We start from the raw sequence: 144179 nt of genomic DNA, 5'->3' as shown, positions 1-144179 counted from the left end.
GATTAGTTTATACGTTGGTCCAATGAAATTTTGCAAATGGGTACATCTTGGTATTCCTCACAATGCCCAAATGAAACATATTTTGTGTATAGTCTCACGTTCGGTATTAATCGAATCTACTTTTTCTTAAAATATATCGTATTGCTATAACATATAGGATTTTACATCCAAGGACATAGTTGACCAATATAATTATGTGGAAGATAGCCATAGACTGTAAGTTAAATCAATAGCATTGCGGATTCAACGATACAAATGCCAGTATAATCGAAGAATGGATTCGATTATAATAACAAATACATAACATTGGCACAAGTTGAATAGTGTATCCGTTGGACCAATTAAATTTGGTGCTTGGTACATCTTGGTATTCCTCACAATTCCCAAAGGTAATATGTTTTGCATGTAGTCTCACGATTGATGCATATCGAATATGCTTTTTCTTAAAATATATCGAATCGTTATAACATAGGATTTTGCATGCACGTACATAGTCGACCAGGAATTTTAGTGTTGATGATCAAAAATTGGAAGGTAAATCAATCGGATTGCGTATTTTCAATGCACGTGTCAGTATACTTGATAATTCGATACGATTATGATATCAAATATGCCAAATCTTTTTTGCAAAATGGAATATCTTGAGAATAACTATTTTTTAAGACCAAAGAAATTAGAGGAATCGTTACAATTCAGTATTTTACAAACTGCATTATGGATATTCGTTTTGCAAGTGGAATATCTTTATATATATTTATCTAAAGAATCTGCGTCGTATTTTCAAGAGTGGCTTATCACAATGCTTATGAACTTTAACAGTTGAAAAATAACCACATAATCAACACTCTCTTGAAATTTTTAAAACCTTATTCCGATTATGTGTCAATGGTTAACTTAATGGATCAAAGAATCAATTATCCGTCAAATAAAATCACATTGAAAATAACAAATATTTCTAACAGTGAAAAATTTAGTTCCTTACCCTTTCAAAAAACGGCGGGGAAATTTTTGAATATTAAACCACTTATGGGCACATGACTCGAAAATATGTGACACAACTATGTTTCCACCCCCCCTAATTACCCGCTTGATGAATTCAAGCGCCCAATCGACTCGTTAACGTCCCTATAATAGCTGCAAACTAATTCACTGATTGTGTGATTGATACAAATTAGCAGCCCAAACTGTGATAGGTGTGGGTATATGGAAAATTGGACGTAAAAGTAAAAAAAAATTCATCGGGAGGAAAAATCTGAAAAGTTGAAAAAGTCGATTAGTTTCCGAGATATATCGACTTGAATTAACATGGGAGCCTTATGGGACTAAAACTTTTTCACTTTTATTATGTATTTCTAAATATGTGAGGAACAAGAGATTCCCTTGACATAAACAAGATTTTTTGGTTGATTGTTTGGTGTGGTTGTCATTGCGATAAATTGATATTTAGTATTTTTTATGATTTTTTGAAAGTGCCCCATGCTTTTCTTATGGCACTACGTAAAGAATTTTTTTGACCAACTTGCAATCATCACAGGACAAATTCCTTGAAACGCAAGATACTAGATTTTTTGGTTGATTTTTTGGCTATCTCGAAATTTTCATATGTCGAAACAATTCCGAGGAATAAACGATTTCGTCTTTCCATTGTAGAGGTGGTCGAATTTTCAATCTTGGATTTCGGCGTTGAGACATGTGCCATATGAAAATTTGGAATCTTTAAGAAAAACCGTTAGAGGGTTCTCCGAACCCTCACGTTTGAGCTTACTTTCGCCGTATCCCTCTTGGATTATTCATAATTAAATTCCGAAAAATGTCCTGCAAGCGAAAAATCATTGTCGCCATTTTTTTGTGGAGCATACAATCTTGAATATCTTAGCAACCGTTTAAGCTAGAGGAATGAAATTTTCAGAGTAATAATATTATTAAAATGGTCAACTTTTGCAATGATGACCATTCCGCTCGATCGATTAATGTGCGAGTTATATCGATACGAATCTCCTTGGATACGCTTTAATCGCTAATAACTTTTTTATTAATCAAGTTTTGAACATGAATGTCATACAAAATACGACTGAAGATGTCATTCATCCGACAAAAGTTAAATCAGGCGAATCGATTGATTAGACTCGAAGTTATGATCGATACAAGGTTGTATTCCATTGAGCCATTTTTTGGGCTTATTTACATAGTTACGGAGATAAAAATTTTAACAATATGTAAGGAAAAGAATGAATTATGCGCACACATAAATTATTTAGATGAATTATGTTTCCTAATGAAAATACATCCTTTTGAATTTATATCTTTTTGTATTAGGCCCCCGTAAGAAATACACGCATCCCGTCCAATTACGTCACCAATATAAGAACATAGGCTTAATTTTGAAAGCGGGGATATCAGAGAAGGCAGGGATAAGGGAGTGACCATAGAAGGGATATCAATAGGATTGCGGATTTTACAGTACAGATGTCAGCAGTGTCTAATGTACGATTCGATTAGTATAGCAAATACGCAAATTGGCATAACTTGATAAGTATATACGTTGGACCAATGAAACTTGGTAAACAGGTACATCTTGGTATTCCTCACGATACTCTATGGTAGTATGTTTTGTATTCAGTCTCACGTTCGATATATATCGAATCTACTTTTTCTTAAAATATGTCGAATTGCTATAACATATAGGATTTTACATCTAGGGACATAGTTGACCAGGAATTTTAAAGAAGTTACCCGTACACTGGATGTTAAACCAATAGCATTGCGGATTTTACAGTACAGATGTCAGTATGATCGAAAAATCGATTCAATTAATATAGCAAATACACAAATTGGTATAACTTGAAAAGTATACCCGGTGGACCAATGAAATTTGGCAAATATGCACATCTTGGTATTCTTCACAATGCCCTACAGAAATATGTTTTGTATGTTGTCTAACGTGCGATATATATCGAATATGCTTTTTCTTCAAATATATCGAACTGCTATAACAAATAGGATATTACATCCAAGGGCATAGTTGACCAGGTTTTATATAGTAGATACCCATTGACAGAAAGTTAAACCAATAGCATTGCGGATTTTACAGTACAGATGTCAGTAGGATCGAAAAATCGATTCGATTATTATAGCAAATACGTAAATTGGCATAACTTCAATACTATTACCGCTGGACCAATGAAATTTCGTGAATGGGTGCATTTTGCTATTCCTCACAATGCCCAATGGAAATATGTTTTGTATGTAGTCACACGTTCGACATATATCGAATATACTTTTTCTTAAAAGATATCGAATTGCTATAACATATAGGATTTTACATCTAGGGACATAGTTGACCAGGAATTTAAAAAAAGTTACCCATACACTGGATTTTAAACCAATAGCATTGCGGATTTTACGGTACAGATGTCAGTATGATCGAAAAATCGATTCAATTATTATAGCAAATACACAAATTGGTATAACTTGAAAAGTATAAACGTTGGACCAATGAAATTTGGCGATTGGTCACATCTTGGTATTCCTTACGATGCCCAACAGAAATATGTTTTGTATGCAGTCTAACGTGCGATATATATCGAATATGCTTTTTCTTCAAATATATCGAACTGCTATAACAAATAGGATTTTGCATCCAAGGGCATAGTTGACCAGGTATTATACAGTAGATACCCATAGACTTTAAGTTAAACCAATAGCATTTCGGATTTTACAGTACAGATGTCAGTATGATCGAAAAATTGATTCGATTATTATAGCAAATACGTAAATTGGCATTACTTCAATACTATGTCCGCTGGACCAATGAAATTTCGTGAATGGGTATATCCTGGTATTCCTCACAATGCCTAATGGAAATATTTTTAGTATATAGTCTCACGTTCGATATATATCGAATCTACTTTTTCTTAAAAGATATCGAATTGCTATAACATATAGGATTTTACATCCAAGGATATAGTTGACCAGGAATCATATAGAAAATACCCATAGACTGGAAGTTAAACCAATAGTATTGCGGATTTTAAAGTACAGATGTCAGTATAATCGAAAGATCGATACGATAATTATAGCAAATACGCAAATTGGCATAACTTGATTGCTATATAAATGGACCAAAGAAATTTTGGGAATGGGTATATCATGGAATTTCTCACAATGCCCAATAGATATATGTTTTGTATATGGTCTCACATGCGATATATATCGAATCTTCATTTTCCAAATTATATCGATTTGCCTTAACATTTAGGATTTTACATCCACAGGCATTGTTGACGAGGAATTATAGAGTAGATGACTATTAACTAGAATTATAATATAAAGCGTTGCGGATTTTACAGTGCAGATGGCATTTTAATCGAAAGATCGAATCGATTATTGTAGCAAATATGCAAACTGGCATAATTTGAATAGTATATGCGTTGGACCAATGAAATTTGGTGAATGGGTACACATTGGTATTCCTCACAATGCCCAATGGGAACATTGTTTGTATGTATTGCTTCATTCGATATATATCGAATCTGCTTTTTCTTAAAATATATGGAATTGTTATAACACATCGGAATTTACATCAATGGGCAAACTTGACAAGGAATTATATGTTAAATGGCCATGGACCGGAATTAAAATCAAAAGCATTGCAAATTTTACATTACAGATGCAGTATAATCGAATGATCGAATCGATTATTATAGAAAATACGCAAATTGGTATAACCTGATTCGTATATCCTTTGGACCAATGAAATTTGGTGAATGTGTACATCCTGGTATTCTTCACAAAGCCCAACGGAAATATGTTTTGCATGCAGTGTCTCATTAGATATATATATGGATTCAGCGTTTTCTTAAAATATATCGAATGGCTATAACATGCAGGATTTTACATCCTCGGGCGTATTTGAACATGAAATATAGGGTAGATGACCAGAAGGGAAGATAAATCAATAGGATTGCGAGATTTTCATTTCACGTTTCAGTATACTTGATGATTCGATATGATTATGGTAGCAAATATGCAAATTTTCGTATCTGTCGAACTATTCATGCTAAACAAAAGAAATTTTATGAATGTTTATTAAAGCATTGTTCATGCTGCACCAATTAAATATATTTGCTTTCCAAGCACCCATTCGACACATATCGAATCTACGTTTTTGTAAAATATATCGAACTGCTATTACTTACCGAATATAACATCAACGGGGACAGTTGAACATTCTTCCGTTTTTTCTCCAATTCAAGTTTCATAACCGTATTAATATATTTGTTGTAATCAATGCGTTTTGTTGTTGTAAATCTTCCTTAGATATAAAAAAATGACAGCATTGAGAGACATACATCGTCAGAGAAATCCGAACATTACTTCATTATTCGAGACATATTTATTCGAATTATCATTTCATAAGTCACTGTTCATTTATTTTCTAATAATGATGTATTTAATTTCATTAAGTCTGCTGTATTCAAACGCTAAAAATCAAAAATAAAGGTGATATAATCCTAGGTTAAGGGCTAAAATAAGAAAAATCGGCTACATTTCATAAGTTCATCTATCGTACACTATATATTTTTCTACATTGCGCAATTCATTCATATCAAAATGGTTTCCCGAAGCATTGATCACCGTGGTTACTAAGAAGGTCTTAAGTATTGTTGACAGTGAATGAGCGTATTGTCCGCATATTTCACTCATTCAAACGATATTTGGGGTGTTTCTTTTGCTTTTTGAACCACTTATGGGCACATGACTCGGAAACATGTGACACAACTATGTTCCCACCCCCCTAATTACCCGCTTGATGAATTCAAGCGCCCAATCGACTCGTTCCATAGGATAACAAAGAGACAATATTTCCCAGTTCTGTAAAGATGAACTTTGAGTCCGCCTGCCTCGTGGCGTACATTCCGGCTTAGAGTACTATATCAGATTTAAAAACTGGATAGATAATTGATTTGCGATTTAGCATATAGAAAAACATGATTTACCACCAGATGACATTGATTTACTAAACTCTTCTACTGTAATCACCTCATTTAGGATATAGAGGATGCCAATTGTGGTTTACTGACGTCAAATACATGGCTCTTTCAAGATATTGCTAAATTATATTATATAAAAATTAAAATATAATAACAATAATTCCTCGTAAATCTGGATACCATTTATTATATGGAAATTAGGCGAATGCCACTTAAACCATCTATTAAGACCAGGTTAGGTATGAATCATCCATATAAAGGTACTCATGCAGCATTTCTTTGAACCATGCGCGATCATTGTAAGTCATTGCACTCAGTAAATTCATTAAAATTGTTTAATTACTACTTATGACGGTAAAGACGGTCGGCATATCCATTCAGTGAAGGGTGCGAAAAACAGATTCAAACCTGAAAGTGTATTGTGAGAAACCATTACAATATCCAAAGTGATAACGTCACAGTCTCATCAATGAGTTTGTAGGAAATGCCTGATAATGTCATATCAAACTATGCTCTTCTATTTTCTGTCGATATCATTTTCACTATTTACTCTACTTCACTACAGGAGAAATTAAGTGATTAAAGTGAAAATTACAAGGTGGTTCTGAGGAATTAACAAAGGCAACCAGTTTAATAAACCTTCAGTTCATTCTTTACGGCCTTAGGGTAGAGCAACGTATAATTGAAGTCCTTGATATCCATAGAAGTTTACACAGATCTTCAATATACGAACCTAATGTATTGGACGGCATGTGAGCTGTGATGGGAAATGAGTATAATGGGAAATTAAAACCCCCTAATTCGCGTCGCAAGTCCTCATTCGGAGATACATGAAAATCCATAAAATAAGATGAAAACAGATCAAATACTAATTTAACTAATTTAAATTAATGAATTTGGGTCGTAATAGTGATTCTGGGTATAATAAGAAAGAAAAAAATTGACCTTAATGGGACTCGAACCAAGGACGCCCATTTCATAGGCGTCAATTCGTGCTTAACGTCCTCGCCTACCTTGGTCGTTACTAATAAGCAATTACTCGACGGGATTGAAACCGCGCCAAATCTTTAGTTGGATTTGTCTCTCGAACCCAGGTCTTTAGAGAAGAAAGCTTGTGATACTTTTTCTACATTTCCTGCAAAGTTTCAGGGAAAAATATCAGAATTTAGAACTCGAACATCACTCTCGCGATATATCCTTGTTAAATCGCGTTTTCAGTCAGCCGATGCGGTACATACAGCTCCAGCGGGTTACAAAAAGTTAAAAACAGTTCTTTTCGCAATAGTTTAATTTATAAGTTATTAATGTATGAAAAAATAATATTCTCACTTCATGTGATCATTGGAGCTGAAAAGAGCTCTCTCTAGTTGAAATATCCACTCAAACGCAATATGATTACAGTCCGGTGATTACTTTGAAGCTGGTTTTCATTCGAGGACATTTAATGACTATATTACGATGAAATACTTGTAATTTTGGATCAGGTAATGCCATAATGAACTTATCCGAAAAGTTTAGTGAAGCTTAGTATTTATGGAAGATCTGTGTAAACTTCTATGGATATCAAGGACTTCAATTATACGTTGCTCTACCCTATTTGACGGATCAAGAAGCAATTAAACAGGGGAGTGGTTTTCAAAGTATGTATTTAACAATCAAAACTAGTTAATAATGATTGAATAATAACGTAACCCGTGTATTTTCATGCACAAATCTGTAATTATATTTTTTTTAGATTTCGCTTTGCTTGAAAATGATGCGTTTTGGTATCAATTTACGGAATGACTTTAAATAGGGCGTTTCAGGATCGGAAAATTTTATTTGTTTTCCTCTCTCTTCTAAGAACTCGAACATTGTTTCTCCAAATCATATTCCTTCTCGGAAACGGAGTTGATTTCATTCAAGTTCCTCCAAGGATGCAGAAAAAATTATCTTCCGTGAAAATGACCAATTATACTGTGGAAATCATCCTGGTCATATGAACACTTCTGTTCGATCCAGTTCATGCAGTTATATCTATCATGGCATGCTGTAAGTGATTAGATACAAATAAGTTTTTGCATTTTGGAAAGAGAAAAATTTAGTGTGTGCAAAAGTAAAATATTAGCCATGACATCACATCCACTTTATGAGAACCTTTGCGTAACCACCCCCAATACATCTTGTCTTAATGGCCCCTCAAACTTGATCAAATAAATTAAATATATGCCGGAAACCCGGCACAGTGCACGCAGCCATCCATATTTACGCGACTTAGTTCAAATCGGAGTTTAAGAAAGGTTTTCCTTATTTTTTATAATTGACCCATTTCACTTTTCTCATAGATGATTTGTGGTTGCATAATTTAACTAATTTCGTAGGAACATACATTCGATTTTAGTGCTATATTCATATTTTTTCTCTATTTCTTCAGATTCCATGAATGTATTATTTTTAAACAGACTCACAGGTAGTTGCATAAACTTCAAGGTATTTTTACTTTTTCATGCATGAATATTCACACTGCGGATGTTATTCAACAAGCACGATCGATGTCCAGAACAGATAAAATTTTATTTGGCAGATAGGTATGCTAAACTAAATGCTTAGCGCATTTGACCTAAAAAGTGAAGTAGAGAAGTGTTTTCACGGTCAGTTGAGCGTGCAATACGCACGGCCCAGCGAGCTGAAACAAACCTAACACGTGAACGATTCGGTGGATCGCTCTATAGTCCAGGAAATGAAGCATTTTGGCTTGCAATTTTTTCAAACTGAATCGATTTTCTTGAAATTTTCATAATAAGTAGGGAATATACCAAGAATGAAAATCTATATCATGCCGACGGGCGCTTTTACCCTGGGGGTGGTTTCCACCCCATCTCGGGGGTGGACATTTTTAATTATATTTTGACCACAGGAATCGATAGAAAAATAATTTCTAAGAATAAAATGTTCCATCCATTTTTTGCGTAAAATTAATATTTTTCGAGTTATTTGCGATTGAAAGTAACAGTTTTTTGACGAAAAAATCAACGATTTTAATCGATTATAGGCAAATAACTTGAAAAGCATTAATTTTATTAGGAAATTGTGAATCACAAAACTGTAGCTTGTAAAAAATTAAATAAAAATCTTATTTTATATTTCCTTTATGACCAATTCGGACCGAGCTACAACTTGTTGATGGGTATCTATCGTTTGTCATACGCTAAATTTGAAAGATTCAATACTAAATAGCGGGAAAAATGTAATTTTCGAGGAAAAATTATGTAATCTGTTTTAAAGTGTTTTTTAAAAACTTTCTTATAATGAGAAAAAATATTTTTTATCATGAAATTTGAGCGAGTTATGATTAAAAATAAGATCAGTCCCTACTTTTTTGTACGAAAAAATCAGTGAAAACAACTCCTTATTACCACACTTGACAAAATTGATCAATGCCCTTCAGTATTTCTCTTTATTTAAGTATTGTTAATTGATCCTAGAAGTTTTTTCAATTTAAAACTCTAAATTTTGAAAAAATTGAAGGAAAAAGTGAAAAGTCATTTTTTACAATTTCGTTAAAAATGCTCTTTTTTTCAAAATAACTCCAAAAAAACTGGAGATATGAAAAAAATGCTAGAGTAATAAATTGTAACTTTTTTATTTCCAAATATTTTGGTGTGTTTTATTTTTCTATACAATAAATATTTGGTGAGATATTGATAATTAAAACCTCTATTTCCGAGGGAGCTCCACCTTATTTACACCCTTAAATCCCTCCCCTTTCAAAATTAATGACTCGAAAAAAATTTAATTCACATGACGCTGTAGTCAGTAAAAACCCTACAAAATACAATTTAAATGAACTTTCTATCATAAAAAATAAAGGAGCTATGTTTGAAATACCAATCAAATTTATTTTCGAAAAATTCGAAATCCACAATTCAGAGCATAATATTCCTCATAATCAGCATATACTTCGTGTATTTTACTTTAGAAGCTAACGATACACTCAAATTTGCTACAAAATAAACACACATACCCATAAGATGTATATATACATACACATATGTGAGTATGTGTGCTCTCGCTCACAGTGACCTGTGAGCATGCATGTGGTGGGAATACTGGAAGCCATACAGTCTCCGTTTGATTGTGTTTCATGTAATGTCTACATAAATGTACATTTATTTGTTTATGTTACCATTACGAAGTTTGTTCTGTTTATCCTATTGTTATACCTTTTCTGTGCTGTGATTAAAATCATGAGAGAAAAAAGTGAATACATAATGAAAGGAGTAAGAAAGTGAATAACAAGATACAATGTGATAAATAATTTTTATTTTTAGGGTAAATAATTTTTTTTACATTAACCCCCAATAAGGGTTGATGATTATGGGTTGAAACGCCTTAAAATTATTTTCCAAACAAAAAAAATAATTATATAAATAATTTAAACTAAATTTTACCCGTATTTAGCTTTAAAATATAATTTTTTAAGTTCCAGCTTTTAGGGGTAGTTTTCACCCCTAAAAAATTAAACGCGCCCTTCGGCATAGTATAGATTTTGAAGAACGGGGTATGATTAGTCTAATCCCAAATATTTATGCAAATCGATTCGGTTTAAAAAAACTTTTTAAAGGAGGTATGATTAGTATAAACACAAATTTTTATGCAAATCGATTCAGTTTGAAAATTCTTTTTTACATTAACCCCCAATAAGGGTTGATTATTATGGGTTGAAACACCTTAAAATTATTTTTCAAACATAAAAAATAATTATATAAATAATTTGAACTAAAGTTTACACGTATTTAGCATTAAAAAATAACTTTTTAAGTTTCAGCTTTTAGTGGTAGTTCTCACCCCTAAAAAATAAAACGCGCCCTTCGGCTTAATATAGATTTTGAAGAACGGGGTATGATTAGTCTAATCCGAAATATTTATGCAAATCGATTCGGTTTGAAAAAAATTTTTAAAGGAGGTATGATTAGTATAAACACAAATTTTTATGCAAATCGATTCAGTTTGAAAATTCTTTTTTACATTAACCCCCAATAAGGGTTGATTATTATGGGTTGAAACACCTTAAAATTATTTTCCAAACATTAACAAATAATTATACATATAATTTGAACTAAATTTTACACGTATTTAGCTTTAAAAAATAGTTTTTTTAAGCTCCAGCTTTTAGGGGTAGTTTTCACCCCTAAAAAATAAAAAGCGCCCTTCGGCATAATATAGATTTTAAAGTAGGGGGTATAAGTAGTCTAATCCCAAATTTTGGTGCAAATCGATTCAGTTTGAAAAAATTGCAAGGTTTTTCACTTTTATGAGCTTCATTTCCTGGACTACTAATGGCAATCGGAGTTGATGAAATTGCCAAAATGATTTGAGTGGGTGGTGCAAAAAAAATAGCACACGTGTCATTCATATGCCTCACTATTGGTTGCAGCGCGGGTGTACGATTTTATTTTTCCACTAAATGCTTCACGAGTGCCCTAAGGGAAGGATTATTGTTGAAATTACCGAATTTTATTAACCGTAAAGATCGCTCATACTGTATTTTTGTTGTGCAGTCAGTCGTGGAACAATGGTGATCGCTAATTTCTTTTTTCAATTTACATTACAATACGACACAATTTTCACTAGGATTTGTAAGTAGGTAAAAATGCAAAGTAATCGAGGTCCAAGATAGACGTGGAAAAAGAGATAGAAAGGAACATCATAAGGAAAGAAGAATTTGATTCCTTGCCGACGAATATTGACTGTGAACGTCTCTCGGCCTTCCCACCGGGTTAGTCACTCCATTTTTCCCGACGTTTCGATGAAATATATGTTCATCATCATTAGGGCTGGTTCATAGTCATCATTAGCCAAATTTTTTTACGGGCGTAGAGACATCCACGGAGAATATTACCATTTCACCAAAAGCAAGCGATTGTGTTTAGGTTATTATTTATCTTGCCTTATTCACTATTCTAATTTTGCACTAAATCTTCACTTCATGAATGGCAAAAAGTTATTGTACTATGACGTGTCAAGGCGGTAGTTTAATTTAATGCATGCCAGTCGCCGATACCGAATTTTTGGGTTTATTCAAGTGATCATTGATAAACAATTTAGTCAAACTATCATATAAATATGCTGGAAAGCAATATCTTTTTATAGCGGTATCAAGTGACTAGAGAGATATCGATTTACGTTATGTAGCACCATTGATTAGATTTATTTTACATGATGCGATGACCATCGTGTTTGTTAAAGTACTCTTACATAAGTTCCGCAACTGCTTCTGATAGATTATCTACTCCACTTATTATGCCACAAAAGCTATTTGAATGGCATGTCTCAAGCTTAAACGGTCTCCTATTTTATGGCAATGTATTTTCAAAGGGTTACCTTTTCTTGATAAATAGATCCTTTATATTGAATAGATCTGTAGAAATGGTATAGCTTGGTTATTCCCACCCACAATAGTCAAAAGAAGAGCGCTCCTTGAATCTATTTTTTTCCGCAAGGCAATATACTACGAAGATTAATTTTTTAATATTTGAATATACAATTTAAAATTTTTATAAAAAAATCATATTAATGTCATCGGTAAATTCATACCGATGTTAATCATACTTTTTGAATTATGACATGACAGGTCGAGGCTGATAAATTTCGGAAATCCATTGTAAGAAATGAAGTAATGATACTTCGCACTTTTTCACATAAATCTTTGCTTCAGAGGAGTCAACGGAGGAGTTATTCTGGTACTTTTAACATCTGTATTGGTCCTGATGATACTGCAGTGCAGTGAAACATGTTGACGCATTTGAAATAAATAATTATGTGGAACAGTGCAAAGTATCATTGCTTCATATCATAATGAATATAGAGAGAATCTAGCGGAGAAGTAGGAAATTTTCTTCTGCCACAGCCGCAAAATCTATCACCTTTTGCGTGGGAACGTCCCCGTCCCCCTTTTAAAGCGGACTTAAGCATGGATTGGAAAAAGATGAGGAACGGTGCGCGAACTGAATAGAACCCTGCGCCAGAAAACGACCGTCTCAGAGAGCTCTGCAGAGTGAGAGCGAGATAGGAATCAATCGGTGAGGGCTTTCTAGCCGTGATCTTCACCCCTTTCTGATAGAGTTCCTGTCTTATTCATCCTTCGCTATCAACCCACTTAGCTCTAGAGCCTTCAGAATCATCACTTGCTCAGCTTCAGTCCAAAAATCTCTGCTCCTTGATTTTCTTGTCTTGTCCCGCCCGGTGACTTAACCTTCGCCTATGTGACATGATGTGCATGCATTGGGTTCACGTTGTATGTAACGCATGTATTGGCGTTACGTATAAATATATAATGTACGAAACATACCCGGAGATACCGGAAAATAATTCTTCTATCGCCATCATCACTGCGATTCAAAGGAAGCATAGTTTGGATAACAATAACGCATGATAAAAGTATGTTGTTATAAATAATCATGCCATTATTTTTATAATTGTTACGTTACGTCGAAAATCTGCTTGATTTTTCACGTAAGTCCAGACAAGGGAAATACTCCAACCGTCGGTCACATGCTGGATCAGGGTAAGACTCCACAAACAGAAAAACAGCTCACAAGAAAAAGGTAGCCAAAAACAATTTACGAGTTATTACCGTACGATATCTATTCAAAGTAGAGTATTCAAAAAATCAGAAGTATTACAGAAAACAATGATAGTAAATTCATGATCCCAAAGGAAACATTACCAGCAGAAAATTGCTCTAAAAATCTCATGGCTCACAAGACATGTGACTCCCAGCAGGTCTCGACCAGAAAAGAGGGCTTGCCTATGCAAGGCGAGACAGCATTTGAGGGGAGGGCTTCTTCCAGGGAGTGGAGGGGTAGCCAGGCGAATTCAACAACCGCCCACTGATGCGTCACTGCCCCTGCAGAAACGGCCGCTCCACAAAACACCATTCACTGGTTTTGAGACAACAGCCAGCACCCAGAATTTTCCCCTCAACTTCTGGGTTGGAGACATCAGAGGAATCGTTCATTGGAACACATGGAGGGGAAGGAGATACTGGGGTGAGGTGTTGGAGGGAGAGAGAGTTTGTGATAGGACAATGGTAAAACTTCTCACTCCAAGTGCAATACTAAGGCCTTAGCACCGATTTCCCCTTGCTTGCCAAGGAGAAGTATTTCTCCGCAGTAGTCCTATATAAGTCTTGCATTGCAGGTAGGCTGGTTCGGAGGCTGGTTCGGAGGCTGTTTCGGAGGCTGTTTCAGAGACTGTTTCCAGAGACAGGATTTTCCAGAGACAGGATTTTGCGAGACAGGGCACTTTGCTACAGGGACCCTTTGCGCAAAAAATCCTTTGCGCGAAAAAACCTTAGCGCGAAAAGTTCTTGGCGGGAGAAGTTCTGCGGATAAGTTCGGAGGAAGTTCGAGGAATTTCTGGGGGGGGAGGGGTACCAGAAATTTTTGGGGGGGGGCAACACTTAAAAAATGCCACATCCTCTGTGGGAAAATGACCACAAAAATTGCTTGAACTTGGGGACCAAGACACGTCCACCAAGAACTGATTAATGCCTAGAAAACTTATCGAGGCATCACAGGTCCACTGGTTTTCACTGGATGAACCCCCACTGTTTAACCCCCCATGGAATTTACAAAAAACCATTATTCAGTGGTTAGAATTGAACTGAATATTGAAAAGTTTATTGATTGAGGTAACAGTTTTCAAGAAATATCACTCAAAAATAATTTTGAGAAGAAAATACATTTTTATCACTCAGTAAAAAAAATAATTTCAAGAGTGATGTTTGGAATTCAACAGAATTCATAAGTGAGTAACATGGCATAATTACAAGAGTGAGACAAGAAATATTGCTGATAGATATAGAGTAAATTATTTAGTATTACATAGCAAGAAAATAAAATTAATAATCAATATGTCATAAAGTGATGCTTGTTTCGGTGAACAGTGAATCAAAATTACAAATAATTACCATCAGCAACTAGAAGGAACTGGGAAGATTTTTATTGGTATAACACCAGGATATCTTTACCAAACTCAAATGTTCCTTCTCTCATCAGAGATATTTTGTGGGTTTTTTTTTTTTTAAAACCAAGTAAAGCAATACAATAACCAACCACTTAGTAAATGGGCAAGATTGGGTTGGTGAAGCAGTTGGGTTCATGGGAACCCTGGGTTGTCCCATTAGTTGGGTTCAACCACCTTATCAAAAAACAACGATTCACAAAAATGGGTTTTAACTTCTACCCAAAATTCATATTGCAACCCAAGAGAAAGTTAGGGTCGACCAACAAAATATATACCCCATATTATATAATCATTAAGTACAAGTTTATTCAAAAATACGGTTATTCACTAAATAATTATTAGTTATCAAAATACCAGCAAAAATATTCAGCATAATATGTGTCTCACTTAATTAATATACATTGGCATTAGTATTTCTCCCTTTAAACCCTCCATGTTTGTAAATATTATCAGTCCATAATTAATTATCAAATAAGAATCCTCCAAAATTCAACAAGATTTACATAAATGACAATAGATTGCACTAAATTCCTCGATTTTCCAATAATTATTAATATTTACAAGGCATATGGTATTCATGTCAGCTATTGAACAAGTACTGACTAAATTTAATCAAGATGTGTATATATATCTCTCAGTATTAATTAAACAAGTCAAAAAAGAATCATAGGCGATGCTAACAAAATGAGAACTGCATATTGCATCAACAAAAGAAATCACTCTAAATTTCACTCTTCAATTAACAATAGAAATGAGAGCTACATGCTGGTTGCGACAAGATGAAAGTTCATACTTGTCGGGCGATGAAGGTCGCAACTCAACGCCAAAAGCCACACTAAAACACAGTAGGCAGTCTTAAGATCAGCTGATCAATTCAATCACTCAGCCATCGATAGAATATTGAACACTGCAAAATCACGACACTTATCACTGTCCAGAATTGTGAGAATGTCCATAAAGTCTTGGTGGAGGAAAGGTGACACAAAACACAATTGAATCTTAATAACTGGGGCCACCTCCACAGCTTATCTGGAAACGAGCCATCTCGGGGATTTCCCCCCAAGTTAATCTCCCGTCCTCTCCCTCCAAGCACCCATAATTCCTCCACCTTACCCCATCTCACAATCACAGTAGACCAACACTAAATTACATGAGTGAATTAAGCAGATGAGAATAAGCAAGTACAATACAATATTTCAGAACAATTTCAATTACAAGCATAGAAATAGACTTATTATTCATTATTCAAAACAATATTATTAGGAATCAAGAGAAATTCAACACCGAAATCAAGCATCAAATAGTATTTGAGAAAGCAAACATTAGCATTCATTGAGAAAAATAAAAAAAAATAATAAAAAAAAATCAATGATATTTCTCTCCTTTTAATTACTGGAATTACCAATGCCATCATGATATGCCTTTAAATGAGAAACATGACAAATTTTCTCTTTCCCAGGAGAAACTTCCAGAATAACTGTTACAGGAGAGAGATACTTTTTAAGGACGAAAGGTCCATTCCACAGAGGTTCCAGTTTTGCCATTTTCTGTTCACCTTTAGAACTGACAGGATGGTTTTTGCAGAGAACAAGATCTCCCACACAGAAAGTGATTTGGGAGTGAGATTTATTATAGGATTCTTTATACCTATTTCTGGCCTTTTTTAAATTAGCAATAACATGATTCAGGAAGACTTGTCTGTCACTATCGCTGAGATCATTCTCGAATAAAGATTTTGGAATGTCCCACTGATTAATTAAAGGATGCTTTAGTTCTCTGCCGAAAATTATTTTGGCAGGAGAATAACCACTGCTCTCATGAGAGGCAGTGTTCAAGGCAAAATTTAAGTCAGCAAGCATAGAGTCCCACATATGGTGAGCATTATTGCACAAAATAGCAAGTGCAGATTTTAGATTTCTATGCAATCTCTCTACCTGATTAGAACAGGGATAGTATGGAGAAACAAAAATTTGCTTAACCCCCAGTTGCAAACACATCTCCTTAATGGCATGAGATTTGAAAACTTGTGCATTATCAGAAACCAAAAATTTTGGAAAACCGAATTTTGGAAACACTCTTTGAGTGAGTATTGAAACAACCGAACCGGCCGTAGCCTTGCGAACTGGCTCAAGAAAACAAAACTTAGAAAATCCATCAATAAGAGAAAGTACATATTGGTGTCCACCTTTAGTCAGAGGTAAAGGACCCACAAAGTCAATATAAAGTCTTTCCCAAACATCAGAAGGATTGTGCGACGATAGCATGCCAGGAGGTGGAGCATTTCTGGGTTTACAAGTTTGACACAGATGGCATTTTCTGACCATGTCATAAACCTCTCTTTTCATATCCTTCCACCAAAAGTGTCTGCTAATCTTATCATAAGTTTTAGCCATGCCCAAGTGAGCAGACATACTAGAGCAGTGAAAATATTGAAAAATCATAGGCCTCAAGACCGTAGGCAAAACAGCTCTTCCTCGCTTAATTTTAGAATTCCCATAACATAATAGCTGTCCCTTCAGAAAATAGTTTTTGTCGTTCAAGGAATTATTATTAATCTGATTGAAAATATCCTTTAGAACGAGATCAGTTTCTTGGTGTTTTCGAATGTCGACAAATGACAAAGGCAATTTATGTAACACACAAGAATAAGGAACAGCTGACTCCTTATGAGTGTTAGATTCCACATCTGATTGACTATTTGTAGATGAGAATGGCTCAATGCGAGAAAGACAATCTGCGACAGAATTAGCTGATCCTCGAACATGATGCACAATGAATTTATAAGAGGATAATTTAAGAACCATCCTGCCTAATTTGCCCAACTGCTTAGGATGAGAGAAAAGCCATGTCAAGGCACCATTATCAGTGTACAAGTGAAATGGTTTTACTTGTAAGTAAACACTGAATTTTTGAATTCCAAAATGAATTGCGTGACACTCCAATTCATAAGAAGAAAATTTACGTTCATGTTCCAAGAGTGCCTTACTAGCGAAAGCCACAGGGACAAAATCACCATTTACTTTGTGATTCAAAACGGCACCAACCGCCAAATTACTGGCATCGACAAATAAATGAAATTCCTCGTCAAATCGAGGGAAAGATAACACTGGTGGATTGGTGAGAGCTTTCTTCAACTGGCAGAAAGCCTCATTTTCAACGGCTGTCCATTGAAAAGGAACATTTTTACGTTTCAAGCGATTCAGTGGCATAGAAATTTCAGAATACCTTGGAATAAACTTGCAGTAAAACCCACAAAGTCCAATGAATCTGGCCACTTCCTTCACATTTCTGGGAACTGGGAATTGTTCAATTGGTCTCACTCTCTCAGGATCAACTTGCAAGGTTCCATTTGTGATGAGATGGCCCAGAAAAGTGAGTGATTCCACACCAAGCTTAACCTTGTCCTCGCACACCGTCAAACCGGCACTGCGTAGTTTGTTGAGGACAGCATTAACATGAGATACATGGTCTTCAGCAGACTTGGAATAGATACACAAGTCATCAATATATGGGTAAACACATGAATATTTCAAATCGCCCAATACTTCATTAATGAGACGAGTGAATATTTGAGGAGAATTTACAAAACCAAATGGCAATCTATTATACTGGTACACTCCGAACGGCGTCACAAAAGCAGTTAATTTCTTAGAATTCTCAGATAATGGTATTTGATGAAAGGCAGAATTGAGATCAAGAACAGTAAAATATTTTGCATCAGCAAGATATTGGAATGCATGTTCAACAGAAGGTGTAGGATAACCGTCCGATTTAACAACTTTGTTCAACTTACGGTAATCAACCACTAATCTTTCAGATCCATCCTTTTTAGGCACTAGAAAAGCTGGCGAACACCAGTTTGAATTGGAAACCTCAATCACTTTCTTATCAAGTAAAGATTGGATGTGCTTCTTCATTAAATTTGCCTTTGGAGGTGACAATGAATAAGGATGGGATCGAATCGGAGTAGAATCTAGCAGTTCAATTTCGTAGGTCATAACAGATGTGACCCCCAATTCTTGAGAAATCACATCAGGATACTTTGACAATAAACCCTTCAACTTATCACACAACGTGATTTCAGTGGACGACAGAACATGTGATTCGGACGAGTTACTAACTGGCGCCGATTTAAACGCTTCGCAATTGTCCGTAAAGGAAAAAAGAGAATTCGGGGCAATTTCAAAACTGACGTTCGCCGGACGAATAATCATCTTTGAATTACAAATGAAATCCACACCCAGTAACACGGGAAACGGGATTTTAGCTAGATAAAACACGTGGTTCCAAGAAAACTTGCCTATTTGAACCTTGAGTGAGACAGAGGAATTAATATGAAAAGGCTGCCCCGACACCGTGATTAAATCGACGTCAACACTTTGACGAATAATTTTTCTCCGGCAACATTTCAGAGAAGCAAAGAAATCTTCATCACACAGTGAAACTGAACACCGAGTGTCAATTAAAGCCTGGCATGGCATAGAATGAAGATTAATAGATAATATTGGCAATCGAGTCGAACACTTGTCACGGACGCTCATCAAACTCACGGCAGGCTGAGTAAAGCGTCGTCTTTTGCGACACTCGTTCACTTTGTGGCCAGGTTTATGACAGTAAGAACAATTAATAGGAAAAGAAACTTCCCTAGGCGCACTGGAAGAGGCAACAGAAGACGGATTCCTAGAGATACGATGGAAAGTGTTGGAATATTCAGCACAGTCCATTAAATGTTTAGAAGCCTGCGTGATAACAGAGTCCAATTCTACAAATGTGTTAGGCTGATTTGAGAACATAATTGCAGATTTTGTTAAAGGATTTAACCCTTGAATAATGAGTCGCACAATAGAAGACTCGGAATACTGCAAACCCAGCACCTGAGTGGCATTACGCACAGAACACACGAAATCGTGGGGCGTTTCGCGAGGGAACTGAAATCTTTTAACTTTCGTAGTGATCAAACGATCAAACTCTCTGTCACTAACAATTCTAGCCCAAACTTTTTCTGTGATTTGAGACCATGCGAGATTCAAGTTTAACATAGACAACCAAAAATGACGAGAGCTGGCAGGTAGTTTAGATACTACAAGGTACAATAACGTTGACAGAGGAACCAAGGACAAAGAAACGATTTCATTAACTTTTAACATGAAATTAAACCAATTCTCACTGTTTGACACTTCAAATGGCGGAAAATCACTGAGTAATTGTTTGACAATCACTAACCCTTCAGAAACTGGCAATGTCTGAGAAGCAGACATTTCGTGAGAGACGTGAAAATCACTGCTTTCCTCGTGCGTTGGGCGAGGTGGAACCACTTCTAAAGAAGATTCCCGTTCATTATTAGAAACTTCACTTCCTACGGACACATTAGCCGTACCCCTGGCCTTACGATCCTCGCCCGTGGTTAAATAAGTTTTTTCGTACGGGTTGTCAGTATTACCTCCAGGCATTTTGAGAAGTGAAGTGACGACAACGAGAAAAAGAGAGAGAAAGAGCGAGATTTAAAACTATCTATCTCTGCTGGAAGAGTCCAATCACCAAAAATAGTGCGAGAATAACGAGCTGCTATCCAAATTATCAAGAACATTACGAGCATTACGAACATTAATGTCAATGGCATATGACCACGAGGAAAAGTCGGCAACACTAGTCACGTAATCCCACACGAACCAAAAAGCACTTAATGGAACATAAAATAACTCACTTTTAAGAGAAGAAACAACCAGAAACTGCAAAAAGTGGAGAAATAGTGGAGAAATGTCACCATTGTCCAGCACTCGGGAGACCTCGACGAAAGGACAGGAAATCGAACCACGCTCTGCTACCAAAATGTTACGTTACGTCGAAAATCTGCTTGATTTTTCACGTAAGTCCAGACAAGGGAAATACTCCAACCGTCGGTCACATGCTGGATCAGGGTAAGACTCCACAAACAGAAAAACAGCTCACAAGAAAAAGGTAGCCAAAAACAATTTACGAGTTATTACCGTACGATATCTATTCAAAGTAGAGTATTCAAAAAATCAGAAGTATTACAGAAAACAATGATAGTAAATTCATGATCCCAAAGGAAACATTACCAGCAGAAAATTGCTCTAAAAATCTCATGGCTCACAAGACATGTGACTCCCAGCAGGTCTCGACCAGAAAAGAGGGCTTGCCTATGCAAGGCGAGACAGCATTTGAGGGGAGGGCTTCTTCCAGGGAGTGGAGGGGTAGCCAGGCGAATTCAACAACCGCCCACTGATGCGTCACTGCCCCTGCAGAAACGGCCGCTCCACAAAACACCATTCACTGGTTTTGAGACAACAGCCAGCACCCAGAATTTTCCCCTCAACTTCTGGGTTGGAGACATCAGAGGAATCGTTCATTGGAACACATGGAGGGGAAGGAGATACTGGGGTGAGGTGTTGGAGGGAGAGAGAGTTTGTGATAGGACAATGGTAAAACTTCTCACTCCAAGTGCAATACTAAGGCCTTAGCACCGATTTCCCCTTGCTTGCCAAGGAGAAGTATTTCTCCGCAGTAGTCCTATATAAGTCTTGCATTGCAGGTAGGCTGGTTCGGAGGCTGGTTCGGAGGCTGTTTCGGAGGCTGTTTCAGAGACTGTTTCCAGAGACAGGATTTTCCAGAGACAGGATTTTGCGAGACAGGGCACTTTGCTACAGGGACCCTTTGCGCAAAAAATCCTTTGCGCGAAAAAACCTTAGCGCGAAAAGTTCTTGGCGGGAGAAGTTCTGCGGATAAGTTCGGAGGAAGTTCGAGGAATTTCTGGGGGGGGAGGGGTACCAGAAATTTTTGGGGGGGGGCAACACTTAAAAAATGCCACATAATGACTGCTGGTATGAAATATAGTCTGTCCTCAAGGCTAATTTTCCTGGTTGTTGTTAACAGGTTTACTTAAATATCCGTCAGAGAAAATATAAATCATGATTATTCTAGTTTTATTGCTATTTTTAAAAAGATTAATCAAACAAATTGGTTTCTTTTTCCAAAGTATTTTTGATATTGGGTTTCGAACAGAGTTTTAGGAATTTGTCTATTTATAAATCTTGCCGTATATTTGCAATAACAAATTGCCGTCGAAGTGGTTGAAAACCTTCTCCTGGGTTAAAGATTGGTTGAATTAAATGACAGTTTTTCATGAAAAAAGCATATTTAGCGACTTGAATCCAGAATTTTTTCACTCGTAAGACGGCTTAATTTTTAAAAATTGTCGAATTAATGCTATTTTTACATTAGAAAGGGTACTTTAATATTTATTTTTACCCTTAATTTCTTCAAATTTGTTACAAAGTTCGTGATAAATAATTTCTTACACCCCACATGAAGAATACCTGCTCGGGAAAAACTTTTTTGAAGTCTTTCTGAGTAATTTACCGCAGAAAAACCGCAATCAGACGAAAAATATTGACGAATCCGTCAATATTATTCGCCTAAAATTATTGGAAAACTATAACTTTATTCACCTCATACGCCATTAACTCAATTATATTCATACTCTGGTACTTCTAAGCAGTAATGAAAGCAGAAAAAACTCAAGGGGTTGGCGAAATATATCTTGAGCTACCTTTCTTTATATCGTAATGAAAAATAAGTTGAATCCAAATTTTAAGAAAGCTATATTTAAAGTGATTATAAACATATACAAGACAATGCCACTTTATGATATAAAAAGTATGTGTAATTGTGGTTCTGCAATGTTCCGCAATTCGCCCCGCATGAGGGGGCGCATGCCCCCCGCCATTTCTATCCGCCACTGCTTCTTAGTATGCGTTCAATTTCACTGCCACGGAACATACGTCGCCCAGGCATCCACCTTCGCAGGGGCATATTTGTTGAAACCAGTCGTCATTTCTAACCGTTTAAACTGGATATAGATAATTTTACAAACGATACCCTGCATTTTATAAATTTTGTAACACATACGTGACTACCAAAGCGGTAGACCAAGTATCAAAGTTGAAGACTCGGAAAATAAATTTAAGAATAGATAGAAGATTTCCTGTGAAAATATTGACCTACAATGTTGAAAAGTCATAGCAAAGCTGTTGGCAAAAGCTGTACGCATATATTACATCTTACCCTGTTAAAGATGTTATTTCATATGGCGGACTTCGTTTCCTTAGTTATTTTCTACAATCCAACATTTATCACGAAAAGTTCATTTATATTGCTACAAAATATCTATACATCACAGGGACCAATTTTCTTTAACCAGTCGTCATGTTAAATATATGCATTTAAAAAGTCGTAATTTCACTTACGTCATCATTTATCCCAATCATTTTTCATACTCCAGCAATTCTCATAAAACATCCTATATTTTTTCTCACAAAACTTATATCATAAAAACATATTTGCTACAATCAGTGATCATTAAAGTGTACCGGGACTAGCCACGGTGATAACTTGCACAAGTTTTGCACAAGTTTTGCGAAAAACCCATAGAGAAAAAAAACATTCATCTTGACCGGGATTCGAACCCGGATCTCCCGATTTCCGGTCTAGTGCTTTATCAAGTTAAGCTAACACTGCGACGATGGTTTCAAATCCAGGTCAAGGTGAAAGATTTTTTCCCCTGTTGATTTTGCGTACAATCAGTAATTATGTTAACCAATTATTTAACAAAAAGTATAATTTAATTAGTATGGCCCTGGATTCAATAAATGTTGTTACAGTAAGTCCTACACGAATTACCAAGAACTTAAAACTGTAATTTCATTCACATGAAAATGGAGGCTCGCGAAAATTTTAACTTACAAATACATCTGAAAGTACAGTAGACATTTGAAAGACAAAATTATGAAAAAGTCATAGGCCGCAATGCAAACATTCATCCTTGAAGAATATTTCTCGGGTTCTCAGCCAGATTAATTCTTTTGTATAAGCCAACGTTTCGAGAGACGACTTGTCTCCCATCTTCAAGGCCGTGTTACTTTATGGAAGTCCAATTTCACACCGTGTAGAGAATTTAGTGTGAAATTGGACTTTCATGGAGTGACACGGCCTTGAAGATGGTAGACAAGTCGTCTCTCGAAACGTCGGCTTATATAAACGAATTAACCTGGCTGACAACCCGATAAATATTCATCAATAGTATTCAACAGGTGAAATTAAAATTTTATTTAATAATATATAAAATTAAATATTTATCCTTGAAAATCTAAAATATAATTTAACTGTAGGTACTTCACTCCCTTAGTTTTTCTCATACAGACTTGCTTAATTTTAATGCCACCACGCATCTCCACAGAACCCATAATGCGGGGGCGATACTGTATTGCAATCACCTCCGTGGTCCATTCACTTCCACCCCACCACCCCTCTCAACCCCGGGATGTTCCATCCCTAGGCATCCCATCTACTCTAGCACCCCATCCCTCCCTCCCTCCCTCTCCACTTTCAATACCACTCATACCCTAGACCTCATTGTTTCAGCTCCACTGCCTCGCCTCCCCTTCACCCTCGCTATTCCCCGAGCCATCTCATAATTCTCCGGCTCCCACTCACTCCAGCCCCTGGGTCAATCCGCCGCGCCCCTATAAATTACCTTTGCCGCCCCTTGTTCTCCGATCCTCTCCCATTCCTCTCTTCTCTCCCAGCCCACCCTAGGATCGCTGCTGCTTTCCTTACATTCTCCTACCCCTCCTCTCTCTCTCTCTCTCTCACCCTCATAGAAGTACCGCCTCCTCCCTCCTTCGCCGTTACACTCAAACCCACCCACAATCCCTCCACCGTCTCAATAATGTACATGGATGGCACTTAAAGCCCTCCCACCAACCTCACCACTCTCTTTCCCTTGTTTCCCATCCAGCGTTTTCATTCTCATCCTTACAAGCTCATTTAATTCACGTCATTCGTTATTGTAATTCGGCCTTTTTTCCGCAAGAAAAATGGGAAGGATGGCATTCGAGCATGTAATATCCGGGCTATTTTCATTGCAGTTTTATTCTTTCGCCATGTTTTCTCATTTACTATACATTGAATTTTAAATCTCTGCATTCTTCTCGGGTTTTCTTCCGCATCAGTAATCTTGTGGACAATAGTTTACCCAGCAACCCTGCCAGCGTCTTCAGGTCGAAGGATTTTTCCTATCCTGCCAGAGTAACTGTAGTCCATAAGTCAATTGACGCGGAAGAGAACCCGAGAAAAACACAGAGATCAAACCACCACCACGGAAACCTTCGTTCTAACACGTATAATGCTACTTTATGCACTCCCATCATCCCTCCACCGTCTCAATAATATATGTACATAGATGGACTTTAAAGGTCTCCCCCAACCTTACCACTCTCCTTATCTTGTTTCCCATCCAGCATTTTCATTATTGTACTTACAATCTCATTTAATTAATGTCATTCGTAATTGTAATATGGTCTTTTTTCCGCACGTAATTCGGGAAAAAAGAGTTTGAACAGTTGACATCTGTGATTCATTATTGATATATTACTCGTTCGAAATAATTGTTTTTGCGGATTCTCCTCGATGGAAGTGTTCCGCAAGCATCAGTCTAAAGAATTTTATTTATTGGTGAGCGGTAGTAATCATCTTAGCGATGGTATATCTGTCAATTCATGGAATTTTTCCATGGCATTTTATTTTGCCGCCTCGAAGTCACGGCGTAATTCTTGGAAATAGTGCTACAATTTTATATTCTCGAGATAAATTTATATTACGCCGCTTCAAAATGAATAGAAATGAATTCCGTACAAACCAATATCCACCCATGATTGGTTATTTATAACTTCATATCTATCTTCGTCTCCCATGATTCCAAATTCCAAGCGCAACACTATGATGCGAAAACCAAATCTTCTCCTTACAATCTCATTTCATTTATATCATACGTTGTTGTAAATTGTTTTTCTTTAGCGCGAAATTCTAGAGGATAGCACCGAAATGGTTTGAATGTATCTCATAGTCTCCATCTACTTTTCATCGATTCATCGGAAGTTGTGATTTGTTTTGAAAATTTTCAATGGTTCGCTGTTTTTCAAGTATTCTGTTCGACCGAAGTAATTATGAAATAAAATCTGTTGAGTTCAAAGAAGTTTTTATTTTTAGGTGTAAAATCGTAAATCCACCATAAAAATTCCTTTTGCTTTTCTGTTTTACCCTTTCGTACTTTTAACCATAAAGTAAATTTCGGTAATGCCACTATGCAGGATATAATTTTCGAGCGTCAATAAAATCTTTCCACTTTCTTCCATTACGTACGATGGGTGACTCTTAAAGGTCTCCATTCCCTTTGCCAATCTCATTATCTTCTTTGCCTTCGCCTCACATATTTTGCACTGATATTTAACGGCGCTAATAAGTATTTTTTCATCAGTCTTTGGTCAATAACCACGAAAAGAACGGGTCAATCCACGTACCTTTCACATCAATATTTCTTTTGCCACCAGTAAGTCATGGATTATTTCTTGTAAACAGTACAGCATTTTCATTTCATCGAATGAAATTTATTATTTACCACCAGAAACTTAAAGGAAATTAATGTAAATACCAATTGTGCTGACTAATGTCGAACAGCAGTCCACTCACCATTCCAATAATGCAAATGGTAAGCTCTTAAAAGCGTCAACTATCCTTCTACCACCTTATTTATATTGGCCCACCCAAATCTTCACTCTTCTCTGAAAAAAAACTTTTTTAATTCTTGTCATCAATTAATTAATTTTTTTACTTACGTAACCAGGCCTCATTAGGGTATCACGAGGCAACGTAATACAAGAAATTATATTCACATAAAACATTTTGCGAAATATTCTCTGAACTTTTATAGATTGTTGTTCCAATTTAAGCTATGACTATCCTTACAGCCAGTTTTAACTCCTGAAGTTTCTTCTTATGTAATTATCTAGTCAACTGGATGATTCTGAACAAATGTTTCGTGAAACTCGATGGATTCCTGCTTCTACGATTTTCACAATTTGTGATCCATTCAGCAAATATTTAGTCACCGAAGAGTTTTGCATACGTTCTGCTCTTGAATTCCTGACTATCGAAAGTTCTTGGTTTCAGATACAAATTTCAACCGAAATAAGCTCAAAATGTTTCCAGTAATTTCAAATTAAGGTTCATTTCTGTTAATAAACCGGTATTACAAGTTTTAGTCACCCAATTTATCTTTTCAACAACTCTGTAAAGGTATTGGTAAAGGTAAAGTGGAGGTATTTAGCGTTTTGTTTCAATAAATTCAAAATGTCCCTTTGATATGACATTGCTCACATCTCTTGTTTAATACATCCTATTCTCTCCACCAGTAAGTAAATGAGAAATTCGAGGCAATAAGCTCAGAAGTTTGAATTTTCAGGTTAACGTCTAACTTTTTGCTCGCAAAACGATGCTAAATTGATATCACATAAATGTTTGAATTTGCCAGAATTGACGCATGATACTTACGAAAGCATTTTGGTCTCAAAGGAAGAAGACATATCAGATGGCATCGAAGCAGTTGAACGCGAGACTCTAGTGAAGCCTGACGATGCCACCTTTTCGACGAAACATGTCGAAATTACACATTATGTATCAGCGCGAAAGTTTTATGACTTTATTTCACGTTTCATAAACTTTCGAAATATATCTCTCCCTTCTCGTTTCATTCTTCTTCCCTCCTACCTTCCTATTTTCCCATTCCCTTTCCCTCGCCCAGCATTTTCACTCTCCTCCTTACATCCTCTATTAATTCACGTCCTCCCCCACCAAAAAAGGCAAAAGGAAGGAAAAAACAAATGAATGGATGACCGCGTTCAAAATGGCTTCTTTTCTCTCTCTCTTTTCACCCGTCCTCCCACTTCATCCCACCTCCACACTGTGTCCCCATTATATTTTTTTTTCTACATCGGAACCATGGGCAGGAGGAGAAGGAAAAAATAATAAAGGATTGACCGTTCAAATCGATGGTTTTCAATACCCATTCCGGCTTTCTACGTTCGCCTCCGGATTTATTACCTCCGACCTCTCTCTTTTCTCTTCTCTCTCCCACCCTCCCTCTCTCTCTCTCTCTGAGGAAAATGTTTTAGTGGGGCCCCCCTAATCTATTTGGGTCACATATTGATTCCAGCGAAAGAGGCAACCCAGGCAGGCCTGGAGGGTCCCCGTGTATTTGTGGCGGCAAGCGACGTCCACGACTCGACGGAGGAATCCGGCTGTTTTCTTCGGACAATTTCGTCGCACTTATTATTCATTAGGACAGGGGGTGGGAGATGTTGTAAGGGAGGTTCTGAGGGTAGGGAAAAGGAGTGGGGAGGGGGTGGAAGTCGAGAGGGAAAGAGGATAGGAAGGGAAATAATATCCCTGGAGAGTCGTGCGTTTTGATTAACGCACTGTGGGGCCCTAGCCATTTTGCCGTGGATTTTGAGGAAGTGTCTCGCCCTTCCCCCCACCTGAAAAATTGGCCTCCAAGAAATAAATTTGCATTATATACCTACCTGCCCGGCACAAATAATATGCCTTCCGAGCAATATTCTGAACCCATGCGTATATTTAAATAAAAAGAAAGAAAATTGGCTACCGGACGAATTGACGTTGGATCTGGTGGAGGTATTTATCTTCATCCGAAACTCCCCAATAGAGTTTGAAGCCGGCAAGGAACTATCTGTACACTTAATATTTATTTTCGTTTGGTACGTCATATGGCTTATTAATGGCCCTTTGTCACCCTAGCTTAAATATGAATAGTATTAAATTATACATCCGACGCAGTAACTATAATTTAGGTGACCAGAACGTTGTAGTAGAATAAAATCCATGCATTCAACTTTTACATATTACTTTTACATTCAATATATTATAGATACCTGCTACCTGCCCGGCGCAAATTATGCCTTTCAAGAAATATTCTGAACCTATTCGAATATTTAGATAAAAAATAAAAGTGGCTGCCGAATGAATTGACGTTGGCAAAGGGTAGACGTATTAATCTTCATCGAAAATTCCCAAATAGATTTTGAAGCCGCCAAGAACGTATCTGTAGGTATACTTAATATTAATTTTCGGTAGGTGCACCATATGGCATATGAATTATATCCCTTGTCACCCAAGGTTAAATATGAATATTATTAAATTATAAAACCGACGCAATAACTAAATTTTTAGATGACCGGAACGTTATCATACCAAAATAATCCATGCATTCAACTTTCGTCCATCAAAATCACAAAACTTTTTCTAGCCACGAAGGAATTTAACGTATACTGTAGTTCTCCCTTTAGTGCTTAGTTCTTTAAAGGCAATTCATTACATTTCAAAGCAACAGTTAATATTGAACTGGTTATTTCTTTAAATTTTGGAAGCTTTTAAAAATATTTCTGGCTTTGTAAATTTAATGTAATGGTCAATTTTAGTGCATATGTTAAAAATAGATATTGCAGGTATCATTTACTTCATTAATATGATAAGACCTATGGTACGCAATGTTATTTAAATCGCTCATCCAAGCATTTTCATCATTTGATAAATTTAAGTAAGGTTATAAGGTAAGCGAGAATATAAAAAATCAAGTCATTAATGGATAAAAGTAGGGTATGGCAGAGTGCAATGAATACCTTCCAAAATGAAACAAACTTTTGATTTGGAGAATTGCCACAGAATCCTCTAAAAATCAAATCAAATGAAGAATTCTTCCGAAGTATTCCAGTTTTTGGTCCAATTGAAAAGCGGTTGAAAATTTAAAATGGTATTCCATTCTATTGCTTGAAAACTCAATTCTATCTAGAGCTGCTCCGCGTTGGTAGCTATTGCATACGTTTTCTGCACATGAAATAGTCTCACTGACCCTATTCCGCATTAATGCCTAAACCCCACGGTAACTCATTCCATAACATTTCTCTTTCGCGAAAATATCTCACAGTGGTACTTAGCCCCTTTTCAAATTCATTTTTCCTGTCCCTTCCTCCCATTAATTTCCTTAAGAATTCAAAATGCTTACATTGTCTAAGTTATCCGTTGATACCGCTTTTGATAGCGTCTTCACAATACCTTTTCTTTCCCTGCCAACCTTTAATATCCCCTTTCACAAACCCATAATAATGAAATGAATTAATTAGCCAAACGCAATTACATATTTTATAGAATCGATGACATGCTCCCTTATCCCCTTTGCTATGGAATCCGAATTTTGAAAAGAAGCCTTTCCTTGCTAAATACTCGTTAAAAATAGCATCAACGCTAATTTTCCAAATTAAATTATATCCATGTCGAAATTACACAATTTTTTATTCTCTCCCCTCAGTTCACAGTTGATTCCGAATATTTTAGCGAGCAGATTTTTTTTCATTTCCTGCACTAAATAAGATGAATTGCAATAATTTTTTTCCTCAAGATAGGTGTTTTCCTCCTCAGCTTTGTAACTTTATTAGTCGTAATTACTAAAGGATATAGAAGAGAAAAAATTGAAGGAGATAACCCAAGAGTATGACCAAGAGATTTTGCGGCAGATGAAGAAGAGAGCCAGGGAACTGAAGAGTTGCGTTATACCGATATTACGATTGTAATTGTATGAATGAATGAGGGTATCTGGTCGGCTTTTGTCTTGGATATACATTGTGTAACAATTTCCTCAAATCTGAATGCAAATCGAGTGAATTCCTGCAAGGTTCCTCCACTTTCGAGAGCCTAAAATGGCGTTCGGATTTTCAAAAGGTGGCTCATACTGCGCTCCGTCGTGGTTCTAAGCTGATAGTGGATTGCGTTAACTTTGGCGACGAAATAGGAATTCGGGCCAAATCGGCCGTTTCGCGAAGCCAAAAAGGCCCCATGTTAAAGTGTACGAGCTCACCCCGATTGGAAGAACGAAGGGTATCGTGGTCTTCGGCCATACATGGAATTTCGCAATGTGAGGTCGTTATCGTAACGACATTGCGGGCGACTAATCTCAGAAGAACAGTAAAGAAATAATAGCGGCAGTATTTACGGCACCCAATACCGCAGGGATGGGGTGTATTGTGTCCAATACGATTTTCCCCGACCACACATGAGGAATAGTCACTCTGGGAGCTGTTATTATGATTCTTATGTCAGATACACGAGATTCCTCTTCAACTAGTATTAGATCGAATTAGACTCTCCGAACGCTATGGTGCCCACACAGAAAATTTTAGTTTCTATTGCATAGAACTTTACCAGAATTGAGTGGCACTTTCAGACGTATGTGTGGAATATCAAGAAAAAAGGGAGAGAAATATTAATTCATTCTTTTTATTTTTTAATTTATATCAATGTCATAATCAATTCTTGTAATTATGTTTCCAAAGATATACTTAAAATTCGCCGGCACATAATCATTTCAATGATTTCTTTCGGCTATTTTTATTCATAAGCATTTTCAAAATTAACTATTTTTATGTTTATTTTTGGGATTACTGTATATCATAATTTTTTTACAGTTTTCCGTTGTGGTGAAGTTGACTAAATATTCATCATTTTTTTATCCGAGCCAATCTTTCACCACTTAAGTTGACCTGCAGTAAAAACCTAAAGCTGTTAGAAAACTAAGTAAAATGATAGATATGAAAGATGTTTTATGAGTTACAACTCATTATAAAATTATCCGGTGAGATAATTTGGCGTGATAATAATATGGCGTTGATTGATACTTTCTCAAAAAAAGCAGGAAGTGAGCGGGTACTCATCTTAAAAACATCATTGTCGACCGATTATGTATTAAGTATCAAAGATTCATCTATCTTCGATACTCCGGCGAGTAAAATACCCTGATATTTGTATTTTATATAATGTGTATTAAATTTTATGCATGTAGTCAATTGCAAAATCATGGTTGATCCTCGCGTTTAGTTAAAATAATGCGGAGCCATTGCTATTTTTAGCTAAAGTCGTGACACTATTCCATTAATTAAAGTCTGCAGCACAAATTTATTTTCCAAACTTTTAACGGCTCGCATACTGGTGTCGTTTAATGATTTAATTACGCAGATATTACGCTGAATCATCTTGGCATAAATCATCGCTTGTGGTGGTGGTTAAATAAGGGAAATTTTTCTCCATAAGCTGATTGCTACGTACTACTCTTAAAAAAAAATTCCCCGCACTTTGCACAAAAAAAACGCTTAACTACACACCTACCTCTGGGAGATTACAAAGATTTTTGAAAAAAAAAATTTTATACCACCTCCCTCGCGACTTCGCGGCTTCACGAGTTCCTTCCGAATTAAAAGGATGTAAGTGGGTCGGTCGAGGTCTTCTCTTCTCTCAGACGAGAATCGCGGCTGGCCGAGCCGGTAGTTTTGTAGGGGATTGCGGCGCTAGCACGGGGAGGAGGTGGGCAACTGAAGGGGGACGGGGGGGAAGAAATTCCATCGTTGCATTATTTCGGACGTCGCTGTCCTCCCGCGGCGCGCACCTACTTGACTGTGAGTTCGTGTAGAGTCGAAATTACGAACGGCGGCTATGTATGTTGGGTGGGGAATTGAAGTGATTTCCATATTCTCTCGGCGACGAAACAACGTCGCGGAGAGGGGGAAAACGTTTTTTTTTTCCCCCAGGGTTAAATTCTTTCATTTTAAGTCAGTTTTAAATGCAATTTGCATTTTTTTACTTTTTTGTTTAAAAACATGCCCTATACATCCCGCAGATTCATAATGAAGAATATTTAAATAAAAATATATATTTGTTGAACTTTATGATTAAATTAGAGACAATTGCAGTGATATATTAAGTGTCTGGGGCAACGCACAAACACAATGTGTAGGGCATGTATCAGATTAAACAGTCACGAATGTGTATTTTGGGCAGCATAGAAAATTATAGCTTTATTCTGCTGCATTAATAAATATGAAAATACATATCTCTTTGTCTCAAAGACGATTATTTCTATTAAATAAAGATCCTAATTTGTTCCGTTTTTTCATGGTAGTGGAAGAAATTTATCGATTACCCGCATTTAAAATTGATGAATCATTATCAGAATTTTCGAAGAGTGGAACATTTCAATTAGAGTTTTAAAGCGGGAACATTTCTTGAATCCTTTCTTAAGGCAATAACAAATGTACCATCAGCAATAAAACTCAGAACTGGAAAACTAATCTTTAAAATTATAACTTTTTCTCAAATATGTTGTTATACGCATATGTAAAACCATTTAAATTATGTATATACTAAGAAATTGAACTTTTAGTCTGCTATGATGCGTGCAGTTAGTATTCTAGTGGCAGTCCGTTAAGGATATTAGAAAATACCTTTTGACTCTCATGTTTCAGAATGTCTTTGAGGCGAGGAATAGCGCTACGTAATTTAATTGTGCCCCACCACTATGTCATGCTGTGAATTGCGAAAAAATCGCAAATACTTGTTCCAAACGACCATTTGGTCACAGAGATATTATTTATGTTTTAAAGATTCCGCATAAGGTTTACGTTTCTAGCGATAAAATTAAAAGCTTTTTTAAAACTTAAACTTAGAGCAATTACCAGCTTTTCGGCAATACAGATATTTTTGACTTTTTTGGAATTTTTTTCCGAGGACAATGAGATCGAACTTAATTTTACTGTGAAAAATATGGTATTAAATTTTTAGCTAAAAGTATTGAATAGAAACTCAATAAACCCAATGATTCATAATGATTTAAGAATGCGTCAGCCTTTTTGATGCATCAAATATTTTCAAATTTTGAGGCAGTAATTCTGACAGAATAAATCGATCAATTAAAAAACCTTTTGGTAGCAATAAATTTCGCTCTGAGAAAAAGATGTGAAATGCTAGTTTAGACTATTATAAATATAAATTTTTGGATTTTCGGCTCAATTTTTCTAAATTCGAGGCAAAAAGTGAGACCTCAACGGTAATTATTATTGATAAAGTATTCCACCTGTTAAGGTAGGTTAACATGTAAAATTTTGCACATTACCCAAGCCTGTCTCTCCTCTAACGTGGCTCTTCAATTCGTAATGAGGCTTTCTTCCTTTCATTTGATGCATAACTCCTATTCTCTCCTTTACCCTCCCTCACTAACGTAAAATTCTTCCTTCAAACACTGTATTGAGCACATTTTCCCCGTACAGTACAGTCGCTATAGCCAAACCTCCTTCCACTCTATCTCTATCTCACCTAGCCATTCCCTTTATTCTCCTCCACACCCACACATCAAATCTCTTCTCATACTCCCTCCTAAGTTTAAAACGCTACGCACCAGATCAGGCCTTTTGTCAATCCTCGATACTGCATAGCGATCTTCTCAACAACCCTTTCCTATTCTAAAATGCCCCATTTTGTTGCGCAATTCTCGTCCGTGTGTCTCACCTCTGCTGTACTAGATGTAATATTTATTAGGACCTCGAATAATAAATGTCAATAATGTTATTTTTGTCGAAAATATGAAATTTCGGAAATAAAATCTGGCGGATTTAAAAATTTGGCGATAAATTTACATTTAGGTCATTCCTGTTCAATTTAAAAAAACGCTAGAATCCTTTCCTGACGCCCTTTAAATCTTAAATTTCGATTTAAACTTCTACACGATGTTATATTCATCTCAAGCAAAATGCACCCAGTCTATTTTGAGAAAAAAATGCCGTGAATTTTAATTTTTCAACTTTTTTGCCAAAAACATGGTGCCTTAATTCATAAAATTCCTTTTACTTTTTTTGTTTCTAATTTTAATTGACTTGGAATTTTTAAAATGAGGCAAATCTGCAGATCTAATACGGATTGGAAACTAATTACAAATACTGAAGTTGGTTGAAATAAATGGAAAACGAGGAGGTATCCCAGCTTCCACTTCCACACCATCCAATCGGCTTCGAGTTTTTCTTGGACTTCGCCCTCGCTGCCCCCTGGTGGCGAAGAACACCAGAATCCCTAAGGGAGAGGTAATGAGCAGGGAGGACGGGAAACACTCCATCTTCGCCTCCCGGCGGTCAAATTACGCGAAAGTGCTCTCGCATCCTTCGTCAGCCGAGAGCGCTGGACTGCTTACGATGGGCGTGACCCCCTAATTAAACACACCAAACGAACGCTGAGAAATTGTTTTTCGGTTTCCTTCTGCATACTTTACCCCATTCAATGTGCTACCAACATTGAAAACAGAGACCCTTGACCAAAGTTATTTTTTGTGTGAACAAAAAAGTAATAATGGCTCGATAAAAAAGGGCTATTTCTTGGGAGTCAATTGAAAAACGGGAGCCATACTGTAGAAAACATAAGTATTTGATAAATTTGAAGTCTAATGAGTCTAGTTAGTGCTGTTCAAGTCTAAAAAAATAATATTCCATTCATATTCAAGTGGGAACCAACATACACAAGGAGGTTGTCTTGAACATACCCAACTTAGACACCGATTCTCGCCCACTATGATTGAGTATTAAATATGGAAATGCAATGCTGAATAAGCATTATTTGATGAAAACATTTTCAAACACGAAGGGTAGAGAAAAATTTGTCAAAAGAGCCACTTTTCAGCAATGGAAATTCAGCAGATAAGGAGGAATGATCTGAGAAATTTTAAAAACTTACATGAGCGAATTGGTAATAGTAGTTAATGTATTATATCCAGAGATATTATTTCGTCAAGAATTAAAAAAAAGGTAAATTGAATGAAGATTAAAGGCACGGAAGTATAAATGCCAATATTTCAGCCCCAGTCGTCTTTTGGCTTCTAGAAACACAATAAAAGAAATATTAGAATTAACTTCTGAATTAACTTCTTCGGTGTAACATTAAAAAAGGGCGTTCGGATGATCAGCATCACATGCCGCGCCTGAGGGTGTGACACTGTATAGGTGATGATGGATACGTAATGCTACAGTCAAATGCTATCAGCAAAATGGACTAGGATATCAATCAACGTTGTCCTAGTTGAGGCTTCAGCTTATAATTTCGGGCTTCAAAATAATAAATAACGTTGCAAAAATCCCTTTCAAATGCCGTTACACTCAATATTTTATTTCTCATTTCATAAAGAACTTCATATTTATTAGCTTCAGTAATAATATAACATTTACTATTCTAACATAACATGTACTATTCCAAAAATCTATCATATAAGCTCGATGTTAATTAATAAAGTAATTTTCTGCTCAACGGTGAAATGAAGCATACCACTTATGCACAATCGTTTGATTTTGAAGGTTCAATCTTCTCCAAAGACCAGGGGCGCAGCTAAGAATTAAGGCTAGGGGGTTTTTACGCGCAACTAATACTTTGGGGGTGGGGGTTTTGCATACCCGCAAGGGTAAGTAGGAATTGCGGGGGCCCTCCTTCATAAATTTTTTTAAGATTAATGGCTCAAAATGGCAAGTTTTACGGCTTTCTGAGGGATATTTTATTAATCCGAACACTTTTCTATAAGTAATACTAATCCATTAAGTAAAATAGATTAAACTTAAAATTTTCTCTAAGCTCTGGGGGGGGGGGGTTTATCCCCCAAAACCCCCCTTGCTGCGCCACTGCCAAAGACGGCCCAAATTTTCATGAGACAAAAGAGGAAACATAAGAATTTATCGTATAAGAATAGACATAAAAATAATATTGTTATTTCTTCTTCATCTCTGGTACTTTACACCTTTTTCAAGATATGCCGACTGTATTTCGCTAAGAAAGGGATTCATTTCGCCCGACCTCTTTCAAGTTCGGTGCAGTCACAAATTTCAGACGCCAAATGTGCAAACATTCTTTTTATGAAAACACTTGGCGGTGCCAAATTACGCAGTTCTCTCGACTCTTTAAAGTTTCTACAAAATGCTGAAATGCTTTATGGCTAGCATTCCATTTCGGACCCGCCTCAAAAACATCAATTTCAGTGTCTCGTGTGTCCAAATCATTTAGGAATCCCATTGTCATCCTCCCCGAAGTCTATCGTTTGTGCGCGAATAGTTTCCGTACGAAATCACCGACTCGATCCTCAGTGCCGCGAACTCTTCGTACGTGAAGCGGGAATCTGTGCGCTGACCTCGCCAGCACGTGTTACATACAATTCCGACGAATGACGCCTCCCATTTCGTTCCACTCGCAAGGATAAGGTTGCGAGTAGTTCCAGGAAAATACATATGGGTACCTATTGTGTTACGGCCAAAGTATGGAATACGACCGCGCTACAAAGGGTTCCTCCCGCGTTTCAATTTACGACGGGCGAGCTTCAAATTGAATTCGCTTCTACACAGGAGGTGATAGAAGAATACTGTAATTGAACGGAGGGATAGGCATTGTTTGACTAGCCTAGACTGTGTAGCCACCAAAATTTAGAGTATAGTTAGTGCAAGGATAAGTAAAGGTAGCGTGAAAAACTGGCAAAAAAAACCTCTGTCTCTCCCATATGTCTTTTTTCAGGTATCCAAACAGATTTTACAAATAGAAATTGAATAGGAATAGAAATTGCAGGCTAATATCATTTCGTATAATACTACTTATTTCCTAAGGTAAAAGTTGTATTTATTCAGCCTGCTGAATTAAATAAAATCATTTGATATCAAGCAGTTCCTGCGCAGCCAGTTCAAAACACATCCCTGTGGAACCTTATGTATTTTAAACTCTCTCCCTCTCTCGCGCTAAAATTCTCCTACAATTCAGTGATTGCCTGAGTTATTTCCGAAGTAGTGATCAATAAAATTCGTACATTGACGGTCGATTAGTACTCGATAGGGTCTATTCGGAACGACGAAATTGTATATTTTGTTAGCATGTAGGGTAAGAACCATTTAAAATATGCCTGACGATCTCGGAAATGGAACAGCGCATACAAAGGAGGACTTAGTCCAATGAAAAGATATGATGAGGCAAACATTAGTAACATGGCGAGGAATAAACCTGGGAGGGGTTAGCTGCAGAGGATATATCGCTGTGCAGAGATAAATCACAGAAACTTTGACAAGGGAGGCTGAGGACAGGATGGAAGCGTTCAACACATGGCTATGGAGAGGAATCGAGAACTTGGGATTGACGAAGAGAAAAGGAATGAGAAATTGTTCAAATAGTTGGCTTGAAAATTTAATTGATACAAAACTAGACGGAGATATGAGGACATTCCGTGAACGGGAAAAGAAGAAAAGAACATCCTTCATGGTTCCCGTATGCATAAAACGTAGATAGTAGAGCTAGTGACGTCATGGCAAAGTTAGCAGTGCCGGAACGCACTTTTCATAACTATTTTTAGAAATGTAGAAATATTACTCTGTGTTTTTTTATTACAAGTTGTAATTTAAATTGTTACATTTTTATATATATACTATAAATTTTGTAGCAACGAAATTGATAAAAAAGTTACTTGAATTTTATGCCTATTTTCAACCAGTGCCGGTGAAGCGTTAATTACGGGTCATGCTTAAAGTGCGATGCCCACAATATGATCCTTAAGGGATTTCGCTATGACCAAGAAGCTTCATTTCATCAGTTTTAAACATTTTGGACCTTTAAGAACTTTTTATTTGAAGCCAATCCAATGGGAATCTTATATACTTGGCTGTTTTGGGTTGACAATGGGCGCGTTTACCATGGTAACTTATTGCAATTCTAATAAGAGCTTGAAAATTGAACAAAAAAATACTTTGTTTATGTCTTCCATGATTGGCTAAAATTCTTAGTCGCTCTCGGCGAGAGATCGAAGCTCTCAACTCTTTCAAGTTAAAAGATGAGGAAAGCTTGTGTCCTCGCTTTCTGTCTTATTTTTATTTAAACTATTATGCTGCATTCACATTTTATTTCATTTTATTTTCTCACTCTCTCTCTCTTACATTGACAGTTCTCTGATGACGCCATAAACTTTTCCAACGAGTGGAAACTTCCACGAAGTTCGTTTTTAAGTTAACATTAAGGTTCAATGAATATGATGTAATTAGCTCTACGGCCTTGACAGGTAAATGTTAATTATATCCTTAAAAAGCCGTAACAAGTTGTTTTGAGGTTCAAGTTAAAAGAACTTATTTTGCTGAAATACCAGAAATAAATTTATGAAATTAAATAGCGATCTATTGTCGGAGCGAATGACCAATTTACATATTTTCTCACTCTTATCGTTGCTATGGAGCTTGAAGTGAGTAGACAAACATTGACCTAGCTTCCATGCTCGAACGTCGTTAGCTGTAGTTTTTCACCAGAAAATAGTGACTTGAATTTAGATCGCCCCGAGACGCCATCTATTCCCTTTATTTAACCCTCGATGAGCCGTGATAGAACACTCGCGGCGACCGCGCGAATGCTTGAGACGTCATCGTGGAACCCGCCGCCGCCTATCAGTCACGTGCCACGGGAGATAAATTAGCCCGTGCACTTCGGTGTGATTAATTAGAAAACCCGACGAGGCTTGAGGAAACCAAACTAGAACACTTCACGAGACGTACGCGTGATGTTCTTTACCCACGAGGGATCACTGCTATCATCTCCGCAATAAATAACTTTTTATTTCTAGCCAATGCTCCCCGAAAAATTTTCGTTCATAACGTTTTGATTGAAGATTCTTAAAAAAAGACGCTAAGAATAATGGCTGTTGTCAGCAGCTCTGGTCGTGTTACCAGGAATGTTTCATTTTCCCCTAAAATTTGCTGACGTGTATAACTTTTTCTTCGATATCACGTAAAATTAGAAAAGAATCCTCAACAAATCTTTAATTTTTACTATCGTAATTTTCAGCGGAGTAGCATATCTGTTAGATATGATTTATTGATCTCGATATTCTAAAGTCTTAATTGAGGGCAACGACAAAGACTTTACGGCTCAGATTAATTTAACACCAAATGTTTAACAGATCAAGTACCATTTAATGCATTAAGTGATCGGTGTTTCACATAAAATACGTGTCAAATTTATAACGAATTTCGCCTTTTTTAACTCTGATTTGGCTCAAGATTGAACGACTTCAGTGAGATGCGATACCTATCTATTTAATGAAAATATTCGTGCGGCATCATTAATTTTATATAATGAGATTTCAAAGCGCCACACCAGTGATTAAGAGAGGTGATAGTGTACAAAAGATGACTATTTCAAACCACGATATGAGTTTATGATTGATGGGAAAAAGATAAACCTAAGGAAAAACAAATGGACGTTTTTTTACGTGATTTAGCTTGAGCTTAAGCGGGGTCGCAGATACCTTGATGTGATATTGACGTGAGCATTAGCATTAGGTTTTGGATTTTGGGGGTATAAGCTCGGTAAAGAGATAAAAGAGTAATAAATTGGCGTGGAAATTATGCCAACGCTTATTAGAGTCTGATCAACTTGACTATTTTCTGGATTCAAACGGTGCTATTTTTTCTCTTCAACATAAAATTCCTAACTTAAAAAATCGCATTCCACAAAATATTGCCAATATTTCAGCGTTCAAAATGAGTTTACGCATGTATTTAACGGCATAGGAGACAATTCATAGAGTCAATGTGATGTCTCCGGTGTAATTAAGCTACTGTTGTAACAGGATAAGAATGAAATTAATTTGATGCAATAGGACAAGCATGAAATTAATTTATTGTAATAGGATAAGAATGAAATTAATAAAATAAATTTTAAATTGATAACGCGCCAAGCAAAGAGAATTTAATCAAGTTTAAAATATAACGCAAAAATAGGAATCTATATCGATACTTCAACGTTTTTTTTTCTCTTCAATTCACATACAAATATTGTTATTACACTGTATAAACAAACTCGGGAGCAAAAACACATCCGCACGCCACAACTATTTCACTCCAACTCCCCATACACTCCCTCCCGCGCCGTCAACAACAATTTGCCCCACTCCACCTCTGCTGCTCATTATTGCCCGCTTCATTGTCCTCCTCCCATCAATCGTCACACCCACATCCAATCCAAAACAACTCAAAATTAAGTGTTACAATACCATCACCGCAAAAACGCTCAACAATCACCCACCGAATGAAATCCGCTCATCTACGATAGGAGCCCAACAATACGAATGCGCTCAGCTGGCAGTGTCCGGAGCATAAACGCTCACCTCCAATTCTCCAAGCTTCGGAGATGAGCATTTGTGCTTCGGCTACTGCCATTGTTCGTATTGTTGGGCTTTTAGATGAGCGGATTTAATTCGGTGGGCGATTTTTGAGCGTTCGTGCAGTGGAGGTATCGATATATTAGAGCTGAAAAGTGCAATAAAAATTAATTTCAAGCGTCATAAAGATAAACTTAAACACTGATTCTTTTCTCAGTGGCTGCCCGTTATGGTTATGAAAATGAAAACGTTCCACATACCTTGAGATATTAGTATTTCAAATGTATATCGTGACAAATTTTTTAATAGAGATTTTAGTTCCTGGATATCACACAATTACTTATACCTCTTATTTTTTATCAGAGCGCGACCCGGGTTTCAATGAACCATCATTATCTTCAGGCGCTAATTATGACTTATCTTATTGTTACCTAGTTACTTGATGAATTTTAAAACGGACGCCAGAATAGGGGAAAAGGATGGGTAGAGATATTCATTTATGAGTACTGTCCTGACTTCCAATAATTTTAAAAATTTCTAACTGGTCCCTAGAGTCCAGTTCACGGCGGTCATTGCTAAATTTTAAAATATTCATTTTAAAATCGCTCCTATGGCAGTTGCATATTAAGTGTTTAGCAAAATTACTTTTTCCATCTTTGTTATATTTGTAAGCACTGAAATGGTCTTTCTTTTTCCTTAACTTATAATGGAATACCACAAAGTTAATCAAGAACTAGAGAATTTTTAAAAATAGAGATTTGTTTACAAGACAGACGGAAATAAGAGTAGTTCAGAAAATAACAGTTGATTTGATGGGGGATTATGGTTTATCTCCGTATATACATATTAAGTTTGTAGCGAGTCAGTTTGCCTGCGTAGAAGGAAAACTCATGGCTCCCTGCCTAGCACCCGCGATGGCGAGTATCGAGAGCGGTAGGAAGTGATTTCGTGGATTGGAGTCGAAGTGGTCCGCACGCATTGAAAATAAAATGCAGTCCGCCGGCGGAAGATAGAGCGACGCTTGGGCGACGGAGGTTCATCACATCACAGCAGCAGGAAGATAATTCGGAAGGTAATTCGTGGCTGAAGTCGAAGTGGTCCGGTGGCATTGAATTCAAACAAAAAATTCTCCCCTGTAAGTGCACGTCGTGAGACGAGTAAATGTGCGCTCGCATGATACGATGCATGCTTTCGAAAATACATCGCGTGGTTTGCGTTCGACGCTGAATTTCTGCACGCGCCGTTTAGACTTGGCCCCAGCGCTGTTGCTCGACAATTCGTAAAGATGCGGGGAAAAAAACATGCAAAAACGGACCAAAAACAGATTGCCCACTAAACGGGAGACAAACAGTGGCAAGCCATAATTAATTCCTGCCTCTCCTCTGCAGTGGTTCTCTTTTGCAAAACTATAGCAAAGGAGAGCCAGTCAGTGGCAAGCCACAATTAATTCTATGTCCCCAAAACCCCCTGTGACCATTTATCGTTATTGGCCTATGATTCTAGCGATTGGACCATGACAGGCAACAAGGTAACAACCAGTTGCCCAGCAACGTTAACTTGGGTGTAGAGCCATTATCATCTAGAAGACAGAATGACATAGTGGTTGAAGTGACATATAGGACTATGGTGGATTTGTTATTTATAAGTGGATGATATGACAATGGACATTCCTCGGAAAAACTACTGAAGATAGTTATTACGGCTTCTGCCAGTGCTCTTTTAAATAATTTTTATTCAAGAGATAATACCAGTATTTGTTTCCCCAAATTAGTTCATGGCAATAAGAGAAAATTGCAGGTATTATTGTGATTCACTAATGAAAATACAAAATATTTGTATTTTATTTCTGTGCTTTTTTCTTTCCTGCCACCAAAATCCCTTGTGGTGATTACTTCGTACATGTTAAGCAAGATCTGAGGTGTGATTTAAGAGATATGGTGATCTTTATACAAATGTTTATGCTGGTGATTTGGCAGGACTTTCAGATTTTTGATTAGATTGATACATCTACTGAAGTGACATTTAAACTTTTGCTCATCCCAAATAATATTTCAAATACTTAAGCGCCTGGGACGGGTACGTTTTATTATCCGAGGCTGGACTACATGTAAATTTTGGCTTGCATTTTGATGTATTCGAGCGTAATAATAGCGGATGTGTTAATGATCTTTTATTTCACAAGTAACTATCATTGAAAATCTTATTTCGTCAGGCTCTAGGGTAAGATTATTATAACCCATGGGCATATCTAATTCAGTGTCATAATAAAGAAGAATTCACTCTTAATTAATAGATCCATTTGGGACCTTGTGTGAACTCTGCCAGAAAGAAATTATTTATTCAAAGAAAGTATATGGAATGCAACCTGGTTTAATCAAATACTTGACATCACCACTTAATGCTATCGAATTTCGAGACGCTTTTGAAGAATAAATTCTCTGTGGATTCAAAGAGCCTTTTCTAGAAAGTTATTTCAGATTTTTATCTTGTGATGTAGTACTTCTAGTTCACAACGAAAATTTATGAATCGGTTATAAATAGTTTTTTTTTTCGGGGGTACGGCGAAGTTATATGGTACGTGGATTAGACGCAATATTTACGAATACCTTTAGATAGAAAAATATTTTTGTTTATGCGTGTCATTATTTTCTCGGAACACGCTGAATATTTTCTTATTGACTGAGTAAATTAGGTATCAATTATCTTTTCACTACGGCGGCTAAACCACCGTCGCAGACAGCACCACGACCACTTCTGTTCTGCCATGCTCTGGCGGTAGCACTACAATAAGTGACGTCACACGCCTGTGAACGGGCCTTCTCTCTAGGTGGCTGTGGTAGAGCACGCAGGTGGGCACTGCTATTCTCTTATGGATTGATTTGACCTTACACATTCAAGTAGTTCGTGCAAAGGTCGCAAAAATTCAGAATTCTCTCCAAAATACATTATATTTATCATGATTAAACAGATTTTCTCGTCTCCTACGGCAGCCCTAAAGGTAATTGATTTCAAACTTGAGTAAGTTCATAAAATAACCAACGTAAACAAAGGAAATCGTCGGAAGCTCCAAGTTTTACTGGCGGGAGGTAACTGTGCGTAATTACAAAATTATTATTTCATAACAAATCCCGTAATTAACGCCAGAATGAAAATTATTTCAGCGTATGCCTCAATTTCTGGTGTGTAGTAATATCTATTCTTTCCTTTTCCGACGATAAGGCAGTGATAAATATTAATAATTTATAAAATGTAAGTTTGGGGGAGATACGGCATTGCGACGTAAAAAAAGTTGCAGAGCTAATTAGCATCCAATATTACTCAATTTAATACGTAATTAACTCATTCTCAAGTGGAGATTAAAATTAACGCTCCTCACTCCGATATTGAGAATCAAAGCAAAATTGCCATGTTACGAAATGAATATAGGTGTATGATATTATTGATGAATTGGTAGCTATAATTATCATTCGGCTGAAAAGCATTCTTGCAGGAAAAAAAGCGTTCCTTAATAGGACGCAACACTCCCCCTCGATCGGTCGTATATATTATTTATTTGTGACGTTCTACTTGCTTGTAATTGTACTATTAACTCGTAATTTCCAGGATATAAGGCGTTGACCATTGAAAATTGAAAAAAAAAATTAAAATAAAACTTTTAAAAGACTACCGGTCTGCAGGGAGTGCTGCGCTCTCTTAATTAAAACCTTAGCTTCAACAACCTTTTTTTAAAGGCCTGTTTACACAATACATTAACACGTACGAGTTAATGTCTGTTTGTATGAATGATTTTTGTTGACCGGAACGGAACATTAAGAATGCATGAACCGAATTAGAACAGGTTCTATTTTCTGTGCATGCATTCGCACAAGTTGGGTGGTAACACGGTGCATTTTGGCGTTTATTTTCGCGTTCATTCATTTAGACATTAACCCGCACGTGTTAATTTACCGTGTAGACAGGCCTTTAGTATCCTTAGATTGGTGGATAAATGTACATCATTCACGTGTTTCAATAGCATGCTATCATATCAAAGAGTTTTGGTTTACAAATTTCCCTTCGGGCTTAGATACCTAACCAGCCGAAGCAACAGGGTAAACATAAAAAGTGAAGAGAAGGATGGTGTCTTCAGCACCTAGCATTCCGACGTTCATGAATAAAGTCGTGGTAATGGAGTAATATTCTGAGATCCTTGCCTGCTTGATTTTGGAACTTAAAATACCATCTCCGTCCGTCGGATGGATCGCGGTGCCCTAATTGACATATCACTGTCACTTATTATTATATTTACCGCTTTTTAATCAACCTATCATGCCATAATTTTTTAACCATAGAAATGCGAATGTCCTTGGCTGCTAATGGCCAACTTTAAGTAGCAAACCAAATGATTTAAAACCATTTCTCCAATACCACAAAGGCTAGTCCCTAATCACAGAAGAGTCACACAATTTAATTTTCATAAGGAGCTCTATAAAAATTAAAATAAAAAACCAGTGATTTCCGGCTAAGCTTCACTAATCCTTGACTAAATAAAATTTTAGAGATCTCAAGTTTATCAGGCCTTATTTTTGATCGGTCCCACAACTTTTTTTCATTGGGCCAGATGGATTTTTTTAAAATCGATTTTTCCGATCCGCCCTAATGCACACACAATATTTTTATGACAATAAAGAACTACAATATTTATGGTCTACTTATATTGTGTAATGATTAAGCCCCGGATTTCACACCATGATAACATCGTTATTCCAAAAACAAGCACTGGTTTTCAGTCATTAAATTCTGTTACTGGACCATACAAGATCTGGACCTTACATGGTCCAATAACAGAATGTAATGACTGAAAACCAGTGTTTGTTTTTGGAATAACTATGTTATCATCGTGTGAAATCCGGGGCTTAATCATTAGAACATATAAGTAGACCATAAATAGTGTATTTCTTTATTTTCATAAAAATATTGTGTGTGCACTGTGCACACACAGTTAGTGAATTATATTGCATTAAGGTATTAAAAGTTACCGAAATGAATAGAATTATCCAGATAAGAATTTTTTTATCATTAACGAGGGCTGGAAATTCCGATGCATGTGACGAACAAACGTATTTGGCTTTGGCCTGGTTTTGCGTAGAAAAAAGTCTTCGTAAGAAAATTTTATCCAGTAAAAACATTAGTTTGAATGACTCAGCGTACTACAGCTCAGCCAATATCAAACCAGCCATTGCATTTCTTCAGGACAAAAAGCATAATTTAGGTGTTTGAAGAGTTCTACAAATTTTAGCAAGTAAATGCTTATAATCATATACAGAATAGAGTATCGTCACATTTTTCTTATCATTCAAAAAAAATAAAAAAGAACGCGGAAAAGAAAACTGCCCTTTTGCCCTCAAATGAAAAAAAGAAAAGCATGACATCATTAAACTTCTACTCGCTTAAATTTCGATTTTGAATCGCTGGCGAAGGAGACGGTCGATTAAAATTTTTTCTCTCCAATTTTCTGGTTGGCTTTAATATTGATCTTGCTGGAAAGTTTACGGAATCGTTGAGAAGTCATATTGGAATCACGGAATTGGACGGTCCCTTATTTCCAACTCCACCCCTCCCCGTGTCTTGTGATTTCTGAAGCGGTTGACGCCCTGGAACTTTGAACGATCGTCGATTGTATCATTTTGAGTTGAAAGTTTGATTTCCCGGTCCACAAACTCCAACGTAGATTCTTTTGCGGCTCATAGGTGAAAATACAGACAGCGCTCCTTCAAAACTGATCTAATTTCTTCAACGAGAAGAGAGAGAAATAGCGCGATAACTTTTCAGAAAGGGGAATGTGAAACTTTTAAGAAAATTTATTCCTTCGTCTTCTACGTCGGAACGCAATTACAACTCCCTTACGCCGGTCCTACGGATTGGAAGATGAATTGATGTGACGAAATTAGTCTTTTCCTTATAAGACCCAACTCGACGTCTCTATCAAAAAATAAAGAGCTACTCGTAATGAACTCTGTGTCAGCTAGGTGCGTTGCGATCAGATAAGCAAAGAAGAAAATATATGTTCCAACAGTTCGCACTACCTTACAATCATTGCATTTATGCCATCATTATGTAACTCTTAACGCAATTTTCGGTCAAATATTTTTGCTGTTGCATAGTTATTGAGGTAGCAGACTAGGTTGAATCAATTGGCTCAAAAGTTAAGAAGTAGACTTAATGGAGGATTTATTTTATAAAGGGGAATAGAGGGATAGGTGAAACTGACAATAACTTACGCAGTGCTTATTTATCATCTTCAATAGAACTTCCTCCGAAAATAAAAGGAATGGACAATAAAGCAGATTTTTTAAAGATATCTAGTTCTCATCTCAAATATTAGACCTCTGTACATGTATTACCGAAGATTATTTAACTGCGAAGCAAGGTTTTTCTGTAATTGCTGCGTAAAAAACAATCATGAACCTTGTAAGCTACCAACTTTATGACGTAATTGTTTCTCAGGTGGTTAAGTGGTTTCGCAACCCGAGCGAGCAACAAAATATTTATACTCAGGGCACCTTAAGCTTTATCCTCAAATGATCTTAAAGTGTATATTTCAGCTAAGTCTAAGGTTCATTTTCATTTATTCGTGATCCAACTGCTTGTATCATTGAGTAATCAAAGATCAAAAAATAGTGGGGAAGCCAGTCATCATTAATTATCAGGCAATCGAAGTTCTATTTTCTTGAAGGATCACAATTGATCTTAAAGTAACAAACGCGTGTTTCACATTATTCTGGGTCAGACTGAAAGAAATTGAAGCGTAAATTACCAATTCAACGGGAACAAAAGTTGAACTTCAAATTTGATGGACGATTGGTTGGTACGATTTCCAGAAAGCGAAGGATTCAATGAAATTACGTAAAAGTAGTTAGCTAGTTTTGTAGGCCACAAGATTTTCCCTCTTTAATCCCTAAAATCCTTCATGAAATTCCGAATTAATATGCATTTCCCATCTATAGAAATAACAGCAGTCTTACATTTGCCGGGCATGCCTTACAAAATATTCCTCTACCCAGAGTTTAGTAGGAATATCAAAATTATCTTCCCTTGATCAATAAATCATAAAAAATATTTGACGCCTTGATACCAAAACCTAATTCTTAAATTATTTTCTCAATTTTGAATGGTTTAATACTTTAATTCAACGCGTGCATTTTGACTTTCACCTATATGCCCTGCATTTCGCTGTGGGCATTTTATAAATACTCATGAATGACCTTTCCCCACGAGAAGAAGAAGGTTTATATATTCATCTAAGAAACTTTGAAGTATTTTAAATCCCTAAACGAACGGAACACGTGCCACTCCCGGGGGCTACTCGCGGTAGATAAGAAAAGAGTTTTTACCCCATTCCAATCTTTTGCTTCCTATCCCTCCTTACCATCTGCTCCCGTCGCCTCTCCTGGCTCTTGGCTCGACCGAGAAAATGTAGCACGCGACCGACGGAGTGATCGGCGATATTAAATTATGAAAACCAATCAGGCGCCAATGGTTTTCCTCGCACTAATCCGGATTCGGCTTCTAGAATCCTCGCCGCATTTCGCGGTTGGTCCGTTCAACTCACGGCGAACCTCATTCCCTTCCTTCCGAGCCAAAGCTTATCTTCCCCATTCCTCAGCAACACCATTCCAAGTGGTGACGCGAAGACTCCGCATCCATATATTTAGTGGTGATCGTATTTTGCCAATATTCACACGATTAAGAGAATGAGCGGTACATGGAGTGCATACGAACTTATTTATAATATTTGATTATCGACTATTAGCATATTGAATAAATCAATTTGTGGACGCCCTCTTTGCGGTCGCTAAATTCGTTTGCCAAACATAAAGTGTATTTTAAACAATCGTTTAAGCCCGTAGAGATCATTTAAAGAAAAAATATACCTAGCCATATGCCTGTCCTACACAAAATTATAGGGCTAAAGAAAAATAACAGCGCAGTAAATGTGACTAGAGACATGAAATGTAATAATGCACTTTGTGCTTTGACAAAAATAATTGCGTTTGCTTAAGTCTATTTGTGATACCCAGTTCATAAATAATACGTCTTCCTTTAGATATGAAAACTCTTTCCATTAATATATTTGTCGTACGTTTTTGAAGCGCAGTTCCAGTATTACCTCCTTGCCAATGCAGGTTTTCAGGCAAATGAGTACAATTCTCCTCCTAGATAAAAAAGGCAAATACTCACATTTTTGAAATCCTGCAGCCACAATAAAAGCTGCCTCAGTCCTGATCTACCACCTGTAAAAAGAGATTTGAGTTAAATTCTCTATTTTTTGTTTTTTCTTTCTAATGAAACTATAGATTATTTCATTTTTATACTTTCAAAATAGTGAACAATTGTATTCGGTTCACGTGATAACGTGATTTACCCAAGTGGTCAATTATTCTACAGACGTTTCCAGGAATGAACTGGAGAGGAATGGTTTTAAAGGTTAACTACTATTTGTTTTATCCTCAAAAATATTCAAATAAACACTGCGGATAGAATAACTGCCTAATACAAGGACCAATAATAAATAACATCCAAAACTCGTGTGCATTATGGTCTTAATTGCATTGAATCATTACCTACTGCCATTTAAAAATAACGGCCAAAATTTACCTATGATTTTCCTCTAAAAAACGTGATTAAGAAATTATGTCAGGTTTCAGGGGTTCCTCATGGACAGCAAATATTAGCTGTAAGACCCATTATATCTTTCACTTTGTGATGGAAAAACGTTCCAGGAAAAGGCGTTCGTGATATAATTTTTTGATTGATGAAACGCTCTTCCAATGTTACCGATGCATAATCTGTTGTACAGAAATCACCAAAGCATTATTATGGAGTAAATATTGGTTGAGGGTGGCAACTACCAGATAGTGTAGTCAATGCGCATTTAGAATTACGTGCTTAATCACAAATTACTTTTTACTTTCCAAACAAGTCGCCTGGTGGTGACGTGACAATCCTGCTTAATCAATAATTGCTTTCAAGTCGGAATAAAAATAGGGAACAATCGTATAAGTTTCCAGTTACCTTTCAATTCCGATCTACTTCGTATACGCCATACGTCTCAGGAATGGAAGTGAAAGAAAAAAAACCAGTGAATAAGGACCTACTGAGATTTTTTTTTGTCGCCTAGGAGAAAATTCGTTACATTATCGGTGTTGCTCATAACGTACGTGTCGAATTATTAACAGATTTTGCCTTTTTGCATATAATTAGGAATTTTTTATTTCACTTTGTATTTTATATTTTCGAAGATTTTATTTACATTTAATCAAACTGGTAATGAGCAAAGGCAACAATCGTTTCAGGTGATTGGAGCGCTGTCGTCGGCAAAGGTCGGAATGGAAGAATAATCGGAAAATATGGATGAGGAAATTGAAATGAAAGAGAAGATAGGCTCCTGGAAGAATGCACAAAAACACAAATTATAGGCTGCCAACACACTATTCAAGAATCAGATACGAAGAAGATGCGCACGAAAATGCCAGGAGACCAAAGGAAATTTCTACTAGACGACACTTTGATAAAGCAGGGGTTTAGGAACCAGATATAGGACTGAAAAAGCTACCCTAGGGCAGAAATCGACGTAGATCACAGTCTATTGATGATGAAATGCCATTAAGCATTAAAGAAAAAGAATACTTCTATTGCGCTTATTTCTCCCAAGAGTTTTACCACGTGGTTTACTGGGCACGTTATCCGCAGATGCCGCTCGATTTCACGGCGGGAGTTTGTTGGCCTCACCAAAAAAAAATCCCCTCATCTTTGAGCAATGAGGAGGTGCATTTTTCATTTCCCTCTGGATCCGCAAGTGATGATCACAGTGCTAGACTGATGCGCGTAATGACAGCAACTGTCGATGAACTCCAACACCGAATGAGCTCACGTATTACAATCCCCCGATTCCTCACCTCCGCTGTCCAGAACTCAATTGATCTCCCACCTTTCCTCTTCAGAGGCCTCTTCAAAGGTCCCTCTCCTCCAGCCTCAATACAGGCGACGACGGCGCGGGCTGGCTGACGGGGGGTTGAAATTAGCGCGAGGGAGGAGCGCGAAAATCCCCGATTGTTCGAAGGGGTCAGGAGGGAAGCTGCGGGGTCAGGAGTCGAGAGATTGTAAGAACGACGAGTATTAAGGGTTGGGGCAGGATGAGGAGGCACCCTTTTAAATCGGTGGGAAGGGATGCAGAGAAACGATGGCGAATTGGAATCCTCGACAACGGCGACAAATGTGCATCGGCCAACCGGGCGGGCGGCGGAAGGCACTTCAAGTTGGAGCAAGGAGGTCTCTCCTCATGTTTCCGAGTGGAGGGATCGATTTTTCGCGCGGCGCCGATTCTCAATTCTGCTGCCGGAATGCGTATCGATACATCCCTGATCGTGCTTTTCCCAAACCTGCCTCTTATTGAAATAGGATGAGCGCCGAGCGAGGTGAGGAATGGTCCCTCTTCAAAGGGGAGGAGGTCATCCATTCATATTTAAATTAAACTGTGAAGAGAAATAAATCTTTTTTATTTTCTCTTGGGACTGAGAGTATTTCTAGGTAGTGGAAGAATTTCGATGGCTAAGTTCTAACAGTACATATCTCAGAATTTGGCCGGTTTGAAACAGGCATCTTAAACAAAGTGTAATGATATTTAAAAAATAAAATTCAAGCAAAAAACAATTCTTTGTTTGCAAATTATGCTTCTTTTTCAGTTTTATGAGTTTTTGGTTTTTAATTTCAATGTAAAATTAAAAGTATAATCGTTTCTTTTGCTCTCCTGAAAAGTTGCTATTTTGGAGATACGTGTTGTTAGAACTTAGCCATCGATTTGGGAAATGCCAGGCCAGTGAAAAGCAAGATAATATTTCGTTTTTTCTCGGCAAATTTAATAAATAAATAATTCTAGGGTTCCTAGCTGAGGGAGAAAATTTTTTGCTAACGTTTCAATGGAACACTCTTCCATCTTGACTGAGGTTGGGAACTAAAGAAGTACTAAATGAAGCAACGCTACATTACTGAAAGTGAAAAGTATCTTATTGATGTAACACTAGTACTCGGGAATGAGAAGCTAAACTTGGATTAAAGTGAATTGTTAAGATTACTTATCGGAGGAGTATGGAAGGGTGTTCCTTTTGAAACGTCGGCCAAAAATATTCTCACTCGCCTAGAAATTAGTAAAAAGTTATCTACGGCCACAATCACGGAGTTTTACTAAGCTTTGTTTGTTGACAATGTATATTTTAACCATTTATTGCCTTATTCTTTGGTTTTTCCCATAATAATTGAATTTGGTAGCCTCATAACTGAAAATTTGTGTGTCCCAATTGGCATGTATATTTTAATTATATAATAGCTTATTCTTCGGTTTTTCTCATAAGAATTGTAATTGGTACCCTTATGACAGCAAATTAATGTGTCCCAGTTGGCCTTCAGATTTCAATTATGAATGAATTAAAGAGTTTTAAGAAGAGCGTTTGAAAAACGAACCAGGAGTTACTGCCAATACAGGACCTGATGCCTCCAACTTAAATAGGTGCAATTCACTTGTTAACGTCTTAGCACCGGGTAATATCTACACTCACCTTAAAAACAGCCTGAAACTTTCCATAACCTGAAACGTCACTTGAAACGCTGAGCAAGTGGCGAGGATAAGTCTCGACCCTTATGATTTAGGCCCAGAACATAGAAAAGATCAATGGGTGATATCAGTAATCAAGATTTCATTGACTGCATCTACATTTTCAAAATCAATATCGAGTTTTAATGCCATTGCTAATAGTTGGAACACAGTTTGATTTTACCGTACAGTTTGACTGATGATAAAAATTTAACAATTCCTTTGACCTAAAAGTTCTCCTTTGCATTAAAGGTTAAACAATAGAATATAACTGGCTTAGAGGCATAATTGAGACAAAAAGGGATTCCAGGTTTCTGAATGGAGATGAATTGGATGGATTTCAAAGCGCCTTAATGCTGAAACAACCAAATATAAGTAAAATTCGCATGATTTTGGCCTAATTTATCCACAATGGATATCTACCTTGTATATATGAAGGAATTCATCACTGACAGCTATAATATGCAATAATATTCTAAATAAAATACACTATAATATATATAATATTCTTTTCTCAGATTTAGGTTAGTAAATATAACCTACTAACTATACTGCACTGAATAGTAGAGGCCTTCACGTTGTAGAAATCCATCTTACTGATTTGTGAATGAAAAACTTTGCTGTTTCTACAATTTGGAACTTTATTTTCCTGACTAGTTTCGTTACACTGTATCATATTCATAGGACTAGCCTAGTCCTATGAATATGATACAGTCCTAGCTAGTCCTATGAATATTATACAGTGTATCGAAACTAGTCAGGAAAATAAAGTTCCAAATTGTAGAAACAGCAAAGTTTTTCATTCACAAATCAGCTACTAACTATACTGTTGATACAACACTACTGCTCGGGATTGAGACGCTAAACTTGGATTAAAGTGCAGTGATTAGAAACTAGAGTTGCTCATTGAAGTTAATGAAGCATTTGATGTGATGGAGGAGTTAAGAGACCTCATCTCAAGTTACTCATTTGAAAACGCCAGACGCATTCACCGTTGAAATCTAGTTGAAACTTATATCAGAGATTTAAATAAACCATTCAATCATGAGTATTTTCAATTAACTCTCGTTATGACGACACCATTAATTCGGAAAAAAAGCAGTGAAATATGGCGAGTGTCTCAAACAAATATACATTATTAGATACACTTTCTTATGTTCTATTTGCACTTAATTCGAGAAGAAAAGAATGGAAAAAAAGTAGGTCAAAATTGCTACAGTCCTTGATCTTTGACTGTTAAAACTCGATTCGAATTTTCCATTAATATACCGAAGCACTCCTAATTTTTCATTGCCTTTCTTCCCTGACTCATATTTCAACTCATGTTACGTATTTTTTTATCAACGTAAAGTATTTTCCTTGGAAAGTTACTGGGAAGCATTTTGACTGATGGGAAATGGACGAGCGTGAGAATCGTCGTCGGTGAGATGGATGAAATGCCCATTTCCAATCCCTAGCACGGACACCGGATGAAGCTTTTTCCGTGGAGCCCTAGATTCCAGGTAAGTGTTGAGGGAGCACTTCTATCTATACGTTTTTCGGAATAGAAGAGGTGTAAAACAGAAAATTTCATGCCTTCAAGGGAATGGATCCGTCCACGAACAGGCGTTTATAATGATCACCCAATTCCGGAAAAGTTCAATCCAGGAAATGGATGTGAAACGCTATTGGTCACAAGCTCCGATTGCTTTCCAATAAAGTTGTTTCAAATTTTTATATTCGATTACATTCAAAGTTTGTCACGAGCTTCCTAGTCTTGCATTTACTTCGTAATCAGGTTTTAATATTGTCGTGTAAAATTAGCATCCTCAAATTAATTATTGTTCTTACCTTTTTCAAATTCTGCTTAATCAAGATTCACATTTTTTGACAATTTAATTCATTATTATTATGGCCATTACAAAAAATTATGCGAATTTCCCCTTGTTTCTCAGTCAAAAACTTGGTTAAAATCACTTGTAGGTAAGGAAAATGTTCCCCTTTCCTTAGCCTATGAATTATAAGCACAAGAGAATAGCACGAGTTGAGCTCTACCCTCACCTCTCAAACAAACTTTCTTGCTGATACACTGAGCTACCATTATACATATTTGCAATTAAATTTCCATTAATTCCATTTCATTGTAATATTGAGACTGTTGTACTGCTACTCTCAATTAATCCCTTTCCAAAGCTTTTTCTTTCCATTCCCTCATCTCCTTATTTCTTGTGTCCTTCTTCAACTGCCCAAAGTATTTATTTTTAGGTCTTTCTCGGCGAAAAAAAAGAAAAAAAATTACGGAATATTTATGCTAACTTAAGCAAAATAATATCAAAACAAGCCTGTAACACCTCTCAAATAAACCATAATGAGCAGCTAAATCAAGCAAAATCAATTAAATTTATAGGTGAGCGAATATTGTGTGAAATCGTGAAGCGAAACTCATAGTTGTTAAGCATGCTACTTCCTTTAAAATATTACACATTCACTTTGGCAGATTTTTAAAATAGGAATTGAATTTAAAGTTAAAATAGAAGTATATGCATATGGAGTTTCGTATGAAGAATTAGTCACATGCAAGGAGCGGTATCCTACTCAAGACGCGCTAATGGAATCTGAGTGCATTGTAAATACCAGCGAAAGCTATCATTGGAACTAGCCGGATTTGCATTGTATCTGTATGATCAATCTTGTTGCCTATGCGTAGGTTTCTAGCTATGGTGGGCCGGTTCCAATTTCAGAGGTAGAAGGAATAATTCTTAGAAATTATAATCAAAGGAGATGGATGTTTGTCGAAGTGCCCCAATCAAATCTTCATTACCCTCGTTTCCAAGGCCAAGTCAAATAATTCATACCCTCTCCAACTTCTCGTCTTGCTATTACCTAAAACTCCTCTCCTCCAGTTTTCCATGACTAATTTTGGTAACCGCAATTATTTATTTATAAATGTTGGAACATAGCCTTCAGTACCACCTTCATCATGTTGCTATGTCGTTATTGTAATTTTTCCTGAACTTCATGCTAATGCGCTTAAGGAAACTAATCTAATGAGAACTTTCATTTTCAGAAATCAGAAAATCACTAAGCAATACATATGTTTTTGTCTGCAAAAACCTCCACCCTAACTCTAACTCTCAACTCTATTCCAAAAGTCATATAGGATGACCTGAAAGTGGATGTGCGCCATACCCTAAACTATGACATGGATTCACTACAAAAACATATGCATCGATGTTATTCTCGACCTGGCAATGCTTATTATCAACCAGAAGGTAACAAGTACATGCTCTTAACAATTTAAAAGTACAACCAAACCGATTAAGGATTTGATCCGAAAATATTCATGATAATGATGGACCTCTCACATGCCCTAGTCTACTATGAAAACAACGAGAGGCGTATTACAACAAAGTGCTGCCCCAATATTCCTACATGTAAAATCACTTGGTACCTGAGAACACAGCGGTAGATGATCACGGAGAGTAACGAACGTGTTAACGACAAAAAGTGTTAATTAGTGCAACAAAGCATCGAGTTCAGGAGAACTTGTTTCTATTCCTAGTCCGGGCGATAGAGGATTATTTTTTTCTCCGCGAATTTTGCCCGTCTCTCACATCGCTTCGACCCGCGCACAACAGCGAGCAGCGAGGTGAAACTCCGCGGGGTTTGATAGCCTACAGAGTGGAGAGGAGAGAGCACATCCTTTGGATAATCATGTCGTCCGCGGAGTGAAAGAAAGGGGGGAGTGGGAGGGGAGAATAGGGAGTGAGTGGGAGGAGAAAATAAGAGAGAAAGAAGGGGGAAATGGCAGGGGTTGCGAGCCACTCGCGGATATTAATTGACGGCCTTTGATTGCTTCAAAATGGAAGCGGCGTCGCGTGAAATGTGGGGCATTAAACACTTTAGCAAACGATCCGCATGCCTGAACTATCGAATGGGGCGCGGTGGATTTGGCATTCATCGGTGGAGAGAGCTGCAAATACCCACGGCGGCGCGGCGTGGTGCTGGGGGGTGGTGGTGTATCGGGTGGGGTGCGAAGGGGTTATGCACCTGGGTGGAACATCGCAACACATCTCCACGCCTTGTTCCCTCTCTCGGCTTGCAAATACTCGACGGTCGAACGCGGGATGGGAAGGGATGGGGTCAGGTGTTGTGTGTGCTGGTCATTGTACTGCCCAGGATGCTATGTACCCACACCGACTGACGAACGATGAGAAGTTACACAGGACGGGAGCCCAGATGCGGCAACGCCCCGCTAGGTACATGCCGAAGAGGTGACAATGCCGCCGCAGCGCGCCCGTCATATTTCTGGGGTCGTTAATGCATGATCGACTCTGTGCGATGCTAAGATCCGACGAATCGATACATAAACAATGCTATTGAAATATTAAGGTGAAAGAAAATGGCGAAATTTTTGCAAATTACTCTGATGTGGTCACGGCCGAAAATCACGCCATGTAAAGCATTGTTTAATTTTTTTAAGAATTAGGTACGGGAACGTATTACCCACAAATTTGATCCATACATTATTTCCAGATACAAGCCGCCACCCAAACCCTCGAAACTTCCAATTTTTAAAATTTCTAATAAAGTTACAATGAGCCATCATAATTTACCGAATAAAAAAACAAGGAATTTTTTTGACAAAACAAATTTTCTCTGACAGGTGCCGGAACATCGTTCCCGTGCGTTCCAGCCAAATTTAAGCACCAATGTAAAGATAATTCTGGAGAGAAAAATATTTTAAGTCAGGAAAAAGTGCGCGAAATCCTAAATTTTTCATGAACTGAACTCAACCAATATCATTGTGCGAGCTTTAGAAACTTATTCCTATATATGGGTTAATATCTTAATTTAATAAATATCTTGATAATAAAATAGGCGACGATCATTATACCGTTCTAAAGAAATTTAATAAAAATATTATTAAGTAATTAAAACTATTTAAAACAAGAACTTAAAGTTAATAACCTGTATTTTTTTAAGGAAAAATAAGATTTTAATTTTTTACACACGTACATTCAGCGTATTTATTTAGTTGGGTGAGCAAAGTCATACAAAGACTACACTATTGGAACTGTGATCAATCATATGTCATGCATGGCCTTGACCTACTCCACCATCAGTTTTCAAATCATATTCCTGCTATGAGAAATTTGAAATGCATGTATAAGATCTAGGATATAGAATTTTGTAATAATATATTGAATAATTTCATCATAATATATCTAAATATCTTTTCGACTTCTATGAAGGTAATTACTACATTATATTTGCACCTATCGCTGTCCTTTCTTTATCTCTTGGCCGTCAGAATTAATAAGTCACAGTACGGTGATGTTGGAAAACGAATGGGTGGCAAACTATTCGCTGCGATTAAAAGTTTGAATGGAACTCCATGGAAAAAACTTCCACAAAATCAAGCCTTAAACGGTTTTATACGTTGAATGGAAATGGCCTTGACCTATTCACAAATATTAAGCACGCAGACGTACACCCGAAAATGGATTATAATAGTGCATCTAATCGCTGCGAAAACCTTAAAACTAAAATTTAGGCCTTGACCTACTCCACCATCAGTTTTCAAATCAATGAATTTGAATCTCTAAGAAAATACAGCATCAACCATTTCAAATTCACATTCTCCTTCGCAAATCTCAAAGAAATGTAATGACGGCATTTTCTTGTGGAGTCTTATCGATGTGAAATCACTGCGTTTATTTAATAATGGTTCATCATTACAAGTCTACATTAAATTTAGATAGCTCACGGGACCATCTAAAGTCTTAAGTCTAGTATATGTATTTTGGATTTTTTGGTCGAGAGAAAAATATTTTAATTCGTAGGATATCAAATCCCTGCGTCTGAATAGCATTTTATTTAATTAATCTCATTAAAGTAAAACAAAATATTCTATCCTGTTTTAAAACCTGTCCGTCAGTTGTGCAAACAAATGATTTTCCTCACTTAATGTATTGCATACTCATCGCAACTGTAGCCAGTTGACCGTCAGCTTTTCCCTGTTTGCTTTATGCCTCGTACCTATTAAAAAATTCTAATGTGTCTTCTTACACAGTGGAAGAGTTTGCTAAGATATCTAATGAGCGGGAATTCCCATCCAAATGCCCATGGCGTGGAAATAATTCGTATTGTTTTGTATATTGAACTTCTTAAGTATGTAATTTTCGGATGTTTGGCTATTATGGATGCGATTTCCACTGACAGTGAGTGCAAATTGGAAAGTGTTTTTCTTGCTGAGGTCACTGAAAAATAAAGTTTCTGCCACATCCTACTCTTATTCGGTTTACGCTACTTTTATCAAAATTGAAAATATAGTCTAATTTCAAAAAATTATGCAAAAGTTGTGGTTTTTTTTACTTTCCACAACTTTTTATTTAGCTTAAACTACTTGCGTTTAAGCTCCAATGCATGATCAATGGGTCTACCTATGCAAGGAAGCAGACCTAGTGGCTCGCTAGGGTTGAACACGCGCAGTTTCCATAGATTGAAGTTGAGGGAATAAAACACTAAAAGGTTTATAGCCCGGTCAAATTAGCCCAAAAAAAGGGGGTACCCTTGCATTAATTGCCAAATAGCTTAAAATTTCCAGGAACGTTAGGAATACCACTCTAATGAAATCCTGAAAAGTCCCCATCGATCCCGTGTGTGCAAAAATTTTTATTCAAGGTCAAAGGTCACAAAAATGGGTTTTATGGATTTTTCGGCCAAACTGTTAGTTTTACGATAAAAGTTGGTCAGTTCAAAATTGTAGAGCAGTTAAATTTCTATAAAATTGTCATTATACTTTTTCTCTAGGATTTATCATTTCTGATAAAGAGCCATTCGAAATAACCCGTAACTGTATTCTCAGTAATATGCAAACTATATTATTGCGCTCTCTGAACATTATTGGACACGTAACACGCGTATTGCTCGAATGGCTCTATCTCAGAAATGATAAATCTTAGAGAAAAAAATACAATGACAATTTTGTAGAATATTAACTGCTCTACAATTTTTAACTGATCAATATTTATCGTAAAACTAACCGTTTGGCCGAAAAATCCAAAAAACCCATTTTTGTGACCTTTGACCTTGAATAAAAATTTTTGCACAACGGGATCGATGGGGACTTTTCAGGATTTCATTAGAGTGGTATTCCCAACGTTCCTGGAAATTTTCAGCTTGTTGGCAATTTATGCAAGGGTCAATGTCTATTTTGACCGGGCTGTTATCTCTATCGTGAGACATGCCGTTCCATAAAATTTCGCCTGATATGCTTATATTTCCATGTAATTGTTGACCGTTAGAAGAAATTTCTCAAGTATTGTCTAGCATATCATGGACTAATAAGTAATTAACAAAGAAAAAATTCTGCATGTGAAACCGGAAAGATCCGACCCATACCACCAGTACAGGATCCCTCAAAATAAAAAAATCGTCATAATTTCAGCAAATCTTGTCATGGTACAACGCGCAGCTGCGCTTTAGCTTCCTGAATCAATGAGTTCGTCTAGAAAATTACAGTAGTTTAACGAGAGCATGATTCACAGTAGAATTGACGTGTTCTGATGCACGTGTAAGTTTCAAAGTACTTAAAATATAAGAGGCAATGTATCTCTCACGATTAAATTACCTCGTGGGAGTGGTCTTAACAAACTCCTCCACATGTGTGGGAGTCAAAATCAATAGATTCAGTATGCAGATAAAACATAAAAAAATCAATGCTTAGCAAGTCTTCCACCAACGAAGAAAATTCTGACGATATTATTAAAAGCGATGAAACTATTGAATGATTTCTGATTTTGCATCGCTGTACATTAATTAGCACGGATGCTTGCACGTGCGGCGACCATCGACCGATTACAGCCCTTTCTACTCCAAGTGCTCGTTGACTAGGGCAGTTATCTGGCGAGGATGCGGTACGATGATTCCAGATTTAGGGGCAGCGAAACGCTACAATGGGCTTGTGATGCGGTCGTTGGCTTATCCAGGCCACAACCGACCCCAAGGGCCATGATCTCAAGCAGGGATCATGTCCACAGCGGGGTGGCGAAAAAAATGCCACCCATCCAAATCGCTTATCTGAGCTCCGTATGTACTGGTTTTCCGAATCTCTACCCTGGCGCCCAAGATATTGCTGTGCCGTTTAAGATTTCAAGAGCATTTTTTGAATGGCCACTTATATTAGTTGACTGTGGCCGGTAATTATTTCAGGGGTAGCACGGGAGAAAAATAACTAAATTAAATAGAATAAATTCTTAACTATAGGGTACCTGCAAAGGCATCTGAGTGGTGTATCGAAGAAGCTGAAGATAAGATGGGATAAAAGCAGTAATGGGGAATGCGATAAACGGAGTATTTAATTTTTTTATCCCGTTATAACCCAACGGATGGAAATATACCTTCTGTGCAACATCAAACATTCACACGTTTTCAGCTTAATTTACGAAAGATTTAAACTGTTCTTTTGTGCTGTAAATTTTAATGACGAAATGTTTAGCTGCCACTATAATTATCATTGAGAACATACTTTTAACATTTTTAAAATGTGAATTTGTGAAACTTAATTTCTCCCAGAAGCAGCTCTGGTTAGTAAGGGTTAAGCATTAAAATGAATATTTGGACGATTTTTCACGATTATAAAAGTAGTAACATGGACACCAAGGTCGTATTAAATTTTATAATCGTAGAAAATTCCAAGTATTTATTTCAACATGGAAAAATCCCACTCTATCAGGCTTGAATCTTAGGATTTTAATTTCTTGAGTAATCTACGACCGTCTATCTAGTGAAGAATGATCTGGTGATGTTAAGGCGACCACTACAATGGAAAATGATATCCCTCAACCCTGAAGTTAAGGAGAGGATATAGAGGATGAGTATTTCAATTCAAAGTTTGTTTTGGACAAAATAAGGGTTGAGCTAATCAAAACCAGCGTTTTGGAGCTTAAAATGTAAATTAAGAGCTTTTATCCGTTCCTAGGCCCATTGAAGATTAATTCATAGTTAGTTTTGGATAGATAAGGGTAGAGCACAACCGAAACCAACGCTTTGGTGCGTAAAATTTAAATAAAGGGATTTGATCCTTTCCTAGGCCCATTGAAGATTGACTTCGATGTACATTCATACCTAGCGGATATGAACCCGTGATCCTCCATTGCATTGCCCAATTTTCTTGCATGTCTCTAATGGCAAAAATTTCTTGGCATGAGACACACTGAACAACATATTCGTTAGTTATTGATCCATTAATGGTTAACGAGGATGCTAGTGTGATAGTGCTAGGGTGATAATGCTAGAGCAAGTGAAGTATATCAGTCCTATACCAGTACACCAATTTTCATCATCAGTTACTTATTACAAATACTCTGATAGATTTATTCATTCGATCTACTTTTCCTAATTCAGCAATCCTTGCTGTCTACATTTCCAAAAAATTTCATTCCTCAGGTCTTCATCGTATTTTTTTTTTCAGGCTAACCGAGGGAAACAAACGATAATAAAAACACAAATGGTGACACCATTTGTATCACCATCACCACCATTACCGTCCATGATAAAACTATACCGCCCATGATACACCATTACCGTCCATGATGAAAATAATGATATTACCATTTGTGTTCCGTTCCATAAATCCGTTTAATTATAAAGACTCCCATTAAAAAATTATGCAGATGGAAAATATTCATTTCTTAAAATGCTAATTGTCTCGATGTAAGGTAGTTTTTTGATCTAGGCCACTCTCTCCATTAAGGTGAAACCAGTGAAACTTAATGTGCTGATTTGAATTGCATACGTAAGTATAGTATAATACACTGAATTTGTACGTCAATTACATGTCTACGTCAATATTGTAAATTAAATCTTACACCCCTAAAAATCCACCGATAAAATCTTAGGATCCATTCATTCACTTCCTCAAATGAGATTGGCATTTTAGCGCTTTCTGGTCACTTTTTAAGAAATTTTCTCTCTTGGAATCCTGCCCAAGTTCTCTCGATTGAAGGCACACATTTCAGAATAGGTTTTCTTACTTGCCGATGCGTAGCCACGCTCTGAAATTAATGTCTTGGCACGCTGCAGTAATTATCGATGCATCTAGAAGACTCCTTTGTGCCAATTCATTGAAACTAATGGTTTTAGAGGCATTTGGGATTTTTAAGGGCCAATTCCTTAGTCCTTAATTTTCACCTTTATTATCTACGCATTGATTAATTAAGCTTGATTAAAGTAACTGCTATAAAAATCCTATTGGATTTGGTTGGTTGGTTCCTTGGTATTTTAATGTTCATTTTGCAATATGTATAGAATTAAAAAATTATAAGTCTAAGATATAAAATAATCAGCCACATTTTAATTCAGCTGCTCAAACCCATTGGATATCATAACACACACGAATAATAGGAATAATTATAATACATAATAGGGGCATAAATATTGTTTAAGTGCAAAGTATACAATACTATTCACATATTTATTCTTACTGCACAAGGTGTCCTTCGGAACGGTGATAGACTACCTAGTCGAAATGGGTGAAATTCAAGCGCTTGTGACTATGGCCGGGAAAGGTCACAACCTCACCAATTTAAACCAACCATCCGGTTAAAGCATTGACTGAGTGGAAAGATCTGATTCACAATGAATATCTTGAGGTCTAAGGCTACCAAAGGCCACTCATTATTTCCTTCATCAAATACTGATTAACGATACGTAATTTGGACTAAATAAATTATACTACAATTTCCAATTCCCATATACGTCTTCGGCTTAGCCAAATAAATTAAAATAAAAGTTTCTTTCGGGCTTAATAAAATGGGATTCACGTATATATTAATGAATCATTAAAAAAAAAATAATTTACAGCGAGAATTTAAATGATTCACGGTGATTATTAGCTAAATGGATAGCACCCGTAGAAAAGTCCAAAAATTTACAAATATATCACAGAAATTACAACTTGAAGAAATACCCATGACAAACTTTATTGGAGGAGAATATTGACAAAAAGTGGACACTCGTCATGAAATGGATGTCTAAAAACAGAGAGATAAATTGCAGAGCCCTTCAGTAGTCTATAAAATGTTCTTAGGCTGGAAATAGGAGGATTAATATCTAACAAAAATTCGGAGAGTACTATTTAGAAAAACCAAAAAAGTAGGATCAACTTCGTAATTTGTGCATTAACTACAAAATTCGTTTTGCAATTTGTTTTTGTTAACGATTCATACAGGTATGCATGAAATAATTTTATTTTTCAAAAAATATAATTTCATCCAAAAACTATTAGAAATTGTGCTAAATTATTATTGAGCTGTAGATATAAAAAGCCACGGGGTCATATTAATCACATTAAAAAGTGAGATGTTTTTGCTTAATTTACATTTTGACATCATTATACCTCTAAGCTGCCCGCGGATGTGACGCGGAAATTGAGGTGATTGCGTTGAACAACCTTTGTGCGGCCAGCGGTTACCGGTGTATGCTCTTCGCGCGATTATGGAGGCGAACCTTGCTCATGAAAGACAAAGTACTGAGAGCGGATGTGCTCCTAACTTTGCCCTGCAGTAGGTAAGAGGATTTCCGCTGCATGTTGTTAAGAGATCATGTAACGTACCTACCATTAATCAGCTTGGTTCTGCCCTGAATCCATTGCTATGCCATTCAGAGCGCTTTCACAACACAACTAACTCCATGTTGATGATACGAATTTCCTTTCGGATATTGATTCCCATAAATTTAGTATAGGCCCGTAAACTACAGCGTAATTACTCTCAACTACTTAACAGTACACTGTCTTCATTTTTATTCCCTTGCGAGGAATTTCATGAATCAAATGATTAAATTATATTGATTCAGAACTCACACGGCTTAAATTGCAAAGCAGCTGCAAAATATTAATCGAGCAACTGAAAATTACAAAATTTTTATTTGCGTGTGCAAATTTAAATACTTATTCTTACTCGTATCTTCCTAGGCAGTTATAAACTTAAATATAAGAGGACGAATTACACTGAAAATTATACAAGGAGCAACAATTTATTCTAATGAAAACAGCTGGAAAATATTTACGTTGACGAAATATCTTAGGAGGCAAACAGAAACGAGAAAGGTCGTGTGGTGTGTTAAGCGTACAATGTGTACCCCACGCTCAGAGCTTTAATGAAAGTAATTTTGTGTCATCGCTTGCTTTGAGTTGATCACAATTGTTAAATGTGTCCTCCAAAGTTATCTACGTTAGGTAAGTTACAGATGATTTAATTCAGAACTACAAAAAATTACTATAATGCGATCACTGCCGAGATTGACCGTTCGCAAGCTTTCTGAAAGATTTAAGACATTCCCATCCATCTTAAGCTATTCGATATTATCTTCTGTTTTAATTGCTACTGATTTGCTGTTTTTTTGACGAAAAATTATTTCCATGGGTATGAATATTTTCCTAAACATAATGTAGGTAAGATGTTTGGATTTCTGTTACCCAATTTCTTGGTGGTAAAGTTTGATTCAAGAAAAATAATTTATTTCTGATTTCATGCAGTCTAAGAAAATCTGTGATAAAACTTTAAAATGAATTGCTAAAACGATGTTATATCGCAGGAAATAATTATTTGTTTGTGCATAGGAGAAAATTTCATCCTATAGAATTTTCACCTACAACTCACATGTCATATATTCATTGCTATTTTCAGCAGCCTTCTCAATACTGTGAATAATTTTGTGAGATGTCTTTCCTCATTATTACTTCAATAAATTTTCAATAAATTAATCACATGAATTATTACTATTTTAGTATTATTATCATTATTTAGTGATTGTACAAAAAGTTTGCACGGAGCAGATCAGACTCTTCTCTAGCATTTATTTACTTAAATTCTTAAATACAATCATCTCCGCAGCTCTTTACTGCTCATGAATACCTTCTTGCCCAAGAAATTTTTTTTCCTGATGTTCTTTACATTGTATTCAATTTCCTCAGATGTTCTGCTCCAACAGTTGAACTGTTCAACCTACTAAAGCTTTTTTTAAATAAACGATGGTAGTACTTTTCCAAATATTGTGAAAAGTGCCACCATATTTTATTTAAATATGTAGAACTTCCACCATGTAACTGCTGAATCTGTTGAAATTACTACTAAATCTTGTTATCACCTAGTTTTGTCTCGAGTCTCACATTCCTTACTCGTTCTTATGATCATTTCTTATCATTTCAATTACGTTTCAATATCTCAACTATTGGAATCACCAAAAAAATTACCTCCAATTAATATTTTAAACCAATATTTCGTTAATTTGTGCGTGATTTGATGCAATAACTTTCCCCTTTCAATTCAGTGAGGACCAAATGTCAGATAAATTCTTAAAAAATTTGCTGATCACAAAGATGAGACGAGATTCACTCATGAGTAATATCTGTGGTAATTTGTCCTTCGCAGACACTCGCTCAGCAAAATTTCTCTCCAACAGTATGATGGAGAACGGAGAGGGTATATTTTTTATGACCCCATTTGCATCATTCTCAGCTAGATCATTGCTTTTTTTCATCTCAATCCTCAAGAAATCGCACCATTAAGTTTCTCGAATCAACTGAAGACTATAAAACACACCCCCAAGAGAGTGATAGGCGAGGAAATTAGGGAAGTGAAGCTCTCCATTATTTCATCTTTATCACGGAAAAAGAATCGATTCACCACATACTTCCGGCGATTTCCGCGAGATAACCTTTTTAAATCTTATGAACGGTTTGATAGCCTCCGGACACGTTTCGTTCTAATAATGTAATGAGCCTAATGCAAGAACTTTCATTACCCCTGGACAGATATAGCATGTTTCTCACATGTCTTCATTCGTGTGCATGTGCTCTGTTTTAAGCAGATTTAACCTCAAAGGAACCATTAACTACCATTTTTCTATTTATTATTATTTATCAGCTCAAAAGCGTTCCTCTCTCCGCGTTCCTCATTCACATTTCGTTTCCTAGCCTACAAAGTCGACCCACACGTTCCAAGTTAACAAGATTTAGTAGTAATTTCAGCAGATTCAGCAGTTACATGGTGGAAGTTCGACATATTTAAATAAAATATGGTGGCACTTTTCACAATATTTGGAAAAGTACTACCATCGTTTATTTGAAAAAAAGCTTTAGTAGGTTGAGCAGTTCAACTGTTGGAGCAGAACATCTGAGGAAATTGAATACAATGTAAAGAACATCAGGAAAAAAAATATCCTTGGTCAAGAAGTTATTCATGAGCAGTAAAGAGCTGCGGAGATGATTGTATTTAAGAATTTAAGTAAATAAATGCTAGAGAAGAGTCTGATCTGCTCCGTGCAAACTTTTTGTACAATCATTACATAATGATAGTAATACTAAAATAGTTATAATTCATATGATTAATTTATTGAAAATTTATTGAAGTAATAATGAGGAAAGACATCTCACAAAATACCTCACAGTTTTGAGAAGGCTGCTGAAAATGGCAATGAATATATGACATGTGAGTTGTAGGTGAAAATTCTATGGGATGAAATTTTCTCCTATGCACAAACAGATAATTATTTCCTGCGTATTAATATATCTGGGATCATTTTTTTAAACCTATTTAACCCGCAAATCAGTTTTCAGCTCTCTATAGAGACAACATTTGTTGTCAATGGAAATAGCAATATTTTTAAGAGATAATCTGTTACTCGTTTGTCACAAGGCGAGTGATGGGAGGTGGGGTTTGAATGGAATTTTGAACTATTGTTACTTTTTGCCTTGGCATCAAACTGGAAACTAAAATCGTGATCTTCTCTGAGTTAATCGCAATAGTGAGAACAAAATTTTGTTTTCCATAGAGAAGCAATCAAATATAATCGGAAATATTAATATCTGCCGATTGACTTCAGGAGCATTTCTTAAGTCTAAGATCTGGTGTCTTCCAGCGAATGATATAAGCGAAACAATATCGAGACATCAGTAGCCGACCCCAGTAATGTTGAAATTCAACTTCTAAATCAAGAAAATTGAATTAATAATCTGTTAATTGCTAAGAATTTTACAGCAAGCCGCTAATACGCGGACTCCTTAAATCCTTACTTGGGTGAAAAAAGGAAATTATCATACATGTTCTTGAAGTTACTTCCACAATTTTGTTGACATTACTAAAATATATACATCTTTTCAATAACTCTTTTTTTTTAAGAAAGGGGCGCATACCTATCAGATGTTGAGATCAAGAAGAGTATATACTAATGCGTAAAATATTTCGTCTTTTGAGCGATATGAAGCCAGATGTTCCAAAAAATCCAGCTGATTATAAAAGATACTTTCATATCACGACTTTGCATGAATTTAATTATAACATCTCGTAAAGAGAAAAAATTAATATAAGATAATAGTAAAAGATAATACCTCCTTTGAAGGTATTCTTCAATCCTACCTATAATTAAACAGATCAATAAAAATACAAAATATGCTGATCGGAATAAGTATTTTTCCTTTCTATTCAGCCAACTACATTGTGGTCATTACTTACAAGTTATTGTTTTGAAAATTTACATATTTTTACGGGCTTGGGATCTAACACAGCACGTATCATCACGACTGGCTGGTTGTACGCTCACATTCCTGATAAATCATCGGTTTATGCTGTAGGCTATGCATCGAGAGCGCCTAAAATGATAAATCAATAGAAAACTGCAGAAACAGTATTTTACCGCGTGCATCAGATAGAGGAGACAGGCTGTATTTTTCCCACACAAATGACACACATGCCAAGAATTCATTATATGGAGGGATGCCACCTTAAGGTAGCAGAACTCATTTTTTTATCGCACAACCTCTCTTCTCGACACACTCACGAGTATTGCGTCACACACATCACTCACCTTTAAGCGTATTACGGAATAAAAAAAAGACGTAGAAAAACGTACTAAGTAGGGAAATGGGCCCATTTCTCGGAGCGGAACGTATAAGTATTCGCAGTGTGGGAGGAGCGAAAGCAGGAGAAGAAGAAGTAGGTTGATGGATATGGATAAGGAAGCGAAAGAAGAGGAGGAAGAGCCGCAAAAGAGGGAAAAAAAATCTTTTTTTCCACCACGGTGAGGCTGGGCTAGTTTGGGTACTACATATATGTGTATGTGCGCGAGTATGATACGAGCGAGGGAGAAAATGGCCATCGCGAAGGGGCTCTTTTGACAAGGGAAGAGAGTGAGGGAGACCGCCTTCTCTACAACATTGACTGCCTACCTTTTTCCCCGTATGTGTGTGTGTATAATGGATAAAATCCTGCTCGGAACGACACGATCTTCCGCCCCGAAAATGTCGATACAGATGGAGCGATAGTGTTACTTGCCGCCTCGGAGGTTTCTCAAGAGAGAGGGTGGAGGGATAAGAGGAAAGGAAGAGGTAGGTTTCTTTTTATATTTATTTCACCATTTTTTTTTCCTAAGGAGAACGCGAGCTCTTTTCTCCCCTCCCTTCTTCTTTCTAGAACACCCACACACATAGACGTAGGTACCGACGTCTTCTTAAAAAATGCACTCGCCAAGGGAGGTGGATGGAGAGAGAGGAAGAAATGGAGTAATGCTCTTCGCTTTCACATTTACATCTTATCAGGCGGTGTTCTCGCAGCGGGCGGGCTCTCGGATGAGATCGAGGCTGGAATACGTTCCGACTCCTCAAGGCTTCACTCCTGCCGCAGCCTTTTAACCTTCCAACTCGCACCTTTTCCCCAAATCATCTGAATTCCCTCCCTAATTCTCCCGTCTCATTCCATCTCCTTAAGCAACGGTGCAGGATCTAACTCCCTTCCTCTCTCTCTCTCTTATACCCTTTCATAAAATTGAGTAAAAGGGTTTCTTTAATTCTGCTAACGTCTCGAAGCATATTGAAATCATCTCTGATTTGATTGTAAATTGCAAAAAAATTGTTTATTTTTATAATCCAAATTTTTAGCCTCACAAGGTACTGCATTTATATATATTTTAATATATATACATTTTAATATTTCAAAGTTATTTGATTATCAGTGTCCCAAACTCTTCTAATGAAAATGGTGATCCAAAGATAATAACGCTTTTGAATGGTAAACTTCGAGGAATTCAAATGACCACTTCTTTTTCGTAAATAGATGTAGATGAATTTACCTTGAGTTGTGCTTGTTTTTATTGTATTCAGGTCACAACTTATGTCTTTGAATGTTCTTGATTCAAATAAATATTATAAGTATATTAATTTAATAATTAAAACACTAATTAGACGAATATCTCCCTATTAATACCCTTAGTAATCATATGTTTCCTCAATTTACCATTCCAGTTCCACACATTTTTTGCAGTGAATAAAAGCAGCTCGGGGACTGTGACGGCAAGTATTCTTTGTAATACAAAAACTACAAAAACGTCTCCTGACATGACCGGTTACTTTTTAGCTCTGCTTCTGTGAATTTTATTTATCAGTCCTATCATATTTTAGGCGGCGTGGTTTTCACGAGGCTAAAACGTGCCATATTATCAATTGAAAAGAGAAGTAAGTACATAAAGGAAGGGGAGGCTGCCATAATTTTTCTTAAGTACTCCATGAAAACCTACCTTAATTCGTAGAACTCTTTAATAATAATACTGCGTGCTCAATGCCGGGGAAAATGTCTTCTCTGTATTTCCACCGAAGAATGGTGAATATGCAGCTGTTATACTGAATAATTATATAATTTCATCATTGCATCGTTACTTGTACGTGTCTAAAACGTCCTAGCCGGGTAGAAGATTAGGACTGCAATCAGTTCACAGTAAAAATCTTAAAGTAATATAAAGTTTTATTCTCAGTAAAAAACCTACCGGTTCCTGCACTTCATCAACATAGTGAGATTGTGAATGTAAAAAAAAACTCCTGAAAATCTCCTCTTTCATTAGCGCACATTTACTGATAAATTCGTGATCCAATCGTCTCCCCACCATCGTTATTTTTCTTTCCCGCCTAAGAAGGGTGAAAATTCAGGTGTAATATTGGATAATTATATATTTTTACCATTGCCTCGGTACTAGTATGTGATTTAAGTGACTTACTCTCGTAAGGAATTAGGATTACAATTAGTTCACGCCAAAGGCACAGCGAGGGGGGTTTTTTTGGGGTTAAAACCCGCCCCCAGAGCTCGGAGAAATTTTTAATTTCAATCCATTTCACTTAATCGGATTGATATTAGTAATAGAATAGTGTATGGATTAATAAAATATCCCTCAGAAAGCCATAAAAATTACCATTTTGAACCGTTTATCTAAATATTCCGCAATTCATTAATCTCGCACCTACCGCTAATCTTGGTGGGTATTCCATACCCCCAAGTACATACACACATACACACTCCGGTATCAATTGCACCTAACCCCCCCCCAGATTTAATTCGTAGCTGCGCCCCTGGTTCACGCTGTCTCTATGCGTCCATCCACCATTTGATCTAACCGTCTTCCCACCATCTTTATTTTTCTTTCCCTCTTCAATCCTTCCACGTCTTTCTCATCCATTCACCTAACGTCTCCTCCGCCCTTTCCTCTTCTCCCTCCACTCTCCATCCCTTTCTCTCTCTCTCTCCCTCTCATCCTAATGTGCCCATATGTTATTCGAGGTGAAATTTTACCTTCCACCTCCCCAAGGATAGGAGGAGGAGGAGGTGCCTCGTTCCCTCCGTTTTATTTCTCCTCGCAAGAAGAGTCGGTTACCTACCTACCTTTGACGTCGCGAGGCCGATCAAGTTCGAAGCACCGGCAACATTTCTTTCAAGAGCCAAGAACGCGAAGGTGGAGTAAAAGGGGTACTGTAGCGCCCCGGGAACGTCAGGAGCCATACTCGTGTGGAAAAGGAGAAAATAATAATCTTTACGACGAATCCTATCTATGGATGGTGGCGCTGCTCGTACGGCATGATGGCTGCCTTGAATGTGTTAGAGTTCCGATTTTATTCACCGCGCGGAGTCGCTGTGAAGGGAGAAAAAAATGTATTTATTTCGTCATTCAATTTTTTTCATGTGTTTCGGATGTTATTGCGAATTCTAGGGAACCATGTCATGTCATAAGGGAATCGAAGTCACGCATCTCTCTACATACGTGTCGATTCTCACTGTTATATTCATTTAAAGTCGTCATAACCCTGGATGGGAATTTTGACGTTCTTGGTGTTCCAGTTTTCTAGGGATTCCCGCGAGCAAACGCATTAAAAAGCCGTTGAATAGCTTTACATTCAGTGGGCGTGGGAGATGATCTTCCCAAGTAGTACAGCAAAACAAATCGTAGCTTAGATTAATGTAATGCTTCTTGAAATACCAATCTCGGATTTGCATACATGGTGATGGTTGTGTAAGGGAATAGGGTGAGTTTTGAATTTTGTCTCGCGAAAATAATTTTCTCTCATCCGGAACGAATAAGAATTTGCGGTATTTTGTGCAAAACTAATGTAATTAGAACAGCATTGCGTAACTCCCTAATGAATGATTAATTTATTATCAGTAAAAATCCTACTGGTTCCTGCGCTTTATCAACATAGTGAGATTCTCAAAGGCAAAAAAAACGCTTAAAAATCTCCTCTTTCATTAGCGCGAATTTACCGATAACAAGTTTTAAAAACAAATTTCCAAGGCCTGCAAAAACGCAGGTGAAGTTGTCCTATCAAAAATTTACGTTTTTACCACGTTTTAATGTGAATCACATCATGTTTTTATGGATGACTTTATTTTTTAAAATCATTATGGCTTTATAAATTCGAATTTTGTAAATGAGTGAGACCAAAGTACGGAATAAAAAATAAATCAAAGGAGGGAACTCGATAATTAGCGAAATAGCGATGAAGATTTATAGTGAAATTTGAATTTTCGTCAACTAAGCATTACGGCACAAGAGGAGGAGGCCTAAAAAATTACGTTTTCCCTAATCTGGTAGGCTCAATAGCATCTCAAATTCTTCTTAGGTTCCAAAATTTAATGCTATCAATTTGATGATAATAATCCATTTTAATTTCCATAGTAGAATAACGAATTGTCAGGGCTTCATAATCGAATTACATTTATATGCCCACACTGTGAATGAAATAAACAAGCTAACAGAAGAAAGATAAGGAAATTAAGCAATTTTCTACATTTCTTACTGGTTATTAGCCGCCTTTTCATGTTTGATATATTACAATTTCAATGCAAGCAAAACTTCCTATTTGTTGTTTTCCGTGTAAAATCACAGACGTAAACATATGATGGTGGTAGTTATCTCCGCGTACTTCTGCATAATATGAATAGTTTTTATTCTAAAATCAATATCTGCGAATAAATATTCTAATTATAAGTTCTCTCATTAAGAGGCCTAGTCAAAATTTCATGCGTCAAAGGGTTTCCATTGAGTTGGCGAATGGGAACCAAAATTTCCGGCTATTCTATTCTAACTTAGATAGGGATTTACCCGACGACGTAACTAAGATTCGTATCGTTTCAATTAACAGTTCTATCCTTCAGATGGCGGTATGCTGCGATTCCTATTCACCGTAATCTCCCAATAGACGAAGTTTGATGGAAATCATTCGATATCCCTGCAATTTCCGTTCTAGAATTATTGCCTAAATTCCTGAAGTTTCCCATCTCCCTCAACTTGAACAATTTGTTACCTGCAGTGGCTGCATCCAGGCGTATAATACCTAGTTCCATCGGAATTCCAGGCGTTTTACAAGTGAGATGTGCTTCACCTACGTAGCACATTCCTGTGAACCTTTTCAATACTTGGAAGTTTTGCAAAGTACCAACCACATAATTCTCACTCTTCCACTTTTACGTTATCAATAACTATTTTCCCTGTTCAGTAAAGGTAGCAATGGTATCTTTCCTTAAAAAAATCTTTTCTGTTCAAATTGGTTTCATTTCAACTCCAATGCTTACTGAGGAAAATTTTCTTAAAAATAAATTTATTCCATGCCGAAAAAGTCAATTTTTCCGTTTTATTCAGACTCTCTTCAAATCCCCTCCTTTTCAGATTCCTTCAGACTCTTTTCAAATTCATTAAGAGAATTATGTCAAATAATATTCCGTTTTAAATTTCACCAGAATTATATGTTCGGTGTAAGTTTAACGCGCATATTAACAAAAGTATAATATATTTTGTCTATTGTTATATCGATAATTTCTTGAAAATTATGTTTCGTTTAGTTATCAGCTGATTTGTAATTTTTTATTTTCACAATTCTTGGAAATTTAGTGAAAAAAAAGATTTGTCTGATCAACCTTAGGTTCAGCATCGCTTGTAAGACGCCCAGAAATTTTTTTAGATACGATCTATTAGTGTATCTCCTCCACATAAACTCCGTCTCCATTCCTATATTCCCTTCTCCTTACATATCACCGTAGGCAATTTTTTTCCGTCTACAGCCCAGCGCCTGCTTTGGCCAAAATATACTACACATATCAAGTTATAAATCTTGGAGCTGTTTAACAAAAGGGATAGATTCAGGAACAGTTTCAAATATGAAAACGACAAGTAAGAAACTGCATCTACGTAATTCTGCTAAAAATACTCTTACTCTTTGAATCATGCATTTTGGGCTCATGAAGTACAGGTACAGTACTTCTTAATGAAAAAAATCTTAACAGCCCTCTGAAGCGTCAATCACTCAGGGTAACATAATGTCTACGCCGGCTCCACTGTTTCTGACCTTCCTTTCCTTACCAGCATATCTCCTCGTTCCCAATGGCACGACTTAAATAAGTTTCGATTAGCTCCTTCAAGTTATCAGGTCTGCTTTAAAATGGAGATGATCTTTTGAAAACAAGCAGGCTGAAAACCGACCATGAAAAAGGGACCTAATTCACTGATAAATACGTATTTTTAAACGTCATGGACGTTGAAGATGTTTAACGCAAGAAAGCCAGTTTTATTTTCTTATTTTCTGACGCCAAAATGTTTACATTATCGAGATTTGTTAAGGTGGAAGGGATTATTAAATAGAAAATTGTGGAACTCACCTCAGTAAATAGCTTCAAAGTAACGCTGTAGATAAATCTAGCGAGGATTTTTCAACCCATAACCTGCGTGAAATGAAACATTTTTATTTATACAAACAAAAAGTGTTACAATAAAAAGGCAGTTGATATAGAGGTGCATTTTTAATTGTTAATCCCGTCATTGATTTTTTTTCCCTCAATTTTAAGTCTGCTACTTACTGAACTTAATTTTATTTTTTCATAATCCTTTTGTTCAAAGTTGGAAATTTTGTGCACGTGGATGGGAATAAAAAATGTATGCTTCCAAAAAGTTGATTGATGTAAATAGAGGTTATGAATAAATTAAGGGAAAACGTATCGAGTTACATGGACTGCTTCCAGTGACTCATTTTATACGAATTTCATAAAAATAAATGCAACTAAGCATTTAAATATGTGATACGATGTTGGGGTTTGACGTTCGTTGACCATAACGATAATTTGCATTTTTAATATTCGTAATCACTTATTCATCATCTGATTCATCAACTACTTATATAGCATCGGTTTAGATTAAGCTAATAGAGATAATTGCAGGTAAGTTTAAAAAAATGAAATAGAGTTAGATAGATAACATTATGACATTGTAGATTTGGATTTCCGCTTGGTAAAATTCGCATGAAATCATTTGAAACTCTAGTCTTAATACGAATCATTTTGCATATAAATTTGTGAAGCATTTGCTCATTTCAGTAGTGTTTATTGAGTTTCATGTTCTCATAATATCATATTGCTTTATTTAGAAACATAAGATTTTTGCTGTCAATGGTTAGCTCTAGATAGTGCTCAATAGATTTAGTGAATTGCTAAATTGAATATCATGACACGATATGAACAAATTATGAAATATATTTACAATACATTTCATAACTAATATATTTTTTCGTTGTTAACTTTCGTTATAAAATCTGACCTGTAAAATGTTCCTTGTTACTACAAGTGTAACTAACGTTTGAAAGTGAATTTAACCATGGGAAAACCAAAATCCAAAATGACATTATTTCCACTCCTTGCACAGGTACTTCGTCAAAACCATTTTGAATTAAACACTGACCTTAGTACTGTAAAACTGTGCCCCAATGTTGGCCATTTTCAATACTTCTGTGTTATATCTTCTCAACCAACTTTTGATGCGAGGAATAGGTGGATGATGTCGTTTTAAAGAATTAATTTCTTTTTTTATTTTTTTCATTTGTTTTTTTATAGGTTAGGCTTAGAGGTTAGGTTTACCACTTTGTTAAAAAAAATAGCAAGCTACAATTTTTCAAAATACGGATGGCGTAATTTTACGTCCGTAGAACAAATCAAAGGATTTCACGCGGCTCAGTATTACGCTCGTAACACGCAAATTGTTAACAAAAATGTAAGCATTGTAGGACGCGAAAAGTTTTGATCTAGCACTCAACTTAGCAATTAAACACCCAGTTAAAACCTCACATTCCTGCAGATTTAGAAAATCCTTTTACAATGCGACGCTTGATTCAATACGCACGTCGGTAGACTGGATCGGAGGAAGAAATGGGTTTCGAAAATAAAACATTTTAATCTCTCTATTGGGTTCGTTGGATGGAATTGGGAATACGTGCTACGGCAAACGGCATTTTCAGTGCATCCCGGCAAGTCACGTTCACTCGGCTGGCTCATCCACTTTAACTCTGCGGCAAGATAAACATTTCGTGAGGGACATTTAACTGCGAGAAATATGACGACCAGGTCGAATACGTTCTTTTTTTTTCTTTTCTTTCGTCGGGCAACGTTAACGCCTCCACCGGCTTTGCTCTAGACCCGGGGCCACCGGAAACCGTAAGTATTCGACGTCCGTGCAGCAGCGAGTGTGGAATAGGACAGGCGCCGTATACGTAATGGGCTCCGGCAACTCCCTAGCGTGTTGTGGCCAGAGATGTGCATCGCTCACCGAGCTCAACTTTCCATGCCTGTCTCTATGCCTCTCACATTTTGCACGTGAACAAGCTATACGTTGGCATGAAATAAAATAAAAAATTCTCACCTCTACCAATCTCTCAAATGCAAGTAAACTTTAAGATAGAAATAATATGGAGATAAAACATAAATATGAGTATTTCTTATCTAAGTTACCATCCATAGAAAATATAAAAATGCCGGTTTAAATTTAATTGCAAGCTATATGTTAACATAAAAAGTTGTCACGTTTGCCAATCTCGAAAATGCAAGAAAACTCTAAGATATTAATAATATGGAGATATTACATAAATATGAGTATTCCTATAAATTGCCATCCATAGGCAAGATGAAAATGTCGGCTTAAATTTACTTGAAAGCTATATGTTAGCATAAAAAAGTTTTCACGTCTGCCAATCTCGAAAATGTAAGCAAACTGTAAGATAAAAAAAAACGAGAACTTTCATCAATGTGAGCATTCAAATGAGTCACCATCCATCAAAATTCCTTGCACATTCTTATGAAAATATGAATTATTAATTTCTATCCAAAATCTCCTACGATAAATACCAATGAACATTATTTTAATATATGAAATTCTCTAATTTTAGGTACCTCTATTTTGATGAAATCAGGTCAAAACTTTGGGAAATCTTATATTTTTGTTCGAAAATCAAAATTTGCTATTTTGACATTTTAATCCACAATATAGTTCTAACTCTAATTCCAAAATGTTTTATATGGATTAAGTGTTAAAAATTTGCAGGTGTAAATAGGTCTACATTTCCGAACGCAATTACATAAATATTTTCTTAGGTCCGGAATAATGAATCCTGATTTCAGTGGTCCATGAGCATAATATTTTTAATATCATACGACCCACCATCATCTATTCCGTAAGCGTATCTACTACCTTGAGCAATTGATGACATCCATCAGTCTTTCTATCGACGCATACACAGTATACAGTAGCATTATGTGCTTTTATAGCTCCAAATGTAATCATAGCTCATTGGCTCGCAGAGATTTAAGAACTATAAACTTAGAAGAAAAGGTTTGATTTAAAAATTGGAGAAATGCAATTTATGAATATTTTATATCCAAAACAATAAAATATAAACATGAATATCAATGTAAAAACTCTTCTCGGGATACCGCGCGGGTAAGATTATATGAGAGCGCCGACGTTTCGGGTATCGACTCGCTACCCATTCTCACGGCTACTGACAGAAAATTTGAAAATCTATATATATAAAAGAAAGTCAAAAATCGTGTTAGTTAGAACACTTATAACTCGAGAACGGCTGCACCGATTTCAATGAGATTTGGTTCTTTGGATTCGTCTCACGCGGGGTTAACATATAGGCCATTAAACAAAGGATAATTTCACACAAAAAATTCATCTCTTTCCTATGGACATGCTTTTAGGAGTTATAGTAACACAACAATTGATAAGTCGGTCAAAACTACAAATTAAATAATTTGTTTTGCTTTTACCACTTTAATAACTTAATTTAGTAACAATATAACATTTTAATTACTTAATATATTCAAAATATTAATTAAATTGAAATTACATTTTTTAAATTTCATTCGAGCTGATTGTAAGCCCAGCCGTGGCCCAGCTCGAGTTGACACTTCACTACCGTGTTTGTAAACAAATCTCCAAGCAATTGTTGACAAATGGTAATGTCCGTGTTCCTGTCGAGGAATCGAGTAGTTTTAACTCATTTCCTTGGAATTATTGCAAATTAGTTTCAGTGAGCTCATCAACAAAGAGTTCCAGAATATGATTGATCACCAAAAGAATCAAAGATGGTTGATTTAGCGAGCAAGAACGAAGATGTGGATGACTAAAACGAGGTAAATTCAAATAGTTCGTACTCTGCATGGATTCGAATCTTTTAAATGTGTAACAAACGAAGACGAAATCACCAACTATCTATCTGAATATTTTAAGTCCTTGGACGTACCTGGCTTACCAAGGCACGATTTACAGAAAAATGTAGTTTCTGTGCTCATGATCTTTCGAAGCCTAAACCAACCATAACTATCCAACGGAACGTGTTTGATCATTAAAAAAATTGGTGATGAATGTAATTTACGCAACTTTACTCAAAGGAAAATTCAAAGGTTAGGAAGTCCTCATTCCGTAGATTCCATGATCTCAACTCATACGCCCTTTTGAGCTTAAACGTACTTAATTTACAATTCGTGTTTCATTTGTGATAACGATTAAAAAATCGCATGGTCATTCTTTTAGTTTTTGTGTTGTTTGTGCTCATGTGCTAATGAAAACCCATTTTCTCATGGTCAATTTAGCGTGCTATTTTCACGACTCGATAAACCATCCTCTGTATTTCTTCCTTCGCTTCAAGTGCGTAGCTAGGATAGGGGGTTTTGGGCGCAGCTAATACCACGGGTCTGTAGGGTATAGAAAACTCGCTAAGGTAAGCGGGGGGGCACTTCCCCCAGACATTTTTTAAGATAAATGGTTCAAAATAGTGGGTTTTGTGGCTGTGTGAATAGTTAAATATGTTTTGTTTGTTAGTCATCCGTCCCCCAAATATTAATAACAAAATCTTTCGTAAAAAAATTCTCTAAACTCTTGGGGGGGGGGGTTATCCCCCAAAACCTCCCCTCGCTGCGTCACTGCTTTGCTTCGCTATATTTATTTAGCTTCATCCGCTTCATCTTACGCCTGATAACAAAACAAAAACTGTTGTTTCTCAGAAGGTGCTTGACGCAAGACAATAAACCCGAATGTGTAGGGCTCACCGTGGTGCGTTTACGCATGCAGTACGTTTACGCAGTGCATTTTTTCCAAACAGAGATACTAAAACTGGCGCGCCTTAAGTCATTAAATGCGAATGCTGCTTCATAGGGGCTTTTCTTGCACGATTTTGAGCATCAGTCAAGCGTCGGTCTGGGGTCGTGTCAACCTGCCCCCTGAATGGGCCAAGTGTATGCAACAGACTTGGACCTAAAAACATTTTTTTACAGCTAATAACGCAAATAGCCAACAACTGAATGCGTATAATTTTTATTTCATGAACTGCTTTATTAAACCACAATGCCCAAAATTTCTTAAGCTAAAACGTAAGAAAATTTGTTGAAAAAAATCCGCGTAAACGTGCTCCGATTCACCCTATGTTGATTCAATAAAGAAAATGTCTTTCTGACAAGCAATTTTGGTACTCATTTACGTAGTTTTATTGAATTTGTATCCTTATTTTGTTATAATAAATTAAACATGATTAAAAACGATACAGCCGCTCTTGATTTATAAATGGTGTAAGTAAACTGTAAGTTCATTGATTGTTAGGCGGTACGAAGTTCGCCGGGTCAGCTAGTATATGTATAAATATCAATGTAATACATATAACTTTACATACACACGAGAAATTTTGTAACGTTTTCCGCGCATATCACCCCCTTGTCTTTCACCTGCGAACCTCTATTTACTATTAAATTGAAATATTATAATGGTATGGCGTCAACTTCTCATTATTAACCTCGACGTAGAGTATTTCAATAATTTGAACTCAAGATGGTTCCCTGCTCGCGTTATTCGCTGCCTTTCGATTTATTCGTGGTTTAAGTTGAAGAGGCACGCAACGGAAGGCGTATGGAGTCGTGATTTCCAACTCCCCCAGGAAGATGGTCGAGGCGGAGCTTACCCACGTGAATTACTGCCTATCTGGAGTCGCGACACTAAGCGAGTCCCACTGAATGTGTTAGACGCGCGACATGATTTAGCCCATGGTGAAGTACATCTTCACGAGACGTTTCAAAGGTGCTTGAATCGGATCAACTGTAATTAAATGAAGTTGCAACAATTCCCACTCATATTATTTGGACCAAAACCTCTACACACTCATGATTCTCCGTGTAAAAAACTTACCCTCGAGTACATTAAGAGAAATAGAGAATTTATCCGTGTATTCAATTAGAATGTCAATGTTAGCTTGTCCCTTGGAAACTTTGCACAAGGTATAGGGAACTTGGGGATCCAAATAAAATTATTTAACTCCTATCTTTTGAAAAACGATGAGAAATTGAAATTAAAGCTTAAAATATACAGGTAGGTTTCATCTGAGTGAGTAAAGGGAATGCTATGCAAAATGAAAATTCTCCTGTTTAAATCTCTTTATCAGTTATCTCTTTTCATATCATCATCATCATCATCATCACTGGTCAACAATCCTAGGATTGGTTTGACGCAGCTCTCCACTCAGTTCTCCTATCAGCTAATCTTGTCACTCCTACGTATTTCTTCTCTTTCACATCTCTCTTTACTTGTTCCATATATTTTGTTCGAGGTCTTCCTTTTCCATTCTTGCCTTCCACCTGTCCTTCGACGATTGTCTTCATCAGGCCATCATGTCTCAAGATGTGGCCTATAAGGTTGTTCCGTCTTCTTATTAAGGTTTTCATGAGGCTTCTCTTCTCTCCTACCCTTCTTAGGACTTCCTCGTTACTAACTCGGTCGATCCATTTGATTTTCATCATTCTTCTGTAGCACCACATTTCAAAGGCCTCTATCCTTGCTTTCTCCGCTGCGGTCATTGTCCATGCCTCACTTCCGTATAGGAGCATACTCCAGATGCAGGTTCTTATAAATTGTTTCTTTACATCCATATTTAAGTTTCCCGCTGTAAGCAGGTCTCTCTTTTGGTGGAATGCTCTCTTCGCCTGGGCTATTCTGCTGATAATTTCCTTCTTGCTTCTCCCGTCACTAGTTATCTTGCTTCCCAAATAACAGAATTCATCCACTTCTATCAGTTTTTGCCTCCCTATTTTAATGTTGGTCTTGACTTCTTCTCTTCTGCTGCATACTAAGATCTTGGTTTTCTTCGTGCTTATTTTCAGTTGATATCTACTCATTACCCTACCCATATTAACCAGAATATTTTTCAAATCCTTCTCTGTTTCTGCTATAACGGCTATGTCATCGGCAAAGCATGCTTATTTTTCTCCATGGATATTCACTCCCAATGCCTTTTCTTTGATTTCCTTAATGGCTTTTTCAATGTAAACGTTGAAAATTACGGGTGACAATGTACAGCCTTGTCGCACTCCTTTCTTAATTCTTGCTTCTTCACAGCTGGGCCCTGATTTTATCACGGCTACTTGGTTTTTGTATAAACTGTGGATGATTCTTCTGTCATTATAAAGAACTCTTTTCATATGCCCGCAGTAAATGATATTGATTTGTTTTGGCTGTCTAAATATTATTTGTAATTGTAAATTCTTCAGGTACGGATCGCCTTATACACAAATTTCTATGCTTTTAATAATTCTTTTCGGCTCCGATTTAAAATATATTGGCCAAGGAACAGATAAATATCCAATTTTTTAGGGCTGTGTGATTAAAGTGTCCAAAAAAATTGAGAGCTGGTACCAAACTACAAAGGCATCATAAATTTCTCTCATAGACGCACCGAATCCTGAAGTAAACTGACTACAGGTAGATAAAGTGAACTAATTTATGTACAATGAAATATTCAAGCTTATTTCTTATATATGGACGGTCGTGAAGGACCTCTGCTAAATTAATACCGTGACAACACCTGATTACACATTTCCTGCCATCGTGTTCTCTGCGATTTTTTTCCTGTGGGAAGTAATTTAATTTTAAATCCAACCTTATGATATGGCTACTGATTTGATTGAATACTTGTTTTACTTTGACTGAACATGCCGAATCAATCAAGTCTTTCACACTGTAAACACATCGTTGGGACCGAAGACGTACAAGTGACGGTATAAGTTAGGATTCATTTTTACTTTCTACCGTGATCAATGTGGAGTAATCTAGATAAAATCTACGTCGATGTAAATTAAGCCCTTGAAGAGTTGGAATATCCAATCAAGTAATGAAAATGAACATTCAATGACAGTCACCCACTACGCGCAGAAGACACTGTCAGGCCTTGAACCCACTTACGTCAAGGTGAAACTTACAACGATTAAGTTATCAAATAATTTTGTACGTTTGAAAACATCTACACGACTGTTTTACTCAGTAATTAGCAAAACTAATCAGCGCACTCATGCATAAATCACCATTTATCCCAGTTTAGAAGTAGGATGCAGGCTTTCAGACTAACTGCTCATTTTGCTTCCGTTGCGAAATATTCAGGCAATTGAACTGCTGGCGCCATTATCATAACTCCATGAAACTTCGATGCACGCAACCAGACCAAGGAAATGAGATGCGGGTAACCAAGCTTTCTCATTACGTTAGAACTCCAACGGGAGTCATTTAGCTGAGGCCCTCCATATTCATCTGGCATGCATTCGCTTCTATAATCCACAGCCACATCCTAAGCCGCGAGATTCTTCAATAGGCGTGTGGCAAGAGAGATGCTAAGACACAAGCCGTCAACCTATGTGTGCACCAAAAGAAATAGCGTATGTTTGCTCGGTGATTTATCTATAGCTGACCATAAACAAAAGTCCTTTATTTATCCAGGAATACGAATTTATACACATTTATGTTCCTCAAAGTGTCTCTTTAGGTTTATCGTTTCTATCAGACCTGAGAAAAAATTGTAGGGATCAGAGATGATGTTTTCCGAAAGGCAGTTGTCTTTATTGTCTCATTCGATACAATCCTATTGTATAGCCACCGGGTCTCTTGTGTTTCCCAATCTAATCCATGAAAAATCTGTGTGGCGTTGCATGCATGCATTAGTAATCTCAGACAATGTAAAACTCCTATCTACTCGTATAGAAACTAAGTCCCTGTTACGTCACGTGGAGTGGAATCGCATGAGCGCCAATCTGGCCTTTTTCAAATGAGGTTACAATTGACCATTAATATTCGTCTAAACTGGGATTTCTAAAACCAAATAATTTGCATATTATGAATACACTAATGGTGGGTAAAGAATCGCAATCAATGCATTTCGTTTTCTTTGATGAAGGAAACTACCCTATTCTTGTATATTTCACTACCGTTAACGCGGCAGGACTAGAAATATTACACATTTGGTAGTGCATTTTATTTCCCGCTCATGTCAGCACAGATCAGAGACTCACTCGTATCCCTTGGCCACTACGTTTTTGTGCATTTATTCTATTAATTTCTGTACCTAAATCTGTTAAGAAAGAAAATCGCTTGTACCCCTTGGCTTCTCATCCCCTCAGTTGAGGAATAGTGAAATGCGGATTCGCCACAAAAGGCAGTTGGAAGAGTTAAAGGCGGCAGTTACATCCGTTTGAAATATCTCGTATGAACCGTCTGCTCTCCTTATTCGCCAAAATTAGTGGGCGCTCAACTTTTCCAGATGGTCATTCTTTGCTAATATTTATTTTGGATTTGGGAGAGAATAATACGAAGAAAGTTCGTACGAATGCTCGTCAATTTTTCGTTCAAAGTTACCCCTCAAAGTAGACGCCAGATTTATTGTTCGATACATGAGTTTTATTAGCATCCTTAATTACACTGAGTTACCACCCTAATCCAGTGTGTATGTGATTTTATACCCATTACTGTATTTATCATTGCCTAAAATTATTTCACATGGTTATAAAATGTTCTTGACATTTACATAAATTATTGCAGCAATGTAGTTAAAAAATAAATATTTGTCACCTTAAATGTCTTACTCGGATCCCAAATTAAATATTTTTCATCGATCACAGTTCTAGTAGGAGGACTCAAATGAGAATCAAAAACTATGTGAGACACTTCTAAAGAGGAAGATAATGCTACGTAATGATTCTTCACAATATTCTAATACCAAAACAAACAGGAGATCTGCAAAGTTGTTATGATTCTCAACCATTGGTTATAACTCAGCACAATTTCAACTGATGAAAGTCGTAAAAAAGTGTGAACTGGACGTAAAATCTTTTTTTAACACAGTCATAAATTTATTCTTATCGTAGCTTGCTTTTTATTATTTTTATCTGTGTCACGACATCTCACAAAATTTCGGAGCCCATTTATAGGGACATTTTTAAGGATAATACTTCTCATCCAATCGATATTGTTAAGAATGAGATTGCATAATTTAAGTAAATATGATGTTTTTCAAAGCAAAGGCGACACTATCTTAAAAGCAGAGATACCAGGAAAACGATAAAGGATTGGTTGAGGAAGATCAAGGCCCGATGAACTTCTAATTAAATTAACTTAATTTTTTCGGAAAATTTATTTATTTCCTTAAAACTTTAGCCTAATCAAAAATGAAAAAAAATAGACAAACAAACATAAAGGATGGAATAAATCACCTCGTGGATTGGTGTCAATAAGTAAAATATCCCTGGATTTGAGGAAAGATTAGCTAAATGTTTAGTGCATTTTTTGGCGTGCATTAAAAATGTCAAATGAACTACAACTGTGGCTGGCATTACATAAAAAAAGGCTTAGGCTTTCCACTTGTGAGGCCCTTATACCTCCCATTTTTAAGCTTCTAAATTACATTCGAGATAATGAAATACTTCATTACTATGATATGAATCGATTTATTAAATGAAATATCCTGTAATTGGTACTGACTAATTGGTTAGTGCTCACTGTTCTAAGTATCTTGCAATTTAAACTTTGCTAAAAATTCGAATGTAGGCCCCTCTGGCAATAAACACCTATGCTAAAGCCTAGTTAGCCTATTGTTAAATCCGGTCCTCACAACAACATATCCCCTGTGCTTATTTGGTGCCAGCCACAGTGGTTCTCTTGCGATTCAATCAATGATGATGGAGTCTCCATACATGTTATCTGCTATGGTACCTACATTCATTTCAAACTAAAACTACAATATCATAGAAGTGAAAAATATAATTTTAACGTCATTATTATTTTGGTTATAATAAACTTGTATAAAATGCATAAAAGGAAGAAAGGAAATGGAAGGACAACAAGGAAAACCTAGCGGAGGAAGATAAAACGAACCAATAAGCGAAAGAGTCATCAGTCAATCTTCACTATAATATTTGATGAATTTTCCCTTTGCGGGCCTTGAAATATTCCCTGCATTGTTTTACATAAAAAAAGTAGTTTAAATTTAAGCATGAATATATTTTTTTTTAATTTACCCTGTTGAACCATCTGAGGCATATCAAAAATGGTTGGCATTGAAAATAGCATTAAAGATAATGTTACTTTAAGAGTGCATAAAATTCTCGCGTCCATCCATTAAGACTGTATATTTTCACATTGATCGTAAAAATTGATGCTTTCCACGAATTAGATAAGGTAATTTAAGAATATAAATCATATTTTTCATTGCCAGAACGACGTCCTGATATCTATTTCTAACCAGAGGCGAGGGAAGAGAGGAAACCAACAACGACTCCGGGCATGGGTGACCCGATCCCCCATAAATTACCGTAAAAATTTTCTTAATTCGACCGGGCCCGTGAAAATATTCATGTCGTTAATAAAAAAAAGCCGATAGCAGTAAATGCGCCACCTACCGAAAAATTCATCAGTCATTCCGTCGGGATCAAACTTCACCCGGATTCGTTTGTTCGTGCGGGAATTTAAAATTTTTTTTTTTTCGATTTCCTTGATTTTTTTTGCGCCGGACACCAATGTGAACCACCACTGTGTTCTCGCCCACGGAAAGAACGAGAGATAAATAGAGAAGCGTGTCTGTCTGTGAATGGAAACGGAACGGGAGAAGGCGGGTATCGATCACTAGCATACACCAAAAGGACACGAATCAATGCCCGAATGAACATAAAAAATAAATAAATAAAGGCATGGGGAAGAATAATCATACGACTTGAATCTGCGAACTCTTTTTTACGGGACCGAGACTCCATGAAAAATGTCTGTCTCTCTTTACCTCTCGGACGAAATCGTCACTCGGTTGAAAAAAATGACGGTAAAATCGTTAAGGGAGAGGTGGAGGGGTGATAACCCTGCCTAATTTTATTTCCGTGGGGGCGAGAGTTGCGAATGTGCTCGGGTGTAAAGAAGGGCGGTTGACTGCCACGGTCTAACACCGGAATCGCCGAGAACATGCGCGCTACGATTGAAAAGATCTTGAAAGGAAGGTGAAAAGAAGGGGATTACGAAATGAAAATATGGCTGATATCATTTGGGGTTCCTTTTCAAATACATTTGGGGCAACGAGGCAGGCTCAAATTATTTAGGGTTTATGTGCATACCATCACGCTAGGCTTAGATTGCTAGAGCAACTGAGAATGGATATTTTTGAGTGAGAAACGGAGAAAATCATATTGGAATTACACTACAATTCCAGGTCCGACATAACCGATAAATTAAAATAAATATTTTACCGAAGGGATGTACATGAAAATTCGTTTTTCCCCCGCACGACTAAGGACTTTAATAGGTACTAAGCGTGATTTCTTTGGAGCATTTATTTTATATTCATAATTGGCTGATGTCCCTAACATTAACATCCTAACATCTCCCGCCACACGCTTATTGAAGCTGCTAGCGGGGCTAGTATGTAGATGTAGATAGGTACATAGAATGTGAGAAATTATTCATCGACACGAGGCAATCTCGTAGCCGACTACTTTGTAAGCATAGCGGCATTAGCCTTTACAACTGTCAACTATTTTGCCATTTCATTTAAAGAATTTGAAACTATTAGAATTAGGCAGAAATGAAACTATTAGAATGAATGAAAATTAAACTATTAGAATCTTAACAGCCCCTAATATATTTTAAAAGATTTATCCGACTTTTTCAAATTGCATTTTGGGAATGGCGACAGACAGCTGAGGCCATTTACGCTATGAGAGAAGGATATGGAAGGAAGGGTGGACAGAAACCCGGCGTCGGCATTAATCTGCTCTTAACGGCAGGCACCAAGGGGAACGCGGCTTAATATCCCATACGACGGACGGAGTATTGCGCTTGAAATATCGTCCACACAACATTCAAGCAGGGATGGAGCAGCCTCTGAAAATTCTATGCCACAGCCGGGATTTGAATCCGAACCAATGGGGTTTAAATGCAACACACTAGCCATCACATCAATCCGATCCTTGGCTTTTTAGCTTAATGATTGGTTATTCTCTGTTGGATTTTGGAGTAATGTGTTTTGTTTCAGTATTTTCTGGTCTAAAACTGGGCGTATCATGGGTAAAATGGATGGTTGGTACTATTGTTAAATTGGTGTGTTTTACTTTATCTAGCCTGTAAATGTCCTATTGCTCGTACATTTTACTCACATGAGCGATGTGCTTTTGGTTTTATGTGATATAAATAAACGTAGTCGTATTAGGTATATTACACTAAGGAAACGGTTTACTTCGAAGTAGACTTAAAAAGTTTAAAATTTAACTTAAACTTTAGGTAATGTTAAAGGTAAAATGTATAGGTGTGCCTACTGGTTGATCAAAATATATTAGCTTCATTCAAATAGAAAATATAACACACCGTTGGTCGCGAAATTAGATGGCGGAAAGGCCATTGTCTCCCAAAATTATGTGTACACGTGAAATTATGCATAATTTTGAATGACTTTTTTTTAGAATAAGACAAATTACAAGAGAGCAGTACATTACGCGTTAGATGCTTAAAAACGTCTTTTGTTGTTGGAGATTCTTGAAAATATCCTGCAGAGTATCTCTTAGTAAGAATTCCACCCACTATGAAGCCCGTCACCCCAAGGAACTGTCTTTACTTAGCTCAGATATGTTATTAAGTACAAGCCCAACGAAAATTTCTCAGCAAACGAAGAAAATACAGCAAAATATCGTAAACATGGCCCACTGCAACGCTTTATGGTCAGAGCTCGACTTATCTTCCTTTGATAGACAAAAGTATTAATTTTTTTTCGTTCATATAAAGACGAAATATGTATGAAAAAATTATTATAATGCTCTTATACCTCACAAAAATCAATGTACTTACTTAAACCAATACAAATTTTCATATATTTGAAAAATATATTTAAATAATTATCCATTGATTTTAAAATAGTATGAATAAGTATAAAAAACTGTAATAAGTAAGAATTGGCTAAAGAGCCTATAGTTATTGTGGTGATCAGATAACAAATTAAACTAATTTTTTGATTGAAATTTACCAGAGACCTTTATTATCAACGGGAAAGAGTGACGAGATACTTTCGAACGCCTCCCATTTCGATCACTGAATTAAGCTTGAGTCGCAAAATAACTCCTTCCTGCGAAAAGGATGTCGCCAGACGAAACGAGACCAAAAAATATGGGGAGAAAAATTCTCCCTCGCGCAGGGGTAAGAGCGAAAAAAAAAACATCAGAGGAAAAAATCCGTCCCACTCACCGAACGCTAGTTTATAACCTCCTGACGTTTCAATTCACTCACCACTTTGATTAAGCTCCCAAGGCTTTGAAAAACAGCACAGCAGTCAGTAAGCACCTTCCAATTTGTTCAATGACCTCGCGCTCAAAAAATTTTAATATTCATGCGGGCTTCGTAGTCCACCGTTTTACTCGCTTTTCTCCGAGTGCATATATTTCCTTCCCTCCCTCGCTTTGTCCCTGCCTTAATTTCGTAACCACCCCGCACATTGTCGTCTAATCCGTTTGTTTTGTTCTCACCATGAAAGGTGGCAAGAGAGAAGCAAAGTAGGCTATATAGGGCCTCGTGCCACACTAATGGCAAGTTTTGCAATGAGGGAAAATTTATCGGGTTTCCCATCGGATGTGGTTTTGGAGAATAGCTCCAAATTTCCAACAGCTGAGTCTGCCATCGTCTTCAGAGGTAACATCCTCACGGTAATTTTTTAATTTATTAATATCCACGTTGCCCTGATTGCTCGATGTGAAACCCGATAAATGTTCCTTCAAACTATACTCGGGGACAAACTAAAGTTTTGTTATGTCTTGTTAAAGTTTTGGGGATCAAGAGAATCGATGTTTACTATTTATTACATTTTGTACCACTAATTCAACTGGCCATTAGTTTAACTACTTTAATTTAGTAAAGCTTTCAACCTATATTAAACAAAGGCAACGTTTATATGGAGTGCGAAACTCTGAAAGCGTTTGCGCCATCAATTCTTCGTCGCAAATATCTCAAGAAGTAGATTAAGGGTCGACAAACGGGTCCACATGGGTCTCTATATTTTTCATGCTCTATAATAATCGATAGTAAAATACATAAATTGTCGAAATGTCCCATTTTAGTGGGAACGTTGAAATTTATAGAATACGTTTGACATACCACAAACTTGGCAAAGAAAACCGCAAAGATTACTACGACGACGCAACTCATCCACCTACAACAACCGATTTATAAAATTAAGAACATTCTAGCCCAAAAACAGCTTACGGCCCAACGCCGCGGATTTGTTAACGTAAGAATTTGGGAAAAAAATAATTCGGGAAAATTATGCACAGTTTATTTGAGACCATGTATGCGATGTTGCAATCTTCTAGCTAAAAAATCGTTTTTAAGCTTTTGGCCGGCTATTTTCGATTTCAGCCCACTGTGCGCCGTGCCGTAAGCTTCCGCAGAGGATAGGCTCATTGAAGGGACTCCGACCCTGATATATTGGGCGCGGCTGCGGCAATGCGTGACCAAAGAGATCCGAAAAGGGAAGTAAACCAGACCCAGATTGCTCCAAAGTGTCGAGGTATACGTGTTGCGCTTCTGTTAAGGGATTTAACAGGCTATTCCACCCCCGCCACTCCCTCCCCTTGCTCCTTCCCCATTGGGAATTATTAATTCGCAGTGGATTAGTGGAAAGCCTGCTTTTGGACGTGGCGCAAATATTTTTGTGGAAGGGAGATTTTGTGGAAAGGCAGGCAGGTGAGTTACGGAAACCTACACGTGGGAATTTGAGGTGAGAACGACGGCATGCAATGTCGGGGACACAAAACTGGACGCGGATAGGCGGGGACGCTGGGGTAATTTTTCGTCAACTGAGTTGCACATTGTAATTCGCAGAGATTTCTGGAATAATCTGGATTGTTAAAAATTCTAAAGATATAACTAATTGGTCGCTGCAATTTGTTCCATTAGTTATAAGCATGCTAAATTTGTACCCGAAATATAAAAATCACCCAAAATGTTTAAATAAAAGATATAAATGTCAAATAGTAAAATTATTTTCAATGGATTTTCATTTTGCGTGTTTCAACTATTGTCCTGTTAAACCTTTATATTTTTGCACATATCACGGGAATTCAGAGCATCCTAATACATTCTGCAAAGCTTGAGAAATTGTAACAAAAACTTTATAGCTCTGCTTATTGAGCCTCAACATTACGCATTAACCTATCCTCTAAGCTAATATCTTATTTAATAAGTTATTGAACAGTTATTAATTAATTTTAAAAGCCATAAAACTTATTTCTATGGGTATAATAAATGAACAGTGATATTATTTTCATTGAAGTTATAAATATTTATATTTTAAAATATTTGTGAGAAAATACTGTGGACGATAAAAATTTCCTGAGAATAAGTTTTTATCGACGTGAAATATTTGACCTTCACTCTTCAAAAATTTTATTCTTACACAGGATAAGTAGGTCATGTGAAGAAAACTGCAAGCATTTTGCAATTTTTCCTTGGTGTTTGGTCACACTGATCTGAATAGATTTTTTATCTAATACCCAATGTTATGCTGGATCTAAATTCTAGTGAAGTTGTATTTAGCAATGGGAGGTCTAGTTCCAGGAAAATGTGATTACTTTGCTGATATTGAACATGCTTGGCGGTCTAATTGAAGTCTAAACCAAAGTGAATGATTTTCGGCATTCCCAGTTCATGCTATGCAGGTTGATTTCGTGCATTTCTATTTTGGATATAGTTGTTCTATGCGGCATAGTTTGGGCAGTTTACTCCGCTACCGTGTTCAAGGATCACTTCACGCCTGAAGACGAATACACTGCCGAAACATGCAAGAGATAACTCCTTCCACACGAATGGGAACCTGATAAAGTTTTTGGCAGGATCTACCAGTTGGTAACTCTGGATCCCCAAAACCGATTCACCACAAGTACCTCCATATCGCATAGCAACACTGAAAATAGACCAACGAATCGTCACATTAAGTCCTAGCCTACCAAACAAGAGGTCGTGGGTTCGAGTCCCGCCTGGGTAGGTTGCCCCTATCCAGGGCATATCTGTTCGAGCATGTGTAATTATTGAAATATTGAATAAACCCCGATTTAAAAGGCCAATATGTGCCGTTTTTGGTGGTAAGTAATAAAAAAAATTAAAAAATTGAAATATTGAAATTCCTTCTAACGCCTCCCATCAACCCAGATTTCCATCCGATTTTCTCGCCATCATTTAGATACAATATAAAATGGCTTCCATATCCTCGTTACGAAGACAATGGAACGGGACGAAACGTATCTATTTCGCTCTGGGAAGCCTCCGATGATATTTATTTCTTTCATCTCTGACCTCTGAAAAGGGAGAAAGATAGAGAAATAATCAGAATGACGAGGCACGAAATTTTTGTCCGCCTCGATGCGGGAAAGGTTGGTTAACAATTAGAGTTCCTTTTGGGTCAGACGGATGTTCTGAATCTCTTTCTGCCGCCTCTCTGCGATAATAGTTTAATGTATAATCGAATCTCAAGGCCACAGCGGGAAGCGCGTCTACGTCAATCGCCCGTACGATCTTCGCTTCTGACCAATTACGTTGACTGATTCATTTTCTCGCCAGCATCCTGCTGCCCTAATTTCAGTTCTCAGCTGATCGTTAGAGGCGGAGATATATATCGTAGCGCGGCCGTGACTATTATCGTTATTAATATTTTTTTCACACCGTTCAATTTGAAATCCGTCACTCGGAGCAGCACGGAAATTCAGGCTTTAAGGTCTCAGGGTGATTTGGCGAAACTTAATCACATCTCATTTATTTCAAATGAGTTTACGTGCATGACGGCTCTCTTTCGATTTATCATCTGTAATTGCAGTTCGGAGAAATCCAATCGTGAGGATATAGTGGTTTTTCATTCTCCGCGTGAAACCGAATGACTCGTATCCAAGTTATTAGTGTTAAGTTGTGGCCTGATTTGATCAATAACTCAGGCTCGAATTAGTTCCGCAGCACTCAAAGAATCTGAAACATGATGAGAAGTTGCATACGATATTAAATAAAACCTAAATTTCAAATATTATGCAGAACCTAAATCCAAAAATTGCTCTAAAATGGAAATTAAACATCTATTGCGAGTCATATTTGCTATTTCAGGGAAAATAGTTGATTAACAAAAAAAACAAAGATATTAATCACCTCATGCACTGCAAATAAAATATTATCATAGAGACTTACGTGTATGTACAAAGCTTCATGAGCAACCAATACTATTCAAATAGTGGAGCCTGAGACACCCAAATATCTGAAAGAGAAATTATTTTTTCAATAAATTAAATTAGTGACTTTAGAAATACATTATCTTAGTTGAATGATTAAAATATATTTTTTTAATTTTCTTGACAAAATGAAGTTAGTTGAGTTAGTATAACTGAATCGAATTCTCAATGCAACTATTCATAAAAAAATATTCGTTAGAAAGTCGCGATTTAAATTTAAATTAAAAAATTGTAATTTTCATTTAACAGTCATTCAATGATTCAATGAAAAATCTGATGTGTAATTAAATAAGAGTGATTAGAGATTACTAGAGCATTAGGTCAGTACGATGTCTGACGAGTGGATAGTAATTTTACGAAAATAGTACTGAGGCAGGTCAAAATCATCGACGATCGAACTATAGCGATTTTTTTCTGGATTCGCATCGCACGCAAAATTAAGAGAACAATTTCTATGGGAGTTGTTAGCGGTAGGAAGCGGACGCTTTTGCATGACCATTTTCACACCCATTAGTTTCACAAAGTTTGCGGAGTTTCAAATGTGTTTCAGAGACGCAGGACGAAATAATTCGTAATCCGCAGAGGAGGCTCTCGATATGCAATGTTTATTCGTCTTTTTATTTGTTTCAAAAATTTCCAGCGACGAACCCTTGTGGTGGCATTATTTCATGGATTTCCTGAACATAGCGCTTCAATGAATTTCACGCTTTAAAGCCTCTTTTTAGGGTGCATATTTTTTTCCTTCATTTGCGGAAGCGAAAAAAATTACGGACACAATAGATTTTTTTAAATCGAGCAACGCCTCTGAAGCACTTTTAAAACAGTGTTCTGGTCTAAGTGATGCACCCAAGCCCACCCCGCTAAGGACGAAATCCATTTTTGCCCGAGAATTTCATTCCATAGCCGGCAATAAATTTTGCTGAGGATTTATTTATACACTTGGCCTCAAGTTTAATTTTTCCGTTGCCTCCTCTCTGATCCTCCTCGATCCTCATTAATGAGATTTTTTTTAAATTCAGGCCTCCTCTGGCTCTAGCAATGGGAAAAGCCTTCTGCACCCCCATTCTCAAAGTAACCATCTGAAAGGGGTCATCATTACTCACGATTATCTTCCGAGGGTATGATGAAAAACCTGATGGTCATTATTAACTGCCGTTCTGAGGACAACTTGCTGTAGAGAATGGAATTTTTTGAAGTTGTTACACAATATTTAGGACTCAATTACTCGAGCTAGCAATTTAAGGAGGGGATATATTTTACTTTCCTCTTCAGTTAATGTGGAAATTTTTTTCAGCAGCTTTGTCAATTGGCGTATTCCACTTTTCATCTTTCTTTTCATTCCTTCGTATTTTGTGTATCACAGAGTCTTCATCAGTAGGTCCATAATGTTAAGCAGAATCCCTCCTGCGAACATTTTCTTAGCTCACATAACTTTCTACTTTTAAAACTCTCAGGTGATTTCATACCTACACTACCAGTGGCGGTATAATTATTACCGTGGATTTCCGGAAATGATTTTCTTACCCAATTTTGTACTCTTTTCGTAAGAAATTATTTCACCCAACTCAGCAATCATATCCATGTATAATCTTTTCTTTATATCATTGAAGGATATTATGTATTAATTTTCAGACCTTTTTTATAAAAAATTCTTGATTTCAGCATCAATTATCTGCAAATTACAAAACGAAGAGTATTAGAAACAAAAGAAATTATTCTAGAATTAGGTGGAAGTCTGCTATGACTTAAACGTATTTCTTTTCTCCGTTCCAGGTACCATGAAGCTCAATGACGCAATTTTGGTGGTATTTAATTAAAAAGATTACTGAATAATGCTGATACTGTTCACACGAATGTTGGTAAAAAATCAAGTGCGCGTAATTCACATCGGAAACGATGGATTCTAGCAAGATTATTGCTTCTCCATAATGTCCTTTGGAGTTTATTGGTGTACCGAACCCATTTTTATAAGGCATTATAGTCCAATATCGTCATAATTATACCTCAATGGACTACTTTTGGAGAGAGCACAGTGGTATTTTATCCAAATGGGCGAATTATTTATTCCATTGGGCCTATAAATTAAAGTAAATACCTTCCCTTGAACCCTTTTAATTTCATTTATCCCTCTATTCTTACCTTTAAAAATCATTCATTATATGATTTGGTACAAGGATTATTTTCATAACATAGTCTGAGATTTCAGGCGTACCTGATGATGCTGAAAAGCGACACCGTAAAATTGTGGAAATGCTCCTGCTTTTTCATTTGTGATTATTTTTATAATTTTGCTACTTGTGAATATATGTAATTAGAAGGTCGTGAGTGATAGCTATTTTAAGTTTGTTATCATAAGTTGTCGGTAATCCTGAGATTGCGTTGACGCAGCTGCTACCAACCAATCTATAAAAATTCATGCGCTTTGTTCTCTCACTTTTTTAACCCTATGTTCTATAACCCCATACATCTCACTCGAATCCTTCCTTTGCCATTCTTCCCGTCCAATTGACCTCCAACTACTCGGTTGACTCATAATTTAGGCAATTAAGTTGCCTCGTCTCCTCTCTATAGTATTCAGGAGGTTTCACTCCCATTTCTCTTGAGACGTACACATTACTCATGTGGTCGATTCATTTTATCTCCATTACTCTTCTCGAGCACTAGATTTCAAAGATTCCGCTCCTAACGTCTCTGCTGCTCTCAAAATTCATATCTCACCGTCATTTATTCATTGCCGTGACGCATAGATGTTGGTAGCAGCAGAGAATGCACTCGAGTTACAATTAGTAATTTTATTTTATGCTATGTGTTCTCCGCTTCTGGTTGACTATTTTTCTAGGCTCCTTTATCAAAGGACAATTTTGATGACAGGAAATAAAAATAGCGCCGAAGTTAAAAGGAAAAATGAGTGGCCATGAAAGATGGTATATAATTTTTCTCCGATTCCCAGGATGTAAGTCAGAGAGTGAGTATTTCAACTAAGAATTCATTCCCTAATCGCATACCCTAACTGCGAGTTAAACAATCCGCAAAGTTGCGAATTGAGACATGAATGCGCTTCTGAATTCTGAAGTGGAAGATTCTGAAGTGAAAAATTGCGCTTCTGTTATGACTTTAGTCTCCATTTCTTGTCAAAAGTATTTTTTTTCCGTTTCATGTACCATGTTGTTCTATGACGTTATTTTTAGGGTGTTTACTTAGAAAATATGCTAAATAACGAGGCTAATCATATGTTTTCACTACTATATAGTTACTGGTAAAAGATCAAGTGAGCGTGATTTACAGATGGATATTTGCCTACTTATATTTTGGGAATACGTTCCCTAATCGTTTCCGCTGGCTTTGAGATGAACAGTCCGGAGAGTTGCGAATTGAGACGTGAATGGCCCTGGAGTGGGAGGATTAGATGCTATTAAAAATACGTAAGCACCTTATTGTGCAGGCTTTCTGTTACTTCCGGTTTGCAAAACGTAAATTTTTGTCCCAAAGAGAGAGACGAAAGAGAGATTTCCTCCTAGCCTTGAGGGCGACGAAGCGAAGGGCAGGAAATAATAATTTAACGTCAAGGATCAAAAGAGTAGTGGGCCGCACCGAGTTGAATCAACCATTTTATCTCTTTTCGCGCACACTCCCTCTTTTTTGGTGTACGTGGTGGAGAGAATTGGCCCTCTGGCGTGGAGGCAGGAAACGTTGCCGGACGGGAGGAGGAAATCTAATATTTTACAAAATCTTGCATGTTTACCTCCAAAAATGTCCCGCGTGAATTCGCTTCGTTATCCGCGCACGGGGAGAGGAAAGAAAATGTAACACTGCGCCCCATAGTAATTAAATTCTGAAATACACGTATTTTCTCTCTCTCTCCCTCCATTTCTCTCTGTCTGTCTCTAGGTATGTCCGCGCCTTCTCCGCCGCTGTTTCGTTATCTTTTCGCTAGATAGCTCTCGCGCGGAGGCGACAGTTAGTTAGAAATTAATTTATGCGGAGAGGTGGAGGATGGTATTTTTGAATGCGTTCATGTTTCTTTCCCCTCCCACTCCACTATCCCCTTTATCCGTCTCTCCTCCCCATACCCGTCCCCTCACTTTTTATTCCCTGTTAAATTAGTCTCATTTCTGCCAGTTTTTTTTCCTCTCTCTCTCTCTCCCAGACGTTCATCAAGCTTAGTAGCCTAATGCTTTGCACCGCATTTTAAGGGTGCGCCTCTGGAATTCCCTTCATTAATTAAGGGGTCGCCTGCTGATTTGTATGAAGGCGTACCATCTTCCTCCCTCTCCGTCTGACCCTTTCACCCTTCTTACCCCTCTTCGCACACACCCTCGCTCCCCAATGGTCACCCCCTCTCGTCTCCCTGCATCAAACCCTTACCAAAGTCCACCCTTTCCACCCAATCCCTCCTAATTGCATCTCTCTCTCTCTCTCACTGCTTTGACCCGAATGTTTATCTTTTCTACTCCCCCCTCTATTCATTTACGGGCGACCTCTGCTCACTCCGCACCCTCACTCTCATAACCTTAAAATCTCTCTCTTCTGTCTCTCCTTACCCCTTCAAACCCCGCTAGGATTCGGTCTCCCCACAGTCCTTTACCTTCCCTGTCCCGTCTCTTCAGTATTTTTCTTTTTTTTTTTAAAGGCTCCTCATGTCTCCCCCTTCCCTTCACGCTGAGGTCCTCACATGCGCCCGTACTTCTGCATCTCCCGACCAACTTTCCTTCCTTGACGTCCTCTCCGCGCACGTCAGACGGACTCTTATCGAGCCTCGATCGTTTCACAGTGCTATTTCAATCGTCTCAGGCTCAACTTTGTGGAAGTTCATTTTGATAGACGAATGAAAAAAGTAATTGATGATGACGCCGCTGCATCGAAACTAATAATAGTGCCTTTAAATAAATTGGTGGAAAAAACAAATTTTTAAAAATTTTATTGTTTCACAGAATGTTCATCAGTGTTCCCTTATACTATACCGTTACCTAACCGTTATTTGGTAAATTCTCTGACCATCAAGGCGATACAAGGCATCTTCGATCGAAGATACACGTGAATTTCAGATCTCTCGACGTTTCGAAGTGAGCTCAAACCTTAAACCTGCTAAGATTCGGTCTCCCGACAATCCTTTACCCTCCCTCCTCTACGTCTTTAGTATTTTTCTTCTTTTTTCCAAGGCTCCTCATGTCTCCCCCTTTCCCTTTTCATGCTGAGCTCCTCATATACGCCCGCACTTCTGCCTCTCCCGACCAACTTTCCATCCCTGGCGTATCTCCCTGCGCGTATCAGACGGATGCTTATCGGGGCCTCGATCATTCTACAGAATGCTCATCACCGTCATCCCTAATAGCCGCTGGGAATGTACTCTCGTCTTTGACCATAGCGTCGATACACGACTTCTTCGATACACATGAGGGGGGTGAGAAGGCTATGGGTGCAAGTGATTTTTTCCCGAAATAGAGTTAGGAAAAAAAGTTAGGTGAAGAAAACAAACGATATAAACTAGATAATTAGTAGTGTGTGTAATTTACCACTCGATTTAAGCACAGAACAGAGACTCAATCCCCTGGCCACCAAGTTTCTGTATATTCTTCCATCAATTTATGTATCCAACTCTTTTCAGAAAGAAAATCACTTTTACCCTTTGCTTCTCATCTCTTCATATGCTTTTCAGTTCTCTCGACGTTGCATTCGGGCTGAAACTGAAAGAAAGCTTGGAAAGAAAACGATGAAATGCCCGGTTCAAACGCGCATTAATATGCGCAAGATATTTCTTTGTAGAAAGAAAACGATCGGTTACCTAAAAATTACGATACTTTTTTACGCATGAGCGTTTTCAAAGTTATTAATTCAAAATTATTGGAAATCACTGATTAACAATTTTCAGTTTCCCTAAGATTAAGCAAGTTTCTACAGCGTGTAAAAGTTTTTGAAGGCATCGAAGATCTGAGGGAAGGCGATTAGGAGCTAATTTGCAAGTTGGTCAGATGGGGTTTACGAGAGAGAGGATGATACTGCCTTCCCCTTTGCAGATAAATATAGATGAATTTAGTTTTTTTTTAGAATTAAGAGTTAATATTCTCTTTTCTCTGACCATCAAGCTGATATACGACATCTTCGACACTTATGCATTTAGGTTTCCTTGACGTTGCTCAGTAGGCTAAATAAAAAGCTTGGAAAAACGTAGTAATGTTCGGTTCAGCTAAAACAGGCAAGATATTTCTTTACAGAAAGAAAACGAGCGGTGGCTTAAAAAGTAAGATACTTTTTTCCACATGAGTGTTTTCAAAGTAATTTATCCGAAATTAAATTAAACTCTACACTTTTTAGTTTCTCTTGAATTAAACAAATATCTTCAGTGTATAAAGGATTTTGATGGTATCAGAGATTTAAGGGAAAAGCGAGGAAGAACTAATATGATGTTGATTAGATGGGATTAGTGAGAGACATTATGATATTGCCGTCCCTTTTCCAGAGAAACGGAGATTAGTTTAGATGTTTTTTTCCACCAGCAACCCATCGAATATAATTTTATGCTAAAAACGTTGGAATAAAATGAGTCTTTTTAATTTATAGCTCAATGAGAGAGGATGGCAAAGGATTAGTAGCAAGAAATGGACTCATTCAGCAAAACTTTTCCCCTCATTCAGCAAAATTTTTGTCGAATGAGCCCATTTCTTTAAAAAGTTTTAAAATTTATTAATTAGCTGTGAATTCTGGCGGCCACGCAAGTTTAAGATCTTGCTCCTGTTCCACCTACGACCTAGCTACGCCTAGTATAATTGCACTTGATGAAGTCCTTAGCTCCTAATGGAGAAAATTCCTTTGGAAATAATTTGTCTCGAACAGGGCACGAGCCCAGCAATCTTACTCATCTAAGCATACTTAAAGTAGTTACTATGTAAAAGCACTCAGCGTTAATTGAGGGGTCATAATTTGATTCCAAACCAAAGGGAACGAATTTATTTTGGGTGTAATTTTTGCACTTGCAGAGAGCTCCTATAACGTTCAATATTAGGTTTTCCAACGATTTCTCTCGACATGCATCGAACTCTTTGATTCTCAATGCAATAATATGAGTGTAAGCCATGTAAATTGGCTTCTACTGAATATCAGGAGAAATGATTTCCGGAGTGAAGGCCATGGAATGAGAGAGCAAGGAAGACAGGTCTGATGAGAAAAGAGAACCCCCACCCCACCAGCTTCTTCCATACTTTGAAAAGAGATGACGAAAGCATCACTTAACGTACAATTTTCTGTTGAAAGTTCTAACCTCTGAACGAGCATTTGGGTCTCACGCACCGAATTATTTATCACGTGAACGAATTAGCCAATTTTAATTTCAATATGTACATGGGAATTCATATTACTTTTTTATTCTATGAAGAACTTTTTCTGCATCAATTTCCGATGCATACGCAAATGTTCGGCGAAGTATTTACACATGAAAAATGAAAAAATACTGGCATGTAAAAATGCGTAGGGAAATTACTGAATTTACCCTTAGCGTAATCACATATTTCTCAGTGAAACAGAAGTTTGGTTCCGCGCGGATTGAAATAGTTGTTCATAATGATCTGAGCCTATGGATACCTATTGTAAGAAGAATTTGACTATTTTATGTTTACAAAATCTGAGCTATTTTTCAGCAGATCCAATACGATTAAACTGATCACACGGCCACTTTATGATGAACGCATGGATTTTCGTGCCATTTATTATAAGTAATACTTATTTATTATACATTAAGCAAAGTGCAAGAGCCGCAACTTCATGCTATGGACCTTACACCTCAGTCCGAACGGATATATTTCGTTATTATTGAAATACAAAAATGCTCAGTACATACTGATAAATGGTTCCTAATGAACGCGAGAAGGTAAGCTGCGGTCCAAGTATAGAGTAAAATGAGTAAAAATGACTTTAATTTCTTCGAGAATCGATTTTTTCAATACACGTTCAAATTATTATATTTTATATCAGTTATCTGAAAATAGGCATGAAATCAAAAGGAAGGGTTAAAATTTTATCCTTTAGCAATTTTTCAGTGACAGATGAAACCTAAGGCCATTAGGGTTATTAAACTGGTTTTCCTTGGTCAGTTATTACCTCATACATTTATTATTTGGCTGTAAAATATGAAAGAGACCATTTATATTATTTGATAGCTTGCGAGGAAGAGGACAAGCTTTTTTATGGATTAATAAAAAATTGGATGAAATTCCATGCACGCAATTTGGCCACGAATTTCGTTCTACTGAATACTTGTCATTAGATCTATTGTTTTCCCAGTGCAACAATCATGAAATTCCCACAGCAGCCTTGCCCTAGGGATATGATTTTTTTTAAACCGTTTTAAAAGAAATATTTTTCCTGTGATAGAAATGTAATTAGCCAGCTAAAAAGTACCAATCATTGTCATATCCTTCGAATCATCTATCTTACTTCTTGATTGTTACAAATGCGTACGAGAATCTCTTGTTTTAATTTAAAACGTTAAAAATACTTTTTACAGATAATCCATCCGATAGGAGAGTCATGAATAATAATTCAACAAGAGTGGGATAACTGCTATGTAAAAATAATTCGTAAATTTTTGCCCATATAACTTTGGATATTACAGGCGAAAGAAGAGTTTTATTTGGAGTGCACCGCTGAACAGTGCAAAGGAGTGGACGATGAAAAATGAGAAAGTGAATAGAATGGAGGTATTTCCGAGGTATGTGTGGACGAGACGCGAAGGGTGCGAAAAGGAAGGAGAGATATTCAGCCAAAAAAAAGGAAGCTATAAGGACAATTCTCAATTTCAGTTACTCGGTAACCATGATAGTAATCTAGCAAATTGATAACTACAGGCACGTAAATGAATTTAAAAAAGGCCTTTGAACCTACCGCAGTTCCTACAGCGGATCCTGCCTCTCAGTTGCCATAAGAATCCTATGGTCTCCACCTGTAATTTCCACCCGTTTTCCTCTAACTTCCGCTGTTTACTCATATTACTTCGACTTCCTCCTTACGCAGCCTCCTTTGTCTTTGACCACGTCCACTGCACGGCCATTTTCGGACCTTCTTGCGCTTCCGTAACCGTCCGCATCCCTTCCATGGCGCGCGTGATCTCCCTCCCTTCTCCCGGTTACCATATTTCCTCGCTTCCTTCCGGATGGCCGCCATTTTTCGCCCTTCCTTCCTCCCATCTCTTTTCTTCCTCTCTCTCTTGTTCTTCATCTCTCGTTCCATCTCCTAGTCATAATTCATTTCATGTTCACCGCAATTTATTACCCGTTCTCCTCGTTTTCCGTAGCTTCACCGTTCGCTTTCTGTTGAAAGCGGGAAAAATTACGGCGCTTCGCTTCCGACTGGCAGCGTGACCCACGGTCCCGCCTTCCTCCGTCTTGGGAGAGCACGCACAATGAGAAGTGTGTATCCTGCGCTCGAAATCAATCTAAATCCCTGAATGGAATGCTATTAACTCGAGCGTTTCAATGTAGTTAACGCGTGCATGCGAGAGTGTTTCTCTCATTACGAGGTACGCACACATGAATAAGAAGGGAAACGTAGATTGAATATCCAAAGCAACGAGTGCTTTCTTCAAAATGAAGTATGCAAGCAAGGACTTAAGGATGACGTACACTAGGACTTTCGCTTGAAAATGTTTCTCTATGGCAGTGAGGCAAAGACAAGAGCAGAGAAATCAAGATTAGAAGCATTCTATATATATGGTGTTATAGAATAATGAAGACTAAATAAACAGATCGTGTGCGTTATTTGGAAGAAGAGTAAGGGCCATGAGAAGTTAGAGAACCTTGATTAGAAAACAGGAATACTAAAACGGCGACATTATGAGACACGATAAAGAAGCCATAATTGGACAAGTGAAGGGAGAAGATGACAGAGAATACATCGAATGAAGATTTATGCGGCAGGTCATTGAGGGTGTAAAACTGAGGAATTATGTAAATGTTATAAGGTTAGCTGATAAAAATTTAGTGAAGAGCGATATCAAACTAATTACTATTTTGGAGTAATAATGAAGTTGAATAAATAAAATTAAGTTAAAGTAAAATAATAAATAAAGAAATGCTGCTAAAAATGCGAAACGATGAGAAATATCCACAGCCTCAAGCTTCATTTTGAGAAGGCATTACCTGCCCACGTTAGGGAACATACGCATTTATCCACAAACTTTATGAACCCGTAGACTTGTCTTTCGGAATTATCCATCAAGAAACATTTACATGGTTGGACGAGATTTTCAACGGCTGAAATTATAAACAGCACTTCTCATACACGCAACCAGTTTATCGATATTAACTTGCATCAGTCCTAAATATATAATTTTCATATTAATACACATTATAAATAGCTTTTGAAGTGGCTCTATGCTTATAAATATTTTCGGTAAATTTCTGTATAGTGGCAGAGAAATTCCACTAGCTTGCGAGAAAATCATCTCAAGTGACATCGATAGTATTTTAGTGCTTTTATCACCTCTTTTGCAGGCGCTATCGAGTGTCATCATATGAATGAGGCCTTACGTATAAATTTTATAAGACGAGTCTTGCTTTGAGGGAATTAGGTTTTCATTAACTCTTACAGAATGGTCCCAAAATGAACAGTTTTATGCTTACATGGCACGTGATCTCGAAGAAATTAAGATCTAAAGATTTAAATCTTCATACTGTGATGATGTAAATTTTTGTCACTGGAATATTTATTTAAAAATATTGGTCGACCAAAATCTAAAAGGTTGATAATATTTGTAATGAAAATTCTATTAAAGGCAACATAGCTCAATTTTTCTTAGCGAAAGAAAAATGTGCAATCAAAAAGGTTGACATGAAATTATAGATAAAGATCTCTTAAAAAAAGAAAAAAAAATTCCATATCGGATGATGATTTTTTCTACCGCGGTAGTATTTCTCCAGATAATTTTCAATGAAGCTCTTCTTCTTCCGTAATAACTATCATATTAGTGGCATCGAAATATCAGAATAACCTGATAATATTAATATTTATATGAATAAATATAAATTCAAATGATCCTTTACGCAGGAATTGATTATTAATGCTTCCATCAGAACTAAATACATTTTATTATTGTGAAAGACAGGCATGTTATTTTACTCATAAGGGAAGTATTCCGCAAGAATATAATTTCACCAACCGAGAAAATTTTTGATTAGGTTGTGTGTATTAACATCTGTCTTCGCCCAATGAAGTGATGTTTCGCGTCCAAATAAATTCCACAGTAAAGCTGAACTCAACGAGAATCATGAGAGGATCATATGTGATGCATAAAGCGAAGGATAAAAAGGGAAATGGCTCCTGAAATGGACCAGGAAAATGTTGTCGGTGCTCTGCGCGTAATTAGGCATTCGTGCTCTCTTGGAATCATTAAATTAAGTAAAAATATGAATAGGAAAGCTAAATGGAAATGAATTTCCTGGGGGAATAACTTTACGTGCATATAGTCATAATACGGGTAATTAGTTGGATTTAAAACAGAAATTAAAAAAGAAATCCAAGATACTGAAAACACGTACGTCCGAGTCACATCCGAGCATCCTCTACCTTTAACTTTGTTGAAATAAATGTATCTAGTAAGCATTCACTCACTGATACACGTATGTATCAACAGATATTTAACACTGGACATCACGTTATCCAAAATATCAACGGATATGTTCTTGTTTTGCCCCGGCTCTTGCATCAAGACGAATTAATTTATTTTCCTGTTTTTTTTTCCTGAGTTTTCATTTATCTGCCATTTCCATAAATTATATCCCTCTATCTCTTTCATTTCCTCGTCACCATTTCTTTTTTAACTGAACTTTTTAACTGATTAACTGATCTTTTGTGGAGAGAAAAGTGACTCTGAGAAATATATCGTTCTGTAGGCTTGTCAATCTTTCTTGGCGCTCCTGTGAGAACATCATACCTCATGCTGTGGCTGCCTCTTGCCAAAAAAGGGGTAGGCAGAGGGAGCCCTCTTCAATATTCATAACGACGGTAATTCGAATCCCGAGCGAAAACATTCGAATATTACGTTGCGGAATTGCTTTTCGAGTTTTCACGCGGACCGCTCTAACTGATGCGTCTGAATCTGGCGATTCCCGACACTTAAAAAAAAGCAAGTGCGTTCCGACGGAAAACAAGCGTGGATAAGGGAAAATCAAAAGTAGGGTCGGTTGGATTTTTGAGATAATTAAGTCGATTAACATCGCCGTTTGCCTAGAATATATGCAGTTATTGATTCCAAGGGCCGATTCGTTTTTGCGATATTGTGGGTTAGTCTTCTTTGCACTTTTTTAAGATAAATTAGGCTCAATTTATCGTCACTCTTTTATTCTACCCATCTTATCCTTTGCAAATGCACGGTAATCATAACAGAATAGCTTATAGTTACATAACATAACAATTTATGTCTTTTTTTTCAAATTTGTCGCCTCAAAGAGTATCTTTTACGCAATTAATTTATTTCTATATATGCCTCTCTATATTCTCAGCTACTCGTTAACTTGCCTTGAAGCCTCCCCTTTTTAACTGACCGTCGGTATTCCAGCTCTTTTTAAAGCTTCTTGCTTCATCCTCTGTTTCACAATCTTCCAAAGCCATGCATTGAAATAAGAAAGAGTTTCAATCACCCATTGGGGCATAAGAGTACAATACATTTGTATTCATAATATTTAAAACTTGTCTGTGTCAATCTTCCTCACTTATCATCAGGAAAACATTTACCGCTGAATTTATTTACCCAATCTTGTAATGAGCTCGTGGTAATTTTTGAGCAAGCTAAAGTAAGGTTGATATCAAGATAAACACCCCGTTTTTATTTCATAATGAGGCCACTCATAAACTAATTGACAAAGGTTCATTGACTAGCCTTTTACATAAAATTGAATATCACCAAATAAACCTATAGAAGCAGAATATGGGGACAAATTGCTTTTACAAAATACAACTAAACGATCTTCAGGTTTAAACTTCACACACCTTTTAGATGTTAACACATTTGAAGAAACTGTTGTACAATGTTTCTTCGAATAAGATTGGAAATTATTCATTTTAATAGTTTTAAAACACAAAGCATCAGATGTAGGAAAACTCTCCAAGCCACCAATACTCATAGTAATACTCACAGCTCAAATGAACACTTGTAAAATTCATATCAACAAGAAATGTCCTAGATATAGGGACGCTACTGAATTAGCTAACTAGGGAAACTTTGGGCTAAAATTATACAATCTTTGTGTAAATGCCGAACAGTGTTGAGCAGTTGTTGCCAGTCCATTTTTAAGTCACAAAAATACTCCGAGGGCAGTTCAGTTAATTTCAAACTAGAATTCAAGCCCGCGATGCGGGTTCCTTGACCTTCACCTCTACGAGGCCGATGACTGAATTAGTTGAATTCGACGGATTTCATATAAAATAGAGGCAGAAGTTTAGTAGCATCAGAATTATTGAGGGCACGTATGCTTCGCTCTCGTGAGCATCGTCTGGGATTGCAGAATGATCGCTCCCGCAGGAAATCCCGGCGTGCTCCGCGATATTCGCTCCGCCGGCAGTTTAACGTTTAACCGGGGCCCGGCTCGGCTGCACCTGAAGTGTTTCCCGACATGCAATTCAAGCGATGGGGAGGAAGATCAGTAAATAATTCTGTCACCTCTGGGAAATAAACCCCAGCACTCCTGAGTGGAAGCTATCTAAGTGCCAATACCTCCCAGTGCATACGCCAATCCCAGAGCATGCATGGGAATTCCTGCGCCACCATGTGCTGGCTATACCAGAAGAGATGCAGTTTGTTTTGAATTCAAGTTTAGGTCACTATTCCTCCTGTGAAGGCTGCTCTGGTTCAAACCAATGAAAGATGAACTGGGGATCTTCATCTTCGTTCGAATCAAAAGTAACACCTCAAGGTTTGAGATCAGCTTGGTAAAAAATTCCTCTGGTTTATTTCGATGTTTGAATAACTGATCTGAGATAGTCAATTACTGTAGAAATATTTACCAATGGATAAAAAAGTGGATTCTGGTTATATGTGGTGAATATTAACATAGGAAAATAAAACCCAGGCAATATTATTCGGTATAACAGTCGAAGTTTGAGCAGAGTCGTCAGCTTTTTCTTGAGATACTTATCTGAGAAATTTAGAGATAATACAAACCTACCTGTTCTCATGAATGCATGACTCTTATTTCCAAATTCCCATTAATGCAACCCAGCTGTCAAACATAAAACTGAAAAAGCATAATCGCTCTTATTAAAATCATATAAGGAGTAGTTAGGTATATTTCATGACTGCACTTTCAAAACATCGTCGTACCATTCAAGGTGGCCTATTTGGTATTATCATATCTGCATTAAAAGGGCCAATCATCTCCTCTTTATGAGCTATGCTACTGCAAAATTTTTCACGCTATAGGGTGTTTTACTATTATTTTTTTATTGCCTAAATCGAAAGATCATTTCTCCTGGAGTACGTATTTCACGCTTTTAGATTTTTAAATGACGATATCTATTTTTCGCGATTAAATGAAAAGTGAAAAATTTCAAGCGCACGAAAAAGCGACGGGTAAGTATGAATGCCGGGAAAACTCCCGTGTGACGTCGTTCTGGTTCCCGCTGCCGCAAGTGAGGTGACCTTGAGAAGAGGCTCTGAGCGCTGATACGACGCAGGATGCTAGCAGGTAGAAGAGTACCCTGCTAGATGGTAGCGCTTGGCTTAAATAAGGATTATTAATACCTCATCAAACGAAGAAAACTTTCCGACCTTAGGCAGTTTTAATAGGTGATTATTAAGACATGTTTCCCTGAGCTCTGTGCCACATGCATGCATTGGTAATCTCAGACAATGTAAAACTCCTATCTACTCGTATATAAACTAGGTCCCTGTGACGTCACGTGGAGTGGCATCGCATGGGCGCCAATCTGGCCTTTTTCAAATGAGGATAAAATTTACCATTGCCATTCGTCTAAACCGGTATTTCTAAAACCAAATAATTTGTGTATTATGAATACACTAATGGTGGGCAACGAATCGCAATCGATGTCTTTCGTTTTCTTTGATGAAGGAACTTACCCTATTATCATCAACAACTTATCAAAGGCTACTAAACAATTTAAGGGAATTTTCAGGTTTTCATAGAAAAACTCTCACACGTTTCAATGACTTCAAGTGCGCCACCAAACATAGCAACGTTAGGTGACCATGTCTAATCCATATCATACTCCAAAACTTATCATAGTTTAAAATGAAGGAACTAGAAGAATGGAAATCTGCGCGGATAAATGTACCAGTATCTCTTTCCCAGAAATCAACTGAGAAATGAATAAACGCTATTTTTAATCCTGACTACTAAGGGATTCGTGCGAAGACGCAGTAGCTTCTAGGAGACGTATAGGAGTGACAAACAAAAGTTATAAACGGGGAAAATGGAAACAGCGATTAATAGGAAACGATAAGATACGTGAGGATTGGATGGTAAAGCAGATATATTATTAAAATATTATGGTTAATTCCTCGTAAATTTATTCAAAATAGCATTATTTTGCTCAATTATTCTAAGAATTCGCTTTTTACTTCATCTTTTACATTTAATTTTATTCTCATGGCTTATGTATTTGGTTGTAATCGACATTTAGCCGTTTCTGAGGCGTTTTAAATGTAAACAGAGGGAGGCCAGGAGTTCTGATATAATATCTTGTAATGTACTTTCCTCCGGCAATAAATGATGGCATCTTTTTTTAAACATAAAGAAGCCCATTGTCTTCTCTGACTAAAAGATAATAGGCAATAATGAAAAATGTAAGATTTTCACTGTCGTAACGACCATTTATGTTTAAATTTAGGATATATAAATGCATTCATCTCTGTATCAATCGTTTTCCGTGTCTGTGGACATTTGAGAGAACCATTCATTCACTGTTAGCCATTACTAATGTATTTTAAAGTCTACTCGCCTCCACAATATATTGCCATTTATAGCTGAACAATCAGAACACCCGGCGGTGCTCGCGAAGAGCAGTACTCAGAGAAGTGGGAAAAAATTGAAATGAGCGGAAGACGCCGAACAGTTAACAATGGAAAAAAAATTCCGTGTAATGCGCACGGGATCAGCTTATACCCCGCTCCAAAAAAATGATTGTTATGTGTGCGTGCATGCGTAGACCAAGAACGTCGCGTGAACGAATACCGCCGCAAAAAGTTTCGCACCGAAAATATTAATAGGCGTTTGTAGTATCCTTTCATGTTTTCCTCTTGAAAGTGTCAAGAGGTGAGCTTAGCTGTCAGGATTCCCAATCGCAGAAGTTGCATAATATGACGTAACAAATGGTAATGGGGAAATGACACAAGGGACGCGTTGTACGCAACCAAAAGTAGCCCTTAGGGCTTGGGAGTATGTACCCATGGACTTTGGTCGCAATCCGTGCAGCCGTATGGAAAGGCATAGCGGACAGACAAACAGACATCATCTTATACATACGAGTGAATATCTTGAAAATCACAAAAAAATACTAGCATAACATTCACATTTAATGTACGAAAAATAGTCTTTAAATATCAATAATTAAATATGGATGAAAAATATCAGAGTTAGATGCATTTAAAGCATTTGTAATTTGATTTTTTTTTTTATCATCAGAAGTCACTTATGAGTAGTAGTAGAAACTGCTCGCCTTTGATCTATCACAGGTCATTAATTAACGTTGAAGGCAGCATGAAGTGATCATTACATCTTTGCGTGAATATTCAAAGTAAATATGGAATTGAATAGTTGAAAAAATGTTTCATTTCTCAAAGATTCTCATTTCATATTAGCTTGTTCGATTCGTTTATTTTAGGAGATTTAGTAGTGGCTAGGCATAAAAATGCTCTCCTTAACTCAAGAAATGGATCGTGTCCTAAATGAAAGAAACTGTCTTTTTGTATTCCATGCTATTTATCAGGCTCTCGTTCTCGTTTTCATAACGAGACCCTTGTCGTTTCTTGAGTGCAATTCATAAGCCCCTTGTATCTTTGAAAGTTAAATAAAAACTTATGCGACGAATAATGCAGTTTCCTATCTATCTAGCACTCCATAAAAACTTTTGCGTTAGGAATTTTAATTAAAAAACATCAAAACCTTGCGATCCAAGAGGAAATCATAAACGTGCATTGAAATGTTGTTTGATTTTTTCAATACTTTGATTCGAAGGCAATTAGCAGCAAAGGAAATATATATCGGCGTTAATCGATAAGCTGAGAAAAAACGTTCTATACGGAAAGCAATTTTTTTCTTCTACTAATTCTTTCATAAGAAATTCCTTCAACTAAGGCAGAGTAAATCAGTGTTTCCTAATCAATAAATTATTATACTTGGAAATATATAATGTATCTTTATGATTCTAGTAATTATATAAATACGGTTTGCCTTTTATTACACCTTTATATGAAACACTAGATCAGTATTCATCCTGCCAGTGAAAAAATTAATCAGGTTTATTTCGACGCGCAACTCATCGCAGATGAACAAGCCTGAAAATGTGTGTTTGCCTGTTTGCTTAGGCTATGAAGATTATAAAACGCTCATTTTCCCAAATGAGTGAAAAGAGGAAGCCATTTCTCGAGTATATTTCTACGTTTTCAGTTTTTTGCGTATTTATTGCATAATTACGAGTGCTTACTAGGCATATGGCGCAAAATAAACGAAAATGTTCCATTAACATAGTTTTTTTTCGCGGTGAAAAGATATCCTCTCGTATAATTATTTTATCCTCATCCTAAAATACCAATATTTGTATCGGGGACGAACGTAAAACCACGAGCCCCTTTAATTGCTCCTCCCGATGTTGTTCCTTGCCCCGTCAGCAAAAATTAACGAGAATTTTAAGTGCCAAGATAATGGAACGCATTATCTCATCGTCACTCCGGAATTTCCGACGGCGGTGATGCAGTCTACGAGTATGGAGAGAGAGAAAGAGAAAAAGAGTTGGGAGAGGACAATCTTCCATATTTTTTCCCCATTGCACACTTAACACCCGAAATGCCCGCCTTGGCGCGGTGTATTATAAAGGGGGCAGACGGTGACATAATGGCGAAACTATGATACCTGCGAGCAAAAAAAAAGTCATAAGCCCCAGCCATGGCCCCTTGTCGCACTCCTTTCTTTCTCCTTCTCCCTCTCTTCACGCCTTCTTCTCTTTCTTACCAGCACCCCCTCCTTCCTTGTGATTTCCTCATTTCTTTCTACCCCCTTTTATCACCGCAGATTTACTGCCAACCCCTGCGTCATATCTCTCACCCCATTGCTGTCGTTTTTTTCTGTATCGCTCTTATTTCCCCTTCCACTGCCTCGCTTTTCTTCCTCTTGCCATTCTTGCATGTTTTTGTCCTCACGAAATATTCTTTCTGTGGGTTTACTCACGAGTGATGAATTTAATTTTTTTCTCCTCTTCATAGAAATATTCTGATTAAAAATGGTACCGTTTAAGGAGTTCAAGTCATGATATAACATTGTTATGTATTTATATTTTTACCATGACGTAGTTGTTACTATTCTTGATCCGCCTCATCTTGCGTGGCCCTTCTATAAAAAAATATGACTTCATTTTGGTGAAAAACCGTATCCACTAGAATTCATTACAGAAATTGAATTTCGATTCAATTGAAAACCTCGATTGAATGGCTATATTTTGAAAGCTTAGAGTTCATCTGAAGCATTTTGTTCACCACCCACGGTGACACCATATGTTAGTTGGCTAATACTTCATATTTCTGTCCTCATCGAAATTTTTCCACGGTTCCTAAAAAAATTGATAAATTTTTATTGATTTTTATGATATTTAATTGAAAGAGAGAGTTAATACATGTTTCGGCCAGGCCCGTGGGTAGGTACAAAAATATATTCATTCAGGGTATTTTCTTTTGAGTTCTCCAGTTGCATACACACATACTCAAGAGTAGAGCGCGTATAAATTCTTTACGTGGCCATTAAAGCCGCCGAAAAACTCAAATTTATCAGTGGAAAAATCTGTCAAAAGTATTTAATTATGTTTGTCTGGTTGTGGCTAAAGTAAACTTAACCGATGGAAAAAAGGACCCAGAGACTCAGGGACTTAGATTTTTGAGGTTTCTACAGACTTATTGGACGAGAAAACCGTAATTTACTATTTTTTGTGTTCAAAGGTTCGTGAAAATTTCATGAGTATTTTTTTCGTGGAATGAGAGAGAGGACATTATTGGATAAAAAGAATTAACATATTGGTTATAAAAAATTGATAGAGTATTTTTTTAATTGCTGAATAAATAGTATCATTTTACAGAATATTACAACTACATTTTCTGCGTCCACCATTCATGCGGCAAAATCATTTTGAAAACTCATATTTAAATAGGTAAAACAAGCAAATACACACAAAGCTTCAAAAATTTTCTTATAATGCTGGTATCAGAAGCAGAACTTTTTCGGTGTCGAACAGATGTCCATCAATTGCCCCAAAAACAGTTTATATCATTGATTTAAAAGAACTTGTATAAAAATCTTGAGAAGTGACAGTATTATTGTAAGATTTTTCAATTGCAGTTGGTCGTAGCTATAAAAGCGGAGGAAGAGAATTAAACATAATCATATAGTAGATTAGTTATTTGCGATATTTAGTAGATGAAGGAGTAGATAAAGGTACCTACATATTTAACAGAAAGCTTTGCCAGCAAATAATGTGTTCACAATCTCTTTGTTGGATGTACCGATGACAACATCAACAAAAAAACCTAAATTGTACTCATAACAAGATTAACGAATGCAGGATTCCAGAAAAAAATCAAGAAATTTTCCATAATAATCTCAAATCAGTTGGCTTGTGGATTCAAATGTAGTTGCCGGTGCCTAATGCATAAATTTGAAAACAGTCCGGGTGTAACTTTGGTGAAATATTTATTGAGATAAATTTTAATGAAAGTTTACAATTTCTAACTAAATAAATTATTGCTGCAGGGGTAGAAACCGTGTAAGGAGAGGGTTGCAGGTCCCTCTACTCTCTTTAGATAACGGATAGACATATTATACAATAAAGGGCACAGAGTATTCTTTCTTTACACCCTCGAGACTAGTAAGGAAGGCATTTTTACGCATTTTTACGCTAAAACCGTGCAGGTGACATTGCTGTTCCTATAAAATTCAGTGCTCTCTCTGCTTAGATATATTTTGCAAGATGATGGGACTTGGTGTCTGATTAATTACGGGCTGCTCTCTTTACGAACAAAAAAGTGACGATGGAGCAAATGGTTTTGGAAAAAAATGTTACATGTATGAAGAGACTCTATTGTCTCACAATACAATTGTTCAATTTTATATTTATCTTAATATTGCTGATCTTTCATCGTTAAATTGCTACATAATGAATTTTTTTATGAAGACTTCTGTTAAGTGAAGTTGTCTCCTTAATATTTTTTAAATATATCACACTGTCAAAACGCAGATATTGCGAGTACGTTAGCTATTTTGGATAGCTGAAAATTCAGATATGGAGAATTAGTTACGCTGAAAAATGTATTACCAAATCATGAGGATTCAGTAGCAAGACCGAGCCTACAAGTCGAGAAGTAGTATGACCCATTCGGTAAAAATTGATAATTGCTACGGTATAAAGCAAATGACAGAAGCGCTATACACCCTGCTTGTTGTGAATTCTATACAGGTCACTCACAATCTCTGCCATGAGCCCCTAGAAATGAGTGTTTCAATATCCAATGACCACCTATGAATCACGGAAAATCAGTCTAGGAACATACTTAAAAAAGAATTTCTGGGATTTAAAAATCCCTTACCAATCTGAAAATCAATAGAATGATTTTCGTTATGTAAACAGCACAATAAGTACCTCTTTTCTCCTGTTTTTGCATTCGTGGCACTCTGTAAGTGGCCATCAGTTTTCTGATAATTAACATTAATATCTCGTATAGAGCCAAATCAACTAAGACCTTCCTTTTACCTACTGCCTGCTTTTACCCTTTACGTAGTTGTGAAAAAAGGAAAGACTGTTTCTCCACGATTCCTAAATTGGCCAAACGAAGGACTTTGAGTATATTGAGTTTGATTCGGCGAGTGTGTCTCGTTTTGAAATAGTGAGCTCCACATCAAAAATTAATTTAAGCATGACGATCTAAGAAATATTCTCAAAAGTCTTTTTTATCAGAAAACGTCCTGAAACGCCGAAATATGTCGAAAACGTCCCAAATAGACTTGTATAAAAGTTGATGAAAAAATATTTTATTTGATAAAATTCATGAAGATTTACTCTTAAAATCCCAAAAGTCCCACTCATTCAAAAATTCGAAGGACTTTTCATTCACAATTTATTAAAGAGTATATCTTACTTAAACATTTACGAAATACCGATATTAAGAACGCATGTTTATCAATCAGGCTCCCCTGTGGTTTACACGATTCTTCGTTTCTCTGCTTCAGGATAATTAAATGATCATCCTATTTCCCAATACTACTTCTTTCACGATTCCACTTCGATGCTACATGTCTTACGAATTTATTACTTAAAATATTTGGTTCCATGGCATTAGATTCGTATAAGAGCAGTCGTCCTACATAAACATAGCACTTACGATGATAATGCGTTATTAACAGTAAAACATTATAATACAGTCACCACCACTCTGAGCATCAGATGATGAACACACTTGATGATGGAAATGAAAGAGGAATACGATATGGTTCACTAATCAAAATACGAAAGAATTACCTCCATATTTGTGAGCTGGTAAGGTCGGAGAAACTATATCTCAGTATTTGGCTTTCCTTTAATAAATTATCTCATTTATTATATAAATTTCCATTTAAAATGAACATTCCTTCAACAGCGGCATTTATGCGCTGAAACCGGTTGGATCCAGTCTAAAAGTAATGAAAAACCTTAAAGTGGCTATTTATGCATTTGATTATGCGATAAATAAAGACTTCATTCAAATCATTCAAAAAGGGCCGGAGACACCAATGAAAATTTTCTTTCCGCCGCCGAGTCTCGAACCCGGGTCCAAACATCCTGACCACAACACTAATTCGACCCCTTTAAATTTTTCTGCCCCTTTCCGTGAGCATTCCTCCCCTTCGACGATCCTTTCAGAGCCTAGCACTTGAACTACATAATATCAGAGCGGCACGCAGAATAATTGACCCCCCCTAAGTGGAGGGAAAAAAAGACGTGGAACAGGGTAGAACAGGGTCTGCCATGAAAACGACCCCAATTATGTGGGCACATCGCCCCCTCTGACGTTCAAACGTTGGAAGAGTAGAGTGCGGAAAAGAGGGTTTGGGTTGGATTGCGGGCAGGGTAGGAGTGGTGGGGGCTGTTTGACCCCAACGGACGGGGTAGTAGAAGCAGTATAAGTCCATTGGTTAATCCGAGGCTGCACCCCTCTTATGGTGTCGGCGATGGTACTTTCCAGGGAATTTCCGTGGAAGAATGAGGGGAAGGAAAGAATATAATGACCGCCGAATATAAGGAAGAAGCCGTGGAGAAGTCCTCCTATCCCCCCAATGTCTAAATTCAGTCCCTCCTCCTTCTTTCCCCTCTCTTCCTCACAGAAACCAATTTCGCGTGTAAATACTCCTTTATTGCCCGCATGATCACTCTCTAAGTGCCGCCATGAATATATATCCTCGACTTGTTCCCATAATTTAAGGGGGTGGCCTGACGTGATCGTCGGTATATCTTCCATAATTTGGTCGTCTTCAATATCCCTAAGGAAAGAGCGAGGAAATGGACGACTTGATTGATTTTTTGTGTTTGCTCGAAAATGACTGCTATAGTGTAGAATAACGATATTGCTGACCCAGTGAGGAATTTGGATTATATTTTTGGGGCGGGGGATGAATGGTATGGTCGGGTTATTTTGAGGATATTCCATGCTATTACAAGGATAAATCTGAAAATTCAAATAAATCATTATTGCAAAGTCAATGGCTCATTGAAATTATTCAAATTTCACAACTTGTTTTAAATTCCTCATTTCGGAAAGGCCCGGGCCCCTAAGCACCCGCTTACATTCTCTCCCGCGCGGGCGTATGTAAAGTAAATCTGAATAGAAGTTTTCCCGAGTTAGCATCAATTATTACCGACCATTTCTCCAACGTTCTTTGCACAGCCGTTAGAAAATAGGTAACCGCTGTTACTCAGCCTTCTTATAAATTGAAGGGCGTGCACTTGATGCTATCTTTGCTCCACGATCATCAGCCGTTGTTCATAATTAAGACCAGAATAGTTTATGCTCATTTAAAAAGATCCCAATTCCAATAGAGCTCTATTGATTACTCCTGAGTACATGAAAAATTTTCTTAGGAATTAAATATCCAATTTTGAAAGAATATTTATCCATGCGTACTAATTCAACTTCATATTTATTGCTAATGCTCTGAATACACGCATGTATATTTATTCTCGACTCATACAGGCACCAAAACGAAATGGGAGCATAATGACATTACATCCGCCAAAACAAGGCAGAAAAATTAAAATCATGCTTACTTTCCGATTGAAGAGCATGTTAGTATAATCAGATTTTTTTTCTTGTTTTCAACAAATAAATTACATCGCCTCTTAACTCGCAATAGAGCCCTATGAATAAAATCATAACCATAAAACAAATTTAATCGAAACTACTTCAATGATGGTGACCCAAACGGTTAAAAATACTTCGCCCAGCTTTTATTCACTTAGGAGAGCGGAAATTTACTGGAACCGGTTGGCAGTTCAACGAGGGATTTTCGGAATCGCAAAATCTGTGTCACAAAATTTCCCGCGGCAGTGGATATCCAGGCGAGGAACAATGCAAGAGAGCGCCGCCGGTCTGTGGATTGATTTTTTTTTTCATCGCTCATGTTACTCTTTTGGGGCATGATTTATGATGTTGATATGTTGTTACAGCTGTCTCCCGCATTATCCCGTGATGGCTGTATTACGTTTGGAGGGAGGGAGAGAGAGAGATCGGGCGCAGCGACCGAGCCACAGCTGCCGTTCGATCAAGTGTCAATTTAATAACGCCGCTTCACCCACTTCACTATTAATAGGGATTACTTTCGCTGCAATCTCCAACAATGAGTTAACCTGCCATAATCACAAAAGTCATCCTAGAAACGGAAACGTGATGTCTCCACAGTACAGAGTACAAAATTGTATTACATATATCATAGATTAAATTCGCCATTAAAAAATCATTTAGCTTACCCCACCAATTACCACCCAACAGTTACACCACCAATCCTTGTTCTAAGCAGTGCTTTGAAAATTGTATTCGTTTTTACCCCATCCGGATGTTGTGTGCATATTATATCACACAGAGAGTTAGGTTTGGCTTTGAAAATGGTTTTATTGTGAACACGCCTATGAAAAATAAATAAATATGAAAGACATATTGTATGGGATTTGAACATACTTTGTTTTCATTTTATACTTAGGACATTTTCTCCACCTCGGACACATATCCTATTTAGAAGCTGATTATTAAAAAAATTAATATATATTTAAAGGAAATGGATTAAATATAAATAACCTTTTCTAGTTTTGTAATATAAGGATGGTGCTGACCTCAATTTGAATTTTCATATTTTTAGATTTGCAGATAACGAAACACATTCTCGTTAAGGTTGCCTACGCTGGCATTATGAGACTTCAGCATATTGTTTCAAAATGGTTATGCCGTCGCATTGTGTTGCACGCCGTCAAAATAAATACGTATGTCGTCAAAAGATGATATACGAGCAGTGTCTAGGCCATATTGGCCCTTCATAGATTTAATAATATTATAAGTTTTTTTAATACCAGTGGGTTGTGGAGGTATTTTTCTCTTCCTTTCGGGGCTAGCCTTCACCATCGGTAAAGCCGATATAGGTATGAAATTCTGAAAATATGAACCTCTGCTGTCTATAAGTGTCGCGCATTCTTCGAATAATGATAAGAATTTGATGACATTTAGTAAAGAATATCAGACTTCTAGTTACAATCTCCGACAAAAATATAATTTAAAAAATTTAGCAATACGAGGCTTAAACTAACTTAACAACGACAAGTCTACGCCGTCGCAACCCTTGACTAAATAAATAGTACGTAGTAATTAGGACTTGACACAAATAGGGAGCGGGTTTAATTTCACAAGTTATATGATTCTTATGAAGAAATGCTTATCCCCGGCATAAATATAATCTAAAAAAAAGCGACAATACTAGGCTTAAACTAACTTAACAACGACGAGACTGCGCCGTCGCAACCCACCATGGGTTGGGAGTCATAATAAACGCGCCCGCCCGCCCCGGCTGCGAGTGTTTATGAGTACAAATGGAAGCATTACCCTCTTCTGCGTCTCGCCCACTACTTCAAAGTCCCCGCGTCGGTCGCCGCCCATGGCATTAGCATTCGTGCATAATGTCCGATTTGCTAAAGATTGAGGTAAAATGAGTTAATTACCGACTCGCCCATTCGCGCCGCGCCTCGTTTTCCGGAAATTAACATTATCGCAGCAAAAGGCCTCCTCCCCTTACCTCTCTACGTGCTCCACTAATGGATGTCGCAAATGAAACGTGACGCGGAAGCCTCTCTTATTTCCGACTGCTTTTCCACTCACATGAGCGCTTCGCGATAAAGGTTTTAAGCCATGCATCACCTCGCGGGTCTCATGTGATCATCACGTCGTTGTTAGACGTTTGGTTTTTCGCCATGAAAAATTCCGCAAGTTCGGCGTCACGGGCTATAGTTTCGCTGCCTCCCGCTTCGCCATTCCCGGTCTAGAGGCAACGTACCGCGTGCCTAGTTGTATTCAGTCAGCGTGGACTTTAGCCCGGCGATAATTTACTTTCCTTTATCGGCAGGTGCTGGAGTCATAACAGCGCGGATACCAATCCACTTCATCGTTATCCTTCAGTTCTCCCTCTTGAATTCCGAACATGTCGACATGCTGGACAAGTCGAGTAGACGGAAAAATTAATGAAACAGTCTTCGTGTTAACCTTGTGAGGGTCCGCCATGAATAATAAAATGCGACTCTGTTGAGAGTCCTCGAACATAATATTTATTTTAATGGCTGTAATATAAATTTAAGAATATGCACAGTACCTGCATTTAAATATTTTCGATTGTAACCAAGAGGTATTTTATTAATAAGAAATTAATTGTTTCATTCATTATTATTTCCGCCCTAGGTGTTATCAAACGGAACTATTGCAGCAATAACCAAAGAAAACTTTAGGCACATAATTAAAAACCGATTTCCTACAAATATGAATGAGTTGAGTTCACGATACATGGTTTTCCGAATGGCGAATACATGATACGGAATACATGATACGGAATATTATCAGGAAAATATATTATTGAAAAGTCATTTTTTTTCAAGAATAATGAAAGCATGTTAGAAAATTTAACAGCACGGGCTAAATATTCTAAGCTTTTGGCATATTTCATCTTAATGTGGACATGGTATCTCTCATGAAGTATAACAGTATTTTATTTAGTTTCCATCACTGCAAACTCTGAAGAAATATTACCTGACCGCTTAAACTCATTGCGATAGGAACCCAGTCAGCTGAAATTCAGTGCTTCCATTGGCAGACAAAAGGTGTTTCTATAATGGTAAATAATGTCTCATTCACCACTATATTTCTATCAGTTTAGTCGCGTAATTCCTAAAGTGCATGACATATCTCGCCTTTATTTTATTTCTCTGGTTAGGTGGCTTTATCTACGATGCGATCACGCCGAAGTTTTCGAGCCATTCATCTGGCCCCTTACCGCAGCCAGTCCACCCGCGATTACGCTGTTATTAGACAGTTGAAGTTTATGGAAGCAAAAAAAATCAACCAACCACAAATGCGCACATTGCATTTTGTCGAGTGAGGGAGAAATTAGGTTTGCTATGATGTTTCTGAAAGTGGATTGATGTCCGTATCGTTATCGTGTCAACTTAATTCGTTCGCCAAATGGCGAGACGCGCAAAATATTTACCTCACAAATCGCCATCCAGCTTGATCAACGAAGGCAGTGTCGCAGCGGTGCGTTTGATTTCATTGCTCATTGGGGTCAATTTTGTTCCGCCGATTCAACTGCTTTCATTTTCCGATCATTTGAGCCTGGTTGCTTTGTTATTTGTGGATGAGATCAAAGGTTAATGTGATATACAACGATAGGGGTATGTAAGTGTAACAGATAACGGAAGGACTGACAGCAAAGTGGAGAAGAACAAAGCAGAAGCAATATCTCACTTAGAGTAAGTCTACAGGGGGCTGCAATGGTTAAAATATTTTTTTTGCTATCTAAAGTTGTCCAAAAATAATACAGGTTGCGTTCCGAAATTAATGAAATTATTATTTTAAAGTAATATCTTGAATATATTTGCATAATATCTTTAAATTCTTCAAATTACTGCCCTTCTGCGTCATATTTTGCCAGTGACTCTGCCATGACCAATACGCGCTCAGAAAGGCTTATTCGGAGACCTATCGCAAGATCCTCATCACTACTGATTATGTCTCTTCTATGAAAGAAAAATGGGTTAATTTCAGGGCTGTCTTAATCCGAGATAGCAGAAAGAAGTCTGCAGGGGTGACTTCAGGACTATAGGGGTGAAGTAGCGTTTGAGCCTCGTTTTTTGCTATGAACTCGCGGACTCATAGCGCGTTGTGGCAAGGTGCGTTGTCGAGATGGATTTGCCAAGTAACGGAGATCTCGTCCTGATGACCCTTTCTCGGAGTCTTTCCAGCATATACATGTAATAGGTAGCGTATACTGTCTTTCCTTGAGGAACAAATTCCCTGTAAAAAAAGAAATTGAGCACTAAAAAGACAATGAGCACTGATTTCGCGTTTTATTTGCTCATTCTTGTCTTTTATATGAATTTTCCTTTTCCTGGCCCCCCTTTAAGTCATTCAACCACCTCAAACTTGAGAGTAAGGCAGAAAAGAGTCCCCATCAATCTCGTTAAACCTTTTTTTTCTGTCTCCATAAAAGATGTCATCAGTTTAGCACAAAACTTAAACTTTACTCGACTGTCGATTCAATTTTTTCGTGACACGGTCGGCGCACAGAGGTTTACAATAACTGACGTAATGCCACTTTTACAGCTTGGAGACCACTGAGACTGGTTTTGAAGCAAAGCTTATCATTTACTCAACCTACCCCTGGTGATTTAATCCCACTCCAAGCTGTTGAAGTGGCGCAGGAAATTCAATTGCATTACTTTCGGAACGCACCCTGTAATAGGAGTAGAACTTTTCTCATTGCCCATTATGACTCCTTTCTAGGCATCCCACTTAATTTACTTATGTCCATTTCTATAACTTCAAGTGAAGGGGCGCCTAGCTCCAATGTAATCTGTGGCAGGTACTCTAGGTGGTTGTGAATTCTACTTGAAGAGTTATATTGGTGAATGGTGAGGTTTTTTGCGACAGCTTGTCCGTGTATTAGACCCTATTTATATCCTCCCTGATTGCTGGCAGGCCGTTCCAGAAATATGGTTCTCCGTCCTATGCGTCAATTTTTGGCTGGCCCAGACGTCTCTCGACCATTGCTTGTCGTTTTTTCAAGGAAATCAATTTCTGGTCACTTTTACAAGGGAATCAGATTCCCTTGAAAAAAACGACCAGCATTGGTTGGGAAACGTTGGGACCACCTAAAACTTAACACAGCGACATAATCGAAAAGTTTTCATTTTACATGCTACCTCCAATTTTACTCAAAAATACAACTTTTATGGTGACAAACTCACTTGTTATCAAAAATATTAGATTATTTTAGGGTAAAATTTTCACGGGTTAGATGCTTAAAGGTTATGAAAATAAAATATATGTGCAGAGTAATTATCCTATTTCTCAAAGAAAGAAATTTTTGAGGAAGGTAGGATTAACGGTTTTCATCCAGAATTTGAGATACTCCATGCTTAGTATTAGTATCCATGATGAAAATGATGGCACAGGTAAGGTTCTGTTTAAAATCAAATGTTTATGCATACCTTTTATAATGATATTCCATGGTAAAAAATTAATAATTGCATATTCAGTAAAATCATTTACAAATACACATCGGAGGAAATACTAAACCAAAATGCAATTTTATCCTGACTGAGATAAAAACCCCAAATCACACGTGTATCTATTTTTATCTTTATCAGGGAACTAGGACATCAAAATACTCACGAAGAGCGGGTCGAATTCTAATGCATCATACAACTGGGTTAAATAATTTTACATTTGAACATTCATTGAGATCCAGGAGGCTTGACACATTTTAACAAAGTTGACTTGGAACGACTTGTACCCTCGGCAAAATCTAATTCGTACTAACTTTCTTAGCGTCATGAGTGATTAAATTATGAATAAATACCTAGCATCTCATTTCATCTACTCAATTATTATATAAGCCTCTCGGAAGTAGATGGATGTACTGTTACTTCAATACGTTAGCTCAAGAACCAAAGGGGTAGACGTATACAGTTCGAAATTACACATTAAAATCGAAGAAAACCCCTCAATTATTTTATAATAATAATATTTATAATTGACATAACAAGAACTGAAACCACATCATGTGAAGTGCTTCATCAATTAAAAATAATAAACCTGGAAGGCATATTAGGAAATATACAAAAAACAGTATTCCTGGACCACTGTCATATTTCCCGACGGTTGTTATCCGTGGAATAACTGTACGAAACATAATTGAACTTGACTTGGTCCGTTCACTTTGGAGAAACCTTCTAAGACAGCAGGAGGGCCAAAGAAAGAGAGTAGTAATAATAACGTCAGGGAGGCTGATATAATTCTTTTATAATAATTTAAATTTCTCATTCAATCACGATAATTACAATCGAGGCGCCAGACGCGTGACTAGAGGATTATGGAACGCAACTTTCAAATCCACACACACGCAGAAAATGTTAAGTGGCAAGGCGGATGAACCATCGGCTTTTACTCATCAACTATAGAGGGAACAGAATGGAATAATGGAAGAGGAGAGACGCCATTGTGTAACGGCAACAAGGGGGTGGCACCTTCGCTGCCCGTGCATAGAGGAGAGAGAGTGTGTGCGGTATGAAATTTCCTCGAGTGGCAGCGTTACACGGCCCAAGTCAAACAAAAGCAGATCGCTGCATTTGTGCGGATGGAAATTCGATACTCGACTCTCGCGTTCGGACTCCCGGACTGATGATGAAAAAACACAGAGCCTCCCACCGCACTCGGCTCCGCATACCGATTATGCAGATAATGGCATAAATCGCCGCTCCGCGAAAGCATATCAAATCGGGCGAAATTGTGCAATTAAAAGCTTGACGTGTCGAGCGAAAACAATGGCATTGCGGTGCCGTGGATAGATTCGTGACATTATACGACGACGGGTGAGGTAAATAATTTCTCCCATTCCACTTTGCTTTTTCCTCTTCTATTGCTAGGTGTAAATATTTCTCAAAAAATATTTTCTCAGTGAATGTATGAGGATTTTTTTTTAAGCGGGGACAAATATAGAGAGAAAAGACGTGTGCGGAAGGGACAAATTCAATACTAATTTAGCTAACGGTCAAGGCAGTTTGGAAATCGACAAACCATGTCTCTAACTACTACTTGACGATTTAATCAGTGTATCTCCGGATATTGCTAGTACTTGATAACCATGTAATCATCCTGATTCGATGATATTGCTTGCACGAACACGCTAATGAAATTATACGGCCAGCAAGCAGGGAGAAGTTGGCAATCATGGTCTGGTTCACGACTTCCAAAGATATAATTAGGCGGAAATAATTAGGTATAGCATAAAAAAGGCCGTTTATAATAACAAATCTCAGATTTTAACCCCTTGGTATTGATTGAAAACGACTAGGAAAAGGAAGTGAGTTTTGATTTTACTCAAAATAATACTTGACTATGCGTTTAAATGCTAAGATATTGTATCTTTAGCATCTACAATTTATGAAATTAATACAACAATTACATTTTAACTTTCCCAGGAAAAAGTATTGAGGTCACGCGGCATGAGTAATCAATATTTTCTTGTCAAGGTTCCTCGGCCCACATCTATTTCCCAGCGTACAAACTGAAAAGTGAGATTGTACGTGGGATGACGGAAAATAATTTCCACGACTACCTCCATAGCTTCAACAAATGTTTTATTTATTTTTAAATTCCCATAAAGTCGCGATAATTACAGGTGAGACGCCAGTCGCGTGAAAAGGGCGAGTCTCTAGTCAAGGATATAAGAAAAAATATATAAAATCATAAAAATATATTTTAGGAAAGATAAATAAAGTAAAAAATTAATTAAAAGACTAATAACAAATGAATCTTGAGAAACATAAGTATAAGGTAAAAAAATCAAGGTAGGATTTTAAATACACATGTTTCTCAAAGAAGATACTACTCAAAATATGTATAAACAGTGTAAGAGAGAGGGTTAAATTCCAATAGAATCTGATAGCTGCTCTCAAGTGACGGAAATTCCTTTCTCATTCATTACACTATGAGAAAAATGTGTGGGGAGTAAACACCTACGAAACCCTGTACAGAAGTACAAGTAAGGCCATTTATGCAATACGACTCAATCTAAAAGCACATACCTAAAGCTATATACTTTACGAATCAATGGGAGAAAAAGAATACAGTTTTAACTTTCCCCGATTCTGGATCAGAGCGGCATAATCAGCATTTCTCCCCTCCATGCCTTGCCTCCATTTTCCGGGGTGACGAATTGAAGGACTGAGAGGCCAAACAATGGACATCATCCATTTAACTCGTAATTTATGGGCACGAATCAATAGATCCGCTGCCCGATCTTCTTTCTACCTCATCCTCCCCCATCGCAGAACTGCAGTTGTACATCATAGGGTGTGGGGAGGGAGGGGAGAGACCCCTTTCATGATTGCTTTGCCTTGTATCCTTGTTATTGAAGATTCCTGCCTCTCTCGTTTTATTTCCGCTGCCACTCCCATGGCAAACCCCTTCTTGCAACACGAACGTCGCCATCTGACCTATCGACCCAACCGAGCCCCTCGCTCACTGCCTCTATGTCCATGCCATCACCACATCTCAACCAATCCGATCTAGAATTGTAGACCTAAGTAGTGCATAACCACTTGGTTGTGTATCTATAAATGCTTAAATCGGGTATTTTTCAAACAATTCATGGATAAATTATCGAGATGAGGTCAGTTATGAGGTCTGAACTTCATTAGCAACATATCTAAGTAGTATTTGTCAAGGCAGAGTCGATAAAGGTAACCATTAAAAACATTTAAAGTGGAAGATGTATACTTTTTAAGAGAGATTTTTTATGTATTATTAAAATAAAAAGACACCATTTATTAGTTATTTGAAACATTACACTCTGAGAGCTCCACATTTTAATACTACCTAGCTACATTGGTAAACGTTTCTCAAGATTCATAGCAAATTGAATACCCCTTTTTAGTAAAAAAATATCCTGTAATTGGCTAACCTCATAAATAAAAATGGAGTATTTTACCCATTGGGAATCCAAGAAACGTTTATTCACACAATTCGCCGGTAAAGCATCAAATCTTATTTGGCCATGTTAAGTATATCTAGCCTTCAATTTTATGACGCTAGTCGATACAGGATATTTTTATTACTCAAGTATAAACTACCTGGGTATTAACGTATTTCAAGATCTTATTCTCACAGTTTTCTTCGGAAAATTTACTATTTACCATAAATACCCCGGTATCTTACACTACTGCATTACACTCTTGTCTTCTTTTTTCAGCCCCGACCAACATTGTCAGCTCCCACCCACAAACGACATTTCTCCATCCTCCGTAGCATTCCTACGTGTCCTCCTCACCGAACAGTCGACCCCCCACCCCACCATCAGGCCATATATCTTTCAACCCCCCACCCACCTCCTCCCAGTCGCTCACCTCACCTCTGTCGCTTCACCCATCCCCCTCCCCCTTTTCCATATCTCCCCGGCGTCATCTGAGCACATTCCAGTTTCGTAGCCTCCGGGAAAAAGAACCAACCCCCTTCTCCCAATGCCGTATCTCCCTTTCACTCCACCCCTCCGTCACCCTTCGGGAAAAAAAAGAGAAATACCATTCGCCTCATCGTGGAAATCCGAAACTTGTATTATTATATTTTTTTTGCGTCGTTTGAAGGGATGGATGGCGAAGGGGTGTGTGGGTGGGAAAAGGTGGAAAAAAATGTAATGGAAGGTTTTTTTCCCTGGTTTTGGGATATTTCGCTCGGCCGTTGGGTGGATGGATTTTTTCCAGTCGAATCCGATTCGAGCTCACTCCTCTCTTGGTCCTTAAATGAGACAACCGCTCGGACCAGCTCCCTTTATATGGAATTTTTTTGGCTACCGCGTGACAGAGAAACACCAAAAAAAGGGGGTACGGATTTATATTAAATACAAGAGTTTTTATTGTCAAAAGTCATACCGGGATTATAAGCACGGGTCGATGCGTGTCCATAACTGTAAACGTTTGTGTTCAAAATAATTTAAGCATATTTAAGGGCAATATGCTCGATGATGGAGGATATAATTGATATACAATGACCAGGTGGTATACTATTATGAGTATGCGCTCTTAATTATCCTGCACTAAAGTTGCTATGTATTTAAAAGTGCAGAACCTTCCGTTTATTTTAAATGTTAATGCTTACTTTTGTCGAAAAGTGCTTATTTGTACAAATATCTGTGTTCAAAATAATTCACTTATCTGTGTTCAAAGTAATTTCCCGGTCATAATAGATTTTACCACATTTTAGCATATTTTATAATCTAGTATCAGTGATGTAGTAGTAGATAACGGAGGGATATACTTCGATGTTTACGTGTACTTTTGAAATATATACTTCTGCCTTTTAGGTTCTTGGGCATAAGTATTGATGAAAGAATATATCCACCTACTTCTGCGAAGCTTACATGGGGTCTGAGTTCATTGCATAGATAAAATAAGATATTAGGTGTTTAATCATAATTTAGGCACTAATGATCTAAGAATGGTTGTACCAATTAGGTTTCACTGAGGGTACAAGATGCTCCAATCGGTAAATTTGTACGCCAACTTCATTATCTTGCTTCCTGGATCTCAATGAGTTTCAACAGAACACCGAATAATAATAATATGAAATAGAAATCGACGATGAACATATAAGAGTCAATTTCAATAAATTTTTCTCAAAAGCCACTTCTACAAATCTCGTATTGTCCTTACACTTTAGCCGGTTACCGCTTTTGGCAAATCGACCACTAAAATTTTATTCCAGCGCGGATAATTCCAAATAATATATTAAATGTCACTATATTTATTTGAAGCATATTACCAAAAAATACAAACAATAAATTTTTAAAAGCCTGTTTTTTCAGAGATATGGAAGCCAAAAAACTTGAAATTATGGCTTGTGCCCCCCCGTCCCCCCGCCTCCTTTCAGCGGCGGTTATAAAGTCATTTATATGTAGATGCGACCACGACGACGGCAGATACGGCTGAATGCATGTGACTACGTGCTCCCGCCTGTATTTGGGACGCATCATTCTTCTTATACTATCTGAAATCTTATTATTATCGGATGATGACAGCGGTGAAAGTTTATATCCGTTCGCCTCGTTATTCCTCCTCCCTCGTGTACGCTTGCTATGCTCGCAGCCACGACATCTCCCCAGGGAAATGTCCCCAAACGTCGCCAAGGAATGCATTTCCTCTCGTTTGACTCTCCACTCGCCCACCGCGTCTCAGACGTCTTTTAACCGCTCACTTCTGATTTTCTCGGAAAAGAGAAAAAACCTCGCATTCATCGGAAAATGCCAAGTCGTCGCCTCCACTTCATCATCAAAAACGTTTAATATTTTAAGCAATGAAGTGACCGCATTTCCAAGATTAAAATGCCCATCGAATCACAACACTTCCAGTCATCCTTCTCCGGATATATAGGTCGACTTGACGCAATGAAGGTGGTTTATTCCATTGACGGGTCTATCTCGCTGATGCACTCCACGCCTGGAGGTCGGTGTACGAGATTTATTGGGGAAATATAAATCCAATCAGAAAAGTGCAAAAGCTGATAGATAGGTAGGTGCTCTTTATTACGGTCTTGGAACGGTGGCAAATTTTATGCTATACTTGAATTTCATTAATTTGCGTGCGTAATTGATTTCTTTACTTGTACCTCCTACATGGTCTCTACTTCAGTGATAATGCCGGAAGAAAAAAAATATTTGCATTCGGGAGAGCGTTAATAATAGAATATGGACGTGGTTGATAAGACGGATAACATTAAAACGAATTCCCAATATCTCATGCTTTTAGGTATGTGCTTCAATATCTGTTTGAAAATGCTTCATACCAATGATGAGCATATATCTCCTGCGTGGTCAATGGTGTATGGAGAAATGGTAATAAACAGATTTTTACAGATTCATTTAAGAATATATCACACAAACCGCTATAGCAGGGAGGTCATCATACGCTACAGTATTTTTTTACCTTTATCCAATGATCAAACTATATATCCTGCCAGCTGTGTTTTTCCCGACAAAGAAGTTGACAATACCACAGCCCTGCGTTGATTTTTTCATGCAAATCACTTCCACAAATCAGCAGTTAGACTAAATAAAATGCTCACTCGATAGTGTCACTAAATATTGAGTCACCTAACGAAAAAAAATATTTCCATTGCTCACATTTATCCCTTGACTTCGACTGAAATCCCAACACTGCATAGTAAATGATTTCAACAGTAGAATTCACACACGGCATGAATGCACGGCCCTGATTGTTCATGTAGACAAACTTTCATCTCCAACCCACGCGCGTAGACATCTCCCATTCAAATCGGTCAGCTACACCAATAACATACATACAAAAAAGAAGTTTTTCTCTATTGTTACGCTCTCGAAAATATGACAGCGACGAATCATATTTCAGCCGAGTCAGACGTGAGCGGGAGGTGGGGCTGGCATACGTGGATGGGGGAAGGGTGAGGTGGAAAAAGGGTTGGGGGAGGAAAGAGGGTTTGAAAGGGGCAGGCATATCCCGAAAAGGCAATACCTTATGCCCGGATCGATCAGCAGGGAGGAAACAAATGTGAGAAAAGGAGGAATGATAAAAAAGAACACAGTACAAATCGTTTCTCTCCGTGTTTCGCTATCATTGCTGAATAATGCGGCAGTCGCCAGCATGAGTGGTGGGAGGGGTCCGCAAAAATGGGCGGATAAGTACTTATTTTGTGTCGGGTCGCATACCATTTTTAGAAGACGAATACCACGAAGAAGTTTTTCCGCTTATCAGATCGACAGCGGAGTCCGATCGACAGCTAGTCTACGTTCGAACCCTCTCAAAACGTCCAGCGGAAGAGAGGGAGGGTGGAATTGTATTCCCCGTTCGATTTTTCCGCATCGTGGGAGTATATGTTGACGGAGTTAGTCCATACGTGAGTCCAGAACTCGCAATCAGAGGTGTGGTCGACACAGAAAGGGATAGACTAAAGTATTCGTCTAAAGCAGTTTTAGAGGCTGGGATAAAATTCACCCATCCTATAGTTTATGACGAATTTTTTCTAACTTTTCCTTCCCTCTATATTTAAAAAATAACTAGTCAATAATTGAGATGTGACCGTGACATCTTATAGGCAAAAATAACGATGCCACAAAAACCACTTCGTAATATAATAGCCATATTTTTGGGATAAAAATTGAGTTTAGCTTTGGTACACTCTTGTTTGCGATGTAAGTCTTCCTAATGATTATTACACATCAGGTGATCAGACACTTGTGACAGCAAAGGGATGCTAGGGAGAAAGACCATTTTTTCAATGCACCTCGATATTGATTTCTTCCCCATGAACATATTATGCCAGACTCAATGGGATATTACCTCAGTTGACGTTTGAGAAGTGCAAATACCATGATATTCGTGGTTTTCGGAGTCAAGATGTGTAAAAACCTGGAAAAGAAATTGATTGATTGTTTTAATGGCCGACACGGGTTTCTGTGTAAGGAAAATGTGCAGAGAGAAAATTCTCAAGAGATCACCAATTTCCTTGACCTAATTAAAACCAGGGCTTCTTCTTAACTTTTTAATCCTGCTCTTAATTGAGGCGAACGAATTAAAAATTTTAGCACCATACGGTTAACTCGGACGGTGACTTCACTAAAATTTTATGAACTCTAGTACATGGTCTTTTCATAGGATGAAAAACTTCAACTCAACATTTCCACGCTTGAGGGTAATTTAGAATTGAACAGTGGGGAAAGAGGATAAAATGGCAAAGTGCAGCACGGTATGTTTCCATTCCTGTAAATTGTTAAAACTGCGGAAAATGGCTCTCTGAAAATTGGTAATGTAAGCGCGTTTAAAGCATGATTTCATTCACCAGTGGACAAATTGTTGAAGGTATGTAAGACGAAAAGGTAAAATACACACAAAGAAATCTAGAACTTAAATTAACATCTAAATCAGGTAAAATAAATCAGACAGCTTATATGAAAAAATATCTGAAAAGCGGACTTAACTTTGGCTAAAATCTTGAGACGGGAGTAATAGCTACTACTCTAGAGAACGTGATCCCAGTTTCCGCTGTTTTCTTCTTGCCTTACTCATTGCTACCAAGTACGTCCACTGCTGCTGGTAGTATAAATAAGCTTCCAGAAGAGAGAGGAAAATGGGAAGATGAAGCAGGTTAAACTCTTCGGACCCAATATAGATGTTTTGAATAAATGCTTTTTATAACCTTACAAAACAAATTTACTGTATCTTATATTCAATTGCTTGCAGGTTAACTGAGAGCACTAACTCTTGAGAGACTAACTCTTTGATAAATAAATGTATCAAACACTTCGTCCATTTCACTCAGATTGTGAAGTGAAGAGAGTTGACAAAATATTTATTCAGTTGATTTATTACATTGTGCACAGTAATTTTATCATTTATATTGGCTTCCATCTTGAAAGTAAAATGTTATAAAGTAAATTGAAGTATTGATGAAATTATCTGCGAGTACAATAACCAGTGACGAAATTTGTTTAGATTTACTTTCTGGCTAGGTAGTGCTAACCGAAGCAAGTATGGGATAATATTATGGAGTAAACAACGCTCTGTCGTTTTCATTTAAGTCAACAACCCCATATCCAAGAAGGGGATTATACGACCACCATGATCGTACTAACATTTCTGTGATCCTCACTCATTATACCATAAGAAAAAAATAAGTGCTTCTAAAGCATGATAGTCATTTTCTCTCTCCAACCGTTTGCGGTAAATTTAGTTTATTTTTTGTATTCAGAGTTTAACAAATATCTTTGTATTTGTTAGAGAAATTAATGCGGAAAACCTTGAAAAGTCAATTCAACTCGTATGAGTCAAGTGTATCTTGTAACTAATTTCTCTGGCTTTTGTTGAAAACGAGAAGGTTCTGTGGAAGTTGTGTGGTCGTATCCGGGAGAAATTATGTTCTCCTGTCCTCGGTTGGTTTTGAATTACTAACCATTCCAATTTCATCATGATTCAAGGATCTGATCTTAAGATTTTTGAACTTGGAGTGAATATTTCCTTATGGTACAGGCAAGTTTTTCATCATCATCAACTGTGATCAATTCAAAGAGATGCTTGATCTTTCAGCAGCTTTTTATTTAATTCTATTATCAGCTAATTTTTAACACCAGCGTGGCTCTTCTGCTTTACGTCCTTCATTACCTGCTCCATGCGTCTCATCCGAATGTTACCTCTGGCATCTCTCCCGCCTTCCTCATTCAGCCTTCAATGATAATTTTCATTAGACCATCGTGTCTCATGATGTAGCAAATTAAATTTCTCAGTCGTCTCAAGTTATCAAAGCGACCTCTTATTCCTTCTAATCTTCTCAGAACTTCCACACTGCTAACATGATCTATCCATTCCAACTTCATCATTCTTCTTAAAAAAAAAAAAATTTCCAAGTTTCCGCCCTTGGTTTCTCTAATGATGACATCGTGCATGTCTCGCTACCATAAAGAATCGAGCTCCAAACGCTGCAAAGAAGTGAGAGGGCAGTCATAATGAACTGCTTCCCTACTTACCTGAAAGATTACCTCGCAGCTAATTTTTTAATTGATTGGAATCACTTTCCGGGTGCATTTAAGGAAAATTATTCCTTCTAAACCATAAACGATAGGTTATCAGTTATTGCCCAATAAAACTGTTTAATAACTGTTAAGTATTTTCCCTGCATAAAAGTCGACAAACGGCGTCGCGATGCCATTCTTAAATCACCTGCTTCCTAAAATCAGCAACCCTAACTAAGAATGGGTTGTGTAAATTTTATTTCACTGCAATGAGTGGAAGTTTGATTCTACCATTATTATTAGTGCCAACGAAAATGCCAGTTGTTAGTTTTATATCCTGGGAGCTGATGACTCGGAGCCTTCACCAAAGGGGACAACCACGACCTCTATGCTGATTTAGTCACCCCTACAGAAAGAAAGTTGAAAAGGAACGGTTCCACAGCACCCGACGCAATCATATCCGATGCATGCCATAATCCTTGAAAAATTAACCCGCCGTGAATGGAGGGTGTTCGTCTCCCTTACCCGTGACGGTGCTCGGATTATTTAGAATTCAAAGTATGCCGTGTTACAGGATCGATGCTGTGTATCTCATCCTCCCCCGTCCGTCCCCACTAAGTCACACAATGGATGCCCACTCGCCCGTGCGATGCCAATTAAGGCTTAACGTTGGTCTCCTGGACCGGTCGCCTCGGGTTCGGATGACGAATTGTTGAGCGTGGCACATGCCGCCGTTAATCATATATGCCATTCGGAATGCGAGAGCATTCGACCTAATTAATAGGCCATCAAGAATATTGCGCCGTTTCAGCGGATGGTAAGGCACGGCGGCATTCCTCGCAAAGTGTGACTTCGTGCTCATGACCACGCGCACGTGTCGCTCGCGTATTATTGCACCTGTGCACGGCGCGCAGCATTTGTCTGCAGTTTTCAAAGTTAATGGGAGAAATGGTTGAGGAGATGTGGGGGTGATGAGTTTAGCCGGAGGGATGACTGAATTCATTGATGTTTCAAAAATATGATGCCCGTTGCTCTCCATGTAGTTCGGCCTTGTTTAAGAGTGATCTTCATGTGGTGCAAAGGTCATTAGACAACTAGTTCAGTTTAGGAGGGATCTTAGTTACGAGCATAGTAGGTAATGGTTGATATCCATTAATGCGAATACACAGGTGTATCTTTTGTATCCTATGAATTGGCAGAATTGGATATGAAGAAAGAAACTTTCACTAGCCACTTTTATCCACTCGGATTTTTATATAATAATAATTTAAATCATCTTTATGCGGCACAGTACCACTGTAACCTACTTCAGTTCAATATACACAGAGAAGGTAGATGTGCCAGTTGAGTCCCATTAGTGAAGGCCGATATTTTTTTTCAGATGATTTGATTACTGCTGAAATCCGAGTATGCCAGGCTGTTTTTTCCAAGTTTTACGTTATTCAACGATTTCAAACGGTAATCGGTTACTTTGGTGATATCTACACTACTGTTGACCGGGGAAATAGAATATATGCCTCAGAAAATTTTTTTCCACGTAAGTAATTTTGTAGGATCATGTTTTACATAAAATATAATTAAAAAATAAAAATGCTCCTCCTTGACTTCACCTTAAGTAAGTGCTAAAACACCTCATGTATATCTCTCATTAGGACTTCTTGAGCCATAAAAAATTTTTGTGGAGCAATTCTCGATTTGTATCCCAAAAATATTGATTTCCCTCGATTTTTTTTAAATTTCTAAACAACAGGCTAAAATATTCTCATCAATATGGAGTAACTAGATAATAAAACTGAAGCCGGAGTTGATTGCTGTAGATTAATTACTTAATTAGTAAATTTGCATCAAACCAAAGAAAAAGTTCGGTTCGACTATATTACTGCCTGGTGTGTTGCGCAAACTCAGAGCAAAATAGAAAATGCATGAAAAATAGCTTCCGATTTCACAGTTATAAAAATAATTAGCACCTCTAAAATCTGAATTATAATTTTGTCATCGTTTGATTCAAGTCAGACTTATTTAGTAAAAGTAGTAATTTAGCAGTAGTTGGGAATTGAGTGTGCGTGAATAATACTTTGATTTGGGAACAATATTAATTTTTCGATTAAATCCCTGCTTAAATATTACGGACTATTTTAGTAAAAATAGCAGGATTTCAGAGATGGCTCCTGCCATTTGGACTAACTCAATTTATTGCATTCATTAATGCCTATTGGTAAATTTACTACTCCTAGTTTAAGTCGATAATTACGTACAAGGGAAATTTTACTAAATCTACCTCGAAAAAGAGCTCCCTGATGGGTTAGAAGGCTCCTTTCCCCTTCACAGTTGGGCAGAACTCAAATTTACTCAAGATGAATTGATGAATGACTTTCAATACATGTTTGGAACGAGTAGGTTCCTAGCTGAAAGCTATGGCCACAAAGATGAAAAAAATATTGCATTCTCATCTTGTTTCTCCGAAAATACGCAAGCAAAACAGATTTGAACAACAAGCTAGAAAATGATTAAATAACTAAGATAAGAAGTCCTCTAATTAAAACGGGTTGAACTTACCGGCCAAAGATTTCTTTTTAAGGATGTAAAGCAGCGCTTAGCTTAGAATTATTGCAACAATCAAAGTCAAAAACTTTAAATGCAGCAGGAAGTTAAAACTTAGAAAGGCATAATTAATGTGTAATTACAGCAAAAGAGCTAAGTTTTCGGATCGATCAATTTATATTTGCCCTTATGAATGGTGATTTTTTAAGCTTTAAGTAATTTGTATTTATAAAGATGATAAATAGGGTAGTTTCCTTCATCAAAGAAACCTAATGGCATTGATAGCGATTTGTTACCCACCATTAGTGTATTCATAAAATACAAATTATTTGGGTTTAGAAATCCCACTTTAGACGAATGGCAATGGTCAATTTTAACCGCATTCAAAAAAGGCCACATTGGCGCCCATGCGATGCCACTCCACGTGACGTCACAGGGACCTAGTTTCTATACGAGTAGATAGGAGTTTTACATCGTCTGAGATTACCAATGCACGCATGAGGCACAGAACTCAGGGAAACGTCTCTTAATAATCATCTATTAAAACTGCCTCTGGTCGGAAAGTTTCCTTCGTTTGATAAGGTATTAATAATCCTTATTTAAGCCAAGCGCTACCTGCTAGCATCCTGCGTCGTATCAGCGCTCAAAGCCTCGCCCCAAGGTCACCTCACTAGGCGGCAGCGGGAACCAGAACGACGTCCCACGGGGTTTTCCCGGCATTCATACTTAGCCGTCGCGTTTTCGCGCGCTTGAAATTTTTCACTTTTCGCTTAATCGCGAAAAATAGATGTCGTCATTCGAAAATCTAAGAGCGTGAAATGCGCACTCCAGGAGTAATAATCTTTCGATTTAGGCATTAAAAAAATAATATGAAACCACCCTATTGGTGGCAAAGAAATGACTAATTTAACGACAGCATCATGCTGAAATAGAAATTTGAGAAAAATATACCGTGAGCATCTTAATAACAAAAGGTAAACATTTTTTCAATGTCCATCTATTATTTTGAACAATAGAGTACGTAAACACAAACCAATATGATTTAAGGAATTTTAATTGAAAACTTAGTCGATGTAAGTGCCTCATGTAGTAGCTCCAATTGACGATGAAGAAAACTAACAGTACCTGCTGCAACTAATGGCAAGATGATTACTAAGCTATGAAAATCTCCTCGTAAGTAGTGAGAAAATACGATGGAAAAAATGACATATTTATAAAATTTATTTTGAGAATAATGAGGACATATTTATAAGATTCCATAAAGACTGGAAACGTATGATTAGAAAAAGAAGGAAAACATTCGTAGGAGTACTTGAAGGGATAAACCGGCTGCAATTTAACCTCCTTCAATTGATAGTGATGAAATCAGTATTGCATTTAAATGGCGTCACTGCATGGGGAACCAACAAATCTGTGAACATTTTTTTATCCTATATCACTGAGTTGGTTTCTTTGAATCCGATAAATAACGGTAGATCTGCTTTTTCCATCCATATTGACATTTGAAGTGTATTTTCCCTTTCAATTTCTCATAATACGTTCTGCGGTGAAGTTGTTTCCTTCATGCTTTTTTACACGATGTGCTTAGGGAATGAATTACTTGAAGGAAAAAAAACACACTTCAAAAATGAAAACTACGTCCAAGAAACTGAATACTTCTCTCGTACATAGTACAGCTGAACGAGTAGAGTAGCCAAACGGGAAACCAGGTTTATATGCTTGAGCCAATCTACCTGGAAAACGTAAAACGTTTTGAGTTTACGGCTGGCTCTAGAGAATCAAGTTAATACCCAAATGGGGTTGGTAGTCACGGCCTCAATGAGTAGTTACGAGGAAGAGATTGCCATGGCAATTTGGGTGAAAATCCATATTCCCGCGGGAATTCCGCGATTGCGGCAGTAAAAAACCAATTGACTTGGCCATTAAAACTTCTCGATAGCTAAGTATTGTCAAAAATTGTCCTATTACTTTTTTTCTGATGGAATCGGATTTTAACTGCCTCGCGACCTGAAATCGTGACCCCCCGCAGTGTGATTCCGAGATAATTTTGGCGGAATATTCAGATGCAAAAAACCGACTGCAAATACCATTAAATGGCCACCACAGAGGTTTGCATTTTTTCATGCACTCTAGGGATCTTTACACAATATATTTCGCCACAGAATTAGATTATTTGTTGAGAAAGCAACTCATAGAAGAAGAAAGTTCTATTGCGTTTATTTTTTGTGTTTAGTTCAATAATAAGAAGCGCTTCAAATTTGAAATAATGGTGGTCAACGTAGGTTTAATTAAATATGTCTACTAAAAAATGTCAGCATAAAAGAAAAAACATCAATAAAAGTTTTATGTTATCTGTTGTAAAATATTAGCCAAAGCACTAAAATAGCTCCTCGACATTCCCAATGTTTTCAAAACCATTTAAGTAATTAAAATTTAGAAGGAGGCTGAAAGTACCGCGGCGTTAAGACATATATCCGGGATAGCTTATTGCCACTTCATGAAGTGGGATTATATTTTCTCTTAGATGCTCTCAGGTGCTATTGTTATTCAGCGTTTTTTTAACATGATTTTTGACCAAAGTATCATTCCATGCATTTCAAAAATGTCCAGTGGATGGTATCTTACACAAATAATTATTTTGTAACATTTATAATAATGACTTTTAATAATTATTATAAAATAATTATTAATAATCATTATTGGTATAAGTTTCCACAGTTCTTGAATACTTGTAAAACAGGTGTAAGTTTTAATGAGATGACTTTGGAGCTAGTACAAACAACAATTCAACACTCTTCTGCATTTTAGGAGACGTGAAATTTTATAACTTTAGGCAACTTATCCCAAAAAACAACCGTGTAGAAAATAAGAACCTAGAAAAGTAGCCAAGTTTTCTAGCAAAATTGATACCTTTTTTCTTAAGGTTTTGCCTAGCTGTAAGCACGAGGCAACAAACATTTCGGAAACCCGAGTTTTCAGATGGATCGCCCCCTTGTCATTATTTATTGTTTTAAGTCGCATTTTTTTCTGGGAGCGCGACAGCATGGCAGCCAGGAACATATTTCAGCCGAGACGGATGAGGGCTTAAAAAGCATTGGGAGCGGAGAAAAGCAGAGCAGAGGCAAGCTCTGTGGCGAAACAGCTTATGCTCCGCGAATCGATGACAAACGAGCGAAAAAACGGAGTGGAGAGAGAAAAAAAATCAATGAAAATGTTTACCTCTCCATCCTCTCGCAATTTTCGATCATTCGAGTCATCTTTTCCTTCACAAACGATTGCAGAACACATGCTCATGAGATTAACTACTTAAGGGCTCCGTCTGTTGTTTTAGCTGCATTTTTTCAACATGAAATGATTTTTTTAGCGCGTAAAGCGACGGATGAAGATTGAATCAGATGGAATATACGATTCCATGTGCAGCCATCGTTCAACACTCCATCTGCCTTTCGAATTAAAAACCTTTGGATATGAAGAAATTGCATTTACACGAATACTTCTCAATTATCTTGTTTCCAAAATAAATTATTTAAGTAATTTGCTTAAATCCTTAGAAAACTATCGTGTCGATCATCTTACCGCCTGGTATGCACAAAATCAGAGTATAATGTATAATGAATAAATATATCACCTTTAGCAAATGGAATTGATGTAATAATTAAAAATGAGCAGATTCTCTAGCATTATAGGAGATGTAGGCTTAATATTCAGTTAAAAATGTTCTTCTATTACAAATAAACTGAATTGTTTTTCCACATTATCGTAATTTTTTCATAAATTCGATAACTATTTACGATTCGACAACAGCCAACTTGGTATTCTAACATTTAATTCAATCTCAATCGTTGCATTCATTATTGATTTTGTAGGTACCAATAATTTTGAACACATTCGTACGGTAATTTTCACGGCATATGACTGCAAATTAGTTCACTTGATAAGACAATCATTATGAGTTTACAGTGGTAGTGTAATACAAATAGTGCTTATAAAATACAAAATGAGAGACATAATTCGAGACCTTCAGGAATACTACAAGGCGTACGATAAAGTATTTTACATGATGATTTCGTAAATGTTACAAATACATGGAAACTGTCACTTGAGAGAACAACACTTCATCGGAGGTAACGAGCTATTTTTATACATACGTATTAGTATGAGAAGAACAAACTCATGCATATTCCTCATAATACAATTAAGAAAGAATAGTGCACATCGCTGAATATCTGTGCGATATTAATCATTTTCTCTTCTGGAATTTCGGATTTTAATCCTTATTTTAATGATTTCTTTAAAAAACTTTTTTGCGGCTATATCTCTCACGAATAGAATGCAAAAATGCCAACGTGAATTGCCCAGATAACTCATAATTCCAGTTACATGAGCTTTTTCTACCTTTCATCTGAAATAATTAAGGGACATTCTGTTGCAATTGTGAAATTCATTACGCACTGCGCATATTTTTTTTATTATTATTCTTTCTAATACGCAGTAGCTTATTATGATGAAAAGAGAACGGCAACGGCATATTTTCACGGAAAATATGGCACGGAGTTTCACGGAAAATATGCCACGGATTGAATTAAGAGGGCTACTACAAGCACATAAATGTGAGTGCTCGCACAGAAAAGATATCTTATTTTTATACCGGCCCAACATGCCTCAAGGTAAGCTCCCGAGACCCGTAAAATATTTCTAGGGATTTCAATCTGCGTAAGTGTGCTTGTTTCGTGGCTGGACATTTCCCTATGCCTGCTTAATTACGGCAGATGACATGGGTCACATCTATTTCGTAGAGAGTTTTTCGCTGTAGTTAGTAAAAATATTGTTCGTGCAGAGGGGGTTCTTGCCTGTTAGTCCCCGAAGGCGAAATGACCGCGGTCAGCACTTGACCTTTTATCCTCCTTTCCCCCTCCCCTTCCATACTTACCTTTTACCCCTTTCTACCTGTCGTCCGTCGGCGACCCTTGCTCACGCATTAAGCCGCATCGCACGCCAAATCGGGCATAAATTCCGTGGATCACGCTATTCTTGGTTGGCGCGATATAAAGCTGAAGATTGAATAGTTTTGGCAAGGACTTGTCGCTTCGCCCAAATATATTAATGGCACGGTGGACACATAAGGCTCTCATGCCATGGGGTCGGGTAGGGAAGGATTTTACGAGGCGAAGAACAGGCATGTAAACCTTCTCATTCCACAGCGATGGGAATAAATTTAAGAGTCGACGCTTGGTGGAGGTTTACGGTTGGCATTTTTGTTTTCTGATATAAAAACTCGACTTTTAAAATGTCTGCAGGAGGAGAAAACATGCAAAATAAGTTCAAAACAGTTTATCAGGAAAATAGTTTAGGTTCCAAACTTTCGCTTTTGAGAAAATAAAATTTCTCTTATTTGAATGGAAATATATATTTAGCTAGATACAAATGAAGGTCTACTGGTATTTCTAAGCCCAGAAACATAGTTTTTTGTGCATTGCAATATACCTAACTACACATTCATCGGTAAAGCCAGACTCATAATGATAAAGGTATTCTGGAAGCACATTAGTTTAAATAAATTCGCGCGACTCGATTTTCTTCATAAACCTTTTACAGCTTTAGTGTTATATCAAGCAAAATATGACTAACATCTGGATGCTGCATGAATGTTTCATACAAACTATTCATTTATGAAGATATTTTCCTGCCATAACTTCAACTGATTCTTCTAACAAATACCACTTATTGAGGATTCTTTGCTACAATATTATGCCTATTTCTTATTTAAAATACTTGCAAAACTCATTGTTTTTTGCATAAAATTTTTATTTACAATTAAAATTTGCCAGCCAAATCATCGTTCAGAAAAATATTAGCACTTAATAATGTGGAGCATAGCATGAATAATCTTTATGAAGTGCAGTATGAAAAACGTACTCAATTACACATTTATCAGTAACGCCAAACTCATAATAAGGAAGGTGATCTAGAAGCACAGTAGTTCAAATGCTTATTCTTTTCATGGCAACTATGATTATTTTTTTACCATTATATTATTTTGGTTGTGGCAATTTTTACATTAATGCAAACAATTTTAAAACTCCTGAGCATAGTAATTCAACAAAGGTGTTTTTCTCTGACGCTATTGATTGAGGAACCATCAACAGGCATTTACTTTAAAACCATCATATTCTTATATATTTATCTTAAAACCATATACCCTAAAAACACGTTACCTAGCAATCAACAGAGTACAACCTCCCTAAGTATAATCAGTGTTGCAGGGAGCTAAGAAAACTAGAAAAAAGTTTCGCAAAATAACTCAAACTATCATGACGTGAGCTAGAGATAAAAATGCACTCATTCCCTTTTATTATACCTTTTCCAAGTTTATACTTATGCAGCATTTTAAGGGATAAAAACGCGGGGGTGGACTGTGCTGGTTGGTAAAGAAGAAGAGGATGGTGGATAGACACGGCAACTCTGTCCTTGACTGTCGTGCGACAGAATTGATGGCGTATGGCGATACATGGGACCTCCATACCTTAACCCCACCCCTCCAAAATCCCTTCCACTCCAATCTCCCGAATTCACGAGCACGCCCCGCAAGTAGGTAACGTATTTATGCATCCGAAGGACACACGGGCATAATACCGGGCCCGTAACGGGAGGCACTTTGTTCCGACGGACGCCAAATCTGCATTCTTCGGCCATCTCCTCCCCAGGGGATATTCCGGAAAGCCTCTCACTCACACTGCACTCTCTATATTGTCATCCGGTTGATATTGGCGCTAGGGGGAAGAGGAGGAGGAGGTACGCGAAATGAGAGGAGAGCATGCTCCCATACCCTAGTGGCGATTTTGGTCACCAAACCATGCCCACATCTCCTCGCGGCTCGGATGGCACGTATAGACAAGAGGTCCCTCCGTCACATAGTATAATGAAGAGCAAGAGATATTGCCCTGCCTTTTTTACGGGCAAGCTTGGGTTATGTGATGAATTTGGGTGATAGTGGGGATGTAAAAGTTATTACTCAGTCTAGGCCTTAAGGTTGCATTTTGGGGGCGAATCAATTGGCAACCTCGCTTCGAATTACTTAGTACAAAATTCCAACTGCGCCGTTAACGGAATAGCCAAGTGCGTTGATACGGAGAACATGTCTCCTATAAGTTTATCATCCTTTGAAAGGTAAATATTTTTGCTCGCGGGTGTGCTAAAATCCAGTGGAGCTTAATGCGAGGACGTGGCCGTAGGGTAGTAAGCTAAACAAGAAATGAAACCCTGGGGGAAAATATTTGTCCCCGTCAGACTTTGAGGCCCAGGACGTGCATGCCTTTGATTGGGTAGTGAAGGAATACTCCTAAGCAAGGAAGTCGGGTACTGCAGCCTCAGGAAGAGAACTGCAGCTTTTGATTGCTAATATTTTGGTGGCGTCTATGGCTCGGAGAAACATCGTTTGTTCAGTTACGAAAGCATTGAGTACTCTGAAGAATCCGCGGAGCGAAATCAGTTCGAAGAATTCATGAATTAATGTAAATTCCTCGCGTTTTCGCATGCCAGATGCTGGTGAATGCTTCCTCATTACTCATGTGACCGTTGTAACCTGAGGAAAATTCATAACTCGTTAGGAATACGCTTATATTCATATCGCTAACTAATCACGTTTTCTGCATGCTCGTAAATTTAATATCGGTGAATGTTTTTATTAAATAGCATCACATAATTGCCTTTCATGCTTCATAATTCAAGAAATTTTGAGTCATTTTTTACCCTTCAATTCTTTATTTACGGTAAACAAAATCCCCTTTGATGAAACATCTATTTTTACAAATCAATTGAACTTGGTTTCATAACGGTAGATTCTTTAATGTTTAATTTCGATCACTAATACTGTTTACTCCACACAGGCAAGTATGTTGTTGTTACAGTATGTAAATTAACGTAGCCTTTCACAATAATTCACTGCAAGTTTAAAAATTACTATTATTGCATTTATGAGCTGGATTAAATATAATCTAGCAGTGCTAAAAGAAATTAGTACTGACTAATGCAAGGTTTACACAAAAAATGCAACGTTAAAGCAATTCTAAGTAAAATAGCAGTCATTTATGGAAGAAATATCTTTCAACAACTGAATGGTTCCACACTTATTTCCTAAAAATATTTAAACGACGGTATTTGGATGCGGCAAAAGAATTCTATGTAAAGCATCAGCCATTGAAGAAATGTTTTTCAACCACCGAATTGTTTCAGACTTCTTTCGAAAAATACATTTCATGAAAACGACGGAATTTGTTTTAAGAAAGCTCATCTACCCTCCAATTTTGAAATGGCGGTCTGGGACGTAAAGATTACTCCATTGCCTCAAATAGGAAATTTTTTTGAAAATTAAAAACGTGGCTCTTGTCTTAAACCCTTCTCTCCTTAAAATTCTTTTCTGTCGATGAATTACTATAGCTTCCTGCATGAGATCATAATTTAATATTCCCCAGGTGGGGTTGGAGAATGAGAAAATACGTCGGCCAGTTCGACGGAGTGCCGAGCGGCGTCCGGCCTCTCTTCCCCCTTCCGCACCGCACTAAATGATCGAAGACAGAAACCACCCTTTGCGTGCCTTCGCCTCACTAAGACGCCGCCGCCGTCGCCGGAGAGAATTCCCAGGGACTTTGGCTTTCTTTTTATTCCCGAGGCTTCGTGCGCTAAGCAGTGGTTTTGCACGAGGAGAAATGTTCTTGAGGCAGCCGCCCGTCTCGCCTCGCTACCGGATAAGTAAGTGGGATATGAGCCATCGGGGAGTCCCATTGCCGGTTCGCTTACGCATTTCCTCCTTACTTACCTCTCTCCGGAAAGAACTCGCTCTTTACCTCAATCGACCGATGCAGGGAACAGGGTAGACGTCATTCAGTCGCTTGCACCGCACTTTGCTAAGTACGGCGGTGAAACGAGGATGGCTGATCCCGTGAGTCGCCAAAATGGTTAGGACAATTGTATCTATCAGGTATATATGGATGATTTGATAATAATACCCTCAAAAATTGAAAATGCTTCCCTTTAATGGTGAACCTTCGTCAAAGCAATGACCTTTGACTGACAACGAATTGTAATTTAACCGAAAATTTGGTGAAGGCTATTTTGCACGATTTTTTAACCGAATCTTTGAAACAGGAAAAATTAAAAAGAAGTTTAAAGAAATTATAAGGAATTTTATCAATGGCCATTCAATGGTTGAATTAACTCTTATTTATATAATACTTTATTTTTTGACTTATTATTTCTATACTATTGTCGTGTTGACGTTGTACTATTGGCGTATATTGATGCCGACGTATTTTGTAATAGATTACCTTTACCACAGTTTCTATCATGTATTTATGCTTATATATACCGGCATATTCATAAAAGAAACTGAAACGTTGTCAAAGACGATTCTACAATATTCCTCTGGTCAGTATCTCGGCAGCATACAAAACGTGATGAAAATGAACCTGGTAGGATAGTTGAATGGATCAAGTACAACGATCACACCCATTATTTTCTAGGAATACAGCACTATACCGGCTAAAAATTAAGGCATCCCATGGATATTTCTCCCCACCTCTACTTACTTGACTGACCTCATGAACGTAAAAAAAATGATCAATTATCGACGAAAGAAGATATGACTCAAGGAAGCTGCATCAGCAATCGATTCAAATATTTCAATTTCAAATAATTTTTGGCTCAAAAAATCACATTCAACGAATAGAGAAAGGAAAACTAAATGCTGAAAATACGACGTCTCTAATCCTCAGTTATTTCTATGCGATAGTAAAATAGATTTTTGAAATTTTTAATTCGATGAACAGTTTACGAGACACACTAGAATTTTGCAAATGAACAAGACGTTGAAAAATAATTACTTTAGTGTACTTCAATTGCAATATCAATTCTGACATATATACCTTTTTGATAAAATAAATATGCGTCATT

The sequence above is a fragment of the Ischnura elegans genome, chromosome 1 (assembly GCF_921293095.1).
Source record: "Ischnura elegans chromosome 1, ioIscEleg1.1, whole genome shotgun sequence".
Classification (NCBI taxonomy): Eukaryota; Metazoa; Arthropoda; class Insecta; order Odonata; family Coenagrionidae; genus Ischnura; species Ischnura elegans.
The sequence above is the reverse complement of the archived record's forward strand: the minus strand, read 5'-3'. Positions refer to the sequence as shown.